This window comes from Lonchura striata, chromosome W, assembly GCF_050655825.1.
Source record: "Lonchura striata isolate lonStrDom1 chromosome W, ASM5065582v1, whole genome shotgun sequence".
Lineage (NCBI taxonomy): Eukaryota > Metazoa > Chordata > Aves > Passeriformes > Estrildidae > Lonchura > Lonchura striata.
Window position 1 is genome coordinate 38,078,511 of NC_140743.1, and position 121,896 is coordinate 38,200,406.

At 47.0% G+C, this 121,896-nt stretch overlaps 2 protein-coding genes and 2 long non-coding RNA genes across 4 annotated transcripts; 3 read left to right on the forward strand and 1 right to left on the reverse strand.

Annotated features, from left to right (window-relative positions):
* The first annotated feature begins 35,801 nt into the window (after positions 1–35,801).
* On the forward strand, positions 35,802–39,474 carry LOC110477522 (uncharacterized). Its single transcript, XR_014952672.1, has 3 exons — positions 35,802–36,122; positions 37,865–37,978; positions 39,174–39,474. It is a non-coding gene; the product is annotated as an uncharacterized LOC110477522 (long non-coding RNA).
* A 7,145-nt stretch (positions 39,475–46,619) lies between these two features.
* Positions 46,620–48,265, forward strand: LOC146763171 (uncharacterized). Its single transcript, XM_085571327.1, has one exon. It carries the CDS (start codon positions 46,620–46,622, stop codon positions 48,018–48,020), a length of 1,401 nt encoding a protein of 466 aa, XP_085427453.1. The 3' UTR covers positions 48,021–48,265.
* A 9,942-nt stretch (positions 48,266–58,207) lies between these two features.
* Positions 58,208–67,504, forward strand: LOC146763172 (uncharacterized). Its single transcript, XR_014952673.1, has 2 exons — positions 58,208–59,165; positions 64,079–67,504. It is a non-coding gene; the product is annotated as an uncharacterized LOC146763172 (long non-coding RNA).
* A 9,316-nt stretch (positions 67,505–76,820) lies between these two features.
* LOC144247686 (uncharacterized) lies at positions 76,821–120,551 on the reverse strand. Its single transcript, XM_085571152.1, has 6 exons — positions 120,486–120,551; positions 119,712–119,858; positions 109,491–109,564; positions 82,973–83,538; positions 82,565–82,906; positions 76,821–76,876 (listed from the first exon to the last, which is right to left on the reverse strand). The coding sequence occupies exons 1-6, from the start codon at positions 120,549–120,551 to the stop codon at positions 76,821–76,823; spliced, it is 1,251 nt and encodes a 416-aa protein (XP_085427278.1).
* Positions 120,552–121,896: the final 1,345 nt, after the last annotated feature.

Here is a 121,896-nt window from a genome sequence, read left to right on the forward strand (position 1 = left end):
AGCTGAAATATCTTAATCTTTGAATGGGAGGATCCTAATACTGGGAGAAAGCAGCAACTAAGATGGACAAAGTTACCACAGGGATTTATTGAATCCCCAAATTTATTTGGGCAAGCTTTAGAAACAATAATACAAGCTTTCCCCACCCCTCCTGGAATACAAATTATCCAATATGTCAATGATCTTTTATTATCTGGGGAAGCTGAAGTTGGAGAGGCTGCTATAAAACTTCTGAATTTTCTCAGGGAAAAAGGATTAAGGGTATCAAAAGAGAAACTGCAATTTGTAAAAACAGAGGTAAAATATCTTAGACACTTAATAAGTAAAGGGTAACCAGAAGCTCAACCCTGAGAGAATTGCAGGAATTTTATCTCTTCCCCCTCCCTCTTCAGAGAGGGAAATCAGAAAACTACTCGGATTATTATGATATGGTAAATTATAGATAGACAGGTACACACAGGCAGTAAAAGTTTTGTATGGAAAATTGACAGAGGGAGATGATATAAAAAGGAAGAAGGAGGATGATGTTAAATTAGAAGAGTTGAAGTTAAAACTGGCCTCAGTACCATCCTTAAGCTTACCCTCATTAGAAAAACCCTTTCATCTATACATAAATGTGGAAAATGGGGTAGATCATGGGGTTCTAGTTCAGGAGTGGGGAGGAGTAAAGAGATCAGTAGCTTATTTATCAAAGATGTTTGACTCAGTGAGCTATGGCTGTCCAGTATGTATTCAAACTAGAGCAGCTACTGCAATCCTGCTAGAAGACAGTCATAAGCTTATTTTTGGAAGTAAACTAGTTGTGTGTACACCTCATGTGGTTCAAAATGTGTTAAACCAGAAGGTTGAAAAGTGGTTGACAGACTCTAGAATGCTAAAATATGAAGCAATCCTGATAGACAGTGATGACTTGACACTACAAGTAAACAGAAATTTAAATACAGCTCAATTCTTATATTGAGAACCAGTAAGTAACCTAATGCATAATTGTTTAGAAATTATCGAATACCAAACTAAAGTTTGAGAAGATCTTGAAGAACATGCCCTTTCAGAAAAGGAAACAATATATGTGGATGGTTCCTCCAGATGTCTACAAGGAAAAAGAATGTCAGAGTATACAGTAGTTGATGGGAAAAACATGCACACTATTAAATAAGGAAAATTACCCTCAAACTGCTCAGCTCAGACTTGTAAAATATATGCTCTAAGAATACCACTAGAATATTTAACACACAAGAAAGGAACTTTATATACTGATTCAAGGTATGCCTTTGGGGTAGTACATACCTTTGGAAACATTTGGGAAGAAAGGGGATTACTTAATTCAAAAAGAAAGGGATTGATACATGAAACACTCGTTTTAGAGGTTTTAGAAGCATTAAAATTACCTGAAGAGATAGCTGTAGTACATATTAAGGGACACCAAAACAGAATGACCCCAGAAATAAGAGGAAATAATTTGGCAGATCAAGAAGCTAAAGATGTAGCAGAAAATAGGGTCAAAAAGGTTATATTAATTTTAACCCCAAAAAAGAAAACTTGGAATTTCCAAAGTTAGTGAAGCAGAGAAAAAAGAATTAAGCAAATAGGAGGAGACCAAGATGAATCTAGGAAATGGAAACTTCCTGATGGAAGACAATTACTTAATAAGCCACTTAGTAGGAAAATATTAGAAGACATGCATCAGAAAACCCATTGGGATACCCAGGCTTTGTGTGACCATTTTTTAAGGAACTATGGGTGTATTGGGATTTTTGGATTAGCAAAGCAAGTAACTGAAAGATGTAGAACTTGCCAAAGTGTTGTGGTAGCGCGGCAAACACTCCCTTCGCCGCGGTTCCCCGAGCGGAAGCCGTGCTGGGCTGCGAGAGGGAAGAGAACGGGCGGCCGCTCCCCCTGCAAAGCTCTGCTGTCCCAGTCGGTGGCGCAGGAACAGACGAAGGCGACACGGGACTTGGGGGTGAACAGGATGGTTTTATTCAGTGATCCCCAAGACTCCCTCGGGAGCGGGAGCAGAGGTTTTATACAAGAATTCAGGAGGAGGGGTATAGGAACAGCAACCAATAAAGGAATAGCAGGGGAGGAGTTTAGGGCAGGACTAACATATGACAAACCTATCAGGGGAAGCAGGGGAGTGGAATAGCACAAAGTAATCAATAGGGCGTTGAGCCTCACTAAATAGACAGGGAATGCTCTGGAAGCAGAGGAGTGGGCTAGGATGAATGACAGGGAAGGTTCCAGGGAAAGGGGCAGGGAAAGGGAAGATTGACAACTGGGGAGAGGAGGAGATTAGGGATGGGGGGGGGGTGAACAGATATTGAACAAATATTAAATGAAAGAAAAACACACCACCGCATCTCCCCCTTTCTTTTTACAAAAGGAAGAATTCTGTGGTTTAAGCAAATTAATAAAACATGCAAATAATATAAAATTATAGCATATAAATAATATAAGCTTCATTAACAAAATACAACAGGATCATATGATAACATTGCAAATTACTTAAAGGACATGAAAGACACATCATTGCATTTATAGGGCTGGAAGGGTAGTAACGTCCTTGTCTTTTTAAATGCCTCAAATACCTCAACCGGACCTGCTGCATACAGGTAGAAGTTAGGAATCCTATTTATTTGAATCTACTTCTGCTACAGCTCAACTATTAACTCAGAGCCAGTAGCTGGCAGGAGACTGGGTGGTGCTCGGGCCTGTGGCTGCAGAGGGCTGGAGGTGAGTGGCCATAGTGCCAGGAAGGACACCAGGCTGTATGAAAGCTGGAGAGAATATTAGAACTCTAGCTGGCTATACTGCTCCTAAATCAGACACAAGACTGCACAAAACTTGCTGCTTTGCTGCTCTGAGTAACAATCTAAAATAATGTAAATAATTGAAACAATTGAAATAGAATTGAAATCAGATAAAAACCAGGTGATTGAAATAGAATGAAATAGTTAACAGAAATTAAACTAAAAAATTGAATTAGAATGATTAAAATCACAACTATCCAATTTAAATAAAATAATTAAATGGAATTATCGGAATTAAATACAATAAAAGATCAACTAAATATAACTAATAAATTTTTAAACCTCGCAGCAATGCAGCAAGCCTGAAGTGATACACTAGCTACGTGATTCCTGTAGCAATGATGGTCACAAACACAGCCTTTAAGTCAAAAAATATCAGAAAAGACTGAATTAATTATAATTACAACAAAACAGCTTAATATAAAATTCCCTTTCGGGAATGACCTTTCTAGGCTAATGGGGACACAGGAGGAGTCAAAAGAAAGATTTTTTGATATGTTTTCCTACTCAAATAATAACATTACACATTACAAAAAAGGCGTAAATCGAAAGACATTAAAAAAGGATAAACTAATTACGATTACAACACATGAAGCACATTAAGAGTTAATATAACGTATACAAAATTGTACTAAATGAACTCCAAATCAAGGGTAAAAAACACAGCAGAATTTGTAACTTGATCCGATTTAGAACATGATTTGTCGCGGCGCTTCTGATGTTTAGCTTCTTAAATTCTTAAAGCAGAGCCAGGTCAGCGAACAGTGACGTGGTTTGTCCAATTTGAATGTTTGTTTGAGAGGTGGGCATAATATCTTGAGTATTAATTAAATGAGATGATCTTTCTTTCTATAAAATATAACTCAACAAACAGATTATTCAAAAAATAATCAAAAGCAAAAAGAGGAATTAGTAGTTAAATAAAAAGGAACATTGGGTAGGGTACATTAAGGAATAGGATGGGGGGGGACTAGAATGCCGCTACCTTAGGGGGAAAACAAGATGACGGATCCCCAGTCCCAGGTTTCGACTCTATTTCCTCGGGAGAAGGTCCCTCCCGATCCTTCCCCCCGGAGGAAGAGCCAGAAGAAGGACGGGGGAATATCCAACCCCGCCTCCCCCAATAGGGACTAGCCTCGTGCAGGGATGGTGCAGGGCCATTGAGGGAGAGATGGGACTGGTGGGAAACCAGGGGCGGAAAAGAAGGGTCAAGGCGGGAAAGCGGGTTCCAAGCGGCATGGCCAGCGCCATCTTGTGAGGGGGTGCCGGGTACACTGCACTTGGCCTGAGCAGTGTCCAGCAGGGCACTTGGGGCGGCTTGGCCACAGCAATCCCCAAGGGAGGATAGGGAAAGGTTTAGGAAAGTCCGAGGGGATGGGGACATAGGGAGCTTCACAGAAGCCAACAGGGGAAATGTACAGGAGGGGGGCCCGATGCAGCTGGATGTTGGTGCAATGCGTGGGTGTAAAGGGCCTCTTTTAACAACCCTCCCATAGTTAACATGTCACCTTTAAATGTCCCACTTGTGTCTTCTCTACCCCCTCCGTCCAGCCCAGAATGGGGAGGGGAGGATAGAGAAGACAATATTTTCGAGGGGAAGAAAAAGCGATCTAATCTGGGTTGCCACAAAAGACTGGGCGAAGAATAGCACTCAGTGCTAACCCCCCCCAGGAAAGGAAAACCCACCCGCCTGCCAGGGACATGCAGGGATACAGCCCCAGTCTGGGCACAGGCGGGGGTTAAAACGCAAAAAGAAAAGTAGCAAACCCAGCCGTCCGTCGGGGCGGCCCCCACCCCGTCTAGCCCACCTTACCCTCCGGGCCCGGGCGGAGATGGCTTGAATCTTCTCCTCGACTCGATGGAAAAGTCGCGCTAAAACTGGGGATGTTCCTTCCCGGTTTGGCCCTTCCGGAGGCTTCGGTGTTCCCGTTAAACCAAAGCTCGTCCCCGAAGCCTTGGTTTCGGCCACTATCGGCCTCCAGTGGTCTCACTGCAGATGATGACCGAGGAACCCCTTCTCGGTCAGCCCTTCTTCAGGCTCCCCCGAGCCACTGCCAAACCGCCCTCTTTGTCCTTAGGTAGGTCTGCCCGCCAAAAAACTCTGCAGCCCGGCCGTGGCTGCTCCCGGGTGGGTAGAGAGCACAATGACAAGGGCAAAGAGGGTCCCGGAGCCTCAATCTTCTTCGCTTGGCGCTCAGCTCCTCTTAGCATCGGGCAGAGCTCCCACGGCCGTAGATGTTCCTCTTCCCTCCTTCTTCTGTGAGGCGGGCGCCCCCACGAATTTGCCCGTTTTTTCTACAAGACGAAGGAGGGAACCATCCTCTGCTACCATTTGTTGTGGTAGCGCGGCAAACACTCCCTTCGCCGCGGTTCCCCGAGTGGAAGCCGTGCTGGGCTGCGAGAGGGAAGAGAACGGGCGGCTGCTCCCCCTGCAAAGCTCTGCTGTCCCAGTCGGTGGCGCAGGAACAGACGAAGGCGACACGGGACTTGGGGGTGAACGGGATGGTTTTATTCAGTGAGCCCCAAGACTCCCTCGGGAGCGGGAGCAGAGGTTTTATACAAGAATTCAGGAGGAGGGGTATAGGAACAGCAACCAATAAAGGAATAGCAGGGGAAGAGTTTAGGGCAGGACTAACATATGACAAACCTATCAGGGGAAGCAGGGGAGTGGAATAGCACAAAGTAATCAATAGGGTGTTGAGCCTCACTAAATAGACAGGGAATGCTCTGGAAGCAGAGGAGTGGGCTAGGATGAATGACAGGGAAGGTTCCAGGGAAAGGGGCAGGGAAAGGGAAGATTGACAACTGGGGAGAGGAGGAGATTAGGGATGGGGGGGGGGTGAACAGATATTGAACAAATATTAAATGAAAGAAAAACACACCACCGCACCAAAGGATAAATAAAAAGGTGATAAGAAAAACAACATTAGGAAGTTGTGAGTTAACTCTTCGACCATTTCAAAGTATCCAAGTAGATTTTAATGAACTTCCTCAAGTTTAAAGATGGAAGTATTTATTAGTAATGACAGACGATCTAACTCATTGGGTGGAAGCAGTTCCCACTGTCAAGGCCACAGCCAACATGGTATGTAAAACCCTTTTAGAACAAATTTTTCCCAGATATAGAATGGTTAATAGGATAGACTCAGACAGAATAATACATTTTGCATCAGAAGTGTTACAACAAATAACTCAAGCCTTGGAGATAAAATAGGAGTTACACATCCCATGGCATCCACAGAGTTTGGGCCAGATACAGAGGATGACCTAAACGTTAAAGAGAACTTTGACTAAATTAATAGTGGAAACCCGACTGTCATGGGTACAATGCCTACCTTTAGCCTTATTGAGGATCCGAACAAAACCCAGGTCCGACCTGGGAGTGTCACCTTATAAGATGATCTTTGGGTTACCTTTTATAACCACCCAACATGAAAATGCTACCTATGAAGAAGGGGAAATGAGTGTTAAAATATATGTCAACACCATTGCAAAAACTCTTGAAAACTTGTGGCTAAAAGGGATATTCCCTCCAACCATACCTTTAGACTTTAAAATCCATAATATTCATCCAGGGGAGTGGATGCTAGTAAAAACCTGGAAAGAACAATCTTTAACTCCACAATGGGAAGGTCCTTTGCAGGTATTGCTGACAACCGAGGCTGTGATCCAGACCAAGGAACAAGGGTGGATCCATGCCAGCAGAATCAAAGGACCCATGGAAGAACCTAAGGAGTGGACGATAACATCTAAACTGGGTGATACAAAATTGATGCTTAAACAGGGACTGGGTGGTAATGAACTGGGAAGACCCAAATGACCTAAGAAATGTACAAAGAATAACACCTAATTAGAAAATAAGATCAAGTTTATATCAGTGGCTTCAAGTGTCACCTAGACAAGTTCTGATATGCCTCTGATATCCCTCTTGGGGAGGAGAACTACCACTTCAAACAGGAGGATCAGGACTGTTTCAGTCAGAGAATCCTCATATTCTAGCCTTAGCCTGTGACTTATACAAAGAAGAAGAGGAATTACAACTTCCATCAGTGTCACGTTATATACCCTCTCTGGTTCCTCCTAATACTAGACATGCTAGCTGGGTTAAATGTAAATGTTTAAACTGTAAAAAAAACTTGTCGCTACTGAGTAAAAAACGATACAGACTCGCCAGAAGACTGGTTTGTACAGCAGTCGCTTTAATATGAAAATTCTCTCTTTTTATAGACTGTTTCGATGCATACAGACCAGATTAGTCAATCAATCAATACATTTCACCTGATTGGCTAATTAACAAAAACACCTTTCTTATAAACAATCTTTGAGAAAAACAGGAAAACACAGAGTAGGAAAAACACCACCTGCAGGTTGTTTACAATAACAAGCTATCATCGTTGCTCTACAACTCCCTAGTCTTACAAGTCAACCGTGAGAAAGCTTATCTGGTTTTCTTGATCTCTGACCAGGCTGTCACATCCACAAAAACTGGTATTGTAGTTCGCAAAAAAGGTGCTCTCATTGTATGAAGTGTTGAGTATCAAATCTATTATCTGTCCTGGTGGAACTGAGAAAAGCTGAAATAGTAACTTTACTCTGTGGATGGGAATTACTAGTGCCTGTTGAGTGGGAAATATCTGAGGAAGAGTAGGAAACTACAGTTAAGAGGTGTCAAAAGTGATTTGCCTGAAAATTAGCTAAGAGAAAGTGACACGGAAATAGAGGGCAAGACCGGATTGGCCTCTGTATTCGCCACCAAGAAGATCATATACACCTGCTGTGGGTTGCAACCCCATAGACATGGGAAGTAGGAGTATAAGCCATACTGGACCTCTGTTATTCCTTTTTCTGTCACTCATTTTTTGTCTTTTCCCTTTTGGGATACCGACAAAGTAATGTCACAAGTGTTATCAAAAGCTGCATACGGAAAGACACTGAGGTTTCTTTTTTATTACTCACACTCGTGTCAACAGTCACTGTTATAACCCATCCAAATAAGGGAATTGCGTGCACAACAGGAAAAAATACTGGATTGTGGACAACTTAAGAACAAGTGGTGACAGGATGGGAAGTCAGTGCCCAAAAGGGGAGAGATGGATTTCTTTCACATATGCTATTGGGAATAAAGCACAAGATTTGGTAAAAGAGCAATTGATAAACAAAAAGACTAAGCCAGCACAACAATCTAATCCTGTGCCATTTTCACGTGACAATTTGTATATGAAACTTGAACAGCAATTTTAAAAAGAAATTGATATCTTAAGACTAGGTAAAAATCAGTTTTCATAATTAGGGGAAAGAATAAGTAGGGAACTTAACCAACTGTTAGGTCTGTGGAGGGGTTTTGATGTCAGAAGAATGGCCGTGGAAAGGCAGCAACATAGGCAAAATTGAGCTCCTTAAGTGGAACCAAACAAGTACAAGTGGAGAAAACTGACCAGAAGGGTGGATTTTCAGTTCAATAGTGATAGGGGAAGAATGTGTCTGGGGCACTTCATGAAGTAAGAAATACTCCCTGTAAAAGATATAAAGTTAGTAATAAAACTTCTATATGGTGGATCCCAGAGGAACTAACCCTGTACTGGATTCAGGGAAAAACAAAAATAATAAATTGTAAATATAATAATGAAATTAGACTTTTTCAATGTAAAGATACAGGCAAGAATCCTTACTTTGGCATCCCAAAAATCTCCAAATTTTGGGATAATATTCATCAACAGAAAAATTATTATTAGAAAGCTCCATATAGCTTATTTTAGATATGTGGAAAAAGAGTATACCCAAAACTCCCCTCTCAGTGGAAAGGGAGTTGTACTCTGGGAGTCATACAGCCAAGATTTTTTTCTTTTACCAGGACCGGATTGAGATCAATTAGGGATACTGGTTTATGAAGACATAAAGAGAAATAAAAGATATTTGATTGAGGATTCCAAAAATGGGGAGATGAAGAATGGCCCCCTGAACGCATATTGGAAACTTATGGGCCAGCCACCTGGGCACAAGATGGGGGTTGGGGATATCAGACCCCAATTTATATGCTAAATCGTATCATAAGACTCCAAGCCACTGTAGAAATAATGACAAACTGGTTGGGCAATGGAATTAATATCAAGGCAACAAACCCAAACAAGACCTGCCGTGTATTAGAATAGGCTACCTTTAAACAATTTATTAGCTGAAGAAGGGGGTGTTTGTGGAAAATTCAATACATCAGATTGTTGTTTAAATATAGATGACAATGAGGATGCTGTTCTAGATATAGTCAATGATATCAGAAAAATTGACCATGTACCAGTTCAAAAATGGGAATCAATGCTAAATACTAGCTGGTGGGATAATGTATTGGGAGTAGAATGGTGGAAGAAGTTAGGCTTTTCCCTTTTATGCGCTATAGCTGGTCTAATATTTCTTCCTTGTTTGATCCCCTGTTTCATTTGGCTCATCACCAGTGTTGTCCAAGGCATGCAAGTGATGAAAATGCCCATGGACCAAAAGGTGACTACATCTAGAATGGCGCAAAAGATTATGGTGTTAAAGAGACAAAATAATATAGAAGACATCTTCAAAGAAGCAAGATTGATTTGTGAAAAAAATGAGCAAATAATGAAGGCAAGAAAACAAGGAATATTGCTCAAGCCAAATGATTTGTAAAAAAGAAAGAGGGAGGTTTGTGAAAAAATGCATATTATATTGTTGGAATCCTGGATGCTGAGAATTTTAAACTTTCTGTGCTGAAAGGCACAGATTCACAAGAGAGCACTGCATTTGACCTGAGGCTGTGGAGAAGACTTCCAAAATTGATTAGTAGCACTGGGATTAAGGGTGTGTAGTTGGTTAGATGTGTGTAATATCACAGGGTGGAAAACTTAGAGTTTGGGGTTTTAGAATATAGAAATAAATATGAAACAAGATGGAGGTTTTAGGGCAGAGGCAGTGATGCTCCTACTCTCTCAGCCCCTAAACTATTAGGCTAGCCCTGAGATATGAGGCCTTGAGGGGAGGAACATCAGGAGATGGGAAAAGATTCAAAAGAGGCTCTCACCCTGATGTGGTTGTCCAGCTTCTTTATTCCATGAGATCTGGGGGGAAAGAGAGGGGGAAAGAGAGTGAATAGGAAGTGTTATGGGCTTATCTAGGCTATGGACAGGAAGGGCTTCTCTGGCTCTCTGCCAACCCCATCAGGGCAGGAAGGAGGGGACACTCTTATCTGATCAGAGTCACAGGGGTCCCAGGAAATGGGGAAAAGCATAGCCCGAGCGCACTGTAACACCTCCCCCTTATTTGTTTAACAAGGTTATAGGAATTCACTGGGTTTGATTTAACCCTGAGTATGGGTTTCCCACCACTTATGGTTGGTGGCATAGTCAGACTTCTTTAGGTTTGCCAACTCTATGTGGTTGACTTCTGAGGTAGAAGGTATGAGACCCTTGATAGCTTGGAAAAATCAAGTGACGCAAGATCCTGAACGCCAAGGTTACAAGGAACAGAACAACAAGGAGTAACAAAATTGATCTAACAACAGATGTCTACCACCCCATGAAGCCCCAGCCCTTGAACAGTTCTTTGAACCAATCCTCGGATTCTTGCTTCACTTGTCCAATCAGGCTGTTCATGCTTCGAAGGGCAGCATGGATGTTTGGAGCTTTTGCAGTCAGGTCTATGCAACAAAGTCCTTTGAATTCTTTGCATTCATGTCTATGCAGTAACAAAAGGAAATCTATAGCAGCACGATTTTGAAGCGTGGCCTGTCTGGTAATTTCCTCATCTTCTAGGAGGGAGCTGATAGCGGCAGACGTTAAGTTTGCCTGCTTGACTACCCAGCACTCTAGGTGGCCCAATTCACCTAAAGCCTTGGCTGCTGCGACCCATGGAAGGAACAGGGACACAGAAATTCTTTTTGACTTGGCCCAATGAAAAATTTCTGAGTTACAATTTGGGTCCAGATTGTCTGCACTCCTCTTTTGAATTTTGTTTGTCGATTTGTTTTTGTGTGTCCATTCACCAATTAGAGTTTGGTTGGGTGTCAATACGGACAGCCTCCCAATTGTACATGGCCCTCCTAAAAGCCGAGACGGAATTCCTGCCCATGCTCTATCCCCACAAATTAAAAACAATCCCTTAGGAAGACCTTTGGGATTGGAGTGAGATGGGTTGTCTGCCCCGATATGGCTCATGTTCTGACACTACCTCCTTGCAGTGAACTCCCCACGGTGTTGTTTTATAACGTGGTACTTATCAGTGTTAGAAGGTTTTGGGAGCACAGCAAAGTGTACACAGTAAGCTGCAGGAGAGGAACCCAATAGCTCTAACTCTTGGGGTTCCTGAGCTATCCTGGGCAAACCCCGCAACCACTCCTCTAAGGATTTCAGGATCACCCCAACTTGCTTCTGATCCTTGTGTGGTCAAGGGGTGTAAGACTTTGGGATTTCGTTGGACCTATGTTTGTTCAGGCCTGCTGGAAATTCTCCAGCCTGCCATGGAATTCCTACCAGACAGGTGGACATAGGGTCTTTTGCTGCTGCAGCGGACAAGCAAATGTTTTCCTGCTGTAGTGTCTGTGCCAGGGTCACCCAGACATTTTGATGTGGCTGAGGGACAATCCATGCAGCTGCCTGATTGTTCAGCATTAGCAGGATGACAACTTGGATGAGGTTCATCACAGGGTTGAGTGGGAGGTAGGTTTTCTCTAAAAGGGAAAAACAAACATTTTAAGAACATATTAAAGTTTCTGTTTCTGCCGGAAGGAATTCACGCTTGGGAACATTCTTCTTCTTCCATCCGGAGGTGTCTTCTCTTTGAAGCATCAGCTACTTGCTTCCTTTCCCCTTTTGTCTGACTTGGATTCTTGGAGACAAAAGGTTTCACCCACTTCTGGGGAATCCACCGAGGGCCTGAGGGAGTAGGTACACACGCATAGCCATGACCCCAGGTCACAAGCTCATAGGGACCCTTGGTTTCCCAAGTTTCTGGATCCCTAATCAAGACCAGTGGACACTGAGACAATTTGAACTGATTACCACTGTTAAAGTGACATACAACTGCTGGACTCATGTTTTCAAATGAACAGTTCAGAAAATTGGTGGTAAAAATGGCTTTGCAGAGCTTGTCCTGTGGAGACATCCACAGAGCTGAACTGCTCTGTCTTTTCAATACCTGCTCGAGTGTCTGGTGCGCATGCTTGACCACGGCTTGACCTGTGGGGGAGTGGGTGATGCCAGTCTTATTTCCACTCCCCACTGCTGGAGTAATTCCAGAAAGTCCATGGATATATACGCCGGGCCATTACCTCTTTTAATCATTTTTGGAACTCCCAATACTGAAATGCTTGCACTAGGTGCTATTTGGCATGTGCAGCCTTTTGTCCTATATGAGCAGAGGCATACACCTGAGAATGTGCCCATGCTGTCCTAGGTTGACTGTATGATGCCTTTATCCCCAATCATCTGCCCTGCTTATGTTGAATAATAAGTTTTGCACCTTTAAGGTTTGTTCCAAGAGTGAAGGGGGGGAGGAGGGGGGAGAAGAAGCACAGAGTTTGTTTTCAAGAACTGCACTCCCTCCTCCACATTCCTGCTCCTGGACTGTGTTGTCTGTGGACGGACAGACAGCGAGACAGAGCTCTCCTTTGCTTTTTCTAGTTAGTTTTAGCTAGCTGAGGCAAAGAAGTTCCATGGACTATGTTTTTTTTCCTCTCTTTGGACCTGCTCTGGACTGAACACCAGAAGAGCAGCAGCAGCTCACACCTCTGGCCCAGCGGGCCGGGCCTGGGCCGCGGCATTTCCAGCACTGGAGGGACTGATCAGAGACTGAGTGAGCTGAGCTGCAGCCTGGGGGGATTTTTCTGAGTTTGTCTCTCTCTTGAAGTGGCAAGAAGTTTTATTGTTTAATATTGTTTAAGTTTGCTTGTTTAATAAACAGGTTTTTTCCACTTTTCTCCAAAGAGGTATCTTTCCCACACTGGTTGGGGGGAGGGGCCAATTGAATCTGCTTCCTAAAGGAACCTTTTTGGGGGTTCTTTCCCCAAATTTGCCCTGAACCAGGACAAATACATTTATTGGCACCCAATGTGGGGCTCGAGAAAGTGGAAAAAAACTTTATTCCTTTACTGATTGCATGTTGGTTGTGCTTGTTTTGTAGTGGGTTAAAGCAGTCAGTAACCATGTTGCTTACATTCATAATGTCTCTTGGGGTGGAGGCCTTCATGTGGTTCTGGTCTCTAGGCTTTTTTGAGGTTTTAGTACTTTTCTGGTCACTAGGATTCTTGTCCCTTACACGTAGTTTTTACAGTAGAAGAGCACAGATTAAAATAGCTATTGTGCTGGGCTTGGTGATAGTGATTTATAAGGCGCTTGTAAAGATACTGGAGTCTGTTCAAGATATGTATGGTTTATGGTTTTTTCGTCCTACCCTGCATCCCAGTTCCAGTAGTATGTTCTGGGGGTTTATTATTAATTGCACCTGGTTTGTTAGAGGAGGAGCAGGGGATGAGGTTTTCCAGCCTCTCCTTTCCTTCTTCTCTTTTGAATCTGTTATGTCACTTTTTCAGAATGTTCAGTTTCCCCTGAATGTTAAGGAGACCATCTTTCTGGTATTTATTGTGGTAAACTTCCTTTATACAGCTTGCAGCTTCTCTAGAGTGAAGGCTGAGATGTCCAGAGGAGCTGATGAAACCCCTCACCCAGGTGTGGAAAATCATGAGTGGTGTGGAGAATGGCAGAAAATGGGCCAGATCCTGAAGAAATTTTCTGACTCTCTAGAGTGGGATTTTCCACATGAACAAATTCAGAACCCAGATGAGGTAGGGAAATACCTGGAAGAGAAGTGCCATGATGACTCTAAGGAGGAAAAGCTCATTGCAATAAGCTGGGCTCTGGCTTATGCTTATCGCACACTGCTAGATACTGTAGGCCGGCAGACAGAGGCAGGGGGGTGTTGCCCTGATTCTTAAGACTTTCTAAAGCCTTCTGAGTTTACATTCTGTTAGAAAACTTTCCCACACAATTTCTATAAACAACATATTGTTTTGCATTCCTTCATGGGGGTGGAGAAACTTGATATACTAGTGGTTTGTCCAATGTCTTTGGAGAGGTGGCCCATCCACTCTCCAATCCACTGTCACCTTTGGAAAAGTATAAAAGTTGAAGTCAGAAAATAAACCTTCTTCTTTACCTTGCAAATAGCAGGTGGCTCACATCGTGCTTTCACGTGTCCTATAGCAACAGGGGGGCAGGGAAATAAACCAGCAGCTATCCCAGTCACTCAGGCTGCAGCCGACTCCCCAGTTACTCAGGCTGTAGCTAAACCAGACAGTAACCCTAAGCCACTGGCAGGCGCTGCGGGAAAGAAGAAAAGCAAAACTGACTGGCCAGGGACTGACGATGATGATCCAGGAGAAGGACCCTCAAAGCTAATTACTGACACAAAAGCCGGAGTTAAGGCAACTGATGCAGGATCAGAAGCCACTACTGAGTCCTATTCCCTGAAGGACCTTCGTGGCCTAAGAAAAAATTACACTCGACGACCTGATGAGTTGATAATTACTTGGTTGGTCCGTCTTTGGGATGCTTCAGGGGAGGCTACAATTCTGGATGGTAGTGAAGCAAGACATTTGGGATCCCTGTCACATGATCCTGTCATTGACCAAGGAACGATGAGGGGAGCTAACCCTCACAGCCTCTGGGCACGGGTTCTGGAAAGTGTAGCACAAAGATACCTGTGTGCAGATGATCTTTATATGCAGCAAACCCAGTGGAAGACTATAGAACAAGTAATTCAACGCTTGAGGGAAATGGCAGTGGCAGAGATTGTCTTCTCGGATGATGTAGATACTGTAAATCCAGACTTGGTACCGTGTACATCCGTGATGTGGTGAAAACTTGTAAGACTTGGGCCACATGAATACGCTTCTGCTGTAGCAATAATGAAGTGAGATGACGGTGAGGAGACTGTGCTCGATATGGCAAAGAAGCTCCGAGCATATGCAGATGCTGTACATGGCCTAACACATGCCAGAATTGCAGCAGTGGAAACATGTCTGCAGAAACTAGAAGACATAATAGAGGAGAATCATAAGAGACTCAGGGAGGAGATTAAAGATGACCTTCTCCAAATCTTGGCAGTAGAGATCAGAGGTCCTGGTACCCAACGCAGACGTTTCCCAGATGGGGAAAGAAGGTACACCTCATGAGCTGAGCTGTGGTTCTTCCTGCGCGATTGTGGAGAAAATATGAGGAGATGGGATGGGAAACCTACTGCTGCTCTGGCACAACGGGTGCATGAATTGAAGGGAGGAAAGACTCTGAGAGGAAGTTTCACCAAAAAGGAAGCAGCTCCAGTGACCCATAACGAAACTGCTGTATATGATGATGACAATATTTTCAATCCTATTGAAGGAACCTCCAAGACATATGCCCCAGGAAAGAAGGATAACAAGGCTTAGAGGGGCCCTGCCTCTTGACAGGTAGAGGCTAGGGAAAACCGTATTTTTTGGACTGTATGGATTCATTGGCCTGGCACATCAGAACCACAAGAATATAAAGCTTTGGTTGACACTGGTGCATAGTGCACATTCATCCCATGAAAATATGAGGGGGCAGAACCTGTTTCTATTGCTGGTGTGACAGGGGGATCACAGGACTTTACTTCAGTGGAAGCTGAGATCAGCCTGACTGGAAATGAGTGAAAGAAACAGTCTATTGTAACTGGCCCAGAGGCCCCATGTATTTTAGGCATAGACTTCCTCCAAAGTGGGTATTTCAAAGACCCAAAGTGTTGAGTTGTGTTCCCAATGTATATCCCCTCATATTGGTTTATCCCTCCATATCCCCTCTTTGTTCCTGTGTAATCTACCCCAGTTTTCCCCTCCTTTGCCCCCCGAGAGCCACTCCCCTGTCCTTCCCCCATTGGCTGTTCGGTTTTCCCCACCCTCCCTATATCTGGATGCTCTGGGCAGGGCTCCCTCTCTTTCTCGGGGAGGTCCTTCGAAGCCACATGTGTCCTGGGGAACTCTCTAGGCTCTCATTAAACTTTGGAACTAATCCTGAGGGAGAGCGCCTCTTTCCTTTGCTTGTGGGAGCAGCTTGTCTTTGGACTCACGTGGGAGCTTCTCCACGCCCCCCGGGATCCAAGGAGAAGTTCCTTCCCTCTGCCCGCCTCGCCCCACTGCCCAGCTGGCCGGGCTCCAGAGGGGTTTTGTCCCCGTGGATTTGAGGGAGAGACGCAGCAGGCTTGGCGCCCATCGTGGACTTGGAAAATACTTTCTCTGGCCTGCGAGTGAAGATTCCTGAGGTCCGAGGGACCATGGACTTAATCTCTGGCCGTCAAGTTGCCTTCAGAGAGAGCACGTTCTGTTCTAGGAGCTGCACTCACAGAGGACAGATCTGGTAGCTCCTAAATTCACCCTAGGAGTCAGGTCTTCCCACAAGTCCATACCACCGAGGTTTTTTTTTTTTCTACTCCTGCCTTTCCTTGGACAACTTAAGGGTAAGTAGTTTTAAGGGTTTTTTTCTTCTGTCCCTTTTTGGTGGTTTTCCTTCTCCCAAAGGGTAGGGGAAGTTTTTCCTCGTGGTGGGTCTCCTTTTCCCTGAAGGGAGGGAAAGGTTTCCCATTTTTTTTGGTGGGATTTCCTGTTCCCAATTTGGGGGGAAAAGAGTCCCAAACTGTGTGGGCTCCCCTTCCCGGGTTTCAGAGGGGTTCTCAGGACAGCTTATTTCAAACCAGCAGTGACAGACTGTGAATTTTTTTTCTCGTTTTCTCGGTGGGTGGGTTTTATCTGCAGTACATTTTAGCATCTTTTAACATGGGTACAAAGCTAACAGTACCGCAGAAGAGGCTTTATAAGCAGGTTCTTGGGATTCTCGTTGGGGGAAATAAAAAGTTTAGAAAGGAGAATGTTAAAAGGTTTGCTCAGTGGCTATTGCAGTGTTTCCCAGAAATTTCGGCTCCACAAATGTTTCAGGTCTCGTTTTGGGATCAAGTTAGCAGGAAAATTTTACAACAGCAAGATCCTTCCCTTGCAAAATGTACTTATTTAGCCTTCCAAATTCGTGATATTATTAACAATAATAATGAAGCTCTGCCACAGCCACTGCCAGATCAAGAAAACCCCAGCTTGGTCCCCAGTTCTGCAAATCCTATCCCTCTTTCCTCCCCCTCTACCCCAAAACTGGGAATTCTTAGAAAAGCATCCCGGTTAAATCCGCAGAAATTGCCTGGCTGTTATGAACAAAACAGCCTGGCTGGGACACTTGGATCGAACTAAGTACTGACATTGAAATGTTAATTAGCTAATCGCCCCTGGGAATCACCTACACCCCCACCCAAACTAGGACTAGGATGCAAAATAAGCCAGTGGAATCATGGGAGGGGGTTTTGGGGATGAAAAACACCCCAAAATGAAAAAGAGGGGCACAGTGGAGGGGGCTGGATGGGTGTGCTGGTTGCGGAAAAGGGAACCCCATCCCTAGTCTGTGTTTAACCTGTCACTATAACCTGCAGAGGACCAGATTGGACTGGGCTGTGGGAAGCAGGCAAAAGGAAGGAGACACTCTACCTGGTGTTAGCAGGAGGGCAGGAGAGGGATAGCTGCTGCTGTACCTCGGCAGCAGGCTCTGCACATCCCCCCAGCCTTCGGCTACCAGTGTGCCAGGAGGAAAGGAGAGAGGACGGTCTGCGGATCGGGACTGCAGATACAGACTGAACACCTCTTCACCTCCAGCTACTAGTGTGCCAGGGAGACTCCAGGGACAGACTCTGCATGCCTTTTCGCCCTTCAGCTACCGGAAGAAGCTACAAACCCCCCCCCCCCCCCCCCCCCCCGCCAAGCTGACTCTTTAATAAAGAGCTGAACACTAATAAAGGCATAAAACCTGTTTATTTCATGGCTTCTCTAATAATTCCCGGGGTCCCTGTCAAGACAGTGCAGGCCACACTGCCCTGAATCCTTCCTTTACCCCTACTCTTCCACCCCATCCGATGTTCATTTTAATCTCCCAGACCCTGCTTCTCGGAAAATTCCTTTCCCCTGTGATTTTCAAGATGGCGGCCGCCACGTGGCCCCTGCCATGTGCTCTCCTTCTCCCCATGTTCCTGCCACTTGGGCTTCTCCTTCCCATAATGCCCTCCTCGCCTCCTCCCTAAAACCCGCCCCTCCCCCTGCACCCCTGCAAGATGGCGCCGGCCACGTGGCTTCCCCCACCTCGTGGTTCCCTTCTCCTTTCCTCAATCCTCCTCGCTTCTCTCCCACAAACCCCTTCCAATCTCCAGACCCTCCCCCCAGCCCGTCCTCTCATGAATTATGCATGTTCTCGCCCTGCGGCTCCACCCCCTGGGGACGCTGCTCACCAGCCACTCCCTCCGGCCGTGACTCGGCTGCCTCTGCCCCCTCCCCCGATCCCTGCAACCTCTCTTCCGGTTCCCACAGTCCGGGCTCCGGGGGGAGCGGGGCGGGGTTCCCGCCTCCCGCGGCTCCCGGGGGGGGGGAGGGGGGGGCTCCCCGCCTCCCGCGGCCGCGCGGGCGGGGTGAATGGGGGGGCAGGGGCGGGAGGATCCCGCACTCCCGGCTCTGGGGGAGGCGGGGCGGGGGAACCTCACAGCCCGGGCTCCGAGGGAGTGAGGGCGTGGGTGGGGGAGAGCAGGGACTCGGCTCTGGTAACTTACACCCCACGGCAGACAGGCAGGCCCCAGGTTCAGTATTGCCCTATCCCCCAGAAAGTTATAAAGGATTTGTGCAATGAGATAAGTAGAAGATTATTTTGTTCACTGTGATATGCTCGCTTACCTTGGTTTGCATAAGAATGTACTGGTGTGTCTTTGAAATGCTTATTTGCTTACAAGGTGATAAGGAGGTTGAGATTAGAGTCCTAGGTGTGTGTATCTGGTCTGCTTGCTGTATCTCAAAAGAAGAGACTTAGAAGCTATCACAACGACCAGACTCAGACTACATCTGGAGAGTCACGCCTGCAAGGAGAAGGGGGGGGATAAAAGGAAGGTTGGGACAGAACATTTTTGCGCGCCGTTGGTGGAGCAGGAGACTCCCCGGCCGCCCAGCGCTGTGCTTTGCCTGCCTTACTCGCTTGCTATTTTCAATAAAATTGCTTTATTGGATTAAGACACTTCAAATTGCCATGTCACAATTTATAACAATTTGGTGCCGTGACTCGGATGGAGAAGTAGATCAGTCGCTACGGGACGATCGGGAGGCGCCCCGCCCTTATGGCGGCCCGGCTGCCCCAGGCTTTCTGATCACTCTCCACCGACGAACCTAAATTGAGTAACGGGCAAAGGAGAACCGGTTACCCCTGTAATCTTTGTGCACGAAGAACCAGCGAAGACGCAGGACGCGTGAGTATAGGCCGGTTTCCCACTCGGTTTGGGGTGGTTTTCCCGGAGTGCTGTGTGTGAGAGGTCTCATGGAGACCAAGTGAATGCGGACTCTGTATTAGTGCGTTTTCCATTCCCCGCGAGGGGCTGGGCCACGAACCAGGGGAGCACGTGTGTGAGAAATTGAGTGCACTCCGGAAGATGGTACAGAGGAAAAGCAAGCCCTCTGGTCCCATGGGAGAGGGGACCCATGCTAAGCTTCCCCAGATTCCCAAGCCCCTTGGGTTTGATGATAATTAATTGGGATGCTTTCCCATCTAGAAAAGGGAAAGACAAAGTTAAAATGATACATTATTGTATAGAAGTGTGGGGGGGGAAACAAATTAGGGGAGACCATTTGTATTGGCCGGTATTCGGGTCCTTTGAGGATTGGATTTGTCAGGCTCTAAATATATATGTTAACTCAAAGGAAGCCTTTGATTCAGAAGAGAGCGAATATGCTTCCCTGTGGACAGTTGGGGAGACAAGGACAAAACTATTTGCCTTATCAGCCAGGGAAAAGAACAAGAAAAACAAGGAGGAAGATAATATGCCCCCCTACGTTCCTCCTCCATATATTCCTCCACTCCCACCCCCTGCTAGTCAAAATATATATCCCCAGCTGCCTGCGGACCCGGTTGGCCCCGGGGTCCCCACGGCTCCTTCAGACTCTGATGATGAGGCAGAGAGTGGAGGAACAAGGGAAAACAATCGTAGGGTAACTAGAAGTCAGACTAGGAAAAAGGAACAGGAATTGGGGATGTTTCCCCTAAGAGAACAAAGCATTGGTATGATCCCGAATCCCCAAGCGGGACAGGAAGGTCAGCCACCCCAAATAGCAGGGGTTGCCTATGTAACTGTGCCTTTAGACTCTGGGCAAGTCAGGGACTTTAAGAAGGAAATGGGACATTTGTTGGACGATCTTCTAGGAGTGGCAGAACGCTTGGACCAATTTTTGGGGCCCAATGTGTACACATGGGAGGAGTTACAGTCAATACTAAGGATTTTGTTCACGGCAGAGGAAAGGAGGATGATAAGGGAAACAGGTATGAGGATATGAGATGATGAACACCACCAAGGACCCTTAGCAGATATAAAGTGGCCCCTACAAAATCCCCAGTGGAATAACCAGGATCCCTTGCATCGCACTCACATGGGTGATTTGCGAAACATCATCATTCAGGGAATAAAACAATCAGTTCCGCGGGGGCAGAATGTGAAGAAGGCTTTTGGATTACAACAAAAAAAAGATGAGGATCCCACGGAATGGTTAGAGCGCTTAAGGAAAGCCTTCCGCTTGTATTCTGGGATAGACCCTGATACCCAGGAGGGAGAGGCGGTGTTGAAAATGCAGTTTGTGGCAAATGCATGGGTAGATATTAGGAGGAAACTAGAAAAGTTGGACGGATGGCAGACTAGAGGATTAGAGGAGCTCTTGAGGGAAGCGCAGAAGGTTTTTGTGAGAAGGGAGGATGAGAATTTCAAGAGACAGGCGAGGATTATGGCTGTAGTTGTGCGGGAAGGGCCTAACCCTAATTTCCGTGCAAGGAATGTAGAACAAAGGGAGAATCGGGAGCAGAGTTATATTTCTAGGAAAGGAAAAGAAAGAGGTCGTGAAATTGTCTGCTTCTACTGTGGAAAGAAGGGACATATGAAGAGGGGATGCAGACAACGGATAGCGGATGAGAAGGCCTTTAAGGAAGATTAGGGGTGTCAAGGGCTCTATTTGTTGGGGAAGAAACATCATAAGGAGCCCTTGGTAAAGCTTAAAGTGGGACCCCAACAACAAGAGATGGAATTTTTAGTGGATACCGGGGCTGAAAGATCCACGGTGCAAGCCTTGCCGCTTGGATGTAAAAAGTCATCTGACACTGTACATGTAATTGGGGCAAAAGGAGAGCCCTTTGAGGTATCTGTTATCAAGGATGTGATGGTAGAAACTGATTCCAAATTTGGTATAGGTTCTTTACTACTGGTACCTGAAGCAGATTACAATTTATTAGGGAGAGATCTGATAATAGAATTGGGTATTAATTTAGAAGTTGTAAATAAAGAATTACAGATAAAGCTCTGCCCTTTAAGGGTGGAGGATGAAAAGAAAATTAATCCTGAGGTGTGGTATACCCCAGAAACGGTGGGGAAATTGCAGATTAAGCCTTTCTCAGTGGAAATAAGTAATCCTGGCAAACCCGTAAGAATAAAACAATACCCTATCCCTAGGGAGGAAAAATTAAGACTAAAACCTGAAATAGATAGGTTATTGGAAAAAGGGCTTTTAGAGCCCTGTATGTCTCCCTTCAATACTCCCATCCTGCCTGTAAAGAAGTCAGATGGGTCCTACAGATTGGTGCACGATTTAAGAGAAATAAATAAGAGGACTTTGGCCCGGTTTCCAGTAGTTGCAAATCCATAAAAAGATTTAAAGGTAATTGAATCCGGACCACTAAGTAACTCCTGGTCTGCACAAGCTTGTGAATTATATGCAGTACTCAGGGCTTTAAGGTTATTAAAAGGAAAAATTGGAACAATATACACAGACTCTAAATATGCATATGGGATAGTGCACACATTTGGAAAATTTGGGAAGAGAGGGGACTTATAAACTCACAGGGAAAAGATCTAATTCATCAAGAGCTAATTGTCCAAGTTTTAAATGCCTTAAGGGGCCCGGCTCAAATTGCTGTGGTCCACTTAAGGGGACACCAGAAAGGATTGGACTTTAGAAACAGGGGAAATAATTTAGCTGACCAAGAAGCTAAGAAAGCAGCCCTACAAACTCGGGGGGACATGGGGCAGAGCGACACTGTATCTGTGGACTCCCCCAAAGAAAAATGGCAAATATATAGTTTTACCACTCAAGAAAAGGAAAAATTACAAAAGATGGGAATTGAGGAGGGGTCTGAAGGGCAATGGAAGCTCCCAGATGGGAGAACTGTTTTACCTAAAAGCAAGGCCTCAGAAATTTTGCAAAGATTGCATGACCAGACTCATTGGGGAACTCAGGCATTAGTAGATCAATTTGCCACTAAATATATGAGTATTGAAATCTATGATTTGGCTAAAAGAGTAGTGGGGGATTGTCTGATCTGTCAAAAAGTAAACAGAAAACATCTTAGGGAAAGGCCCATGGGAGGAAGGGAATTAGCTCACAGGCCTTTTGCCAAAATACAAATAGACTTCACTGAATTCCCTAAAGTGGGTAGATATAAATATTTGTTAGTAATAGTAGATCATCTCACCCATTTTGTAGAAGCTTACCCCACTACTCGGACTACTGCTCAGACAGTGGTCAGAATATTATTAGAAGAAATAATCCCTAGATATGGGATAGTAAAAACAATAGATTCTGATAGGGGACCCCACATGCCATATGATTTGGAGGAACCCCGAGACCACCCCCAGTTGAAGGACTATAAAATAACCTCATATATTATTGCCTTAATGAAACGCCGCAATAAACTTTGGGAAAAAGGAATCATTATGCAAAGACCCCCTTTAGATTTAAAAATACATAAAATATACCCAGGAGACTATGTGTTAATAAAATCCTGGAAAGAATCTACACTAACCCCACAATGGGAAGGTCCTTATCTTGTGTTACTCACTACAGAAACTGCAATTCAGACTGCAGAAAGAGGATGGACACATGCCAGTCGAGTAAAAGGACCAGTTAACAACACTGTGTGGCAAGTAACCAGTCCTCCCGGGAACCTGAAATTGAAGTTACAGAGAAACTAATGGACTCTTATCAGATTGAATACACATCAGACTTATATTACTTAGATAGTAGACTAATTAGTAATTCAAGTGTTAAAGTGTAAAAATCAAAATTGTAATTGCTATCCTTTTGTATGCTATATCTGTAAGGTGTGTGGGGAACGGTGGTGGTCACATTGCAACAGAGGGTATCCTCCACGAGGAACTTGCAATTCCTGTTGGAACGTACAAAGAGAGATTACAGCTTGGGTACTGACCTGTAAAGTGACTAGAGGGGAAATCCGATTGGAATCTAAAGAGTGGTGGGAAATTTTCTCAAAGGGCATTCACCCAGACTATTACTGCTACCATACAAACGAGCCGAGCCCATTTGTGGCAGAGATCATAGAAGGCCTTTGTAGGAAAGACCTAAAAGGGGTCAGTTGTACCGCACCAGAGGTAAAAGATCAGAATTGGCGTTCTTATTGCATGCGGCAAGGCACTAGAGGGCATAAATCCCCTCCTGAAGAATACTCTTGCTGCCGAGAAGATGGTACACCCTGTGGCTCGAAGCACCCGAGTCGACGGGCGAGGCAGAGGAGTAAACAGCTGTGGAGGAAGGAGCCCTCAGGATGGAATACGCAAGCAATATTTGCGGAACTACCCCGGGACTGGGAGTAACAAAGGCAGAACTAGTTTTTGGGCTCAAAGGTATTTTGGTGATAACCAGCTAATAGAGGGAAAGAAGTCACAAGGGTATAATTGTTGCAGTGTGAGAAACCAGACCCCACATGCCATTTGCTTACTGCTTGTGATTTTCCTTTGTATATCTTGTAATACTGCGGAAATAACAACTCATGAACCTTTCAAGTGGACTTTAGGAAGATGGGAGGATTCATGAGTTATAAGGAGCAATACTACAGCTGGAGCTCCCACTTTCCAGTTACCTGTGGCATCCTTAGGTACTCGTTGGGGTTCCCATTGGGTTTCATCGTTTTATATGTGTCCTGCTTCAAATCCTGGTAAAGGGTATTGCAATAGTCCTGGACAATATTGCTGTGCATATTGGAGTTGTGAAACAATAGCTGGTACATGGGACCCCCCCCACTCCTGATCCATACATTAAGGTAGTCTGGAAGCCAGATGGTTGTATTCCTCCCGGCTACTGGACAGGTCATAAACCCCCAGAAAATATTTGCAGGAATATACAAATTACTGCATTAAGGCCAGAGGATAGTATATGGTTAATTAGAAAAACTTGGGGCGTTCGTTTATATTCGGCTGATTTTGGCAATTTTGGTAGCTTAATATTTATAAAGAAGGAAATTGTGCCCCCTGATCCTGAACCTGTAGGGCCAAATCCAGTGTTATTAGAAAAGGAGGTTGTTTTAGCCAACCAAACAAAAGAAAGGGATCAGACCCAGAATAAAATTCAGAATGAAAACACTTCAGGAGACAAACAAGAAAAAAACCCAGGAGGGTAATATACTCTGGAAGGTTATGAAAGCGAGTTATGGTGTCCTAAATAGAACCAACCCAAAAACTGACGGAAGACTGTTGACTGTGCTATAATTTAAGACCCCCATTTTATGAAGCCATAGGGGTCACTGCAAAGCCCAGAAGAGTGAATGGAACTAATCCGAATTAGTGTTTGTGGAAAAAGGGTAAAGAGACAACACCGGGGCTTACCTTGGCTCAGGTAACAGGGAAAGGGAGATGCATAGGAAAAATCCCAACACAAAGAGAATACCTTTGTGAAGTAATAGAAACAAGTAGAAAGAAACCGGCTGACTGGCTATTGCCAGCAGCTAACACTAAGTGGGTATGTAACACTCTGGGTGTCACACCGTGCATCTCACTAAAACTGTTTAATCCAAGCCAAGACTACTGCATCCAGGTAACGATTATGCCCAGAATTACCTACCATACAAGTGACTACATATATGAACAACAAACTGTGCCAGAACACCATCTAATGAAAAGGGAACCCCTCACTGCCTTAACTATTGCAACTATCCTTACCATCGGGGGAATAGGAGCTGGAACTGGGATGGCATCCCTAGTAAATCAACAAAAGGAATTTAAAGCATTAAGAATTTCAGTAGATGAAGATCTAAGTAAAATTGAGCAGGCCATCGATGGATTGATAAAATCATTAAGGTCCCTATCTGAGGTGGTGTTGCAGAACAGAAGGGGTTTGGACTTGCTATTATTACAACAAGGGGGATTGTGTATAGCCCTGAAGGAGGAATGCTGTGCATACGCTGATCATACTGAAGTTGTTACAGACACCATGGCAGAATTAAAGAGAAGATTAGAGCAGAGAAAGAGGGAAAGAGAGGCACAGCAAAGTTGGTATGAATCATGGTTCAATCAATCTCCTTGGTTAACTACCTTGTTATCCACCCTTGCAGGACCTCTGATACTGATAATATTGGGACTGACCTTTGGGCCATGCATCTTCAATAAGGCAATAAAAATAGTGAAGGGACGCTTAGAGGCAGCACATTTAATGCTCATTAGGGCAAAATATGAACCCATACACTATGTAAATGAGACCCTAATACTAAGTCACCAAGAGTTACAAAGATTCAGTGAACAAAATAAAGATGAACAAGAAAAAGGGGGGAATTGAGATAAGTAGAAGATCATTTTGTTCACTGTGATATGCTCGCTTACCTTGGTTTGCATAAGAATGTACTGGTGTGTCTTTGAAATGCTTATTTGCTTACAAGGTGATAAGGAGGTTGAGATTAGAGTCCTAGGTGTGTGTATTTGGTCTGCTTGCTGTATCTCAAAAGAAGAGACTTAGAAGCTATCACAACGACCAGACTCAGACTACATCTGGAGAGTCACGCCTGCAAGGAGAAGGGGGGGGATAAAAGGAAGGTTGGGACAGAACATTTTTGCGCGCCGTTGGTGGAGCAGGAGACTCCCCGGCCGCCCAGCGCTGTGCTTTGCCTGCCTTACTCGCTTGCTATTTTCAATAAAATTGCTGTATTGGATTAAGACACTTCAAATTGCCGTGTCACAATTTATAACATGCAAGGCTCAAAAGGAATTTGGTAGGGAAAGAGAATTTTTTCGAGGTCTTTTAAAGGCCACTTTGTCCTCTCCTGAGTATGTCCCGGCAGATTTGCGAACTCTTTTCTCCTGTTTAATAACTCAGGGTGAATTTTTGGTGTGGTAATCTGCGTGGATAAGGGAAATAAGGGACAAGTTGCCTGACCTTTGGGTTAATCCGGACAATTCACGTGACTCAGATGGGGCAATAATATTAGTAAGCCACTTATGCGGGAATGAAAATTGGAATGCAGGTCAAAAGCAGGCAGAAAATTTACCAAAGGAAGCTTTGCTTCTGAGTGCAAAAGCAGCAGAGCAAGCATTTTTTAAATTGAAACCTAGTGGCCTCGTTGTTAATTTTTTGTCTATAAAGCAAGAGCCTTTAGAATCTTTTATAAGTTTTGTAGATCGCCTTCATCAAGCAATAGATGCACAAGTTCCAGATGAGACACTCCGACAAGGAATGATTACTGTGATCGCGCGGCAGAATGCGAATTAGGCTTGTCAAAATGCAATCCTCAGCTTACCTCTTGATCCAGACCCAACCTTACAAAACATGCTGGATGTTTGTGCACGGAAGGTTTCCATCGTGCAAGGGACTTTAGAGAATTCCAAGCACTTCTTACATGGGTTTCTATCGCTGAAGCCTCCGGCACAGACACTGCACCACCGGCAGCTACAGCTGCCCCACCACATCGCTTTCTGAGACCACCCCCAAAGGGACTGAAACAATGAACGGCGTGTCTTCTGTGCAACCAGAAGGGACATTGGGCACATCACTGCCCAATAAAGGACGAATTTTTACAGTTTAAAAATCAAAAACAGGGGCAAGGAATTCCTCATCAGGGGGGAAGTCCAAAAAACTAAGTTGTCAGCGCAGTCCCTCCCTGCGTGCAGACATAAATGAGGTGGGACAAAGACCATTACTGGAGGGGGGGGTAGTGACTTCCAGCACCCACCTGAGGACACAGACTATAATTTATCAGACATGACTGTACAAAATGAAATTAATTACTCAGGAGATGATGTGCCTTTTATTTCCAGGTTTTGGTTGGGTCGGGACCCTGACCATCCTAAACCTGTGCTTAACACCTGTTCTAATTCTTCTCTTTTCAGGCTAGCATTAACTGAGCCTTTGCATCTCAAGGATACAGATTGGCATTTTGTCACAGTTGATACTAAGAACCCCAGAACCTGGAGGAATATCTACAGGAGGTATATCGTTATTGGGGACACTAAATACACGCCAGTCGACATAACCATTGCTCCTTGTTTAACTGATTCAGACCCTAAACAGTTAGTAGTGTGGCTGCACTGTTTTCAACCCCCAGTGTTCATTCCCAAAGGACAAATCATTGCACAGGCTATTCCAGTGACTGGACCAGCAGTGCATCCGGAACATCTGTGGAAGCTGTTACCAAAGAAGATCCATAAAATCTGTCAAGCCCAGGTACTGGGAAAGGATCGCCCCAAAATTAACTGTTATTTGTGGAAAGGAGGTGAATGTAAATACATTAATGGACTCCTAGACACGGGGGCAGATGTGACAATCGTTCCCTCATGGAATTGGCCATCTAATTGGGAACTGCAGGAGGTGGGTGGCCACATTCAGGGTGTAGGGGGGGTACAATTGGCTAAGCAATCAAAATACATTGTAAAATTTGAGGGGCCAAATGGGCAATTGGCACACTTACGTCCATTTGTTTTAGATTGCACGGAACCTCTGTGGGGGAGAGACCTGATGGCCCAGTGGGGGGTCTCAATTGACATCCCGACTCCCCAGGTTTTTCGGGAAGCGGTCACTGAGGAGCGTTCTACCCAGAAATTAAACTGGCTATCTGATTCTCCAGTCTGGGTAGATCAGTGGCCGCTAAACAAACAAAAAATTAAAAGCGTTCCGAAAGCTCGTGGATGAGCAGTTAGCCAAAGGGAACATCCAGGAAACAACATCCCCCTGGAATTCCCCTGTCCTTGTCATTAAAAAACCTGGCAAGGACGAGTGGCGGCTCCTCCACGACCTCAGAGAAATTCACAAAGTAATTGAAGATATGGGTCCTCTCCAACCAGGGATGCCATCCCCCACAATGTTACCCCAAGATTGGAATCTGGCAGTTATTGATATTAAAATTTTTTTTTTCCAAATTCCTTTGCACCCTGATGACGCACCACGTTTTGCATTCTCAGTTCCCTCTATCAATTGAGAAGCTCCAGCAGAGAGATACCATTGGAAAGTACTTCCTCAGGGCATGAAAAATAGCCCAAGTATTTGCCAGTGGTATGTCTCCTCATTGCTGGCCCCGATCCGTGCAGCCAACGACGGCATGATTATCCATCATTATATGGATGATATTTTAATTTGTGCCCCCAATGACGATCTACTTGCACACATGCTTGAAGTGACAACCAAGGCGTTGATTGCTGCAGGGTTCGAGCTTTGTGAGGACAAAGTTCAGAGGATGCCACCTTACAGGTACCTGGGGCTAGAAATTGGTAAGCGGACCACTGTTCCACAAAAATTGGTAATTAAAAATAACATCAAAACTTTAGCAGATGTCCAGCAGCTGTGTGGCTCTTTAAACTGGGTAAGGCCCTGGGTGGGTATCACAAATGAAGACCTAGCCCCCCTTTTCCATTTATTGAAAGGGGAAGAGGAGCCTAGTTCTCCTAGGGTTCTTACCCAAGAGGCCAAAGCTGCACTGGAGAAAGTCCAGGAGACAATGTCTGCCCGGCAGGTCCATAGATATGATCCAGACCTGCCCTTTAAATTTATAGTCCTGGGCAGACTGCCACACCTCCATGGAGTTATCTTTCAGTGGAGAGACACCCACAGGGAAAAGAAGGACCAAAAGGATCCTCTCTTGATTATAGAGTGGGTCTTCATAAGTCATCAAAGGGCCAAAAGAATGACACAGCCACAGGAGCTGGTAGCAGAAGTGATCCGCAAGGCCAGAGCCAGGATCAGGGAGCTGTCTGGATGTGACTTTGAGTACATTCACATTCCTTTAAAATTAGAATCGGGCCAATTTACCAAAGCAATGTTAGAACACTTATTACAGGAAAATCAGGCCCTACAATTTGCTCTAGATAGCTACACCGGTCAAATTTCTGTCTTGAGTCCGGCCCACAAAATTTTTAATCTGGATGTTCAATTCACATTGTCAACAAAAATTATTCAAAGTAAAAAACCTTTAAAAGCTCTGACTGTTTTTACAGATGTGTCCGGAGGGTCCCACAAATCCGTGGTAACATGGAAAAATCCTCAGACTCAGCAGTGGGAGTCACATATTACTGAGGTGGTAGGTTCACCTCAGGTAGCTCAGTTGGCCGCAGCTGTCAGAGCTTTTGAGAGATTTTCTGAACCTTTTAATCTGGTCACTGATTTGGCATATGTAGCAGGTGTAGTATCTAGAGCTCAAGATGCAATTTTGCAGGGAGTTTCTAACACTGCTTTGCACAACTTGCTCTCCAAGCTGATAAGATTAATCTCCCACAGAGAGCAACCCTTCTATGTGATGCACATCAGGTCACACACCGACTTGCCGGGCTTCCTGGCAGAGGGTAATAGGCATGCTGATTCCCTTGCAGCTGCCCCTGTGCAAATGGCTCCACTCCCAGACAAATTCCAACAGGCAAAAATCAGTCACCAGCTCTACCATCAGAATGCACCCGGCCTGGTGAGACAATTCCAGCTCACCTGTGACCAGGCCCAGGCCATTGTAGCCACATGCCGTTCTTGTAAGTCGCTCCCAATGCCATCAGTGAGTGCAGGGGCTAACCCCAGAGGGCTGAGAAGCTGCGAATTGTGGCAGATGGATGTAACACACATCCACTCTTTTGGCAGATTTAAGTATGTTCATGTCTCTGTAGATACTTTCTCGGGTGCTGTCTTTGCTTCTGCCCATGCAGGGGAGAAAGTGGCTGATGCTGAGAAACACCTGATACAAGCTTTCTCCACACTGGGCGTTCCTAAAGGGATAAAAACAGACAATGCCCCTGCGTATACCTCTAAGGATCTCAGGAGCTTCCTGCAGCAATGGGGAATAGAACATAAGACAGGTATCCCCTATTCCCCATCAGGTCAAGCCGTGGTGGAGCGGACCCACCAGAGCTTAAAGAGAGTCCTCAGACAGCAACAGCCAGTGATGAAGGTGGAATTCCCCCAGGTCCGGCTTGCTAGGGCACTTTTTGCAATCAATTTTCTAAACTGCTCTTTTGAAAACCTAAATCCTCCAATTATCTGGCATTTTCACACATACCCAGAAGCTAAATTCAAAGAGAAACCTCCTGTCATGATAAAAAATCCAGAAACATGGCAGCAGGAGGGACCCTATGATTTAGTAGCCTGGGGGCGTGGGTATGCTTGTGTGTCTACGCCCTCAGGCCTGATGTGGGTTCCATCAAAATTTGTGAGACCACACATCCCTAAAGTACAGCCTGTTATTGTCAGTCCTCAGGTGGAGAATGCAGCGCTGAGAAGGCGGCGGAAATCATCCCTTTCAGAGTCATCCTCTCTCTCTAGCTCCCTCAGTTCTCTGTTCCCTTTTGATTTAGACCTCCCCCACCTAAATTACTAATTTTGTATCACAGTTATTTTACAGAAATCATTGTCACCCAGATCCAACCTGTGATGCTGCTGAGAAAAGGCCTCATCCTCCTCATCCTGGCCACCATCTCACCGCTCCAGCTAGCATGGATTGTTCCTCAGCCCAAGACCAGTGTGTGGGCCACATTAGTTTAAATTTAAGCTCATGGGCTGAGGACATCTATGACACAATATCATCAGATTGGCTGGGGTCTCTTTTTCAGGGATGGAGTCTCTCAGGTTGGATCAAGTCACTAATTCAAACTGGACTGTCACTTGTACTGTTTCTTATTGGGCTTGTCATGGGTTTCAGTGTTGTAAAGGGACTTATTCTGAAAGCTCTGAACTCTACCATCTCAGTTAATAGAGCCCATCTCTCCATAGATGAAGATGTACAACCTACTCCAGAAGAAGAGCCTCTGAATCGGGATCCTTGGTTTGAAGATCAAATGGACTCAAAGACAACCCCTGTTTAAGCCATTTTCATTTTTTTTTATATGTAAAGGGAGGAGTTGTTGAGTTGTGGTCCCAATGTATATCCCCTCATATTGGTTTATCCCTCCATATCCCCTCTTTGTTCCTGTGTAATCTACCCGTTTTCCCCTCCTTTGCCCCTTGAGAGCCACTCCCCTGTCCTTCCCCCACTGGCTGTTCGGTTTTCCCCACCCTCCCTATATCTGGATGCTCTGGGCAGGGCTCCCTCTCTTTCTCGGGGAGGTCCTTTGAAGCCACATGTGTCCTGGGGAACTCTCTAGGCTCTCATTAAACTTTGGAACTAATCCTGAGGGAGAGCGCCTCTTTCCTTTGCTTGTGGGACCAGCTCGTCTTTGGACTCACGTGGGAGCTTCTCCAAGCCCCCCGGGATCCAAGGAGAAGTTCCTTCCCTCTGCCCGCCTCACCACACTGCCCAGCTGGCCGGGCTCCACAGGGGTTTTGTCCCCATGGATTTGAGGGAGAGAAGCAGCACCAAAGGGACCCAGGTGGGCATTTGGGATACCAGCTGTAGAGACAGAGGGCATCAAGCAATTGAACAGCTTACCTGGACTATTGGAAAACCCATCTGCAGCAGGACACTTGAAGGTAGAAGAGCAACGAGTATCAATTGCCACCTCAGCAGTGCACCGCTGGCAGTACCGAACAAATCGAGATGCCGTGATCCCCATCCACAAAATGATCCGTGAGTTGGAGTGCCAACGGGTGGTCAGCAAAACCCACTCACCCTTCAACAGCCCCATCTGGCCTGTGTGTAAATCTGAAGGAGAATGGAGGTTGTACTACCGTACATTGAATGAAGTGACTCCACCGCTGAGCGCTGCTGTGCCAGACATGCTGGAACTCCAGTACGAGCTGGAGTCCAAGGCAGAGAAGTGGTATGCCACTCTTGATATTGCCAATGCATTTTTCTCCATTTTTCTGGCAGCAGAATGCAGGCCTCAGTTTGCTTTCACCTGGAGGGGCGTGCAGTACACCTGGAGCCGACTGCCCCAGGGGTGGAAACACAGCCCCGCCATCTGCCATGGACTGATCCAGACTGAACAAGAAAAGGGTGAGGCTCCAGAACATCTACAGTATATTGATAATATCATTGTGTGGGGGAACACAGCAGCAGAGCAGCAGAGATGCTTGAGAAAGGAAAGAAAATCATCCCAATTCTCCTGAAGGCCAGGTACTTGATTGTCTTCAAAAATGATGCTGATGGGATCTCTGCTAACTGAAGGAATCTTCATTCCACCCACTCCTACAATGTGCGAACTCAGGGCTCTCAAGGGCCAGTTGGATGGCCAGTACATCTGATTAATAATTGAGACATCTGCTCCTGTATCAAGCATTGGTTCCAATCAAACACAGTGTGAACCATGTTTCAGTTGTACTTTCTTGTATGGATGATCTTTCAGGTTAATTGTAAAGAAGACATCATGGCCAGTTGATCCAAAGCCATTGTCTTGTGTTCCAGAATCAGTTGGTTCTTTTGAGCGCTGGCGATGTGGCGGGAAATTTTCAACTGCTACAATTTGGGCAATCTTGCTTCCTTTGGGAATTGTCACAGGTGGTTGTGAGGCATGAGCCAATAATTTTCACTTGACCGGTAAAGTCTGCATCAATGCCGCCGGGAATCACAATCACACCTTGTTTGCTTGTGGAAGATCTCCCCAGCAACAAACCTCCAACTAGAGAAGTTGTGCTGTACATTGGACCATATACATTGGTAGGAATTAGGGTTACCTTTGTGTCATTCAGAGTGACTTCTGTTGCGGTGGCCACATCGACTCCCAAGACTTCCCCAGGTGGTAGGTGAGTTGTTCAACAGAAAGCTGTTCTTGGAGTCTGTGGGGTCTGGGCATCGATTTATTTCTTCACGCGGTGCCTCCATGTGCTGCGCTAGCCGTTTCCCACACTGCGAATAGTTTCTGTAGCATGATTGTCAATGTTGCACTTGTGACACCACACAGACTTTTGGCAGTTTCACTGGAGATGGCCTGCTCCATTGCATTGAAAGCAAATGGTTTTAGATGATCTGAGATTAGATTGACTTTTGCTGCGACTAAGTGAGTTGTTATCATTGCTGCCTGACAAGGCAGCTGCAATCATGTGTCCTTGTTGTTGCATGGCATCTTGGATGGTTGCTGTGAATGCTGCAGGTTGGTTGCACTGTTCTGCGTGTGTGGTTCTGACAAGCATCTCATCAACTGGACAGCCTTGAGGAACAGTGGCTAAGATGGTTCTTGTGTGTGGGTTAGCATTTTCAAAAGCAAGGGAGCGGAATAAATGTTCTTGAATGAATGGTGGCATGTCAGGTGCGTCTTTTAAAGCAGCTGACAGACTATCAATAATTTGTCCAAATGGTTCAGTGGCTCCTTGCTTTATGGTTGCATAGGATGCTGACTTTTTCTTGTTGGGTGCCAAAAGCAAAGCTTGATGGGCCAATTGCTGTGACAATTGATGCATTTCAACAGGAAAGGTGAGTTGCACCTGGTTGGTTGCATTATGGTCCCTGTCCAGTCAGCATATCTGGCTGGACTCCATAAAAAGGATCCCCTGTGGGAACTCAAAATGTCTCTCAGACATTTTTAGAGGTTCCAGGCCTTGGTCAGAAGCATTCTAGACCCTGGCAGACAGCTGAAAAACAGCTGTGATTTTGAGTTTGAGCCATGGAATGAATTGCCAACTTTGGAGGTGGAACAAGCAGTCACAAAAGGTTAGATAGTATAGTAAAAATAATTACAAAGTAGAGGGGAAATTTTTTTTTAGTATTGTACAGGGGGGTTTTAGCACATGTACAGGGGGGTTTTCACTTTGTACATGGGGGTCAGAAGTTCTAAGATGGAGGAAAGTGGGCTGATCCTGTTCTTCCTCCTTCTTTTTCCTTACCTCCATGTTCTTGGTGATGTTGGCACTCACAGATTGGTTTAGAGTAGAAAAACACTTGGCAACGTAGGTAGTAGGTATTGGGGAATAATTGTAAACATGTTATACGTAATATATCATATAAAAGATAACAGCAGCCCTGGGCGGGGGGAGAGACGAAGAAGACAGCAGATAGAGAGGATGTCAGTGTGTGTGTGTGCCTCTACCCAGGCCGCTGATAAAATAGCCGCAGTCCAAGAACATAATCTGTTAGATAACTAGCAATAAACTGCCTTGAGACCGAACAGCTAAAGGCTGTGGAGTTTTTCTTTGGAAGCACGGGTTGGAGGAGGAATTTCACCACCATATGAGACCCCAGAGCAAGGCCGGGGTTCTCACAATCCCCAACATTTGTATGTTTGTTGGCCTCCTCAATTGCCAAACGCCTCCATTCCCTTTCAAACATGAGAAACTGGGAAGGCGTCAGAAGCAGGGAGGCAATATTAGATGAATCACCAGGACAAAGCACATCTGCTGTAAATATATACTGAATGATGTTCCTGGCTGCTTGTTATGAACAAAACAGCCTGGCTGGGACACTTGGCTCGAACTAAGTACTGACATTGAAATGTTAATTACATAATCGCTCCTGGGAATCACACCCCCACCCAAATTAGGACTAGGATGCAAAATAAGCCAGTGGTATCATGGGAGGGGGTTTTGGGGATGAAAAACACCCCAAAATGAAAAAGGGGCACAGTGGAGGGGGCTGGATGGGTGTGCTGGTTGGGGAAAAGGGAACCCCATCCCTAGTCTGTGTTTAACCTGTCACTATAACCTGCAGAGGACCAGATTGGACTGGGCTGTGGGAAGGCGGCACAAGGAAAAGAGACACTCCTGGTGTTAGCAAGAGGGCAGGAGAGGGATAGCTGCTGCTGTACCTCGGCAGCAGGCTCTGCACATCCCCCCAGCCTTCGGCTACCAGTGTGCCAGGAGGAAAGGAGAGAAGACGCTCTGCTGGGACTTCAGATACAGACTGGACACGTCTTCACCTCCGGCTACCTGTGTGCCAGAGACTCCAGGGACAGACTCTGCGCGCCTTCTCACCCTTCGGCTACCGGAAGAAGCTACACCACCCCCCTGCCGAGCTGACTTTTTAATAAAGAGCTGAACACTAATAAGGGCATAGACCCTGTTCATTACACTTCTGATCTGATCCCATAAGTGGTGACTGTCTGCTTAGCTGATTGTAGGATTTTCCACTCATGGGGCTTCCAGATGGCATTCCCATTAGACACTATGACAGGACAAGCCAGGGAGCTGACAGCCTTCCAGTCACCATCTAAAGGAGCATCCTTAACAACTGACGCCCATCGTGACTGCAATGGATTTTTTAAAACTGCTGGCAATGCCAATTGCTGTCCAGTGGAAGGTTCCATTGGTTGAACCTGACGATTTGAAAGGGTGGCAAGGTGGGCTATTTTTTTCTGTAGCATATTTGGTCTTTGTATCTTATTTTGTGATCGCTTGTTCCTGCTACAATTGACAGCAGGAGTGTCTGGCTCTGAGTCATCAGAGTCGGAGCCTGGTGGAAGTGGGCAGCGCAGCGCTGCCGTGGTGGAGTGGAAACTGGCTTTTTCGGGGCTCTGCTCTGCTGTTGTCTGGGTAGCTGCATCTTCCATTTCGCTAGCATTGTGGCGCCCAGCCCCCCCAAGCCGCGCTGGGTTGTTCGCCGCTGCCGCCACTGGTGTTGGGTACCACCGAGCCGCGCTGATGCGGGGGGGTGAGGGGCCAGCACCACCTCTCTCCCGTCTCCACCTTAGTTTCCGCCTTGATCTCCGCCCCTGAGTTCCTCCTCCTGACTCAGCCCCGTTTCGTCACCAACTCCGCCTGCCTCCTCATGTGCCTCCCCTCCTCCCGAGGGACCCGACGGGGCCACTTCCGGGCTCGCCTCACTCCGCTGGACCACCGAGCTGTTAACATCCGCTGTCTGCGGGCACACTTCTGCCCCTGCAGCGCCCACGCTCCTGCTCGATCCCGCGCCGGCCGGCCCCGCGCCACCTGGCTCTGCAGCTGCCTCCAAATGAGCGACAAAATCCCTGACAGAGGGACTGACTGGAGCCTTCTGCCCTTGCACTGGCCGCATATTACAAACAGTAAAGAATTTTTCAACCCGAGATGGCTTCTGAACTTCTGTCAATTCTGATGTGGATTGCTCAAACACCTGAATCGCGGCTTCCGCTGCTTTTTTCTCCGCGGCCATGCTTTGCAGGGTATGTAAAACTTTTTTCCAAATGCCTCCAAACTCCAGTAGTATTTTTTTGTCTTTTCCGCCCTCTATCACTGCGTCCCAAAGCAGCTGCCCCCGCTCTTGCCATTCGATTTCACTAAAAATCAGCAAAGGCTTTTGCAATTTGCCTTTGTTTCTTGCCCACAGAACCAACTGTTCTAAATCGGCTTCTTTAACTTTTTCAGCTCTCTTTGAGAGAATATGAAAGAGAAGCTGTTATGAGTGAGCACAAGAGGCCATCTGATCCAATTAACAGAATTTATTTAATTCATTTAATAGAGTATATGAGAGCAAAGCAAAAAAGCAGCGCTGCGGCGACAGAGGGGAGCAACCGCTCCGCCAAGCTGCCGCGCCTGTGATCTCCTAGTTCGCTCTTTTTATCTTCTTCCTTAGTTCACTCGTTTCTTCTGCGCAGTCGCATTCTGTTGCTAGGTGGTCGTTTTCTGCCTTCTGGTGGTCGTGGGATGAAGGCTGGTTGTCTTCCTCACAGGTGTCCTTTGATCTAAGGATTCTCACAGTCTCAAGTATACGTGTTATCTTAGAAATGCATGTTATCAGTTAAGCAATGCAAAGCCTATTGCCTGCTACCGCTGTAAAAGCTTAGGAATGCGTGTTATCAGCAATTCACAGCCTGTTGCCTATTACCGCTGTAAAATAAAAAAAAAAACAAACTTCCTTGAAACAAATTACTATCTGCAGCTGCATCGAACAAAAAGGTCACCCTTCTCTTACAATTTCTCCCCTTTTCTTTTATCTTCCTTTTTGTTCGTTGAACCGCATTAATTCTTTTCTACTAAGCTCTAGATAGTTTTCGGCCTCTACCTGAGTGAATGATTCATATTTTGATCTTACTATCATTAAATGAGCGGCCTCTAACCTACTCTTTACTATAGCAATAAGCTTATTAAAGATGCAGGGTCCGAAAGTTAGCACTAAGATGAGCAGAATTGCCGGTCCTGCAATGGTAGACAAAAGAGTTGTTAACCAAGGGGAATGAGTAAACCATGATTCATACCAGTTTTGCTGAGCTTCTTGCTCTTTTTTTCTTTGCTCTATTTGTTTGCGTAATTCTGCCATAGTATCAACCACAATTCCTGTGTGGTCTGCATAAGTGCAACATTCTTCTCGTAAGGCAACGCAGAGCCCCCCTTGTTGTAAAAATAATAGATCAAGTCCCCGTCTATTTTGTAACACAACCTCAGAGAGGGATCTGACTGATTTTACTAACCCATCTATGGCCTTTTCGATTCTGCTTAAGTCTTCATCTACGGATACTCGTAAATTTTTCATACCTTGTTGTTGATTTACTAGGGAGGCTACCCCCGTTCCCACTCCAGCTCCACCTATACTAAGCAAGACTGCTACTGTTAATGCTGTGAGTGGTTCTCTTTTGACTAGATGGTGTTCGGGAGTTATTTGATGCTCTAGTACATACTCCTTTGGGTGATATGATATGCGAGGGACAATTAACACCTGTACACAATAATCTGAACTTTCATTGAAAAGCCTTATGGATAAGCAAGGGGTGGTTCCGAGTGTATTACATACCCATTTGGTGTTGGGCGCTGGCAGGAGCCATTCTGCCAGTTTATCTTTTCTCTTGATGCTGATTGTCGTCTCACACAAGTGTTGCATTATTGCGGGTACCTTTCCCACACATTTCCCTTTCCCTCTTACTTGTGCTAGGGTTATTCCTGGGGTGCTATCTTTTCCCTGTTTCCACAGACATTCTCTTGGGTTTGTCCCATTAATTCTTCTGGTTTTGGCAGAGGATCCTATCGCCTCATAAAAGGGTGGATTCATCATGTAACAGAGCCAGCAACCCTCTGTCAGATTCGGGTATGTATAGTTTAAAACGCCAAATGTGGCTTGCATTATTTTCCACAAGGTGGCATGCTCGGGTTTAGGAACACCTGGCTCATCTATGTTAATATGGTTAGTAATAACCTCTGTCTCTGTGTAGTTAATTGTTTTAGTTTTAATGTCACTTATTACTTTGTTGGGTCCAATTGGTGCAGGGTCATAGGGAATAGGTTCTTTTTTAATAAGTATTAGGTTTCCCAAATCGTGTCCCTCTATCCAATGCCTAATCCCCCATGTCTTTCCCAACAGCCACCCTGGGTCATTTGGATGAGTAACATTGAGGTATATGAAAGTACAGTTCCCCAGTAAATCTTTCCCTGTCCATGGCCATTCTTGTGGCTTTACACATCCAGCTGGTCCATATCCCACTCTTAGGTATTTATCTGACCCTCCTCCCGGGGCCCATGCTGATGCTATTGTCTCACAACCCCAATAACCACAGTAGTAATGCCCGGGGAGGTTACAATATGACCTCCCTAAATTTGAAGCAGGGCGCATATAGAAACTTGTCAAATTTAACAGCCGCCCACAGCTTGGATTTTTGGTCATGTTACATACTCCAGCTTTAAAGCTTGGTGCCCCAGAGGTTATCACAGTCTGCAGGTTATAATGAGTATCATGATTTTCCCACCTACTTAATGTCCATTTAAAGGGTTCATGGGTTTCAGTAGCAACACTTTGGAGAGGAAAGCATATCATCACAAATGTAAGAATCTTTAGGGCTGAGTAGTACACACTGCAGGGGATGCTGCTTATCACGCCCAATTTCACATTCCCACTTTTTCTCATTCCATTGTCACCATTCCCGTGCCTATGGTGGTGTCCTGGGTTGTAAGATAAGCTTGTATTCCATTTGCCATCTGTTGAAGGCAAACCGGTTGGACAGGTTTTTGTTATCTCTCTCAGAGACAATGGTTTGCCCTGTAGAGGCAATGGTTTGTTTATACACCATTGACTGATTGAATGCAGGGCTGGTAAATGTAACACCGTGAGGGGTCCCACCCAGAGGGGGGGAAGCCAAGCACTCTATTGTTGTTTAAAGGGGTAGCTTTTTGGGGAGAGGAGGCAGCTCTCTGGGCGGGACTCCGAGAGAAGCAGCTCGCTCTCTCTCTTCGCGGGATTCCCGGAGAAGCAGCTCGCTCTCTCTCTCTCTCTTCGGCGGCACTCGCAGCGAAGCAGCCGGCGCGCGCTGAGGCGACGGCAGCGGAGCTCAGAGGCAACCCCGGCGCAGAGGAAGACCGGCCCCACTGCCACCAGATCTTCAGAGGAAAACTATACCCTTCTAAAGATCACCTCTGCAGCTACAATTCATCAGCCACTGCAAGGGAAGCAATTGTCCCAGCAGAACTGATACTGGCACCCCTCAGGTTCTGGACTTTTTCTTTCACTGGTTTTGTTTGTACCGATTGCATTTGCCTTTTTAAATTGTTGTCTAGTTTTTTCCTAGTAAAGAATTGTTACTCCCACTCCCATATCTTTGCCTGAGAGCCTTTTAATTTAAAGATCCTGGTAATTCAGAGGGAGGGGGGTTTGCCGTTCTCCATTGCACAGGAGGCTTTGCCCTCTTTCACAGACTCCTGTCTTGTCGAACCAAGACAGGTGGTCAGTGCTTCTTCTTACGATTTGGGAGGGTCCCTCATCCCCACTAGCTACCTCTCTGTCTTGCCTGTCAACTTGGTTGCTACAAGCTACAGGGTAGGCCATCTTCTTGACAGCAGAGATATTCTTCAGGGGCGGGATTATTTCCTCTCTCCCACTTTGACCTCCGGGAGTTCCAATTTTTCTCATTTAATTGTGGGGTGTCGCACCTCAGTCCCTTGACCAGCCTGCGACACTTGACCTGGACTATGTCCGTAAGAAATGGACTTGAAAGCTCGTTGGAGTGGTAGCAATGGAATTCAGGGTTTATTCCCTGTGGGAGGGGACTTGGGAAACTGTCCCCCCGAACTACCCTGGGAGGTGACAGGTGTGTAGTTCCCCGCCTCCCCTGTTGTCAATCATTTTTTCATCCCTTCCCCTTGTTAATCAGTATGTCTGTCATCCCTTGGTTCTAGAAAGTTCTTTGTTCTTTATACCCCCATTGGTTCCTTCCCTGAAGCCGCTCCTTCCCCTTACCCTCATTAGTTATAACCCTGTCACTCGACCCTGACTCTGCCCCCGAAGCCTTCCTTCACTGAACGCTTCATGCCTGGACCCTCCCTCTCTTGTCCCAGTTATAATCCCCATTCCGCCCCCTGTTCGGGGCTCTCAGAGCGAGCTCCCTCCCGGAGAGGTTGTTTTCCCTTCGCTCCCTGAATTGCTGTTCCTCAATAAACCCTCCTGGAATTAAAGCCGCCTGTGAGTCGTCCCGCCTTCATAGAGGAAGATTTAATTACGCTATCCGGCTTCTGAGGACTCGGCTCTCTGACAAGCAGAGTGGTCAGAGACCAAGAAGCCCTCAACTGGCGCCCGAACAGACTGACCCCTCTCAGGAGTCAGTTGCGGAGCGTCTCCTCGGCTCCATCGGCTCTGCGATCCGGCTGCCCGAGGACTAAAAGCGCCGTTCGCCGCCAGTTCCACGAGCGGCTGCTCTTCGTTGAAGAAGATCGCCTACCTCGCGGGCTGCAGACACCTCGTCCTGGTTCGACTTTGAGTTTGGGAGCAGACTCCGAACGGGACGAGACCTGCAGCGCTTCCTCTCCCCCTCAGAGGCTTTTCGTTTTGACAGCGGTCTTCTTTCTGGTGAGTTCCTGGTGCCCTGTCTGGCACCCGACCCTGTCTCTTTTCCTTTTCGTTTCTCTCTTTGTCTCTTTGGGGATTTCCTTTTTTCTGCAGTGAGAATGGGCAATCGCCTGTCTCCTGCCCGGCGGGATTTTTACCTCCACGTTAAATCCTCCCTTGTTTTGGGGAACATTTCTTTTAAAAAGAGGGACCTTAAGGCTTTTGTTAATCTTATTTTCGATAACTTCCCTGACACCTCCAGGGATGATTTTTCTTCTCTTATTTTCTGGGGAAATGTTGGGAAACTGTTATACGCATTACAAGTAAAGGGGAATTTTTCTGTGGGGCATTTTTTTCCACTTTTTCATTCTATTTACACTTTATTTAAACAAAAGGGTGAGAGTTGGGTCCCCGGTTCTCCTAACCCTCATTCCGCCCCCCCCACTCCTAACTCAGTTTCCCCTAAGGGTGGGTCGGGCAGCAGACCCTGCCATAACCAAGCACAGGGCTGCCACCGTCTCCCTGCTGCTCCCCGCCCCACTCTGTCCTCTCCTCGTCCTGGGACTGGCCATCCCAGTGCGAGTCTTTCCTCTCCCCAAAGCCCTCAAACCCCTGTACCCAGTTTAAAACCATGTTATTCGATTCCTGATCTCTGTCACCACACCTCACAAAATGGCGCCGGCCACATGGCCGAGCAGCCCGCCACCGAGGGACAAAATGGCGCCTCCTCTCCACCTCCTCACTCCCTTCGGGCCCCTGCCAGTCCCCCTCAGGTTCCACCCCCGTCGGGTGCCGCCCCTGCGTCGGGTCCCGCCCCTACCACCGCGTCGATTGTTACGTCGTCGGGACCCGCCCCTCCAGCCCCCATGGCCACACCCCTGGGTGGGCCCCCGGTGGGAGGGACCGGCCTGCAGGAAGGCCACGCCCCTGTGGGAGGGAACCCCCTGCCGGAAGGCCACACCCCGGTGGGTGAGCCTGGCCACGCCTCCCCTCAGGCCTCTTCTGGTTCCCACTCCACCGGAACCGGAAGTCGGCCTGGCCGGAAGCAGGCCATCTTGGCCTGCCGGGCTTCATGCCACCGAAGCCCACCGGCCAAGGGGAAGGTCCGAGCCCTTGCTCGTCCTGCCTCATCCTCCGATGAGGATGAGGACAGCGACAGCCCCCGGCCCACACCTAGGCCGGGAGGTGGGTGGGCCCGGATCAGGGCAGAGGCAATTAAGGATGGGGATTTGGAATTCGCAAGAGATCTGGGGCCGTTCGCAGCACCTGTGGTGAGGACCAGGGGGCAGCGGCCACACTGGGAGCAACTCCCATATGTGGAGATTAAAGAACTGAGGAAGGCTGCCAAAGACTATGGTCGAGACTCTCCTTTCTTTAAGAATGTATTGGACCTCGCTTTCTCGGGCCATACATTGGTCCAGCATGACGTTAAATATATTGCCAAGTCCCTGCTCACTCCCACCGAGCTTTTATTGTGGGACATTCAATGGAGAAAGCTCCTCAAGCCTCTTCTGAAAAAACACAATTTAGCGGAGGCAATTGGAGAGGGAGAGGAAGCCATAGAAGCCCTGGCAGGGGAGGGGGAGTTCAGCCAGCCAGAGGACCAAATACTGTTACCCACGGAGGTCCTAGATGACATCAAGGAGGCTGGCCGAGCGGCACTGTTAAAAATCCCCGATGGGAAAACCCCCCTCCAGAACTTTTCAGCTATTACCCAGGGCCCAGAGGAATCTTTCATAAAATTCGTGGACCGGCTGAGGGAGGCCATCGACCGGCAGATAGACCATCCTGCAGCGAGGGAAGAGCTCCTGAGAAAGATGGCCATGACCAACGCGACAGCCGAGACAAAGAAGATATTAAGGACTTTACCTCAGGACCCCGAACCCACCATCGCACAGATGGTGGAGGCCTGCACGAAAGCCGCCTCCACCGAGACCACTGTCGCGCTTGCAGTAAGTAAGGGGATTGGGGAGGCGATGTTGACGATGAACACCATCCGGTGCTTCAGGTGTGGCCAGATGGGCCACATACAAGCCAACTGCCCATACTGGCCCCCGGAGCAACCACACTACTCGTACACACCCTCCCCAAGATCAATACCCAGGAACCCGATGCCCTACCATCAGCAGGCGGGAAACGGGTCACGGAGCGCGGGGAGGGGCCGCGCGAGGACAACAAGTGGCCCCTCACAGCGCCCAGGCCTCCCCACCATCCGGGAGGACCGGTGGCCCAGCGGACAGTTCCGGAGGGTTGGCGGAGCCACGACGACGGGCTCCGCCTCTTCCGTAGAACCCGCAACTTAGATTCAGACACTCACCGGGTCCTCAAAAGCTCCATCACTGTGACTCTCCAGGATGAGGACCTGGTGAGAGTTCCCGCTGGGTTCCTGGAACCCCCTTACCGCAATTGTGAGGTGACAGTGTTAATACTCGGAGATTGCAGGCTCACACCAGACCGTGTTACCGTCGTTCCTGAAGTGGTGTGTTTTCAGCCGGGGTCCGAGGTCACCGTCTCGGTCGTCTGCCATCAACCACCTTGCACCATCACCAAGGGGCTCCCCTTCGCTGCCATGTACCTCCTCGACGTGGCCGACCTCACCGATCCACCAGTACAGGACTATTTCGCTGGACATGACTCCGGGGAAGACAATTTTGTCTTCCTCACACAAAATGTTTGCAAATCCAGACCAATGATTGAGACTGTTTTATCGCTTCAGGGAAAGTCCATCAAACTGGACCTGATGGCAGACACCGGGGCAGACGTCACCATCATTCCCCGGTCAAAGTGGCCCCGCGACTGGGAGTTGGTGCCCCCTTGTGGCACAATCTCCGGAGTGGGAGGAGCTGTCAACTCCATGCGCAGCAAACACCTGGTAAGTGTGGAGGGCCCTGAGGGACAGATTGCCACCATTCGGCCTTTTGTTGTTTCATCTAACATCATGTTATTAGGCAGGGACGTTTTGTCCCAATGGGGTGCCCGCCTCGATATCCCTAGCCCTGCATGGGATTTTTAGTATGGGCCACTGCGGAGCGCACCTCCCCACCGCTGAATTGGAAGACCGATGTTCCAGTGTGGGTGGACCAGTGGCCCCTTGTGGAGGAGAAATTAAAAGCGCTCCATGAATTAGTAGAGGAGCAGGTCCGCCTGGGGCATTTAATACCCTCCACCAGCCCCTGGAACACTCCTGTCTTTGTTATTAAAAAACCTGGCAAAGACAAATGGCGCCTGCTCCAAGACCTGCGCAGGGTCAATGAGGTAATCGAGGACATGGGCCCCCTGCAGCCTGGCCTTCCCTCACCCTCCATGCTTCCCCGGGATTGGCAGCTCGCAGTCATTGACATCAAGGACTGCTTTTTCAACATCCCATTGTATCCCGGAGATGCCCCCAGATTCGCGTTCTCCGTCCCTTCCATCAATAGGGCGGAGCCTTATAAGAGGTACCAATGGGCCACTTTGCCCCAGGGAATGAAAAATTCCCCGGTGCTCTGCCAAACTTTTGTGGCCCAGGTGCTTTCGCCGATCAGGAAGCTGTTCCCTGAAGCGATCATCCTGCATTATATGGATGATGTCTTGATCTGCGCTGAAACACAAGCTTATCTGCAGATCACACTTTCCAAGACTGTTAAGGCCATTAAAGCTGCAGGGTTTGAAATTGCTGAAGAAAAGATCCAGCTGTCAGCGCCATGGAAGTATTTGGGCTTTCACATTACGGGAAGGACTGTCGCGCCCCAATCTGTCACCGTCAAAGACGACCCACGGACCCTGCGGGATCTCCAGCAGATCTGCGGTACCATCACGTGGATCCGACCTCTCCTGGGACTCACCACGGAGGAGCTGGCGCCGCTCTTCAACCTGCTACGAGGAGATGGCGACCTAGCTTCCCCTCGCGAGCTAACACCTGCCGCCAAAGGAGCCCTGGAGAGAGTCGCTGAGGCCATACGATCCCGTCAGGCCCACCGTGTGGATCGGCTCCTTCCCGTCACCCTTGCCATACTGGGTAAGTGCCCAAACTTCCATGGTCTGCTTTTTCAATGGGACGCTGGGCGGAAGGACCCACTCCTTATCATTGAGTGGCTGTTTCTCCCGCACCAGCCAGCGAAAACTATTTCAACTCCTGCAGAGTTAATGGCTAGGATAATAATAAAGGCCAGACAACGCCTCCGGACCCTCGCAGGGTGTGACCCGGCGTGCATTACCTACCTCTTAATTTGGAACAATTGGAATCCCTGCTTCAGACAAACGAAAGTTTGCAAATTGCTTTAGACAGTTACCCTGGACAGATTTCCATTCATTACCCTAAACATAAAATATTCAAAGACACGTTATATTTGGCCCCAAAGTCATTCAAAAATAAAACACCTATTAAAGGTGCTCTCACGGTGTTCACCGATGGGTCGGGAAAATCCCACAAATCGGTGATCACTTGGTAGGACCCGGAGAGTCAGAAGTGGGAGTCTGACATCCAACTGGTTGAGGGTTCCCCTCAGATCGCAGAACTTGCTGCGGTCGTGAGAGCATTCAAAAAATTTCAGCAACCTTTCAATCTGGTAACAGATTCGGCTTATGTTGCCGGGGTAGCAGAACGGGCAGAACACGCCCTGCTCAAAGAAGTTCAAAACAGTTATTCGATTTGCTCACGGAATTAATCTGGCTGATCTCCCACCGAGAGCAACTCTATTATATTATGCACGTCCGGGCTCACACAGACCTGCCAGGAGCTATTGCAGAGGGGAACCGGATGGCCGACCTCCTTGCAATGACATCTCATTACTCTGCACCTGCACTTTCATTAACCTTACCAGACATCTTTGCACAGGCAAGGCTCAGCCATGCGTTTTTCCATCAAAATGCACCTGCCCTTGCCCGACAATTTAAAATATCAAAAGAACAAGCCAAAGCCATACTAGCCACATGCCCAAGCTGTCAGTCCTTCGCCCTTCCACCGCTGCCAACGGGGATAAACCCCCGAGGGTTGGCAGCATTGGAGCTGTGGCAAACAGACATCACTCACTATAATCCTTTTGGCCGCCTGAAATACCTGCATGTGTCCATAGACACATTTTCTGGGGCCGTGTTCGCATCACTCCACACTGGTGAGAAAACAAAAGATATCATCAAACATCTATTCATGGCATTTGCCACATTAGGAGTCCCAAAAGCCATCAAAACGGACAATGGGCCTGGATTCACCTCGACAAGATTCGCACAATTTCTACAACAATGGGGAATTGCCCATTCCACCGGCATTCCCCATAACCCCACAGGACAGGCAATAGTGGAACGCTCCCACAAAGAGTTAAAAAGGCTGCTAGAACAACAACACGATTCGGCTCTGGCCATGACACCAGTTGAAAGATTATGCAAGGCACTTTATGTTCTTAATTTCTTAAATTGTTCTGACCGGGAGCCGAATCCCCCTGCACTCAGACACTTTTGCAATAACACCAGGGCAGTTTTGAAAGAGCGTCCGCCAGTCCTCATCAGAGACCCAGAATCAAAAATCATCTCAGGGCCGTACCCTCTGATAACGTGGGGGAGAGGGTACGCTTGTGTTTCCACAGCCCAGGGTCCCAAATGGATTCCTGGAAAATACGTCAAACCGTACCTGGAGAGCACTACCACGGACCCCCCAGCGAGGAGCAACCCAGCGACCCCATCACGATCGCCACCAGATAATGCAGTGGCGTGGCGACGGAGAAAAAAGAAGAGGACCGGAAGACCACCCAACATCGTCTCCCGGGTCCTCATCACAAGGACATACCTACCTCTGCAGGACTTAACAACTTCCGCCACCCCATCCCCTCCTGTGCCGTTCCCTCTACCCTCATACCTAACCCGTCATCCCTTTACCCCTCCGTCCTGAAATTTATTTTTATTTTAACCCAAAAGGGGGAGCTGGGGGAGGGGAGGGAACCAAATGTATGTTGGTAATATTGTTTTGTTTAATTTTAGTACTAGGATGGCTGCCAGAACATCATTCACCCAAAAGGAACAACAGAAGATGTCCCACTGCGCCCAGCTGGTTGCAGCCACGCTTTCCATCCTCCTGTGGCTGCATGTAGCAGATGGCTGGGTGGTACCACAGCCGAAAGAAAACGTCTGGATCACGCTGGCAAAGTCCTTGCAGCAGGATAACCTATGTCTGGCCATGGGCAACGTGGACAATCCCCTGTCCACTTGCCTGGTGGGGGTCCCCTTGGTAGCTGATGATTGGCCGGTATCCAATTCCGACCTGCTCCGAACCACGGGTAGGAGGCCTAACCCGGTCGATACTTGGGATGAGTGGACCAAAATTTTGCCCAACAGCAAAGAGGAACCCCAAGAATTGGACTTACTGGGGTCCTCCACAGCTAGATATTGTGTCAAATTCTATTATAGGAGGCCAAGTCAAAATTGGCACGGAATTGACTTGGCCAAAGACACATACCGGAAAGATGTAACACCTATCAGTAAAAAATATAACAGCCAAACCTGGTGCAATTATACTAGCCAGGTGATTTCGGTTTCATCCACTCGTCCCAAGACATTGCCCAGGGGGATGTTTCTTATCTGTGGGGACAGAGTATGGTCGGGAATTCCATCTCGGCTCCAGGGAGGCCCATGCAGCCTTGGCAAGCTTGCTACCCTCACTCCAAACAGAACTCAAATTCTAGATTGGAAAAAAGAAAGACAATTGGCACGCACCAAAAGATCATATGCTCAATTCGACGAAAATTGTGACTCCGAAATTTACGATTGGGGAAAAACAAAGAGGGTCGCTGTATCCATCTTTTTACCATGGTATGCAGCAGCTAAGGCCCTCGGTGAGCTTTCTCACCTGGAGTGTTGGATAAGCAAGCATGCCAACGCCTCGTCTGCCGCCCTCTCTGATCTTCTGGCAGACCAGCAAACCACCAGGCAAGCCACATTACAAAACAGAGCGGCTATTGATTTCCTGCTGCTCGCCCATGGCCACAGCTGCGAGGACTTCGAAGGATTGTGTTGCTTCAATTTAACATCACGGAGCACTTCCATCCAAGCCAACATCCAGCGGATCCGGACCGAAGTACAGGACATCAAAACGGAAACTTCGGCTGTGGACCCCGTCCACAAACTATTGATGCAGTGGGGCATTCCCGGGTGGGCAGCCTCCATTTTAAAAGGACTCTTTTGGATTTTCATAATTATCCTTCTCATTTCAGTTGCCTTAACCATCTTCAAAAAGACGCTTACCAAGACTTTGGCAAATATTTATTTAATTAACAAAAACGGGGGAGATGTGGGAGGGGACTTGGGAAACTGTCCCCCCGAACTACCCTGGGAGGTGACAGGTGTGTAGTTCCCCGCCTCCCCTGTTGTCAATCATTTTTTCATCCCTTCCCCTTGTTAATCAGTATGTCTGTCATCCCTTGGTTCTAGAAAGTTCTTTGTTCTTTATACCCCCATTGGTTCCTTCCCTGAAGCCGCTCCTTCCCCTTACCCTCATTAGTTATAACCCTGTCACTCGACCCTGACTCTGCCCCCGAAGCCTTCCTTCACTGAACGCTTCATGCCTGGACCCTCCCTCTCTTGTCCCAGTTATAATCCCCATTCTGCCCCCTGTTCGGGGCTCTCAGAGCGAGCTCCCTCCCGGAGAGGTTGTTTTCCCTTCGCTCCCTGAATTGCTGTTCCTCAATAAACCCTCCTGGAATTAAAGCCGCCTGTGAGTCGTCCCGCCTTCATAGAGGAAGATTTAATTACGCTATCCGGCTTCTGAGGACTCGGCTCTCTGACAAGCAGAGTGGTCAGAGACCAAGAAGCCCTCAATTCCCTTCACAAAAATTTCCCACCACTCGGGAGATTCCTTAGTCAATTCCCGAGTGGCGACCTTATAATTCAATATTTCAGAGGTCAACTTGCGTTGTTCTAGCCAGCAGCGCTGACACACACTTTTTGGAGCCCTCCCCTTTCTACAGTGAGCCCACCACAGCCCTTTACAAATTTTACAAGAAAAGCAAGCAAAAGGGAAACAATCACAATCTAACCAGCTACATTTTACTCTAATATCTTCATGCTCGGCATGACCCTCCCCTTCCCAAGGTCTCTGCTCCCTTTCGAGTCGGATGGGCCGATAATAGGGCTGCTGAGCTAAGTCTTCTAAATGCTTACAGTATCCTGGGGGTTTTGTTTCTCCTATCAGTTGTGTTTGCAATCCCCAGTCATTCCCGACCCAAATGTCCCCGGAGCTGGCAGTGTCCATTAAGATTACTTGAGGGTTCTCTTTACTGTTAGCTTCAAATCTCCCGGCTTCCCATCAATCTTCCAGCTCGTCTCTCTGGAAGTTGCATGGAATCGAGTCGGGTCCACTGGCCCCTTTATTCTGCTAGCATGGGTCCATCCCTTTTCTGCCGTACGAACTGCGGAATCAGTGGTGATTAAAACCAGATACGGTCCGTCCCACCTTGGGGTGATTGAATCTTCCTTCCAGCTTCGGATGAGAACCCAGTCGCCGGGTTGTACCTGGTGTAATACAAGATCTAATGGTGGTCTTTGGGCCCACATCCCCTTTTCCCATAACTGTCTCTTGTATTTCATTAAAACAGTTAAATATTTGTTAATACTTTGGTCAGTGATATTAGGATTAGATTGAACTTTCTCTAGGGAGTAGGGCATGCCATATAACATTTCAAATGGGGAAAGCCCTATGTCTGCTCGTGGTTGAGTCCGAATATTTAATAATGCTAGTGGCAGACATTTTATCCAAGATAACTTAGTTTCTAGTACCAATTTAGTGAGTTGTTTCTTAATTTCTCCATTCATTCTTTCCACCCTCCCGGAACTCTGGGGGTGCCAGGGAGTATGTTGTTCCCATTTTATGCCCAGGGCTTCTGCCAGCAGCTGTGTTGTTTTTGAAGTGAAGTGGGGGCCTTTATCAGAGTCTATTGTTTCTGGGACTCCATACCTGGGTATTATTTCTTCTAGCAGGGCCTTTGTCACCGTTCGGGCTGTCTCCCTAGCGGTGGGGATTGCTTCCACATAATGTGTTAGATGATCTATTATAACTAAAAGATATTTTATCCTCCCCACTTTGGGAAGCTCTGTAAAGTCTACCTGTAAATTTGTAAAAGGCCTCTTTGCCACGGGTCTCCCTCCCAAGGGTGGCTTCCTTAAATTCTTCCTATTTACACGTAAACAGGTTGGGCAACCCTTAGTAATACTTTTTGTTAAATCATGGAGACCCACAGTCATGTACTGGGTGGCAAAGTGGTCTACCAGCCCTTGAGTGCCCCAGTGTGTTTTCTGGTGTAATTTATTAAGCATTTGCTGGGCTACGGCCCTAGGCAGAACCTCCCTCCCATCCGTTAACAGCCACTTCCCCAATTCTTCTTTTATCCCCAATTTTGCAAGTTTCTCCCGCTCTTCTACAGTAAATACAAGTTTCTCCTGGGTGGTTAACCCAGGATTCTCTGAGGTATCTGTAGGATCCCTCCTGGCTCTCTCGCTCAAGGTCAGTGCCTCGATAATTGCAGCCTTTTTCGCTTCATGGTCTGTCGCGTTGTTACCCCTACTCCGGTAATCCATTCCCCGCTGATGCCCTTTTAAATGAACTACAGCTATCTTTGCAGGGCCTCTCAAGGCCTTCGGGAGGGCTACTATTAATCTCTGACGCACTAGGTTCTTTCCTTGTGAATTCACAAGGCCCCTTTCTTCCCATAACTTCCCAAATGTATGTACTACCCCGTACCCATATTTAGAGTCTGTATAAATGGTTCCCTCTTTTCCCTTTAATAATTCTAAGGCTCTTAGGATGGCATATATTTCACAGGCTTGGGCTGACCATGCTTTGTCTAGGGCTCCGGACTCAATTACTTCCAGGTCAGGTCCCCCTACTATGGCATACCCTGATTTTCTTTGGCCCTCTACTATTCTGGATGATCCATCTACAAACAGTTTCTCTCCAGTCTCTAACTCCTCCTCTTCCAAGTCAGGTCTAATTTTAGTTTGCTCCTCTATAGTGATCACACAGTCGTGAGTCAGTGGGTCAGTCTCTGGCTCTCCGAAGAGGAAGGAGGCTGGATTTTGCAATGAGGTGGTTTCTAAAGTGAAATTAGGGGTTTCTAATAGAATCCCCTCATACTTTAGGAGCCTGGCATCAGATATCCATTTGTCTGCTTTTTGCTGCATCACACTCCGTATGTTATGTGGAGTTAACACCTTCAGAGTGGCATTAAAGGTGATTTTCCTTGTTTCTTCTACTAACTCTGCACAGCCTGCAATTATTTGTAAACAGCCCGGCCATGCCCTACTTACAGTGTCTAGAATTTTAGATAGATATGCAATAGGTTTCTTTTTCCCCGCCCAGTCCTGGGTAAGTACTCCATAAGTTACCCCATCTGTAATATTGACGAATAAAACGAAGGGCCTCTTTAAATCTGGGAGGCTTAGGACTGAAGCATGGACCAGAGTTTCTTTTAATTCTTGGAATTTAGATTTTTCCTCTTCTGTCCACTTAAGGTGTCCATCTTGGGTAAGTTTTTGATACAGAAATCTTGCCTTCCCGCTATAGTTTTCAATCCACTGCCTACAATACCCTGTAAGTCCTAATATCTGACGAATTTGTCGTTTATTTTGCGGTAAAGGCAGGGATAGGATTGCTTCTACTCTATCTGGATCAATTTTCTTTTCTCCCTTTTTCAAATAATGTCCCAGGTACCTAACTTCCTCTTCTGCAAATTGTAGTTTTGCTTTAGAAAGTTTTAATCCTTTCAGTCCCAGGAAATTTAATAGTTTGATACTTTCTTTCCGGACTTTGTCTTCTTCTTTACCTGCTATTAACAAATCATCCACATACTGAACTAGCTTTACCTCCGGGTCTGTTTTATAATCTTGCAAAATTTGTTCTAGGGCTTGCCTGAATAAATTGGGAGATTCCGTAAATCCTTGAGGTAATACAGCCCACCTGAGTTGCTGTCGCCTCCCCGTGTCAGGGTCTTCCCATTCAAAGGCAAAATAATCTCGACTGGATTCATCCAGAGGGCAGGCCCAAAAGGCATCTTTCAGGTCTATGACACTATACCACTCGTTTTCAGGTCCTAATTTACTCAAAAGGGTATAGGGGTTTGACACTACTGGGAACCGAGCCACGGTTCGCTTATTAATTTCCCTAAAGTCATGCACCATCCGATAGGATCCATCTGCCTTTTCAACTGGGAGTATGGAGGTGTTAAAAGGCGACATACATGGTTCCAATTATCCTTTATTTAGTAATCTTTCAATTTCAGGTTTTAATCCTTTCCTTCCCTCTAGTGAAATAGGGTACTGTTTTATTCTCACCGGGACCTCAGGGTTTCTGATCTTTACCGTGAATGGAGTCATATTCAATTTGCCCACGGTTCCCGGATTGTACCATACTTCAGGATTTATTTTCTCTTCATCTTCCAATCGGAGATGGCAAAGCCTGATTTTCAATTCCTTTTCTACCACTTTGATTTGAATTCCCAGTTCAACAATTAAATCTCTCCCCAGTAGGTTGTAATCTGTTTCAGGGACTAATAAGAAGTCACCCACCCCCATTTTAGTTTCTGATTCTACCATTACCTCTTTAATAATTTGTACTTCAAATGGTTCCCCTTTTGCCCCTACTACCATAGCTGTCTGTTTTGTCAGGGTACAGCCTTGGGGCAGGAATTGAATGGTAGATCTTTCCGCCCCTGTATCGACCAAGAATTCTATTTCCTGGCTTTGGGGACCCACCTTTAATTTTATCAAGGGCTCTTTTTGATGTCTCTGGGTCCCCATAAAGTAGAGCCCCTGACCCCCCTAGTCGGCCTTGAATTCTTTCTCATCTCTAAGCCGCACTCTGCACTCTCTCTTGAAATGTCCCTTTTTGCCACAATAATAACAAGTCTTTTCTTCCGTTTCCCCCCCCCTTTCTTTATTACCCGCTTTGTCTTGAGTAAACTTCTTCTGCCCTGTCTCTATGCTCCTACTTTCCCTTACCGCAGCAACCATCATTTTAACTTGCCTCTTCTGACTCTCTTCCTCTCTCCGGACGTACACTTTCTGCGCCTCCCGCAGCAGCTCTGCCAAATCCCTATCCTGCCAATCCTCCATCTTTTGTATCTTCTTTCTAATATCGTCCCAAGACTTGGATACAAAATGCACTTTTAATATTGCCTGCCCCATTGGATCATTCGGTCTTAATCCTGAATATAATTGGAAGTTCTTTCGCAGCCTCTCCAGCCACTCAGTGGGTGTTTCATCTTTCCTCTGCCTGTCATTGAATGCTTTATTGATGTTTTGACCCCTGGGGACCGATTCCCGAATACCATCAATTAATATGGTTCGGAAGTCCCGCATATTGGCCCTATGATCCTGGTCTTGGTTATTCCAATTAGGATTTTCAAGAGGCCACTTAGTGTCAGCTGGGTGTTGAGCATGTGCTGGCTGGGCATCCCAGGCCCGCATCCCAGCTGCCCTAATCATGTTCTTTTCTTCAACCGTAAATAGGATATTCAGTATGGACTGCAGTTCTTCCCAAGTGTATATATTGGGGCCCAAAAATTGATCCTCTCTTTCTGCCACACCTAAAGGATCCTCTAATAAGTTTCCCATCTCCTTCTTGAAATCTCTCACATCTCCCGAGCTCAAGGGAACAGAAATGAATCCTATTCCTGTTTGTGCCCCCCCCATGGGCATTTCCCTCAAGGGAAACAGTTTGCCTTTTGCCCTGCTCCGGGTGACTGGGCCAGGCTGTTCAGAATCTGAGTCAGACTCATCATCCGATGAGAGGAGAGGGGGTGCTCGTGGTACAGGAGGAACATAAGGGGGTGGGGCTGCTATCAGTTCCTCTGGTCGTCCCTTTCTTTTCCCCTTAGGTTTTTCGGAAAGTTTGAACACAAGCACCTCTGGTGGACTCACCCAGATCTTAGCATAGTCACTCTCCTCTGGGTTAGGGGGTTGTTTAGTGCTCACCCAGATGTTTAGAGCTTGTCTAACCCATTCCTCTGAGGACCTGAATATGGGCCAGAATGCATTTTTAGAAACTTCCTTCCCTCCCCACACTTCTATACAGTAATGTATCATTTTTGCTTTATCCTTTCCCCTCGTTCCTGGGAAGTGTTCCCAATTGGTCAACATGAATCCCAGGGGACTGTCCTTAGGAACCGAAGGGAGTTTTACCCCCACTGGGGAGGGGGATTTACTCTTCCCCTGCCCCATTCCTCCAGAGTGCCTTCTAACACACACAAATAATCAAATAATCACATTCACTTCCCCTGGTTCGTGGCCCAGGCCCTAGCGGGCTTTGGGAACCGCACTACTGAGGGTCCGGGTTCACTTGGGGAGTCCGGCTGCCGGCTCCCCTCTCGTGCAACCCACACACTCGCCACACTCCGGGATCCCGACCCCGCCCGAACAGAACCCTTATACTTACGCTTCCTGCGTCATCGTTCGAACTTTGTGCACAAAATTTAAGGGGTATCTTGGGCCCGCTTCCCTTTCTTTGCTTTCCTCTCAAGGCTTTTGGGTTCGTCGGTCGGGATGAGGACAAGACTCCCAGTCTGAGTCCGCTCAAAAGAGCGGAGTTGTGGCGCCTCTCCCAGAGAGGGGTCCTCCAAATCCGCCATCCGAGTCACGGCACCAAATTGTTATGAGTGAGCACAAGAGGCCATCTGATCCAATTAACAGAATTTATTTAATTCATTTAATAGGGTATATGAGAGCAAAGCAAAAAAGCAGCGCTGCGGCGACAGAGGGGAGCAACCGCTCCGCCAAGCTGCCGCGCCTGTGATCTCCTAGTTCGCTGTTTTTATCTTCTTCCTTAGTTCACTCTTTTCTTCTGCGCAGTCGCATTCTGTTGCTAGGTGGTCGTTTTCTGCCTTCTGGTGGTCGTGGGATGAAGGCTGGTTGTCTTCCTCACAGGTGTCCTTTGATCTAAGGATTCTCACAGTCTCAAGTATACGTGTTATCTTAGAAATGCGTGTTATCAGTTAAGCAATGCAAAGCCTATTGCCTGCTACCGCTGTAAAAGCTTAGGAATGCGTGTTATCAGCAATTCACAGCCTGTTGCCTATTACCGCTGTAAAATAAAAAAAAAAAGAAACTTCCTTGAAACAAATTACTATCTGCAGCTGCATCGAACAAAAAGGTCACCCTTCTCTTACAGAAGCCGCACGGAAACCTGCAGGTCCTCATCCATGGTGAACTTTCACCCTCTCCGCGGCTTACCTCCAAGCTTCACGGGTTGCTGCTCTTGCTTTTCTTCGGCAAGGCAGCAGCTCCCGCTCCAGCTCCTGGCCCCGGCCACGTCCACACCCGCTCTTCAGGTTCTTCAAGAATGCCGAGGTCTTCACTGCTCCAGCGGACTCTCGCAAACAAACAACGATGCGAAGTCTTTTTCGTCCCTTCGGGAACGGCCCGATTTCAGAGTCCGGAGTCTTCTGCTCCGTTTCACCTGATCCGCGTTCACACAAAAAAATTTGGGTTCCCAGTCCTGTCACCATAAGGCAATTTGGACCTCATTTTTCATCGCGCGACACAAACTCGGCTCCCCGTTACTCTAAGAGTAATTTGGGAGCTTTTCCGGAGCATCCTGAGTCCCTGGTCGGGCGCCACTAAAAGCCAGGGAAATCTCAGGAAAAAGGGAAGCTGGACAAGACAAACACAGATCTGAACCAATGTGGTTAATCAAACGCTCTCCGTTTATTCGAGATAAGACGGTAGTGAAGTGATATGCGGAATAAATAGACTCCACAACTCGATGTAGTTATGAAGTGGGTATGTATGTCAGCGCTCGGCACAAGCTAAATAGGTCTCCAAAAACTTGTGCCCTGAGCTGCCGTCTGTCCCACATATTTATTCACAAAGGTGTTCCATATGCAATACATTACACAACTTTTCTATGCATATTCAACCCCTGGCCCCGCCGGTCTTCGCCTCTCGTGCTAAATAGGTCCACGCCCTTCTGGGCATGCATGGTTCGCTGTGGTGGTCCCGTGGGGATCCCTGATGGTCTTCTGAGGCTGAAGGTCATAGTCTTCCTCTGGATTGAACTTTTGAACTTTTCCCCTCTGCGCATGCACTTTTGGTCCTTTGGGGACTTATCTGAGTATATCTGTTAGCCTTGACATGATTGAAGATTAGAGTGGTTCTCCTTATCTGGGTTCTTTTCCTTCCCAGAGACAGATGGGCCTTTGTCTGGGTCCTATGCATTCCCTGGTTTTCCCTGGTATTATCTTTTATGCAGGAAGCTCCAAAGATTTATGTTTCCCTATGTCCCTTGTCCCATGGCAGATGTTTCTTTCATGATACATTCATCTTGTTAGCTCAAGTGAACTCCAAAAATCTCTATTTCAGTAGTTTATATAAGCTTCTACATAGTTTACAGAAACAAAGACACTCTGATAGGCAAACTAACATTGTTTACCTTTTCCTTAAATTGGCCTAAACCTTACACTATAAACCTATACTAATTCACACCCAGACAGCCCAGTGGTCCCCACCACACCTTAATACTATTTCTAGCTGCACCACAAACTCTTAATTTCAAACTGCGTCAGAGGCTTGAAGGCCTCACAAGGCCCAAATGTGAGGCCTAGACTGGAGTAGCTCAAATCTGATAATTCATGTCCTCTTTCTCTCAAAAATGCTGCAACACGTGCTGTACGCTCAGGCTTTTTTGTTTGTTGAACTTTCTCTGGTTCTGGTTTTGAGGACAGTTTCTGGTGAAGTGTTGTGGTTTCTTGCAACAGAGGCAGATGATGTGCTGCAGCTGGTCTGATGACATTGGTTGCCTCCTTGGATTTGGTACGGCCGTGGCAGCAGGCTGTAGTTGTGCAGATGTTATATTTCTGTCAGGGGTATCGAACAGCTCTGCTCTCCTGGTGCAGGCGTCAATCATCTGAGCGAGAGTAGGCAATGGGTCAAGAGGAAGGCTGAGGATAATTCTACAGCAGGTCTCGTTCGCATTCCTCTGAGCCATCTCTTTAATCAGCTCTGTCTTTACCATAGGGTCTTGCACCTGTCTTTCAACTTGTGTTCTCAAGCGATCCACAAACTACAAAAAACTCTCTGAAGGAAACTGTTTAATGTTAAGATAGCTGCCCTTAGCCTCAGTTATTGGTAATTGATAAAATGTTTTTTCTGCAGCATTACAGATTTTATCTAAAACTGACCTAGATAGCACTCGAGTTTGTTTTTTTTCACCTGTGCTGCATAGATTATTTATTGTAATAGGGTTACCATCATTATCATTGGCCTCACTGGGCGTTTGTTGTATCTCTGTTTAAACTGGTGTTAAAGCCAACTTCCACCTATTTTCCCATATCTCATATTCACAAGGTGTTAGTAAACATTTAAATAAATCAATAATATCTTTCGGTACCATTTAATTTGAATTAAAAGTTGCCCTTGTTATGTGTAGTAAATATAATTCGTGCCATCCCTTGTATGAAATATGTAATATTAGATACTTGTTAGATTATGCCCGTTGTATTAGTTCCTCCCCCGCCCCCCCCCCCCCCCCCCCCCCCCCGCCCTTGCAGGCGAGACTGGGTGTATATTGGAAACTGATTTACAAGTAAAAGGATGTGGCTTGGCCAGGAGATGGGCCATGTCTGGGCTCCAGGTGTTGATCATCGGTGCTGATCCTTGCATGAATGGCCCGAGATGGATATCATGGAAATCCTCAGACAGATCCATGTGAATGCAGCCTTCCCGTAAACTCTCATCAAGAATTCACCTACTCCGGACATTGAATTATTTCTCCTCATCACCAAAAAAAGAAAATCTTATTAACCTATGGACTCTAAATAGAAAAAACTACTGATTGCTAAAATCTTGGCCTCAGGCGGAATTTTCCCTATAAAAAACCGCTTGTGCCAGGATGGAGGTGTGTTGGCATAGGGGAAGACCTCTGCTGAGGCTGACTCCTTGTTGCACACGCAGGGCCGATCCCGGGCTCGGCTCTGTTCTTTCCATGTGGCTGGCTAGATAGAATTTGACTGCTAATAAAATTATTTTTATTTTTAATCTGGCTGAATAAATTCTCATTTATAACACCCTCATCATCCCTTTAAAAATCTTACTTGATCTCCCAAATTCGCTCTGTATTTTACAAATCTCTATTTTGTCTCTATATGGTAGTGGTTGGTAAACTCTGGAACCATTTCTCCTACCTAGGTATACAACAGGTGCTACAGATGGTATGAATTCATCATAATTTCCCTGAATTGCAGGAATTTCTCCTGCTTTTCCAGTACTCATATAGGCAGGGGTGTTTTTCACCCCCACACCTTGAGTCCCAGTGAAAAGCAGCTCGCCCCCCCTCCCGGGCTGCCGGTACCGCAGGGGAAATCCCGGCGCCGCCGGTGCTGTGGGCTGGGCTGCCCTGCCCTCCCCCCACACCGTCTGGGTTAGGAGCTGCGCTGAGGCCGGCCCTGCCCCCGTTCCTGTAGCAACCCAAAGGGAGGCTGTGATAAGGGTGGGGTGGTGCTGCCGAAGCCCGGAAAGGGTTGGGGGAAGGGTGGGGGGATGGAAGGAGGAAAGGATTGTGAGGAGAACGCAAAAGCACATGGCCACCGCCATTATGCTGCCGTGTGTGTACCAGAGACACTGCCACACCCTCAGGGCTCTGGGAAGAGAACCTTTCACTTTTGGAGAAGTCCGGACTATATTTCTCACAAGAACCAGGAGCTACAGGAGGGTACAGGGTGGGTAAGGCGATATCAGGACTGGGGTATCGAGGGGGTGGTTCAGGATGAGAAAAAGCACTAGTCGGACTGTTAGTGTAAGAGAAGGGTGACCTTTTTGTTCGATGCAGCTGCAGATAGTAATTTGTTTCAAAGAAGTTTGTTTTTACAGCGGTAATAGGCAACAGGCTGTGAATTGCTGATAATACACATTCCTAACCTTTTACAGCGGTAGTAGGCAATAGGCTTTGCATTGCTTAACTGATAACATGCATTTCTAAGATAACACGTATACTTGAGACTGTGAGAATCCCCAGATCAAAAGACACCTGTGAGGAAGACAACCAGCCTTCATCCCACGACCACCAGGAGGCAGAAAACGACCACCTAGCAACAGAATGCGACTGCGCAGAAGAAAAGAGTGAACTAAGGAAGGAGATAAAAAGAGTGAGCTAGGGGATCACAGGGCGGCAGTTTGGCGGAGCGGTTGCTCCCCTCTGTCGCCGCAGCGCTGCTTTTTGCTTTGCTCTCATATACTCTATTAAATGAATTAAATAAATTCTGTTAATCGGATCAGATGGCCTCTTGTGCTCAATCATAACAATTTGGTGCCGTGACTCGGATGGCGGATTTGGAGGACCCCTCTCTGGGAGAGGCGCCACAACTCCGCTCTTTTGAGCGGACTCAGACTGGGAGTCTTGTCCTCATCCCGACCGACAAACCCAAAAGCCTTGAGAGGAAAGCAAAGAAAGGGAAGCGGGCCCAAGATACCCCTTAAATTTTGTGCACAAAGTCCGAACGACGACGCAGGAAGCGTAAGTATAAGGGTTCCGTTCGGGCGGGGTCGGGATCCCGGAGTGTGGCGAGTGTGTGAGTTGCATGAGAGGGGAGCTGGCAGCCGGAAGCCCCAAGTGAGCGCGGACCCTCAGTAGTGCGGTTCCCAAAGCCCGCTAGGGCCTGGGCCACGAACCAGGGGAAGTGATTGTGATTCTTTGATTATTTGTGTGTGTTAGAAGGCACTCTGGAGGAATGGGGCAGGGGAAGAGTAAATCCCCCTCCCCAGTGGGGGTAAAACTCCCTTCGGTTCCTAAGGACAGTCCCCTGGGATTCATGTTGACCAATTGGGAACACTTCCCAGGAACGAGGGGAAAGGATAAAGCAAAAATGATACATTACTGTATAGAAGTGTGGGGAGGGAAGGAAGTTTCCAAAAATGCATTCTGGCCCATATTCGGGTCCTCAGAGGAATGGGTTAGACAAGCTCTAAACATCTGGGTGAGCACTAAACAACCCCCTAGCCCAGAGGAGAGTGACTATGCTAAGATCTGGGTGAGTCGACCAGAGGTGTTTGTGTTCAAAATTTCCGAAAAACCTAAGGGGAAAAGAAAGGGACGACCAGAGGAACTGATAGTAGCCCCACCTCCTTATGTTCCTCCTGTACCATGAGCACCCCCCCTCCCCTCATCGGATGATGAGTCTGACTCAGATTCTGAACAGCCTGGCCCAGTCACCCGGAGCAGGGCAAAAGGCAAACTGTTTCCCTTGAAGGAAATGCCCATGGGAGGGCCACAACCAGGAATAGGATTCATTTCTGTTCCCTTGAGCTCGGGAGATGTGAGAGATTTCAAGAAGGAGATGGGAAGCCTATTAGAGGATCCTTTAGGTGTGGCAGAAAGAGTGGATCAATTTTTGGGCTCCAATATATACACTTGGGAAGAACTGCAGTCCATACTGAATATCCTATTTACGGTTGAAGAAAAGAACATGATTAGGGCAGCTGGGATGCGGGCCTGGGATGCCCAGCCAGCACATGCTCAACACCCAGCTGACACTAAGTGGCCTCTTGAAAATCCTAATTGGAATAACCAAGACCAGGATCATAGGGCCAATATGCGGGACTTCCGAACCATATTAATTGATGGTATTCGGGAATCGGTCCCCAGGGGTCAAAACATCAATAAAGCATTCAATGACAGGCAGAGGAAAGATGAAACACCCACTGAGTGGCTGGAGAGGCTGCGAAAGAACTTCCAATTATATTCAGGATTAAGACCGAATGATCCAATGGGGCAGGCAATATTAAAAGTGCATTTTGTATCCAAGTCTTGGGACGATATTAGAAAGAAGATACAAAAGATGGAGGATTGGCAGGATAGGGATTTGGCAGAGCTGCTGCGGGAGGCGCAGAAAGTGTACGTCCGGAGAGAGGAAGAGAGTCAGAAGAGGCAAGTTAAAATGATGGTTGCTGCGGTAAGGGAAAGTAGGAGCATAGAGACAGGGCAGAAGAAGTTTACTCGAGACAAAGCGGGTAATAAAGAAAAGGGGGGGAAACGGAAGAAAAGACTTGTTATTATTGTGGCAAAAAGGGACATTTCAAGAGAGAGTGCAGAGTGCGGCTTAGAGATGAGAAAGAATTCAAGGCCGACTAGGGGGGTCAGGGGCTCTACTTTATGGGGACCCAGAGACATCAAAAAGAGCCCTTGATAAAATTAAAGGTGGGTCCCCAAAGCCAGGAAATAGAATTCTTGGTCGATACAGGGGCGGAAAGATCTACCATTCAATTCCTGCCCCAAGGCTGTACCCTGTCAAAACAGACAGCTATGGTAGTAGGGGCAAAAGGGGAACCATTTGAAGTACAAATTATTAAAGAGGTAATGGTAGAATCAGAAACTAAAATGGGGGTGGGTGACTTCTTATTAGTCCCTGAAACAGATTACAACCTATTGGGGAGAGATTTAATTGTTGAACTGGGAATTCAAATCAAAGTGGTAGAAAAGGAATTGAAAATGAGGCTTTGCCCTCTTCGATTGGAAGATGAAGAGAAAATAAATCCTGAAGTATGGTACAATCCGGGAACCGTGGGCAAATTGAATATGACTCCATTCACGGTAAAGATCAGAAACCCTGAGGTCCCAGTGAGAATAAAACAGTACCCTATTTCACTAGAGGGAAGGAAAGGATTAAAACCCGAAATTGAAAGATTACTAAATAAAGGATTATTGGAACCATGTATGTCGCCTTTTAACACCCCCATACTCCCAGTTAAAAAGGCAGACGGATCCTATCGGCTGGTGCATGACCTTAGGGAAATTAATAAGCGAACCGTGGCTCGGTTCCCAGTAGTGGCAAACCCCTATACCCTTTTGAGTAAATTAGGACCTGAAAACGAGTGGTATAGTGTCATAGACCTGAAAGATGCCTTTTGGGCCTGCCCTCTGGACGAATCCAGTCGAGATTATTTTGCCTTTGAATGGGAAGACCCTGACACGGGGAGGCGACAGCAACTCAGGTGGGCGGTATTACCTCAAGGATTTACGGAATCTCCCAATTTATTCGGGCAAGCCCTAGAACAAATTTTGCAAGATTATAAAACAGACCCAGAGGTAAAGCTAGTTCAGTATGTGGATGATTTGTTAATAGCAGGTAAAGAAGAAGACAAAGTCCGGAAAGAAAGTATCAAACTATTAAATTTCCTGGGACTGAAAGGATTAAAAGTTTCTAAAGCAAGACTACAATTTGTAGAAGAGGAAGTTAGATACCTGGGACATTATTTGAAAAAGTGAGAAAAGAAAATTGATCCAGATAGAGTAGAAGCAATCCTATCCCTGCCTTTACTGCAAAATAAATGACAAATTCGTCAGATATTAGGACTTACAGGGTATTGTAGGCAGTGGATCGAAAACTATAGCGGGAAGGCAAGATTTCTGTATCAAAAACTTACCCAAGATGGGCACCTTAAGTGGACAGAAGAGGAAAAATCTAAATTCCAAGAATTAAAAGAAACTCTGGTCCATGCTCCAGTCCTAAGCACCCAGATTTAAAGAGGCCCTTCTTTTTATTTGTCAATATTACAGATGGGGTAACTTATGGAGTACTTACCCAGGACTGGGCGGGGATAAAGAAACCTATTGCATATCTATCTAAAATTCTAGACCCTGTAAGTAGGGCATGGCCGGGCTGTTTACAAATAATTGCAGGCTGTGCAGAGTTAGTAGAAGAAACAAGGAAAATCACCTTTAACGCCACTCTGAAGGTGTTAACTCCACATAACATACGGAGTGTGATGCAGCAAAAAGCAGACAAATGGATATCTGATGCCAGGCTCCTAAAGTATGAGGGGATTCTATTAGAAACCCCTAATTTCACTTTAGAAACCACCTCATTACAAAATCCAGCCTCCTTCCTCTTCGGAGAGCCAGAGACTGACCCACTGACTCACGACTGTGTGATCACTATAGAGGAGCAAACTAAAATTAGACCTGACTTGGAAGAAGAGGAGTTAGAGACTGGAGAAAAGCTGTTTGTAGATGGATCATCCAGAATAGTAGAGGGCCAAAGAAAATCAGGGTATGCCATAGTAGGGGGACCTGACCTAGAAGTTATTGAGTCCGGAGCCCTAGACAAAGCATGGTCAGCCCAAGTCTGTGAAATATACGCCATCCTAAGAGCCTTGGAATTATTAAAGGGAAAAGAGGGAACCATTTATACAGACTCTAAATATGGGTATGGGGTAGTACATACATTTGGAAAATTATGGGAGGAAAGGGGCCTTGTAAATTCACAAGGAAAGAACCTGGTGCGTCAGAGATTAATAGTAGCCCTCCTGAAGGCCTTGAGAGGCCCTGCAAAGATAGCTGTAGTTCATTTAAAAGGGCATCAGCGGGGAATGGATTACCGGAGTAGGGGTAACAATGCGGCAGACCATGAAGCGAAGAAGGCTGCAATTATCGAGGCACTGACCTTGAGCGAGAGAGCCAGGAGGGATCCTACAGATACCTCAGAGAATCCTGGGTTAACCACCCAGGATAAGTTTGTATTTACTGTAGAAGAGCGGGAGAAACTTGCAAAATTGGGGATAAAAGAAGAATCGGGGAAGTGGCTGTTAACAGATGGGAGGGAGGTTCTGCCTAGGGCCGTAGCCCAGCAAATGCTTAATAAATTACACCAGAAAACACACTGGGGCACTCAAGGGCTGGTAGACCACTTTGCCACCCAGTACATGACTGTGGGTCTCCATGATTTAACAAAAAGTATTACTAAGGGTTGCCCAACCTGTTTACGTGTAAATAGGAAGAATTTAAGGAAGCCACCCTTGGGAGGGAGACCCGTGGCAAAGAGGCCTTTTACAAATTTACAGGTAGACTTTACAGAGCTTCCCAAAGTGGGGAGGATAAAATATCTTTTAGTTATAATAGATCATCTAACACATTATGTGGAAGCAATCCCCACCGCTAGGGAGACAGCCCGAACGGTGACAAAGGCCCTGCTAGAAGAAATAATACCCAGGTATGGAGTCCCAGAAACAATAGACTCTGATAAAGGCCTCCACTTCACTTCAAAAATAACACAGCTGCTGGCAGAAGCCCTGGGCATAAAATGGGAACAACATACTCATTGGCACCCCCAGAGTTCCGGGAGGGTGGAAAGAATGAATGGAGAAATTAAGAAACAACTCACTAAATTGGTACTAGAAACTAAGTTATCTTGGATAAAATGTCTGCCACTAGCATTATTAAATATTCGGACTCAACCACGAGCAGACATAGGGCTTTCCCCATTTGAAATGTTATATGGGATGCCCTACTCCCTAGAGAAAGTTCAATCTAATCCTAATATTACTGACCAAATTATTAACAAATATTTAACTGTTTTAATGAAATAGAAGAAACAGTTATGGGAAAAGGGGATGTGGGCCCAAAGACCACCATTAGATCTTGTATTACACCAGGTACAACCCGTCGACTGGGTTCTCATCCGAAGCTGGAAGGAAGATTCAATCACCCCAAGGTGGGATGGACCGTATCTGGTTTTAATCACCACTGATTCCGCAGTTCGTACGGCAGAAAAGGGATGGACCCATGCTAGCAGAATAAAGAGGCCAGTGGACCCGACTCGATTTCAGGCAACTTCCAGAGAGACGAGCTGGAAGATTGATGGGAAGCCGGGAGATTTGAAGCTAACAGTAAAGAGAACCCTCAAGTAATCTTAATGGACACTGCCAGTTCCGGGGACATTTGGGTCGGGAATGACTGGGGATTGCAAACACAACTGATAGGAGAAACAAAACCCCCAGGATACTGTAAGCATTTAGAAGACTTAGCTCAGCAGCCCTATTATCGGCCCATCCGACTCGAAAGGGAGCAGAGACCTTGGGAAGGGGAGGGTCATGCCGAGCATGAAGATATTAGAGTAAAATGTAGCTGGTTAGATTGTGATTGTTTCCCTTTTGCTTGCTTTTCTTGTAAAATTTGTAAAGGGCTGTGGTGGGCTCACTGTAGAAAGGGGAGGGCTCCAAAAAGTGTGTGTCAGCGCTGCTGGCTAGAACAACGCAAGTTGACCTCTGAAATATTGAATTATAAGGTCGCCACTCGGGAATTGACTAAAGAATCTCCCGAGTGGTGGGAAATTTTTGTGAAGGGAATAAATCCTGAATTCCATTGCTACCACTCCAACGAGCTTTCAAGTCCATTTCTTACGGACATAGTCCAGGTCAAGTGTCGCAGGCTGGTCAAGGGACTGAGGTGCGACACCCCACAATTAAATGAGAAAAATTGGAACTCCCGGAGGTCAAAGTGGGAGAGAGGAAATAATCCCGCCCCTGAATAATATCTCTGCTGTCAAGAAGATGGCCTACCCTGTAGCTTGTAGCAACCAAGTTGACAGGAGAGACAGAGAGATAGCTAGTGGGGATGAGGGACCCTCCCAAATCGTAAAAAAAAACACTGACCACCATAGGCACGGGAATGGTGACAATGGAATGAGAAAAAGTAGGAATGTGAAATTGGGCATGATAAGCAGCATCCCCTGCAGTGCGTACTACTCAGCCCTAAAGATTCTTACATTTGTGATGATATGCTTTCCTCTCCAAAGTGTTGCTACTGAAACCCATGAACCCTTTAAATGGACATTAAGTAGGTGGGAAAATCATGATACTCATTATAACCTGCAGACTGTGATAACCTCTGGGGCACCAAGCTTTAAAGCTGGAGTATGTAACATGACCAAAAATCCAAGCTGTGGGCGGCTGTTAAATTTGACAAGTTTCTATATGCGCCCTGCTTCAAATTTAGGGAGGTCATATTGTAACCTCCCCGGGCATTACTACTGTGGTTATTGGGGTTGTGAGACAATAGCATCAGCATGGGCCCCGGGAGGAGGGTCAGATAAATACCTAAGAGTGGGATATGGACCAGCTGGATGTGTAAAGCCACAAGAATGGCCATGGACAGGGAAAGATTTACTGGGGAACTGTACTTTCATATACCTCAATGTTACTCATCCAAATGACCCAGGGTGGCTGTTGGGAAAGACATGGGGGATTAGGCATTGGATAGAGGGACACGATTTGGGAAACCTAATACTTATTAAAAAAGAACCTATTCCCTATGACCCTGCACCAATTGGACCCAACAAAGTAATAAGTGACATTAAAACTAAAACAATTAACTACACAGAGACAGAGGTTATTACTAACCATATTAACATAGATGAGCCAGGTGTTCCTAAACCCGAGCATGCCACCTTGTGGAAAATAATGCAAGCCACATTTGGCGTTTTAAACTATACATACCCGAATCTGACAGAGGGTTGCTGGCTCTGTTACATGATGAATCCACCCTTTTATGAGGCGATAGGATCCTCTGCCAAAACCAGAAGAATTAATGGGACAAACCCAAGAGAATGTCTGTGGAAACAGGGAAAAGATAGCACCCCAGGAATAACCCTAGCACAAGTAAGAGGGAAAGGGAAATGTGTGGGAAAGGTACCCGCAATAATGCAACACTTGTGTGAGACGACAATCAGCATCAAGAGAAAAGATAAACTGGCAGAATGGCTCCTGCCAGCGCCCAACACCAAATGGGTATGTAATACACTCGGAACCACCCCTTGCTTATCCATAAGGCTTTTCAATGAAAGTTCAGATTATTGTGTACAGGTGTTAATTGTCCCTCGCATATCATATCACCCAAAGGAGTATGTACTAGAGCATCAAATAACTCCCGAACACCATCTAGTCAAAAGAGAACCACTCACAGCATTAACAGTAGCAGTCTTGCTTAGTATAGGTGGAGCTGGAGTGGGAACGGGGGTAGCCTCCCTAGTAAATCAACAACAAGGTATGAAAAATTTACGAGTATCCGTAGATGAAGACTTAAGCAGAATCGAAAAGGCCATAGATGGGTTAGTAAAATCAGTCAGATCCCTCTCTGAGGTTGTGTTACAAAATAGACGGGGACTTGATCTATTATTTTTACAACAAGGGGGGCTCTGCGTTGCCTTACGAGAAGAATGTTGCACTTATGCAGACCACACAGGAATTGTGGTTGATACTATGGCAGAATTACGCAAACAAATAGAGCAAAGAAAAAAAGAGCAAGAAGCTCAGCAAAACTGGTATGAATCATGGTTTACTCATTCCCCTTGGTTAACAACTCTTTTGTCTACCATTGCAGGACCGGCAATTCTGCTCATCTTAGTGCTAACTTTCGGACCCTGCATCTTTAATAAGCTTATTGCTATAGTAAAGAGTAGGTTAGAGGCCGCTCATTTAATGATAGTAAGATCAAAATATGAATCACTCACTCAGGTAGAGGCCGAAAACTATCTAGAGCTTAGTAGAAAAGAATTAATACGGTTCAACGAACAAAAAGAAGGATAAAAAAAAAAAGGGGAGAAATTGTAAGAGAAGGGTGACCTTTTTGTTCGATGCAGCTGTAGATAGTAATTTGTTTCAAAGAAGTTTGTTTTTACAGAGGTAATAGGCAACAGGCTGTGAATTGCTGATAATACGCATTCCTAACCTTTTACAGCGGTAGTAGGCAATAGGCTTTGCATTGCTTAACTGATAACATGCATTTCTAAGATAACACGTATACTTGAGACTGTGAGAATCCCCAGATCAAAAGACACCTGTGAGGAAGACAACCAGCCTTCATCCCACGACCACCAGGAGGCAGAAAACGACCACCTAGCAACAGAATGCGACTGCGCAGAAGAAACGAGTGAACTAAGGAAGGAGATAAAAAGAGTGAGCTAGGGGATCACAGGGCGGCAGTTTGGCGGAGCGGTTGCTCCCCTCTGTCGCCGCAGCGCTGCTTTTTGCTTTGCTCTCATATACTCTATTAAATGAATTAAATAAATTCTGTTAATCGGATCAGATGGCCTCTTGTGCTCAATCATAACATTAGTCTGTGTCTGTATGCTTTTTTTCTGCTTCTAAAATCTGTTTTTGAGCTTGTAAAAATATCAGAATAAATAGAAACATTATTGTGAGAACCCCGGCCTTGCTCTGGGGTCTCATATGGTGGTGAAATTCCTCCTCCAACCCGTGCTTCCAAAGAAAAACTCCACAGGCTTTAGCTGTTCGGTCTCAAGGCAGTTTATTGCTAGTTATCTAACAGATTATGTTCTTGGACTGCGGCTATTTTATCAGCGGCCTGGGTAGAGGCACACACACACACTGACATCCTCTCTATCTGCTGTCTTCTTCGTCTCTCCCCCCGCCCAGAGCTGCTGTTATCTTTTATAAGATATATTACGTATAACATGTTTACAATTATTCCCCAATACCTACTACCTATGTTGCCAAGTGTTTTTCTACTCTAAACCAATCTGTAAGTGCCAACATCACCAAGAACATGGAGGTAAGGAAAAAGAAGGAGGAAGAACAGGATCAGCCCACTTTCCTCCATCTTAGAACTTCTGACCCCCATGTACAAAGTGAAAACCCCCCTGTACATGTGCTAAAACCCCCCTGTACAATACTAAAAAAAAATTTCCCCTCTACTTTGTAATTATTTTTACTATACTATCTAACCTTTTGTGACTGCTTGTTGTTATAAGTTGAGGCGAATAATTTGATTCAGCCTTTTAAGATCAATTAATAATTTTATTAATTACAGCAAGCGATAGCAAGCAAAACAGCGCTGGGTTCAGCTGGGAGCCTGGCTCCGCCAAAAGCTGACAACCTTTCCTTCTCTTCAGTCCCTTTTTATCTTACATGAGTGGGGGTGGTGAGTCTCCTTCCACCGTGGTTATCAGTTCCAGCACAATGGGTTTCACAAGTGGGGGTGGTGAGTCTCCTTCCACAGCGGTTATCAGTTTTCAACAATGGGTTTCCACTGCGGTTATCAGTTCCAGGCAGTCCTGCAAAATCTTTCACAATCTTTGTTTGTGGTTACCAGTCAAGCCTGCAAATTCCATGTCCCGACTTCCCCCCCTTTTATCCTAATTTCATACTTTTGATGAACAAACAAGTCAATGCAGTTTCTCACATTGTTCCACCTCCAAAGTTGGCAATTCATTCCATGGCTCAAACTCAAAATCACAGCTGTTTTTCAGCTGTCTGCCAGGGTCTAGAATGCTTCTGACCAAGGCCTGGAACCTCTAAAAATGTCTGAGAGACATTTTGAGTTCCCACACATTATGTTAAACATTTTTGACTTTTAAAGTTAATATCTGTCCAATTTCATCCCAAAATGAGATTGAATTCATTTACTGCACAGTAAAATTTGGTATTTCTTTTGTTAGGCAGCATACAAAATGCAGTAGAAGCTAATTTGGGAATGCAACATTGGTTAAAATATTGTTAAGGTGTTTTAATGTGCTCTTTTGTTCCACCTATACTTTTGCACTCGTTTTTCTTAATCGTATCAGTGGACTCTCCACCACCAGACTCTTAACACTGCACAAATTCTCTGAAATGAAAAGGGTCTATGCCTTTATTAGTGTTCAGCTCTTTATTGAAAAGTGAGCTCGGCAGGGGGGTGGTGTAGCTTCTTCCGGTAGCCGAAGGGTGAGAAGGCGTGCAGAATCTGTCCCTGGAGTCTCTGGCACACTGGTAGCCGGAGGTGAAGACGTGTCCAGTCTGTATCTGAAGTCCCAATCAGCAGAGCGTCCTCTCTCCTTTCCTCCTGGCACACTGGTAGCCAAAGGGTGGGGGGATGTGCAGAGCGTGTTGCCAAGGTCCAGCAGCAGCTATCCCACTCCTTCCCTCCTGGTAACACCAGGAGGAGTGTCTCTTTTCCTTGTGCCTGCTTCCCACAGCCCAGTCCAATCTGGTCCTCTGCAGATTATGGTGACAGGTCAAACACAGACTAGGGATGGGGTTCCTTTTTCCCCAACCAGCACACCCATCCAGCCCCCTCCACTGTGCCCATCTTTTCCATTTAGGGGTGTGTTTCATCCCCAAAACCCCCTCCCATGATTCCATTGGATTATTTTGCATGCCAGTCCTAGTTTGTGTGGGGGTGTAGGTGATTCCCAGGAGCGATTATCTAATTAACATTTCAATGTCAGTACTTAGTTCGAGCCAAGTGTCCCAGCCAGGCTATTTTGTTCATAACAGTCCTCCCTGTCACTCAAAGCCTTTAAAGGCAGCTGAAGCAACAGGGTAGTTGACTTTCCCAAAGAGCTTTTGAGATCCCTTACATAAAGGCTCCAGCTCCTTGCGTGGGCTTTTAGTAACCCATGTTGGGGGCCAACTGATGCTCCTACTCTCTCAGCCCCTAAACTATTAAACTTGCCCAGAGATAGGAGGCCTTGAGGGGAGGAACATCAGGAGATGGGAAAAGATTCAGAAGAGTCTCTAACCCTGATGTGGTTGTCCAGTTTCTTTATTCCATGAGATCAGGGGGGAAAGAGAGGGGGAAAGAGAGCGAACAGGAAGGGTTATGGGCTTATCTAGGCTCTGGACAGGGAAGGCTTCTCTGGCTCTCCGCCAACCCTTTCAGGGCAGGAAGGAGGGGATGCTCTTATCTGATCAGAGTCACAGGGGTCCCTGGAAATGGGGAAAAGCATAGCCCGAGCGCACTGTAACAAGGCAGGTTGTTCTTCACTTTCTTCCTTCTTCTTCATGGGTTTGGGTGATGTTTTGTATTTGGACAGAATTGAGGGCTTTGAGAAATCAGTTATTGGGTTAAAAGGGAAAATAATCTAGGTGTCATTTCTTAATTGGATAGTTTAGTCTTAAAAACCTTGTAACGAGAGATAGTCATTTTGTGCCTTGCTAATGAAAGACTGCAGAATTCACATCTGTGAGGCTGTTGCACTGATAAGAAATAATAAACACCTGAGTCCAAATATGAAACCATCTCAAGTACCTTCAATCCCGACCTCGACAGAGGTAGAAAAAACAAGCAGAGAACCCACATTATATTTATATATTTAATATTTGCAAATATTAAAATGAATACTATATTTCATGTTTTGACGCTGGCACAATGCGTCCCCATGAAAGTACACCTTTCCAAATAAGTGCTGTGAGATGTGATCAGGAAGAGAGCAGAGCAGGCCCAATTTAGAAATAAAGGAAAAAAGAACTTTATTAAACTAATACTATAATAAAAGAAAAAAACCCACACACTAAATCCAAAATGAAAACCTTCCAAAACATTCCTCCTCCCCTCACCCCAACTCCATTAAACCACAGTGAGAAACAACTTGGACCCTCAATCAAGTCATCACCCTTCAAAATAAACAATATTCAGTCCATCAAGGGAGAGAGGAGTCTGTTTTGCACCATAGACCCCCAGATTTTGGCACCAAACGTGAGGCTCAAGGGCATTGAGAGGGAAAAAGGATTCACAGTTCTTAAGTAATCTAATTTATTTTGTGTTTGCTGATATAGAAACATCTTTAAGTTTCACCATGTGGTCTAGTTTACCCTGGTTTGGGTGACACGTGGTTGTGGCTGTATTTTTCCCATTTTCAGGCCCTTATCTAGACATGGGTCCCATAACTAAGGTTACTGTGGCTGTTATCCAGTTTGGCTTATGGGTTAATAAGGTGAGGAATTCATGGATCTTTAACTTCCTCTGGAAGGCAGGTACATTGATTCAGAGCTATCACACACTAACTGTATGGTTTATGGTTTACTTTAATAATGGTACCTACTGTGAGGAAATGACACCGGGAGACATTTTCTCCCAACCTTTTAACAATCTTTTTGGGTCTGCTCCACCAGTTTTCGAAGGGTTAAGATCCATTATAAATGCTAATATCATACAATGGGTGGCGTTGCTGATATGCCTGTTAAGCCTGTTATATTTAGCACACAGACATAAGGGAAGATTAACCTGGATAACTACCCTCACACCTACACCAGAGACTGCGGATGCTGCTGCTTCAGCGCCTGACCATGCCCCACAGCCCGCTTCAGAAATTAACCATACAGATTGGGTGAGAGTTCTGGTTAAGGAGATACACAAGATGTTGAAGGAGTACATTTCCCCAGCTGGTGAGAAACCCTCCCTTTGCCTTGAAGAGGGACAGTCTAATAGTACAGCTGTGGAACCCACAAATGTTACAATTGTCCAGGTTCCAGCTTAACCACAAAGGCAGTCACAGCCAGCAGCAGTTGCCCTGGTAGAAACAAGGAGGTCTAAGATGAAAGCAGAGCACCCAGATAGGGATAGGAATGGAGGAACCTCACAACCCACAGGGGAGCCAGAGGTTGCGATCATCACTGAGTCCCTGATGTACGAAAGTCTCCATAATCTGCACAAAGACATTGTGCGACGAGAGCGTGAGGCTTATACTACCTGGTTATTCTGGGTCTGGGACCTTATGGGTACAGGCGTGCAGCTGGACGGTGGTGAGGCAAGGAACTTGGGACCCTTGACCCAGGACTCAGGTATGAATCAGATTTTCTTAAGGGAGACAGTGTCCCTTTCTCTCTGGGAGTGGCTTTTAATGAGTGTCAGAGAGAGGTTTGTCCACAGGGAGAGAATGCAGGAGCACCGTCATAGAATGCACTGGAAGACCCTTGAGGAAGGGATCCAACAGCTGAGGGAAGTGGCAGCATTGGAGGCACTCTTTGGGAGGGATGGACAGTATAATAATGACCCCGACAAGGTTAGGTGCACAGGGCAAAAGAAGCTAGGGACTTATAATATGAGGGAAACTAGACTGGACAAATGCAGGTTGAACCAATATGGTTAAAGCTACGTTCTCCGTTTATTGTCTATAAGATGGCAGTTTATATACACTTCAATATAGTTTACAAATTGTGAGCACACTATCATTGATCAGCAAACATTGTTTACATTTGCCTTAAGGTGGCTAGATTTTCACACTGCAACTCTACGGTAACTCACACTCAAATAGTTCATTACTTTGTGGTCACCTTAACATAATTTCTAACTGCAGCACAACTATTTCCTTACTGTGTCAAAGGCTTCCAGGCCCCACCAAGGCTGCTTATCAGAGGCCTAGTCTGAGGGTAGCTCAACCCTTCACTCTAAATATAAATCATGTCCCGTCTCTCTCAGAAATAGTGTAATAGGCAAATGCTGTGGAGTCTAGCAAATCTTGGGCCATCTCAATACACACTTTCATTTCAAATATTAATGCTGACACTAACCTAGAGACAGTGGGCTCTGTTGCCAAAAAACTTAGGAATTATGAGAGTATGATTAATGGCCCAATGCAGGCTCATATCTCAGCTGTGATTAAGGAGTTCAAAGAGGAGATGAGGGAGGAGATGAGGAAGGTTAATGCAGCACCCGTGCGAGTCACAGGCCCCAAAGTCAGAGCCCAACATTCCCCAGCTAGAGAGAGAGAGTACACCCCAAGGGCTAATCTGTGGTTCTTCCTGCGTGACCATGGGGAAGACATGGGGAGGTGGGATGGGAAACCCACTTCTGTCCCGGTAGCACAGGTGCATCAACTCAAGGAGGGAAACTCTAACCGGGGGAGTTCCACCAAAGTGAAGGTAGCCTCAACCTCCCGTGACCAAGCTTGTGGGTACGATCTGTCAGACCCCCTTGAAGGGACCTCTAGTATGTATGCCCAGGAAAGGAATGATAACCAGTGTTAGAGGGGCCCTGTCTCTAGCCAGGGAGAGGCACGGGAAAACCAAGTCTTCTGGATGGTGTGGATCCGACGGCCTGGCACATCACAGCTACAAAAATATGATGCTTTAGTTGATACTGGTGCACAGTGTACTCTGATACCATCGGGACATGTGGGGGCGGAGCCTGTTTCCATTGCTGGTGTGACAGGGAGATCACAACAATTGACCCTGGTGGAAGCCGAGGTGAGCCTGACTGGGAAGGAGTGGAAGAAACATCCTATAGTGACTGGCCCAGATGCTCCGTGTATCCTAGGCATAGACTTCCTCCGGAATGGATATTACAAAGACCCAAAGGGACTCAGGTGGGCTTTTGGAATAGCTGCTGTAGGGGTAGAGGACATTAAGCAATTAAACACCTTGCCTGGTGTTACAGTGTGCTTGGGCTATGCTTTTCCCCCTTTTCCAGAGACCCCTGTGACTGGGATTTGATAAGCTTAGTCCCCTCTTTCCTACTCCGATGGGGTTGGCGGAGAGCCAGAAAGCCCTCACTCTCCAGAGCCTAGATAAGGACACGTTCCTTCCTGTTCGCTCTCTCTTTTCCCCCTCATCTCATGGAGTAAAGAGCTGGACAACTACATTGGGGAATTGGAGCCTCTTTTGAATCTTTGCCCAGGTCCTGACCGCCTTCCCTCAAGGCCCCCGTATATCTGGGCTAGCCTGGTGATTTGGGGGCTGCAAGGGATAGGTGCGTCAGCCTGGACTGTCAGAAAACCCGTCTTCAGCAGGACTCCTAAGGGTGGAAGAGCAATGCGTGCCAATTGCAACCTCGACAGCGCACCGCCGGCAGTATCGGATGGATCGATATGCCGTGATCCCCATCCACAGAATGATCGAAGAGCTGGAGAGCCAAGGGGTGGTCAGCAAAACCCACTCACCCTTCAACAGCCCCATCTGTCCTGTGCACAAATCTGACAGAGGATGGAGACTGAATGTGGACTATTGTGGCTTCGCCATCAAGAAGAGCAAAGTCAAGGGACCTGCCCGAGAGATCCAGTTCCTGGGAGTGAAATGGCAAGACGGACGGCACCAGATTCCCACTGAGGTCATCAACAAGATCACAGCTATGTCCCCACCAACCAGCAAAAAGGAAACACAAGCTTTCCTGGGTGCCATAGGTTTCTGGAGAATGCACATTCCTGAGTATAGCCAGATTGTGAGCCCTCTTTACCTGGTCACCCGCAAGAAGAACGATTTCCACTGGGACCCTGAGCAGCAACAAGCCTTCACCCAGATCAAGCAGGAGATCACTCATGGTGTAGCCCTTGGCCCAGTCAGGACAGGACCAGAGGTCAAGAATGTGCTCTACTCTGCAGCCGGGAACAATGGTTTTTCCTGGAGCCTTTGGCAGAAGGTGCCTGGTGAGACTCAAACCCGACCATTGGGATTCTGGAGCCGAAGTTACAGAGGGTCCTGTCGTGATTTGACACAGAAAAATAATTTTTCCAGAAGGAAGAGGTCAATTTGGATATTGACCAATTGAAGGTAGACACGCCTCTGAGAACACAGAGGGGTTAAAAGCAGAATTCCCAGGAGAACTTGCTTTTTTTTTGTTCCGGTCAGCGTGCAGTGCAGGACTCTCCCCTGCCTGGCTCTTGGCTGGGTGGGGGAGGGGAAGCCCCGTGGCGTGACTGAAGTAAGCTGAAGGGTGGAAGGACTGGAACCAGTCTGGCCCCGTGCAGATGAAAGGGTGGAGGAAATTTAAGATGTCTCCTTTCCCCCCCCCCTCCACAGTTTCTCTCCCAAGAGGAAGAGACACCAGCAGTTTCGTCAGCAGTTTCACCGTGGGAAAGGAAGAGCTGGGGGGGGCCGCAAGGTGCCCAGTCATGTGGGAGCCGCTGGAGTCTGGGCATCGAGCTATCCAGGGAGTTTGGAGTTTTAACCCTTCCTTGAGAAATGAAAGCTTTGTGAATTTTTTCTTTCCCCTCCTCAGTTTGAAAGAGAGGAAGAGTGACGCCTTGGACCCTGGGATGTTAGAAGGAGGAATTCTAGATGGGAGGGGGACAAGGAGTGGCTTTTGGCTGGACTTTTCCGTGTTAACCACAAACTGAACCAATCTTCTCCTTCAAGAGAGACTGTATTTTGGGAGAATGACAGTGAGTCAAGAGACCTGCTTCAGCTGGGAAAAGACAGAAGTAGAGTGAACAGAGAAAAAGTTAGGGAGTTTGTGGTGGTGCCCCCTGTCCTCAAAAGAAAGAGAAGAGAAGATCTCTGTTCTTGGACCCTCGGCCCCAGGGGAAAATGGGAAAATGGGGGGGACTGTAGTCCCAAAAAATGAAAACCTGAACTGTTGTCTTCTCCCCTCTTGGCAGGACATCCTTGAAAAGAAAAATCATAAAGCAGTCTGTCCATCCATGCATTGGTAGTGAGAGCACTGTACATAGAAAGGAAAAGGGTCACCATGGCAAACTTTTCTCCGGGCAGTGCCATGTGTGACATGGAAACATAGGATGTTCCAGCTGTGTTTCTTTATGGGTCTATAGCACAGGAGAGACTCTGTTCCCTCGATGGGCTGAGTATTGATTGTTTAAAGGGTGGAAACCTGATTGGGGTCCAGATTGTGTCTCACTGTGGTTTGTTGGAGTTGAGTGGTGGGGGGAGGAATGTTTTGCAATGTTTTCATTTGGTCTTTGTGTGATTTTTTTTTCCTTTTTATTTTCTTTTTTTCTTTTGTAATAGTACCTTAATAAAGTTTTTTTTTCTGTTATTAAGCTTAGGCCTGCTTTGCTCTGTTCTCGATTCCACTTCACAACATTCAATAGAAAAATTACATTTTCATGGAAGCACTAGCATTGTGCCAGTGTCAAACCATGACAGATCCGAAGCCAACTACACCCCAACAGAGAAGGAAATCTTGGCTGCCTACAAAGGAGTTCAAGCTGCCTCGGAGGTGATTGGCATGGAAGCACAACTCCTCCTGGCACCCCAACTCCTGGTGCTGGGGTGGATGTTCAAAGGAAAGGTTCCCTCTACCCACCATACCACTGACACCACATGGAGCAAATGGATTGCCTTCATCACCCATGCATCCGTTTTGCAAACCTGAATCACCCTGGGATTTTGGAGATAATTACAAACTGGCCGGAAGGTGAAAACTTTGGTCTCACTGACAACGAGGAGCAGGTACAAGAGACAAGTGGTGAAGAAGCTCCACCATATAACCAACTACCAGCAGAGAAAACACACTACGCTCTTTTCACTGATGGTTCCTGTCGCATTGTAGGGATGAACCGGAAGTGGAAAGCAGCTGTATGGAGCCCCACATGACAAGTTGTACAAGCTACCTAAGGAGAAGGTGGATCAAGCCTGCTCGCTGAACTCAAGGCCGTTCATCTGGCCTTGGACATTGCTGAAAGGGAGAAGTGGCCAAAGCTCTACCTTTATACCGATTCCTGGATGGTAGCCAATGCTCTGTGGGGCTGGCTGGGAAGGTGGAGAAAGGCCAACTGGCAACGTAGAGGAAAGCCAATATGGGCTGCTGATATATGGAAAGACATTGCCTCTCGGGTGGAGAAGCTAACGGTGAAAGTCCGTCATGCAGATGCCCATGTCCCCAAAAGTTGGGTGTCATGGTTTGACATGGAAAAAGAATTTTCTTGGAAGGAAGAGGTCAATCCAGTCAGGGGTCAGGGTTCGAGATTGACACTTGGTGTGACCAATTGAAGGTGGACACACCTATGAGAACACAGAGGGATTAAAAGCAGAATTCCCAGGAGAACTCGCTCTCTTTTTTTCTGGTCATTGGAGAGAGCAGACTCTCCCCCGCCGAGCCACAGGCTGGGTGGGGGAGGGGAAGCCATGCGGCCTGGAGAGGTAGGCCAGGTGGTGAATAGTGTGGAACCGAGCCAGGTCCTGCAGATGGAAGGGTGGAGAAAGTCTGAGATGTCATTGTCTGTGAGAAGGGGTCACGCTCCAGCACGGTGTGGGTGGAGGGAGGCAGAGATCTCTGAAGCTTGCTCTTGGGGAAAGAGGTTTATTGGGGGTGCAGGAAGGTCCGAGCCTCCTGCTGTCAGGCATAGCACGTGGCCGGGCTTAAGAGGACGGGGGACGGGAGAGATAAACGGTAGGAGAGGGGAAGCCCCAGGGGGGAGGAAGTCCACGAGGGGGAAGGGTCCATGAGGGGGAAGGGTCCAAGAGGGGGGAGAGGTTCCAAGGGGGGAAGAAGTTCAAGAGACCGCATGGCCCCTCGGAGCCCACTTATCAGGGGCTCCCAGGTGGGCCGGGACAAGGCATGGGCCAATGGGGTTACAGACTCTGATGTTTTAGGGGCAGGTACAGAGGTGTGGGATGAGCCACATATATTTTGGGGGGTGGGATGGAACAGTCCATTGCACTCCAGGATTCATCCGAGGGCAGAAGTGACATCCGGCTAGCTGAGAGAACAATCATATCTATCTAACATCTGCAACAATTGTCGTCCCCCCCCGCCAGACTAGAGGGAAAGAGATAGAGAGCCTGAATGCAGATGGAAGTTTGGTGGCTGAGAAGAAGGACAAGCGGGGGAGAAGGTGCCCAGCATACGAGATGGAGATCTGGGCCGATATTTCAGCCGTCCAGGGAGTGCGTGACTTTTAACCCTTTCCTGGGAAATGAAGGCTTTGTGAAATATTGCTCCTCCTCAATTTGAAGGAAAGAGAGACAGCCTGGGACCTGAGATGTTAGGGAAAGAAGGTTGGGGGAAGATGATTGAGTGGCTTTTGACTGGACTTTTGTTGTTAGCCATAGACTGAACCAATTTCTCCTGCAAGAGAAACTGCATTTTAGGGGGATGCATGGTGAGCCAAAAGACCTGCTTCAGCAAATACCAGTTTGGGAATGAACAGAGAAGTTGAGGAGGTTGTGATGCCCTCTTTCTTCAAGAAGATGAAGATCTCTGTTTTCACCCTTGGCCCCAGGGGTGGAAGAAAATGGGGGGGACTGTGTCCCCAAAATGAGACACTGGACTGTTCTTCCTTTTGGTCTTTGGTAGAGCATCCTTAAAGGAGCCCTATGAGCAGTCTGTCCATGCATGGTGGTGATAGCACTGTGACGTGGAGAGTGTCACACTGGCAGATTTTCTCTGGGCGGTGCCATGTGTGGCATGGAAACACAAGAAATGGCAATTGTGTTTCCTGGGGGTCTATGGTGCGAGGGAGACTCCTCTCTCCCTTGAAGGACTTAGTATAGATTATATTGAAGGGTGAATACTTGATTAAGGGTCCAAGTTGTGTCTCACTGTGGTTTGTTGGAGTTGGGTGGGTGGGAGGAGGAATGTTTTGAAAGGATTTCATTTTGGATTTCGTGTGTGGTTTTCTTTCTTTTTCCTTTCATAGTAGTATAGTAGTAGTAGCTTAATAACATTTTTTTTCCTTTGTTATTAAGCTCGGGCTTGCTCTGCTCTGTTCTCAATCGCATTTCACAGCATTCAATTGAGAGGCTGCATTTTCATGGGGGCACTGGCATTGTGCCAGTGTCCAACCATGATATCGGGCTAATGAGGAGCCCCAGAACAACGAGCAAGTAGATCAGGCAGCAAGAATAGAGGTGTCAAAGATAGACTTATATTGGCACCATAAGGGGAAGTTGTTCCTGGCTCATGATGCCTCAGGTCATCAGGGCAGAGATGCCACTTACAAGTGGGCATGAGACTGAGGGGTGGATTTAACCATGGACAGTATTTCTCAGGTTATCCATGACTGTGAGATGTGTGCTGCCATCAAACAGTCCAAGAGGGTGAAGCCCATATGGTATGGTGGACGGTGGTCCAAGTACAAGTATGGGGAAGCCTGGCAGATTGACTACATCACACTGCCTCGGACATGCCAAGGCAAGTGCTATGTGCTGAGCATGGTGGAAACCACCACTGGATGGCTGGAGACCTACCCTGTGCCTCATGCCACTGCCGGGAACACCATCTTAGGCCTGCTAAAGCAAGTCCTGTGGAGACACGGCACACCTGAGAGAACTGAGTTTGACAACGGCACCCATTTCAAGAACAGCCTTATCAAGACCTGGGCCAGAGAACATGGTAACGAATAGATATATCATATTCCCTATCATGCTCCAGCTGCCAGCAAAGTTAAGAGGTGCAATAGACTACTTAAAACTACCCTGAAGGCACTTGGTGGGGGAACCTTTAGGAATTGGGAATTGAACTCAGCAAAAGCAACCTGGATGATCAACACCCGAGGGTCCATCAATCGAGCTGGTCCTGCCCAGTCAGAACCTTGCACACAGTAGATGGAGATAAAGTCCCTGTGGTACATATGAAAGGTATTTTAGGAAAATCTGTCTGGATTAATCCCACCTCAGGCAAAGACAAACCCATCAGTTGGATTGTTTTTGCTCAAGGACCTGGTTACACTTAGTGGGTAATGCATAAAGATGGGGAAACCCATTGTGTACCACAGGGAAACCTAGTCTTAAGTGAAAACTGGGTGTAAGATTTCATTGTGATGCAGATAGAAATAGAATAAGGGGTGGATAATGTCCTGGCTTGTAAGATAAGCATGTATTTTATTTGCCATTTGTTGGAGGTGGGGCAGGTATCTTCTGTTAAGTTGGGCAGTTTTCTGATCTCTTCCAAGAACAATGTCTCCCTCTGGGGAGATATCTTCTGTTACTGAGCCATTGAATGGATCACTGCATGACTGGCAGTTACATCATCCCATTGTGAGATGTGCCACCCAGAGGGAGGAGCCAAGCATTCCTACCTGCATAAAATCATCATTTTTTGGGACATCAGGGCAGCCTCTTTGCTGGGTTCCCAGAGGAGCAGCTTCTTCTCTGCTGGATTCCCAGAGGAAGACCAGGCCCATCTACTCCATCACCAGATCTTCAGAGAAAAATACACCCTTCTACAGGATCACCTCTTCAGCAGCATTTCATCTGCCCCTTCAGGAGGAGCAGCCACCATTTAACTGGACTGTTACCAACACCCTGACTCCTCAGGGTGTCAAGTTTTTTACTCTATCAGTAGTTTTGTTTGTACTAAATACATTTTTTTTCATTTAGTTTTTTTTTTCTTCCTAATAAAGCACTGTTATTCCCATTTCCATATCATTGCCTGAGAGCCTATTAATTTTGAAATTGTGGTAATCCGGAGGGAGGGGGTTTACCTTTTCCATTTCATGGGAGGCTCTTTCCTTCCTTCACAGACTCCTGTCTTTTCAAACCAAGACAGAGAGGAATGTGCTTACCACATATCACCTTTTTCTGTATAAATAAATTAAAAAAAAATAAAATAAAAAACTGCATTTGCTATTCTTCTGCAGGGCCCTTGCAAAGAGAGAGCAAATACATCTCAAGAGGTTCCCTTATCAATTTGCTAGTTACCAATCAGAACCCAAATCAGATGCTGATGTGGAATGTTCAAAGAGATCCTTTACCTGCCAAACACCTTCTTCTATCAAATCTCGAAAACAAAAATACAGCATAAAAACCCAAACAACAATGAAAAGTATGCTCAAGGTTCAAAGCCCAAACAGCTGAGTCTCGGGCAGTGTCCATTGACTGGAGAGGTTGATCTTGACATCCTTATAAATCCTTCTCAATCCTGAAACAAAGAACTGAAGAAAGTCCAACCACCAATTAAAAACCATAGAAACCACCAAATGTGACATCATATAATTATCAAACACCAGAACACTGAATGTCATCCCAGAGACTGCAACAGATGACAAAACTCAAATTAGCAGAGCTGGAAATCATCTCCAGATCATGATTTTCCAAACTCCCCTGATTTTGATGCAAAAGCCTCTGGGCTGATTGTCAACCATGGAAGCATACCTTTCCCGTGAAAAAATACATCACGAAATTCAAAAGAACTGAGAAAATCTCTGGAATGCCATGGCCAAAGCTCTTAAATCAACCACCTTTTTTGTTTTTTGTCTTTTCAACCACCTCTATTTAATTAATCTTAAAACTAATTTTAATGAATTTTTTTTCTTTTCTTCTTGGAATCAGAATTCCCAGCAGCAGCAGGTTTTAGGACCCTGATGTGCTGGGCAGGACGGTGGACGAAGTCTGGGTGGGCGTAACAAGGATCCCAAACCCGGCGGTGGGGGGCACGGGGACTCTGGAGGCCGGGTCAAGGAACTCAAGCCCAGCCGGCCGGGCAGGGTCCCAGGCTTTGGTGGGCGGCCCAAGCGGCCCAAGCCCGGCCAGCGGGGTGGGGTCTTCATCCTCACAGCATTCCCAGAACTCGTCCCCCCCGTCCCCCAAAACACGAGCAGGAGAGGCAAGGGGCCCCGAGCTGACTGGAGGTGGCGGGGGCTGCTCCAGCGCAGAGCCAGGCTGCTACTGCTGCTCTCTGCTGTTGCTTAGAAACCCGGCGAAAGCCACGGGAGGCGGCGAGGCAGCCGAAAGCGGCGAAGCAGGCTCCGCGAGCAGCGAGGCGGGCTGGGGGGGTCTTCTCCAGCATCACAGTTCGCATCGGAATTATCCAGCATGTATTTATCCAATGCTCTTTCCCTAGAGTACCAGAGGCTTTCCATGCACATTCATTCCAAGGGGGTTTTAGCACAAGTGGTACCAGCCCTGTAGTAAGGGATGTCCACCAGAACAGGTTGGCCAGGGTAATGTGCTAGATTATCAGGATCATTTGGTGCACAGCATAGAAGTCAGTGTAGATAGAGACAAGAGAGGTGTTCTGTACCTTACGTTGGAAAACACTCCAAACAGCTATCAGCTCCCCAACCCGAGCACTGCCTTCTCCCTCAGTAATAATTAGTTCAGTGAACCAAGAACTTGCCGATTGTTTGGGGGAAAAAAGAGGGGCCATTTTGATTACAGAGGCAGGTGTGTCCTGGCTGCTATCCAAGCTCTCAGTTTCTCGTATTGCCAAATTTTTCACAACTCCGTCTGTTATTGAGAAAAAGTGACAGTAATGTTCAATCTGAGCATACCACTTTCTTACCGAGGCCCTCTAAGCCATCCCATCAGGAGGGAGGGTCCCAGTAGTGACTGTCTTAATATCATTGAAAGGGCTTCTCAATACAATTGGTAGTTGTAGTGCAAGTCTTTCCACTTCAATGAGAGCCAGGCTGACCACAAACAATCCCTTCTCCCAGGTAGTATACCTTTTCTCAGCATCTCTGAAATCACGGGAATCACTGCTCGGATTTTGAGGAAAATACTGAGAAAGAGATGACTCACTGCCTGGATTTTGAGAGAGAAACTGGGAGAATGTTAATTTTGGGTCACAGACTGAGTTCTGAGAGGAAAGCTGTGATATGGTTAGTTTTTGTCCACTGCCCCTGTTTTGCAGGAGGGACGGTGAGAAAGTTGTTTCCTTACCCGTGTTTGGGAGAGGAAGGAGAGGCTGAGGGAGAGTTGGTTCCCTGCCCATGTTCTGAGGAAGAGTGGGTGCACTAGGGTGTGTACTGGGTTGAACCGATGGATTTGATTTTCGATAGCGCAAATTAGTTATTATTTTCTGTAATTTATCAAGGGGCAGACCATCCATCACTTCTCTGGGGACCCCCTTTTGGACTCCCAGTGACCACCAATGCTTGCGGTTAGGGTTCTGTTTTCCCTTTTCTGGATTTTTGCTGTAAGGAGTCCCAATAGACCGAATTCCTTTTCTTTTCTCTGATTTTTCTGGTTTCTCTTCCGGGGTTTTTACAGGTCCATATTTTCTACAATAATTGATCAAATCCTCTGCAACTTCACCCCATGTCCAAATTTTATGATTACTGCCAGGTGAACTGGTTTGTGAATTTACAGCTTGGAAAGAAGAATAGGATGAAGTAAAACCAGGATCAGTAGATCCAGTGAGATCAGTGGGGCTACCAAGAAATCTATCTAGTCTTTCTGCAGGGCTTAATGTCATGATAGTTTTCTGTAAGGCTATGGCAGTAGGTTTGAGTGTTTCTGGAAGCCCACGAATTAAAGGAGTCATTAGTTCAGGCTTCACAGGTAATTGCATTGGAGATTCAAAGCCAGGGATTAATTTCTTTTCATGAATCATTTGCAGACAAGCGGCTTTGTGTACACTTTCTAGGAGTTGGTCGAGGGTGCTAACTATAGCTATAGGATCTCCCCTTTCCAAGGGGTTCATTCCCCCAGCCCAAAAAGCCGCGCGCTGTGTCAGGGACCATGAGTCACGTTTATCTCCTGTTGTTAAAAAGACACCATGTCCCCAGTACCCACTGGCTTCTTGTTCAGTTAGTTTAATTTGATCGCCACCAGTGAGGGACATCCGGAAAACATATTCTGTTTCCGATTCATGTGGGAGGCGTCCATATTCTCTTTTAAGCTTAGCCAATTTGATGGCAGTGTATGGTATGTGTTTGGTTGTGATGTGGGGGTCAAGATCATCATCACTGAGATAGTTATATTCTGTTTTAATTAAGGGTCTTAATTGAGAGCAGCAATGTTCCCCACAATTATTTACTGCCTCAAGTTCTTTGTGAGGATAAATTTGGTTAATGTGAGGAGTTTCATTTTCCTCAGGATTTATAGAGGAATCAGCATTATGTGTTTTGCTAACATGTTCCTCTTTTAAGGCAGCTCTTAATGCATAGTTCTCATTTCTCAATGAATGTTTTTCATTCCTTTCTTCATGTAATTGCTTTTGTAAAATTTCAACCAAGTTTTGAAGGGAGTCTATTATTGTTTCTTGCTCACCTCTTCGCTGGAAGCGAGTTTCTACAGCTGCCGTAAGACAAGCTCCCAAAACTGAGCATAAGATGGATTTATTTCTGCCCAGTTTAAATTTTGTATCATGTAAAGAACATATTCTATCAACCACATTATCCAAATTAAACCAATTACTTTGTGCCCATTCTTCTTCTCCCGGAGAAGGTTTGGCATTGTATTTAGCTAGTAAAGCATAAAATTCAACTTTACCCTTATTGTTAAGGTTATCACTCATTTTTTGAAGGGACCAAAAGCACGGCAGGGAGGTACAAACTTAAGTTACTCAAAGCTCACAGACTTCGCTGTGTCGCCCTTCGCTTCCCTGGGTGGGTGAAGAGACAAAATCTGCCTAGGAGGCTCTGCTTAGTTTCTTCAAGTCGTCTCTTCCTTCCCAGACAGTCCAAACACACACATAAAACAACAGTGTCCCGCCTTTTGTACTAAGAGATCTTTTGCAATTTCTGAAGACAGTGTGGGTGCTTTTTCACCTAGGCAATGTGCAGTCTGTGGGAAATTCGAATCTCACCCCTTGCTCTCCAGACCATGCTCAGTCTTTTGGACTGGCAGGCTAGGTGCAGCTGGCAAGAAACGTCCTTCCCCTGCTACAGACTACACAGAACCTGCACCCTTCTGCCTAGACAGAAATCCTGTCCGTGACACCAGTTTTAATGTCACGATCCTCTTATAGCGGGGTGTCGTGATGGTTCGTTAGCCGATCCCAAAGTGCAAAAGACAAACAGCAGTTTAATCACAACAAATGCACCTTTATTAGGGGCCAAAAGAATAAATGCGTTAGTGGGGTCAGAAAAGAAATAAAAAAGGATAAGAGAGAGAGAGAGAGAGACGAGGGGGGATGGGAATAGCTACCAACACAGGCGGAGTCCTCACTGGTCCGGACGATGGGGATCTGTCTTGTTGTGTTGGGGAGAGTCTCTGAAGTCCTACCTAACCCAGGGGTCCAGTTATAGTCCACAGAGGGAAAAGGGGGAACAGCCAGAACAATGAGAGTCCCAGGCTGAACAAACACAATGAAGAATAAGTCCATTGAAGTTACTGGAGAAGAACAGGTCAGGTCATCCTCCCCCCCCACTCTTTGTGGTAGGGGTCTCAGTCTCAGTCCTTGGGGAGAGGGTTCTTGATCTCCGTCTGTCACGGTGGTAGCGAGGCAGATGAGGGGTCTTCAGTGAGAGACCACCAGAGTCACCCCAACAGTTCATTCGGCTTAAAGGTGGAGAGTGAAGCAGGAATTGCAGTAGGCCGCTCCGTGCTGGGTCCGCGCTGGGTCTTCGCCAAGTCCTTGCCAACTCCTTGCCAAGTTCTTGCCGGGCCTCGTTCGGAACAGCCAAAGTAACGGTACAGCGGCTGCATCTGAACTGTTGCCTTCTCCAAGCCGGAACTGCAGAGGGGGAAGGGAGTTCCTGCTCATGGCAATCGGCAGGCAAATGAGTGAGGGTCTTCAGACGGCCTGGCCAGCAGCGAAAACATGACAAGCAACTCCCTGATGAGGAAACTGGACATGGTCAACCTCTCAACACTGCGGGATCCTGCAGGAGTCTTTGAATTAGTGGAACTTGTTAGCAGTGGTACCTATGAGCAGCAGTTTTTCTTCTAGTCAGAGAAGAGGAGGAAGTGAGGACATGTGAGGGAAAAGAACATGGCAACACCAAGGTTAGTGGAAAAGAAAGAAGGGGAGGAGGTGGTCCAAGCGTTGGAGCCAAGATTCTTCTGCAGGCCATAGTCAGGACTATGGTGAAACAAACTGTCCCCTTGTAATGCATGAAGTCCACGGGGGATGCAGAGATCCACTCACATCCTGTGAGAAAAGTGCTCACTCCAAAGCGAGTGGATGCCAGAGAAAGATGTGATCCAATGGGAGACCTGAATAGAGAAAGAGGGCCCCGGCTTCTAGAAAAAGAGAGCGGGAGAGCCCTTGCATCCAAACTAGAGCAGCCTAACCTTAAAAGACTGTACCCTGTGGACAAGTGATCCATGCCACAAGAGTTTTGGGAAGACTGTTTGCCCATGGGAGGGATCCCACAGCATAGCAGAGAAAAGATTCCTCTCCCTGAGTGAAGAGAAAAGGATCTTGAATGACGAACTGACCAAGACTGCCACTCCCCGTCTCCCTGCACTGTTGGTGGGAAAGAGGGAGGGGCTGGGCAGAAAAAAAGGTGGTTTAAAGGCTTATTTTACTACTCATTATCCTCCTCTGACTCTGTTAATAATAAATTTACTTTATACCTTGAAATTTGAACCTATTTTTTCCTTAGAGTGTTTTCTCCCAGTCCTTATCTCAACTCATGAGCCCTTTGTTAATTTTTTCTACTCTTCTCTGCCCAACCGTAGCAGAAGAAGGTAAGTGAATGACTTTCGTGGGTACCTGGTGTTTGGCCAGTGTCAAACCATGGCACCTGTGGGACCAGTGAGACAACAGGAGGAAGTGGGATGGAAAACCTATGTCAATCCTAGAGGCATGGGTGCAGGAATTGCAGGGAGAACAAATCACAAACAGGACTTCTTCCAGGAAAGTTGCTGCTTCAGTCTTCAGTGGGCAGTTTCTCAGGTGGAGAGGAAAGACTGATCTTCATATATGGCTCCCAAAGAAAGAAATTATGTTTAACATATCTCAGTAATTGCTGCAGCTATAGAAAAAAAAATAGAAGAAAGAAACTTGAGATAATATATCAGCTGAAATCATACATTACAGAACACTGAACCAGCAAACCAAGGACACTTGGTGAAACAACTAAAATAATTCCATATTGTGAGGAACAAAACAAGGCCAACCCACCAAATTAGGTATAGGGTAATTCTTGCAGGGGGAGATTGTGACCACAGACTCACAATCCACCAAGCTAAGAAACCCACCAACTTTAAAAAAGAAGACTGAGCATGTAGACTAATTATCATAAAAAGTGAGAATAGAAGATAGAACACTAATTAATAAGAGAACAATGTAATTTGTAGCAAATGAACATTAATGCCTTTGTTTACTAAAGTGTATGAATAGTTATAAGTTTTGATAATTGGTGTGCTGACTTTGTGAATTTACCGCCTAGCACCCCTTTCTGCACAGAACTGTAAATAAATCAAATACCTTGACTCTGTGTGTGGATCAGCCTCTTAGACACAGGGTAAAAGAACCCTGTTTCAGAACAACAGTCTTACTTCAGAAAGAAATGGAAAGAAATTCTAATCCATTTCTATAAGAAGTGAGTAGAGAATCCTATGATTAGTATTAGAAGGGCCATGCCTCTAGCCAGGTTGTCATGATCTGATTTAAACACAGAAGAGCAAAGAAAATTAAGTCTCTGTGTATAAAACAGAAAGAACTTTGAAGGTTCAAAATATACCCAAAAAACATGATTAAAACCAAACGAGGTTAGATGTTGGTGCCAAAAAATTGAAATATTTTATTTGATAGTTAAAGAGGCAAAGACAAATAAAGAGAAAATTTGCAAAGAGAAATAGAAAAATAAGCATGTGTGTGGGATGAGGGGACAGGGAGAGAGTGATGGGGTTAGGAGGAAGCATATCACTTGTGAGAAACGACACTCACTTTTTAAATTTCAAAGGTTTATTAAACCTTAACAGAAATACAACAAAGGACAAAATAAGGAAAATTTACAGTGCTGGGAGCATGGAACTAAACCACCATGTGCTTGTCTACAAACTGGATGCTCTGTCTTTTATACCCTTGTCCCCTCCCAAAGTCTTGTTAGTCGACTCCTTCCTTGCCATCCAGTGGTGGAGATCACTTTCTTACATCTTGATTGGAGGTCAGGTGTTCCCATAGTAACAAGGTGATCCTCCCCAAATGCCCCAACTACCAAGGCGTTCCAGTAATAACAATGCAAGGCGGAGGACATATTACAGTAACATAACTATACATCTACAAAACTTCTCATAACATATACATAATATTCACCCCTTAATTGTGAGAGCCAACCATCTCATTACTCATCTATAACAAACCCCTTTTTTCCTTTTCTATAAGTCATTTGGCTCAAACAATTAACTCTTATTTTCTATTCCAATACCTAATTAGCTGGTGGGATACAACTGGTGCCAAATACAGAAAGTCACATCCTACAATCTTAACAAAATTACAAATACAAAAGTTAGAATTATTATTACTGAGTAAAGTTACATTATCTTTGTCTATTTCTACAAAAGCACACAAAGTCCTCAAACATACACAGCCCTGAACAATATATACAAGTGCGGTTCTTTGACTAGTATCTGGGTGAATCTCAAAGTGACAAATGCTTTGCTCAGTATCAAGACATATGTCTTGAGCATCAATTGTGTTGCTTTCACAAATAAATCCTTGTTGTTCCCAGGTAACACAGGATTCTAGATTCACAGTTTGCCATTTCTCATCCACTCTCCATGCCCATGTTCTGTATTCTGAAGGACAGAGCACTGATCTCTCATGATTTAATCCTAATGCTATAATGGGATGAATAATATAAACTGTGGCATTGCGTATAGTGAGTATAAAGGCAGTAGACATGTTATCAATAGGATCATAGGTAAAATTTACCAAACTCCACCAAGCTTGAAATTTCTTTACAAAATCAGTAGCATTGTCCCAGACAGATTTTTGAATTTTAATCGGGAAGGCTCCTTCACTTCCTTCTCTTATAATTAAGGCAGCTGTTAATTGCAACCATAATTGTGCCTTTGTACAGCTAAAAGCCAAAGACACATTACTCTGGGCCATAGCAAGTGCATCTATGATTAACCTATGGTCTTGGTCCTCTGCTTTTTCCCAACTTGGTAGCACTTTTGAAACCTGCCACTGACTGGTTTCCAATGCCAACAAAGAAGACTGTAGGGGTTGTTTTAATTTTGTTAGATCAATTGTTACCAGGGCCAATTTATTCATTAATATTTCTGAATCATTTCTGTTTAGAACTCCCAGCCCTGTCCCTAATACTCCAGTCAGATCCCTTTGCATTCTGCCCCTGGTGTATGCTTGCCTTTGCAACCATGTTGTCCAACCCTCAAAGGATGTCTCTAGGAAAGAAGAGCAGTCCAGTTGGACTTCAGAGATGTTAGTTTGTCGCTGTTGAGGCAGGACGGGAATGAATAGACTTGACTCAGAAGGCTGTGAAAGTAAGACTCCGCTTTATTCAAAATACACCGCTCTTTTATACAGAGCTTCATGAGGATCAAATCCATTGGTTCTGAAGTGAAAACAACCCACGCATTGGTGCAAAGTGCTTGACGCACAGTGATAGAACTTAACTCTAAACAATGTGAAAAACAAGAGAGATAAAGAATTATTTACATTCTTTCCCAGCTCTTTCCCAGGCTTTTGCTTGGCTACAAACTCTCAGTTTCTTTCTTTGACTGAATCTGAGACCCACATTAGTTTATATTAGTAATTCAACACACTTGAGAGACCATTCTGGTCTAAACAACAATTGCTATTAGCCCATGCTCCTTATTATATATGGGCCAATGTCCTGGTTCAGGGCAAATTTGGGGAAAAACCCCCAAAAGGGTTCTTTCAGGAAAGCAGATTCAATTGGCCCCTCCCCCAACAAGTTCGGGAAAGATACCTCTTTGGAGAAAAGTGGAAAAAACCTGTTTATTAAACTAGCAAACTTAGACAATATTAAACAACAAAACTTCTTGCCACTCCAAGAGAGAGACAAACTCAGAAAAAAAATCCCTCAGGTTGCAGCTGGGCTCACTCAGTCTCTGCTCAGTCCCTCCGGTGCTGGAAATGCCACGGCCCAGGCCCGGCCCGCTGGGCCACCGGCGCTGCTGCTGCTGCTCTCCTGGTGTGCAGTCCAGAGCAGGTCCAGAGAAAGGGAAAAAAAACACAGTCCAGGGAACTTCTTTGCCTCAGCTAGCTAAAACTAACTAGACTAGGGAAAAAAGAACCAAAGGAGAGCTCCGTCTCGTTGTCCGTCTGGATGCAGACAACTCAGTCCAGGAGCAGGAATGTGGAGGAGTGAGTGCAGTTCTTGAAAACAAACTCCGCGCTTCTTCCCTCCACTCCTTCCCTCCTGGAACAAGTCTTAAAGGTGTAGAACTTATTATTCAACATGAACAGGGCAGACGATTGGGGATAAAGGCATCATACAGTCAACCTAGGACAGCCAATTTAATAAATTTTGGGTTCCGACCTAGGTGGCGTGATTTGGGTTTGAGCTGGAGTGCTGGCATAGGTTGTAAAAGGCTCACTTGTAGCATTTATTTTAAATTTGAAGGTGAGCCCAATAGTATCATGTGTCCAATGACAAACCACCTCAACAGTCTGTACTTGTGAGAACCCCGGGCTTGGTCTGGGGTCTCGTGTGGTGGTAAAGTCTCTCCTCCAACCCGTGCTTCCAAAGAAAAATTCAGCAGCCTTTTGTTGATCGATCTCAAGGCAGTTTATTGCGAGTTATCTAAAAGATTGTCTTCTCGGGCTGCAGCTGTTTGGTCAGCGGCCCAGGCAGAAACACACACACACTCCTGTCACCCTCACTGTCTGGTGTCTTCTTCTCTCCCCCCGCCCAGAGCTGCTGTTATCTTTTATATGATATATTATGTATTACATGTTTAGTTTTTCCCCAATACCTACTACCTATATTACAAGGTGCTTTTCTACTCTAAACCAATCTGTGAGTGACAACATCACCAAGAACATGAAGGCAAAGAAGAAGAAGGAGGAAGAGCAGGATCAGCCCACTTTCCTCCATCTTAGAACTTCTGACCCCCATGTACAAAGTAAAAACCCCCCTGTACAGGTGCTAAAACCCCCCTGTACAATACTAAAAAAATTTCCCCTCTGTGTTGTAACTACTTTTACTATACTATCTAACCTTTTGTGACTGCTTGCTCCACCTTCAAAGTTGGTAACTCATTCCATGGCTCAAAGTCAAAATCACAGCTGTTTTCCAGCTGCCTGTCAGGGTCTAAAATGCTTCTGACCAAGGCCTGGAACCTCTAAAAATGTCTGAGAGACATTTTGAGTTCTGACATGTACTAACATAAAGTTGTACCAACAGTCTAATTCACTTGAACAACAACAAACTTCCCGGTGTTTGTGGGAGTGGTTGAAGCCTTAATTTAGATTGCTTTCTTATGAGCAGTTCCATTAATCATCCGACATCCTATTCTAATTTCCTCTCCTATAGTCCCTTGAAGTGAACAAAGCCTTTGTTTTTGCCATTCTTGCCTTTCATATACTTGGGTTTTGTGCATTACTACAGTTGATAGGTTTAAATATTTTATATCAGAATATTCTCCCATGGATTCAGTGTACTGAATAAAAGCTTGAGACCAAGGCCACTCAGCATTGTTCTGACTAGAGGTATTTTCTAATTCTTGGATTGCAATTATGAACAAAACAATTTCCTTGATTAAATTCCTGCAATCTAGTTTACTAAATATTCATGACTGAAATGTACTCATTTTAAGCGAGTGAGTTTTAGTTTCAGTTAATTATCACCCGATGTTGCCTTCCAAGGAGTCTCTGGAGGTTTCTTCACTCAAGAGTGGTGGATCCAGGCATTCTGTCCCTTGATCTTAATTGCAGTGAAAGTGGTGAGAAGTACTTGGAATGGTACTTCCCCACTGTGGCTCTAAGGTCTTCTCTGCAAAAGACTTGACATACATATAATCCCCAGGCTGTATGTCATGCACTGGTCCATCTAGCCCTCTGCTCTGAGTTCCAGTCACATGTTTTTCAGTTTTTCTGAGTTTTTTACCTAAGGCCACCATATAGGCAGTCAGCCTTTCCTCCCCAATTTGGGTGGATATCCCTTTCTGCACACTATATAGTCTCCTGTAAAGCATTTCAAAGGGGATCAGCTTGTCTTTAGTTCTGGGCTTAGTCCAAATTCACAGCAATGCTAATGGGAAGGACTGGGGCCAAGGCAAATTAACTTCTTGCTCCTTCCAAAAGTTTTTCTCAAAAATTTACCCTAAATTAAAACATGTTGTACTATTTTTGAAATAAAATGCGGTCCCCTGTCTGAGGATATTATGGCCGTTACTCCAAAGCATGGTATTATTTCTTGCAATAGCACCTTGGTTACCTCCCGGCCTTTGGCAGCCCTGGTGGTGAAACAGAGTAAAATTTAACAGGGTAGAAAATCCAAATGGATTTAGGTGAAGTGTACTGCGTAGTGGCTTGCTAACATGAGTGAAATATGCTGTTTAGTCTCTTACCTCTGCTGTGCTTGTAAAACTGTCCCAGCCAAGGAGAAAATAATGCAATCTCCAAGGTGAAGAGATAAGAGGGGTCCCTTGAACTCTGAAACTAAGAAAATAAGAAGTCTGCAAAAATGGACAAAGGGATAAGAGCATTCTCTGTACAAAGGTGTCTTGGTTTGACAAGACAGGAGTCTGTGAAGGAGGGCAAAAGCCTCCTGTGCAATGGAGAAGGTAAACCCCCTCCCTCCGAATTACCAGGATTTTTAAATTAAAAGGCTCTCAGGCAAAGATATGGGAATGGGAGTAACAATTCTTTACTAGGAGAAAACTAGATAACAATTTAAAAAGGCAAATGCAATTGGTACAAACAAAACTAGTGATAAAATCCACAACCTGACACTCTGAGGATTCGGGATGTTGGTAGCAGTCCAGTTGAAATGACAGCTGCTCCTCTTGCAGTGGCTGATGAATTGCGGCTGAAGTGGTGATCTTTAGAAGGGTATAGTTTTCTCTGAAGATCTGGTGGCAGTTGGGCCGGTCTTCCTCTGCGCCGTGGCTGCCTCCGAGCTCCGCCGCCGCCTCCTCACCACGCTCCAGCCGTTTCTCTGACAATCCCGCCGAAGGAGCCGCTTCTCTGGGAGTCCTGCCGAAGGAGCTGCTTCTCTGTCGAATCCCGCAAAGAGAGAGAGCCGCCCTGTCTCCCAAAAGGTACCCCTTTATACAATAAAAGAGTGCTTGGCTTCCCCCTCTGGGTGGAGCATCTCACAATGGGATGGTGTTATGTTACCAGGTCTGCAGTGAGTCAGTCAATGGCCCATTAACAAACGATTACCTCTTCGGAGCAAACCATTGTTCTTGGAAGAGATAACAAACCTGCCCAACTTCCAACAGATGGCAAATAGAATACAAGCTTATCTTACAAACCAGGACATTATCCACCCCTTATTCTATTTCCATCTGCACACAATGAAATCTTACACCCAGTTCTCACTTAAGACCAAGTTTCCCTGTGGTACACAGCGGGTCTCCCCATCTTTCTGCATTACCCACTAAGTGTAACCAGGTCCTTGAGCAAAGACAATCCCACAAATGGGTTGGTCTTTGCCTGAGGTGGGATTAATCCAAACAGTTTTCCCTAAAATACCTTTCATATGTACTACAGGGACCTTATGTCCACCTACTGTGTGTAAGGGTTCTGACTGGGCAGGGCTAGCTCGATTGACAGACCCTCGGGTGTTGACCATCCAGGTTTCTTTTGCCAGGTTAATTTCCCAGTTTCTAAATGTTCCCCCACCAAGTGCCTTTAGAGTAGTCTTAAGGAGTCCGTTGCACCATTCAACTTTGCCGGCAGCTGGAGCATGATAGGGAATATGATATATCCATTCGATACCATGTTCTCTGGCCCAGGTGTTGATAAGGCTGTTCTTGAAATGGGTGCCGTTTTCAGACTCAATTCTCTCAGGTGTGCCGTGTCTCCACAGGACTTGCTTTTCCAAGCCTAAGATGGTGTTCCGGGCAGTGGCATGAGGTACAGGGAAAGTCTCCAGCCATCCAGTGGTGGCTTCCACCATGGTCAACACGTAGCGCTTGCCTTGGCGTGTCTGGGGCAGTGTGATGTAGTCAATCTGCCAGGCCTCCCCATAGCTGTACTTGGACCACCGCCCACTATACCAGAGGGGCTTCACCCGCTTGGCCTGTTTTATGGTAGCACACGTCTCACAGTCATGGATAAACTGAGAAACACTGTCCATGGTTAGATCCACCCCTCGGTCTTGTGCCCACTTGTAGGTGGCATCTCTGCCCTGATGACCTGAGGCATCATGAGCCCATCGAGCCAGGAACAACTCCCCCTTATGGTGCCAATCTAAGTCTATCTTTGACACCTCTGTTTTTGCTGCCTGATCTACCTGCTCATTGTTTCGGTGCTCCTAATTGCCCGACTTTTCGGGACATGGGCATCTATATTATGGACTTTCACCGTTAGCTTTTCCACCCGAGAGGCAATGTCTTTCCATATATCAGCAGCCCAGATTGGCTTTCCTCTACGTTGCCACTTGGCCTTCCTCCACCTTCCCAGCCAGCCCCACAGAGCATTGGCTTCCATCCACGAATCAGTATAAAGGTAGAGCTTTGGCCACTTCTCCCTTTCAGCAATGTCCAGAGCCAGCTGAACAGCCTTGAGTTCATCGAGTTGGCTCGATCCACCTTCTCCTTCGGTAGCTTGTGCAACTTGGCGTGTGGGGCTCAATACGGCTGCTTTCCACTTCCGGTTCATCCCTACAATGCGACAGGAACCATCAGTGAAAAGAGCGTAGCAGGTCTCCTCTGCTGGTAGTTGGTTGTATGGTGGAGCTTCTTCAGCCCTTGTCACTTGTACCTGCTCCTCATCATCAGTGAGACCAAAGTTTTCACCTTCTGGCCAGTTTGTAATTATCTCCAAAATCCCAGGGCGATTCAGGTTTCCAATATGGGCGCGCTGAGTGATGAGGGCAATCCATTTGCTCCATGTGGCATCAGTGGCATGGTGGGTAGTAGGAACCTTTCCTTTAAACATCCACCCCAGCACCGGTAGTCGGGGTGCCAGGAGGAGTTGTGCTTCTGTGCCAATTACCTCCGAGGCGGCTTGAACTCCTTCAAAGGCAGCCAAGATTTCCTTCTCTGTGGGAGTGTAGTTGGCTTCAGACCCTCTGTAACTTCGGCTCCAGAATCCCAGTGGTCGGCCTCGAGTCTCCCCAGGAACTTTCTGCCAAAGGCTCCAGGACAACCCATGGTTCCCGGCTGCAGAGTAGAGCACATTCTTGACCTCTGGTCCCGTTCTGACTGGGCCAAGGGCTACAGCATGAGCGATCTCCTGCTTGATCTGGGTGAAGGCTTGTTGCTGCTCAGGGTCCCAGTGGAAATCATTCTTCTTTCGGGTAACCAGATAAAAAGGGCTCACAGTCTGGCTATACTCAGGAATGTGCATTCTCCAGAAACCTATGGCACCTAGGAAAGCTTGTGTTTCCTTTTTGCTGGTTGGTGGGGACATAGCTGTGATCTTGTTGATGACCTCAGTGGGAATCTGGTGCCGTCCGTCTTGCCATTTCACTCCCAGGAACTGGATCTCTCGGGCAGGTCCCTTGACTTTGCTCTTCTTGATGGCGAAGCCAGCTTCTAGTAGTATCTGGATGATCCTCTCACCTTTCTCAAACACTTCTGCCGCTGTGCTCCCCCACACAATGATGTCATCAATGTATTGCAGGTGTTCTGGAGCCTCACCCTTTTCTAGTGCAGTCTGGATCAGTCCATGGCAGATGGTGGGGCTGTGTTTCCACCCCTGGGGCAGTCGGTTCCAGGTGTATTGCATGCCCCTCCAGGTGAAAGCGAACTGAGGCCTGCATTCTGCTGCCAGAGGAATGGAGAAAAACGCATTAGCAATATCAATGGTGGCATACCACTTTGCTGCCTTGGACTCCAGCTCGTACTGGAGTTCCAACATATCCGGTACAGAAGCGCTCAGCGGTGGAGTCACTTCATTTAAGCCACGATAGTCCACAGTCAATCTCCATTCTTTGTCAGATTTGCGTACAGGCCAGATGGGGCTGTTGAAGGGTGAGTGGGTTTTGCTGACCACCCCTTGGCTCTCAAGCTCCCGAATCATTTTGTGGATGGGGATCACGGCATCTCGATCCGTCCGATACTGCCGGCGGTGCACTGTCGATGTCGCAATTGGCACGCGTTGTTCTTCCACCCTTAGGAGTCCTACTGCAGAGGGGTTTTCTGACAGTCCAGGCAAGGCGTTCAATTGCCTAATGTCTTCTGCCTCTACAGCGGCTATTCCAAAAGCCCACCTGAGTCCTTTTGGATCTTTGTAATAGCCGTTCCGGAGGAAGTCTATGCCTAGGATACACGGAGCATCTGGGCCAGTCACTATAGGATGTTTCTTCCACTCTTTCCCAGTCAGGCTCACCTCGGCTTCCACCAGAGTCAATTGTTGTGATCCCCCTGTCACACCAGCAATGGAAACAGGCTCTGCCCCCACATGTCCCGTTGGTATCAGAGTACACTGTGCACCAGTATCAACTAAAGCATCATATTTTTGTGGCTCTGATGTGCCAGGCCATCGGATCCACACTGTCCAGAAGATCCGGTTTTCCCGTGCCTCTCCCTGGCTAGAGACAGGGCCCCTCTAACACTGGTTATTATTCCTTTCCTGGGCATACATACTAGAGGTCCCTTCAAGGGGGTCTGACAGATCATACCCACAAGCTTGGTCATGGGAGGTTGAGGCTACCTTCACTTTGGTGGAACTTCCCCGGTTAGAGTTTCCTTCCTTAAGTTGACGGACCCGTGCTGCCAGGACAGAAGTGGGTTTCCCATCCCACCTCCCCATGTCTTCCCCATGGTCACGCAGGAAGAACCACAGATTAGCCCTTGGGGTGTACCTTCTCTCTCTAGCTGAGGATTGTTGGGTGCTGATTCTGGGGCCTGTGACTCTCACGGGTGCTGCATTAACCTTCCTCATCTCCTCCCTCATCTCCTCTTTAAACTCCTTAATCACAGCTGAGATATGAGCCTGCATTGGGCCATTAATCATACTCTCATAATTCCTAAGTTTGTTGGCAACAGAGCCCACTGTCTCTCGGTTAGCGTCAGCATCGATTGTTGCAATGAAAGTGGTGTATTGAGATGGCCCAAGATTTGCTAGACTCCACAGCATTTGTCCTGTACACCTGACCTTGTCGGTGTCATTATTGTGTCGTCCATCCCTCCCAAAGAGTACCTCCAATACTGCCACTTCCCTCAGCTGTTGGATGCCTTCCTCGAGGGTCTTCCAGCGCATTCTATGATGGTGCTCTTGCATTCTCTCCCTGTGGACAAACCTCTCCCTGACACTCATTAAGAGCCGCTCCCAGAGAGAAAGGGACCCTGGTTCCCTTAGAAAAATCTGATTTATACCCGAGTCCTGGGTCAAGGGTCCCAAGTTCCTTGCCTCACCACTGTCCAGCTGCATGCCTGTACCCATAAGATCCCAAACCCGGAGTAACCAAGTAGTATAAGCCTCACGCCCTCGTCGCACAATGTCTTTATGCAGATTACGAAGACTTTCGTACGTCAGGGACTCAGTGATGATAGCAATCTCTGGCTCCCCTGTGGGTTGTGAGGTTCCTCCATTCCTGTCCCTATCCGCAGGGTGCTCTGCTTTCACCTTAGACCTCCTTGTTTCTACCGGGGCAACTGCTGCTGGCTGTGACTGCCTTTGCGGTTCAGCTGGAACCTGGACAGTTGTAACATTTGTGGGTTCCACAGCTGTACTATTAGACTGTCCCTCCTCAAGGCAAAGGGCCGGTTTCTCACCAGCTGGGGAAATGCACTCCTTCAGCATCTCTCGTATCTCCTTAACCAGAACCCTCACCCAATCTGGGTGGTTCATTTCTGAGGTGGGCTGTGGGGCAGGGTCAGGCTCTGGAGCAGCAGCATCTCCAGTCTCTGGGGCAGTGTCAGGTTCTGCAGGAGCATCCCTAGCCTCTGGTGTAGGTGTGAGGGTAGTTATCCAGGTTAATCTTCCCTTATCTCTGAGTGCTAAATATAACAGGCCTATCAGCAACGCCACCCATTGTATGATATCATTAGCACTTAGAGAGGATCTTAACCCTTTGAGAACTGGTGGAGCAGACCCAAAAAGATGGTTAAGAAGTTGGGAGAAAGTTTCCCCAGGTGCTATTTCCTCGCAGTAGGTACCGTTATTAAAGTAACCCCAAAAACATACAGTTAGTGTGTGAAAGCTATGAATCCATGTACCTGCCTTCCAGAGGAAATTAAAGATCCATGAATTCCTCACCCAATTAACCCAGAAGCCAAACTTGATAACAGACACCGTAGCCTTAGTTATAGGACCCATTTTTAGATAAGGGTCTGCAAATGGGAAAAGTATAGCTACGATCACATGCCACCCAAACCAAGGTAAACTAGACCACATGGTGATGCTGAAGATGTTTCTACACACAACAAAAAACCAAATTACTTAAGAACTGTTAATCCTTTTTCCCTCTCAATGCCCTTGAGCTCCACCTTGTGCGCCAAAATCTGTCTTGGTTTGACAAGACAGGAATCTGTGAAGGAGGGCAAAAGCCTCCTGTGCAATGGAGAAGGTAAACCCCCCTCCCTCCGAATTACCAGGATTTTTAAATTAAAAGGCTCTCAGGCAAAGATATGGGAATGGGAGTAACAATTCTTTACTAGGAGAAACTAGATAACAATTTAAAAAGGCAAATGCAATTGGTACAAACAAAACTAGTGATAAAGTCCACAACCTGACACCCTGAGGATTCGGGGTGTTGGTAGCAGTCCAGTTGAAATGACAACTGCTCCTCTTGCAGTGGCTGATGAATTGCGGCTGAAGTGGTGATCTTTAGAAGGGTATAGTTTTCTCTGAAGATCTGGTGGCAGTTGGGCCGGTCTTCCTCTGCGCCGTGGCTGCCTCCGAGCTCCGCCGCCGCCGCCTCACCACGCTCCGGCCGTTTCTCTGGGAATCCTGCCGAAGAAGCCGCTTCTCTGGGAAATCCCGCCGAAGGAGCTGCTTCTCTCGGGAGTCTTGCCGAAGGAGCTGCTTCTCCGCGAAATCCCACAAAGAGAGAGCTGCTTTGTCTCCCCAAAAGCTACCCCGTTATACAATAAAAGAGTGCTTGGCTTCCCCCTCTGGGTGGAACATCTCACAATGCGATGGTGTTACGTTACCAGCCCTGCATTGAATCAGTCAATGGCCCATTAACAAACCATTACCTCTTCGAGCAAACCATTGTTCTTGAGAGATAACAAACCTGCCCAACTTCCAACAGATGGCAAATAGAATACAAGCTTATCTTACAACCCAGGACAGAGTGTGGAGTTGCGTTATGTATATGTTTTATTATCCCTGTATTATGTATTGGTTTATTCCTTTGTACCCCCGTGTGCAACTTGGTTTATCCCCAGTTTTCCCGCCTTGTCCGCCCTTCCCGCCTTCCCAGTATCTATCCATCACCCTGAAAGAGGCATTTTACCCCCCCCCCCGGGTGCCTTGTCTATCACTCGGTGCCCCTTCCCATCCATCCAGAAGCTTCTACTCAGGGCACCGGGTGATTGGGCGAGGACCTGGAGCTCCCCCCATATCCTTCCCCCATTGGGCCCCACCATATCCCCCCATCCCGGAGCCACCCCCTATCCCTATCCCCATTGGTCGTTGGATACCCCTCCCTTACAGTTTATAAGCCAGTGCAAGCACCTTGTGCTTGTTCCTGTTGGCTGACACCGTTCTAGGGTATTTGGCCCCGTTGGGCTACAATAAACTCGGACTTAGCCCCCAGCAGGATCCGCTCTTCATTTACCACCGCGAGGCTTGCTAGCGCTGCTCGGGACCCACAAAGGCACTCTCCAAACCCCAGCTGGGAGCGGCGGAGGGTGCCTCCATCGCCCGCCCTCGCCCCAGGATGAGAGCTAGCCGGGGCTGAGACAAAGGGAACCGGGGCGGGAGCGCGGCAGCTGGCGCCCAACGAGCGGCCCCGTTTTCGCGGCGTTGGACCCTCGTTTGAGGATTTTAGGGTCGCGCAGACCTGAAGAATCGTCCTCCTGGCCGTCAGCTACCCCGGCGAGAGCAGACCCACGTTTTAGTGGGTGGCACTCTTGGGGACAGGATCGGCAGCTCTGGAAAGCACCTCCGGAGTCAATTCTCTCGCGGAGAAGCCCTGCGATTGGTTTTTCTTTTCCACCCTTCCCTCTCGGACCCCTGTGGTTTGTGAGTATAGGGGCCCCTGGGGCTTTCCCGGTCCTTTTTTTTTGGTTGGTTCCTTTCCCCTAAGTTTTAGGGGAAGGATACCTTTTTGGTGGGTTTCTTTTTCCCCGGGGTTCGGGGAAAAAATTCCTGTTTTTGGTGCTTCCCTTTCCGGGCGGGAAGCTTAAGGACCGCGACAAAGCCGGAAGTGTGGTCTTTTGTTTTTCGTTCGTGTTTTCCCAATCGTAGGCGCTGCAGCACGATTTAACATCTAACAGCCATGGGTGCAAGGCTGTCCGTGCCGCAGAAGAGCATTTATTCCCAAGTTGTGGGTATCCTTTTAGTGGGGGGAATTAAGGTTAAAAAATCTGAAGTAAAACGGTTCGTTCAGTGGTTGTCGCAAACTTTCCCTGACATTTCGCCAGCTAAATTATACCAAGCTCCTTTTTGGGAACAGGTAGCGGGGAAGATCCTGCGACAGTCAGATCTCTCTCTCTCCATATTCACCCATTTGGCTCTCCAAATTCGCGATATAATTAAATATCGCTACGAAAGTCTGCCACTGCCAGCCGCAAACAAACCGATCCCCAGTTCGGCGGGTAGTTCATATAACCCTACTCCGCTTCCCTGTCCCTCAGCCCGGTCGCTGCAGTACGATGCAGCGCTCGCCGCTGCAGCGGGGCGCAGGGCAGCTGCTGTCGCTGCTCCCGAGGCTGCGGCTGCGGCGGGCGCTGCGGGAAAACTGCGGCAAAACTCTCCCTCTCTCCCGAAGTCGGGTATTATCAGACAGGCATCCCGGCATTGCCCGCAGGCAGATTCTGGCCCCTCTGAAAATACCCTAGACACCCCGCAGAGCGGTGCAGGCACTGTCTCTGCTTCTACCCGTTCCCCTTCTTCCCCGCGCTGTACAGCCCCGTCCCGTAGAGACTCCGTTCATTTTCAGTTATCCCAGACCCCCGAAGATCCCTCATCCCCCATCCTCCATCCCCAAACCCCACAAAATGGCTCCCCTTCTTCCCCCTTCCCCAGGACACAAGATGGAAGTGACCGCGTGGGTTTTCCCGCCACTCGTGCTCCTTCTTCCCATGATCCCTGTCCTCCCCCCTCCCATAATCCCTTCCGACAGACCAACCCCTTCTGCTCCCCGAATTTCTCCGCCCACCTCCCTCCTCCACCCCCCGTCAACTCCCCCTTCCTTGAATTATTCAACACCCCACCCCTCAGCTCCACCCCCGGGGAGGGGAGTCCTCACCATACCACTCCTCCTGCTCCACACCACGCCTCGTCCCCTGGTTCCCACGACCCCACTTCCAGTTCCCACGCTTTCGGTTCCGGGGGGGGGGAGCGTGGGAACCCCGATCCACCCCAGTCCCTACCTGCCTTCTCGGCCGCACCTGTCACCTGTACCCCGCGGCAAGGGGGTAGGCCCCTTGCACAGTGGTCCCCCATCCCCCAGCAGACCATCAAAGAGCTCTGCAAGGCCAAGAAGGGGTTCGGGATGGAAAGCGAATACTTCCGAGGCTTATTAAAAGCAACCCTCTCCTCCAAAGAATATGTCCCAGCAGACATGCGAACTCTCTTCTCCTGTTTAATTACCCACGGAGAATTCCTCATCTGGGAGTCCGAGTGGAAGCGGGAGATCAGAGAAGTGTTACCTGACCTCTGGGCCAATGCAGATAGCTCTAGGGATGAGGATGGGGCTGTAATATCGCTAGACCACTTGTGCGGGGAGGGGGATTGGAAAATGGGGACCAAGCAGGCGGAAAAAATCCCCAGAGAGGCGCTGCAAGTCAGCACTAGGGCAGCAGAAAAGGCGTTTTTTAAGTTAAGACCCAGCGGTACGGTTATTAACTTCTTGTCCCTAAAGCAGGAACCCCTAGAACCTTTTGTCGCGTTCGTGGATCGCTTGCATTACACGATGGAGGCTCAGGTCCCAGACGAGAAGCTGCGAGAGGGGATGCTTGCCACAGTTGCGAGGCAGAACGCTAACGACGCGTGCCAGCAAGCAATCCTCAGTCTGCTCCTGGACCCTGAGCCTACCCTTCAAAGCATGCTACAAGTCTGTGCGAGGAAGGTGACAGTTCCTGCTAAAGACATTCCAGAGACTCCTAAACCACCAACAAAGAGAGTAGCCTTCGTTAAAGCCGTAACACCGCCAGCCACCCCTTCTCCAGATCGCCGCCCTACAGGAGCACCCCCGAGGGGACAACAGCACCATCAAGCCTGCAATCTATGTAGGCAGAAGGGACATTGGGCTTCCCAATGCCCGCTGAGGGACGAGTTTTTTAGGTTTAAACAGCAGCGACAAGAAAAGAGTGCCCCCAACTCGGGGGGAAAACAAAAAAACTGAGTCATCAGCGCAGTCCCTCCCTGCGCGAGGACATAAATATGGTGGGTTCTATAACATCAGAGGAGGGGAGGGACGACTACCTGCAATGCCCACCTGAGGACATTTCACTGGACTTGACACACCAGATTATAGCTGACAAACCAGCCTATATGAGAGAAGATGTGGATTTCATTCCCACTGCTTGGCTGGGTCGAGGCCCGAACCAGCCCAAGCCGATACTTAACATCGTATCTGGTTTCTCCCCATATAGGTTGGCCCTGACTGAGGCTCTGCACCTAAGGGACAGCGACTGGCACTCCATCGCTGTCGACACAGAGGACCCAGGAACCTGGAGGAACCTCCACAGTAAGTACATCGTTCTTGGGGACACAAAATTCACGCCTCTCGAAGTCACTATTGCACCATCCCTGACATCCAGGAACACCGAGCGATTAGTGGTGTGGCTGCACTGCCCCCATCCTCCAATCTTCCTTCCCAAGGGCCAAATCATCGCCCAAGCCATTCCAGCATCTGGGCCTCCGGCACACCCTGAAGATCTATGGAAGAAGTCAGCGAAGAAGAGCTACCAGGTGTGCCAGGCCCAGGTCATAGGGAAGGAAAGACCAGAGCTCTCCTGCTATATGCGGAAGGATGGGGAGTACAAACACCTAAGCGGTCTCCTAGATACAGAAGCAGACGTGACAGTCATTCCCGCACGGGATTGGCCGTCACGCTGGGAATTGCAAAACGTGGCGGGGAAAATTCAAGGTGTAGGGGGTTCTCAATTGGCAAAGCAATCAAAAAACATCGTAAAATTTGAGGGGCCGAACGGACAATCGGCCTATTTACGCCCGTTCGTATTAGATTACACAGAACCCTTATGGGGGAGAGACCTGATGGCCCAGTGGGGGGTCACAATTAACATCCCGACCCCCCAGGTTTTTCGGGCAACAGTCACTGAAGAGCGTCCTACCCGAAAACTTAATTGGCTCACAGATACACCAGTGTGGGTAGAGCAGTGGCCGCTCAATAAACAGAAATTAAAAGCGCTTCGGGAGCTCGTGAAGGAGCAACTTGCCAAAGGGAATATCCAGGAAACAACATCCCCCTGGAATTCCCCTGTCTTTGTCCTGAAAAAACCTGGCAAAGACGAGTGGCGCCTCCTTCATGACCTTCGCGCCATCAACAATGTAATAGAAGACATGGGTCCTCTCCAGCCAGGGATGCCGTCCCCCACGATGTTACCAGAAAATTGGGAATTGGCTGTCATTGACATCAAAAATTGTTTTTTCCAAATTCCCCTACACCCTGATGACGCACCACGGTTCGCCTTCTCGGTTCCTTCCATCAACCGAGAAGCCCCAATGGAGAGATACCACTGGAAAGTTCTTCCCCAAGGCATGAAAGTCAGCCCAAGCATTTGCCAGTGGTACGTCTCTTCATTGCTGTCCCCTGTGCGTGCAGCCACCGAGGGCGTGATCATCCAGCACTATATGGATGATATTCTTATTTGTGCCCCCAACAGCGATCTACTTACACACGCGCTTGAACTGACAACCAGTGCGTTGGTTGCTGTAGGGTTCGAGCTGCGAGAGGATAAGATTCAAAAAATGCCACCTTGGAAGTACCTAGGTTTAGAAATAAACAAGCGGACCATTGTTCCGCAGAAATTGGCCATAAAAAATTCAATTCGGACTCTAGCCGACGTACAGCAGCTGTGTGGGTCTTTAAACTGGGTGAGACCCTGGTTAGGTATTAACAACGAAGACCTAGCCCCTCTTTTCAATTTATTGAAAGGGGGAAAAGAGCCTAGTTCTCCCAGGGAACTCACTCCAGAGGCCAAAGCTGCTTTGCAGAAGGTTCAGGAGGCAATGTCTGCCAGGCAGGCCCACAGGTACGATCCGGGCCTGCCCTTCAGATTCATCATATTGGGCAGACTGCCACACCTCCACGGTGTCATCTTCCAATGGGCAGACACCCTAGGAAAGGGCAAGGATCAGGACAAAAGGGACCCACTCTCCATCATAGAGTGGGTATTCCTGAGTCATTCACGATCCAAAAGGTTGACACGGCCACAAGAGCTGGTGGCAGAGCTAATCCGCAAAGCGAGAACGCGGATTCGGGAGCTGGCGGGGTGTGACTTTGATCACATCCACATTCCTTTGAAATTAGAATCGGGCCAATTCACAAAGGCAATGTTAGAACACCTGCTGCAAGAGAATGAATCATTGCAGTTTGCACTGGACAGCTACACCGGAAAAATTTCTGTTTTGAGACCGGCCCACAAAATTTTCAATTCCGAAATCCAATTCACTCTGTCAACAAAACAAATTCAGAGCAAAAAACCCTTAAAGGCTCTAACAGTTTTTACGGACGCGTCCGGAGGGTCCCACAAGTCAGTAGTGACTTGGAAAGATCCTCAAACTCAGCAGTGGGAGGCAGATGTTGTTGAAGTAGAAGGATCCCCTCAAGTAGCTGAGTTGGCCGCAGTCGTTCGAGCTTTTGAGCGGTTCTCTGAACCTTTTAATTTAGTAACTGATTCGGCCTATGTAGCGGGTGTAGTGTCTAGAGCACAGGATGCAATCCTGCAAGGTGTCTCCAACGATGCCCTTAACAGGTTGCTCTCTAAGCTGATAAAGCTAGTCTCCCACCGAGAGCAACCGTTTTATGTGATGCATATCAGGTCACACACCGACCTGCCGGGGTTCTTGGCCGAGGGCAATCGCCGTGCCGATTCCCTCGCTGCCGCCCCCGCACAGCTGGCGCCGCTCCCGGACAAGTTCCAGCAAGCAAAAATAAGCCACCAGCTTTACCACCAAAATGCGCCTGGTCTGGTCCGACAGTTCCATCTAACCCGGGACCAGGCCAAGGCCATTGTGGCCACATGCCCGTCCTGTAAGTCGCTCCCACTACCATCGGTGAGCGCAGGGGCTAACCCTAGGGGTCTAAAGTCCTGTGAGGTGTGGCAGATGGACGTTACTCATATCCCCTCCTTCGGGAGGATGAAGTACGTCCATGTCTCCGTGGACACCTTCTCTGGAGCAGTTTTCGCCTCTGCCCACACAGGGGAGAAGGCCAAGGAAGTAGAGAAACACCTGATACAAGCCTTCTCCATGCTAGGCGTCCCAAAACAGATAAAAACAGACAATGCCCCCGGGTACACATCCAAGGAATTCGCAGGCTTCCTGCAGCAATGGGGAATAGAACATAAAACTGGCATCACCTATTCCCCGACAGGTCAAGCCGTGGTAGAGAGGACTCATCAAAGCATCAAAAGGATGCTTAAACAACAACAGTCGTCAGCTAAAAATGAGTCCCCCCAGGTTCAGTTAGCGCGGGCCCTTTTTACCATCAATTTCTTAAACTGTTCCTTCAAGTGCCTCAACCCCCCCATCGCGAGGCACTTTAATTCCTACGAGCAGAGCAAAGTCAGGGAAAAGCCGCCAGTTCTCATTAAAAACCCTGAGACCTGGCGGCAGGAAGGACCCTATGACTTGGTCACCTGGGGACGGGGGTACGCTTGCGTATCCACGCCCTCAGGCCTGAGATGGGTCCCTTCCAAATTCGTCAGACCATATGTCCCTAAGACCCAGAAGAGAAAACCGGACAGTCCTCAAGTTGGGTACGCCGCCCTCCGACGGCGGAAAAGGTCCCCCTCACCTGGTCCCCCCTCTTCCCTCCCTGGCTCCTGGGATTCTCTGTTCCCCTTTGAGTTAGACCTCCCCTACCTCAACTATTAATTTCAGTTGCTTTCTAAAGAAACAGGACTTTTGCTGCTGCTGGGACTCATTGTGTTTATTACAAGCTTTAACATAGTGATGAACTGAAACCCTTGAACAAAGAAGGGTTTCAAAAAGAAGAATTTCCAGAAAAAGGAAACATCTAGTTTCAAAATGAGCCCAGTGACTGTGAAGCCCCCGTTTAAAGACTTACTTTATCCTCTTCACCTTTCTTTCTTTTTAAACAAAAAAAGGAGGAGATGTGGAGTTGCGTTATGTATATGTTTTATTATCCCTGTATTATGTATTGGTTTATTCCTTTGTACCCCCGTGTGCAACTTGGTTTATCCCCAGTTTTCCCGCCTTGTCCGCCCTTCCCGCCTTCCCAGTATCTATCCATCACCCTGAAAGAGGCATTTTACCCCCCCCGGGTGCCTTGTCTATCACTCGGTGCCCCTTCCCATCCATCCAGAAGCTTCTACTCAGGGCACCGGGTGATTGGGCGAGGACCTGGAGCTCCCCCCATATCCTTCCCCCATTGGGCCCCACCATATCCCCCCATCCCGGAGCCACCCCCTATCCCTATCCCCATTGGTCGTTGGATACCCCTCCCTTACAGTTTATAAGCCAGTGCAAGCACCTTGTGCTTGTTCCTGTTGGCTGACACCGTTCTAGGGTATTTGGCCCCGTTGGGCTACAATAAACTCGGACTTAGCCCCCAGCAGGATCCGCTCTTCATTTACCACCGCGAGGCTTGCTAGCGCTGCTCGGGACCCACAAAGGCACTCTCCAAACCCCAGCTGGGAGCGGCGGAGGGTGCCTCCATCGCCCGCCCTCGCCCCAGGATGAGAGCTAGCCGGGGCTGAGACAAAGGGAACCGGGGCGGGAGCGCGGCAACAGAGAGACCAGATGAGGTTATTGGTGCACAAGCACCAGGAGGTCTGTGATAGCCCAAGTAAACTAGATTGTTGGTCTAATTTCACATTAATTCAGCCTGTAGAAATGATTTTTCTGTGGGTTCATGATAAAGTCAGACTCTCTGTTAAATTTAAAATAGATGTTATCCATGTTATAACGATAAAACCACATATAACTCATACCAATACTCAAGCATCTCAGACCCAAACCATACTTGAACCTAAAATATATGAAATGGGCCCCCCTCCCAACTGTTCTCCTTCCCCGCGGCGTACTGCTGACAAAACTGCCACTGTCTCTCTCTCAAGAGAGACTCTGGGGAGGAAGAGAGACATCCCAAATTTTCTCCACCCTTCCATCTGCAGGGGCCAGGCCCGGTTCCAGTCCCTCCACCCTTGGGCCTAACTCTGAAAACTACATAGCTGTTCCCCTCCCCTACCCAGCCACCTGGCCATGCAGGGGAGAGTCCTACACTGCACACTGACTGAAACTAAAAAGAGTGAGTTCTCCTAGAAATTCTGCTTTTAACCCCTTTGTGTTCTCAAAAGCGTATCTACCTTTAATTAGTCAATATTTAAATTGACCTCTTCCTTCTGAATTTTTTTTTTTCTATATCAAACCACAACATTTAGAAAGAAAGTTTCAGTCCTTGTGTACTATAGTAAATTTTACCTATGATCCTGCTTCTAATGTGGCCATTGCCTTTGTGCTTACTATACATAATGCCACTGTTTATGTGATCCACCCCATCATTGCACTAGGATTAAATAAAAAAAAAACAGTGCTCTATCCCTCAGAGCATAGAGTGTGGGCATGAAAGGTGAATGAAAAGTGGCACAGTAAACTTAGAATCTTGTGTTGCTAGGGATCAACTAGGATTCATTTGTGAAGGCAATAACATTAATGCTCAAGATGTGTGTCTCAATACTGAACAAAGTATTTGCCACTTTGAAATCCACCCAGTCATTGATCAGAAAACTGTGCTTGTATATAATGGTAAAGGTTGTGTATGCTTGAGAACTGCTTGTGATATTGTAAAAATCTGTAACAGTGATTTTGTTTTGTCTACTAGAAATCATTCTAATTTTTGTATTTGCAATTTTGTTAAGATTATTTGGTGTGATTTTTTGTATTTGGCCCTGGTGACATCCTACCAGCTGATTAAAACCAATTACACAATGTAGCATAAACTATCACCCACTTCTACTGGAATGGACCTCACATTAGTAAAACAATTAACTAAACACCAGGACCTATTAGAGATTTTGAAGAAAATCCAAAAAAAGCAGAGAAAAAACCCTAGTTACTGTTCATCATGATACCAAAGAAATAACCAGAATTCTGCAAAGGATAAAACAGTATGCAGATCATCACTGGTGGGATGTAATCTTTGGATGGTCACCAACTGCAAATGGGATTTTTAATAAGTTGGTAACAAACTCTGCCTACATGGCAGAGGTAGTGTCCAGGGCAGAGCAGCCCGTGCTCAAAGAAATAGAGAATTAACATCTCTTCTTATTGCTCTCAAAGCTGATTTATTTAATTTCTCACCGAGAGCATCTATTTTATGTAATGCATGTGAAGTCACACACTGATTTGCCAGGTGAGATTGCAGAGGGGAATTGCCAAGCAGACTCCCTTGCTGCATCAGTTGAAAAAGCACATCTCCCTGACGTATTCCAACAGGCAAAGCTAAGTCACCAACATTACCATCAGTATGTGCCAGGTCTGATCTGACAGTTCCAGCTAACATGGAGTCAGGCTCGAGCCATTGTGGTCACCTGTCCCAACTGCCAGCTCCAGGCTATGCCATCGATGGGCATGGGGGTTACCCCCAGGGCCTTGGCAGCTGTGAGGTGTGGCAGACAGACATCACCCACATTCATAGTCTTGGTCGCCTCAAATATGTTCATGTAAGTATTGACACATATTCAGGCGCAGTATATGCCTCTGCCCATGCAGGAGAAAAGTCTGAGCATGCAAAGAAGCACCTAGTGCAAGCTTTTGCAGTATTGGGGATCCTAAAAACAATCAAAACTGATAATGGCCCAGTGTATGCATTCAAGGAGTTTCTGGAATTTGTCCAGCAGTAAGGAGTGGAACATAAAGCTGACATCCCTCACTCCCCCACAGGTCAAGCTGTGGTTGAGTGTGCACACCAGATGCTCAAGCAGGTCTTGGCTAGACAGAGAAGTTCAACTGTGTGGATGTCTCTGCAGCAGAAGCTCTGCAAAGCCATGGTTATCATCAATTTTCTGAACTGTTAATTTGAAAACATGAGTCCACCAGTGGTACATCATTTTAACAGTGGCAATTAGTTCAAATTGTCTCAGTGTCCACCGGACTTGAAACCTGGGAAACCAAGGGTCCTTATGAACTCGTGACTTGGGGTCGTGGCTATGCATGTGTGGCTACTCCCTCAGGCCCTCGGTGGATTCCCCAGAAGTGGGTGAAACTTTTTGTCCCCAAAAATCCAGCTCAAGCAGAATGGGATGATAAGCAAGTAGCGGATGCCTCAAAGAGAAGACACTGCCCGATGGAGGAAAGAGAATTTTCCTGGGTATGAATTCCTTCTGGCAGACACAGAAACTTTTAACATGTTTAAAAAATGTTTGTTTTTCCTTTTTAGAGAAAACCTACCTCCCACTCAACCCTGTGGAAAAACCCCATCCAAGTTGTCATCTTGCTAATGGTGAACATTCTAGCAGCTGCATGGATTGTCCTTCAGCCACATCAAAACGTCTGGGTGACCCTGGCACAGACACTTCAGCAGGAAAACATATGTTTGCCCGGAGCAGCAGCAAAGAATCCTACGTCCACTTGTCTGGTAGGAATTCCATTGCAGGCTGAAGAATTTCCAGCAGGTTTGGACAAATATAGGTCTGACGCTGTTGAGACAGGACAGGAATAAAGAGACTCTGAGTCAGAAGGCAAGAGAATAGAACTCTGATTTATTTCAAATACATCGCTCTTTTATAGAAAGCTTCGTCTAGACGAATTCTATTGGACCTAGAGTGAAAACAACTTACATCATTGGTGTGCAGTGGATGATGCACAGTGGCAGAACTTATCTATAAACAATGTGAACAACAAGAGAGATAAAGAATTATTTACATTTTTTTCCAACAGATTCCTAGGCTTCTTCCTGGTTAGAAACTCTCTGTTTCTCTCTGAGAATACCCACATAGGTCTAACAAAATTCTGGAATCACACACCCCCCGACCACACAAAGATCATCAGAAGCAAGTTTTGTTGATCCTGAAACCCTTAGAGGAGTGGTTGCAAAGTTTGCCCACGATAGCTCAGGAACTCCAAGAGTTAGAGTTATTGGGTTCTTCACCTCCATCTTACTGCATACATTTTTCTGTCCTCCCAAAACCTTCTAGCACTAATGAGTACCACGTCATAAGACAATATCGTGGGGAGTTTACTGCAAAAAGGTGGTGTCAGAATAAAAGCCACATTGTAGCAGACAACCCATCCCACTCAAGTCCCAAAAGCCTCCCTAAGGGATTGTTCTTGATTTGTGGGGATCAGGCATGGTCAGGAATTCCTTCTCGGCTTTTAGGAGGGCCATGTACCATAGAGCGGTTGTCCGTATTTGATAGTAAAAGGGTTTTTAAATCATGGGAATTTAGGGTCAGAAGGAAAATTAAGCTTAGTAGGCCCTGAGAAAATACCCTGGGAAAGTGAAGGCCTTGTACCTTGCTAGAACTGCACCTGTGTAGCTAACAGATGATAAATGATATAATTGTTAGATGTGATGATTGTTTAGTAATTAAATATAATTACTGTTTAATCATAAGAATAATAATGAGAAACTGTAGTCAAACACTTGAGAAAGATAATGAGAAACTCATGCTTGAATAAAGTCAATGTATACAATAGAAGAATATAAGTTTAATAATTAATATGTAAGTTATATAACTATAGAATATAAAATACATTCAGCTTGAAAGCCATGTCGGAGTCATATTTGGGTCTGTACCCCTGATTCCCAGAGCTCTTCAATAAAAGCACTTGCATGTAATCATAACCTGTGATTATGTGTGTTCCTGAATGCTAACATATTGACTCCCAACCAAACTCTAATTGGCGAATGGACTCATAAAAACAAATCGGCAAACAAAATTCAAAAAGAGGAGTGCTGACAAATTGGACCCAAATTGTAACTCGGAAATTTTTCATTGGGCTAAGTCAAGAAGAGTTGCTGTGTCCCTGTTCCTTCCGTGGGTCGCAGCAGCCAAAACTCTATGTGAATTGGGCCATCTAGAGTGCTGGGTGGTCAAACAGGCAAACATCACATCCGCCGCCATCAGTTCTCTTCTAGAAGATGAGGAAATTACCAGATAGGCCATGCTTCAAAACCGTGCTGCTATAAATTTCGTTTTGTTACTACATGGACATGAATGCCAGGAATTTGAAGGGCTCTGTTGCATGAACCTGACTGCAAAAGCTCCAAATATCCATGCTGCCCTTTGAAGCATGAACAACCTGATCGGACAAGTGAAGCAAGAATCTGAGGATTGGACCAAAGAACTGTTCAAGGGTTGGGGATTAACAGGGTGGTGGACTTCTATAGTTAAATCAATTTTGTTATTTCTTGTTATTCTGTTACTTGTAACCATAGCATTCGTGATACTACATCACTTGGTTTTCAAAGCTATCAAAGGTCTCATACCTTCTACCTCAGAAGTCAACCACATAGTTGGCAAACGGTTATGGTTTGATGTTGTCCCAATGCCAGCGCCCCCATGAAAATGCACCTTCCCAAATAAATGCTCTGAGATGTGATCCACAACAGAGCAGATCAGGCACAAGCTTAATAACAAAGGAAAAAAAACCTTTATTAAACTACTACTACTATGATATGAGAAAAGAACACACACTAAATCCAAAATGAAAACCTTCCAAAACATTCCTCCTCCACCCACCCAAACTCCAGCAAACCACAGTGAGACACAACTCCGACCCTCAATCAGGTTATCACCCTTCAATATAATCAATACTCAGTCCATCAAGGGAGACAGGAGTCTCCCTTGCACCATAGACCCCCAGGAAACACAATTGCCACTTCTTGTGTTTCCATGTCACACATGGCACTGCCCAGAGAAAATCTGCCAGTGTGACACTCTCCTTTCTATGTCAACAGCGCTATCACCACCGTGCATGGACAGACTGCTCATAGAGCTCCTTTAAGGATGCTTTGCCAAGGACCAAAAGGAACAACAGTCCAGTGTCTCATTTTGGGACCACAGTCCCCCCCCCCCCCCCCCCCCATTTTCCTCTTCCCGTGGGGCCGAGGGTGCAAACAGAGATCTTCATCTTCCTGAAGACAGGGGGCATCATCACACCCTCTTCAGCTTTTCTCTGTTCACTCCATTCCTGTACTGGTAGTGCCTAAAGCAGGTCTCTTGGCTCACCATTGCATCTCCCTAAAAATGCAGTTTCTCTTGGAGGAGAAATTGGTTCATTCTATGGCTAACAACAAAAGTCCAGCCAAAAGCCACTCCATCATCTCCCCCCAACCTTCTTTCCCTAACATCTCAGGTCCCAGGCTGTCTCTCTTCTCTTTCAAATCAAGGAGGAGTAATATTTCATAAAGCCTTCATTCCCCAAGAAAGGGTTAAAAGAAAAGTCATACGGCTGAAATCTCAGCCCAAAACTCCATCTCCTATGCTAGGCACCTTCCCCCCCCACCTTCTTCTTCTCCTCGGCCGGCAAACTTTCAGGTGTTTTTAAGTGCGGGAAGACCACGCTCCAGCACAGTGTGGGTGGAGGGAGGCAGAGATCTCTGAAGGTTGCTCTTGGGGAAAGAGGTTTATTGGGGGTGCAGGAAAGTCCGAGCCTCGTGCTCTTAGGCGTAGCATGTGGCCGGGCTTAAGAGGGTGGGGGAGGGGAGAGACAAAAGGAGGGTTTAGGAGAGGGGAAGCCCCAGGAGGGGAGGGAGAAGTTCTAAGAGGGGAGGAAGTTCCAAGAGACCGCATGGCCTCTCGGAGCCCCCTTATCAGGGGCTCCTAGGTGGGCTGGGATAAGGCATGGGCCAATGGGGTTACAGACACTAATGTTTTAGGGGAAGGTACAGAGGTGTGGGATGAGCCATACATCTTTTGGGGGGTGGGATGGAACAGTCCATTTCACTCCAGGATTCATCCAAGGGCAGAAGTGACATCCGGCTAGCTGGGAGAACTGTTCTCATCCTAGCTGTATTATTTGTGAACAATCATATCTATCTATCATCTGCAACATTCAAGCTCTCTGTTTCTTTCCCTTTCAGTTGGCGGGGAGGCGGGGGGCTGGGGGGGGGGGGGGGAACCAAAGGCATCTCAGATTTCCTCCAGCCTTCCATCTGCAGGAGCTGACTCAGTTCCAGGCCCTTCACCCTCTGGCCTACCTCTACAGACCACATGGCTTCCCCTCCCCCACCCAGCCACAGGCTGCGCAGGGGAGGTCTGCACTCTCCAAATGACCTGAACCAAATAGACAGTTCTCCTGGGAGTTCTTGCTTTTTAACCCCCTGTGTTCTCAGAGGCGTGTCCAGCCTTCAGTGGTCACTCCAGGTGCCAATATTCAAACGTGACACTGATTGGTTTGACTACCAACTTCCTGAGAAAATTCTCTTTCGTGTCAAACCACAACACAAACCTAAAGCAGTCTGACTTCCCCACCAATTGTAGGTGGTGGGAAAACCCACACTCACTGTCAAAATGAACCTAATGTTTTTCTTGTAATCTTGTTAAACAAATAAGGGGGAAATGTATTTCTCTGGGAAATGGGTTTTCCCTCCCCAGAGACCCCTGTAGCTGTGACCATGTTAGTTTAACCATTTCTTCCTTTCTTGACCTCGTTGGCTGAGAGACAAGTATCTTTTTCTGAGCAGGAGTTTAGATAAGGCTCTGCTCTTCCTTGTTCGCTCTCTTTCCCTCTTCCTCCCCTGGAATAAATGTCTTGGACCACATCAGAAGTTAGAGCCTCTTTTGGAATCTTTTGCCAATGCCCCTGAAATATTTCCCCCAAAGCCCTCTCTGATCTGGGCTAGTCTAGTAACTCCAGGGGACTGCGGGGGTAGGATATTTCATGCCACTACTTTCACCTTCCAACTGGTTTAACCCAGAAGACCCCCGGTTTTAGGTCATTAAAATAAAGCAAAAAGAAATAAGGAAATTTGGCCTCAGCTACTGCCTATACTCAGGGAGCATTCACCACAAAAAAACGCAAAATACTTTCCCAGACACCATTTTAGGTTGTCAGTCACCCTCAGAACCTACTGAGGGCAGTATAAACCCAACAGCGATTCTGATCTAGCAGTCTAATACTATCTGAACACTTGTTATTAAAGAAACAATTGAAAACTGCTTCTCGTTAGATCTACCCTTGTGACCTGACAGATTCCTGCTTTCTAAAACTGAAAACAGGACAATCTGCGATATGAACACACACTTAAACTAGAAAAGCATAATTGTAAAAACTACTTCATGGGGACAGGAGGGAAATGGAGAGAAGACAGTTATTGGATAAGAATGATAAAAAGGTTAGAAGGTTTTAGGATAAAAGTTCTAGCTGACGAGCTCTTTTCAGCTAGAACAAGTGGATAGGGATTGGGAAGTGGGGAGCTTATCTGGAAACAGAGACTCTGCAAAAGAAAAATCTTTTTGGGGTGCCCTGTGCCTTCAAGTGGTTTGCTCCCAGTGAACTACCCAAAATAAGGAAAAAAGGGGTATAGATTGCAGAGAAGCATATCATCCTTCTCTTGGAATAACAGGGAAAGGAGACCATGAAGTACAATTTACAATTCAACTAAATATACAAGGATGTTAAAACTGGTATTACAAAATTACTTTTAGCTTTGGGATTTGGTTTCTTAGCTTCTTCCCCAATTCCAGCTCCCACCCTGTGGGATTTGGAAGGTGGAAGGTGGGAACTAGGAGCTGGAGGGGGGGGTTGGCTCATGAGAGACAGGGAAGGGGTCGAGCACGGGGGATAAAAAGCAGGAAGAAAGGGATATAGGGAATGAGAAGCAGAAGATGGTGCCATGCCATGTGGCTGGAGCCGCCTTGGTTGACATGTGGTAATGGCTATGTTGGATACTCTTGGGTTTTTTAGCGGAAGCCGGGTTAGGGATGAAGTTAGGTGTTGCAGATGATAGATAAATATGATTGTTCATAAATAATACAGCTAGGATGAGAACAGTTCTCCCAGCTAGCCGGATGACACCCCTGACTTTGGATGGGTCCTGGGGTGAAATGGACTGTTCCATCCAACCCCCCAAAATATGTATGGTTCACTCCACACCTCTATCCCTCCCCTAAAACATTAGTGCATGCAACCCCATTGGATATGCCTTATCCCAACCCACCTCAAAGCTCCCCTGATAAGGAGGCTTAGAGGGGCCACGCGGTCTCTTGGAACCTCTTCCCCTCCCTTGGAGCTTCCCCCCTCCTAAACCCTCCTTTTGTCTCTCCCCTCCCTCACCCTCTCAGGCCCAGGCACGTGCTGCGCCTGGGAGCACGAGGCAGAACCCTCCTGCACCCCCAATAAACCTCTTTCCCCAAGAGCAAACTTCAGAGATCTCTGCCTCCATTCATCCACACCGTGCAAGGAGCGTGCTATTTTCCTCAGTTAGGGAGAAGGAGCAGCAAGGGAGAGAGAAAGACTGAGGAATGAGGTCACAGAATGACAAAAGCAGTTTTGGGGGGTACGGTGCTCAGGCTGTTTGTCAGCTCCCTCCCGGAAACTGGTGGACTTTCACTGCTTGCTGCTGTGGTCCAGGGCATTGGCTGCTTGGGCTCGGCGCTCCGCAAGGCGTGACTGCTCTGCCGGGCACCCCTTCCCCCCACTGCTGCCGGGCAGGGGGCTGGGTGCACTCTGTGTGGCTTCTCTGGGTTCCAGGGAGTGCATGGGCCATGCCATGGCCCGGGCCCATGCCGGACCAGGGCCGCGCTGAGGCGGGCCGGGGCCACGCCGGCTGGCAATCGTGGGATTGCAAGGCTTCTGTGCAGTGGTGACGGGCCCTGGGGCCGCGGCTGCAGCCAGGCGTGGCCACTGCAGTGCTGGAGGCGGTGCTGAAGTGGTGTTCTGTGGGGTTCTGCACCGCCCCAGCAGGGCGGTGGTGGTTTCAGGGTCGTCAATCCTCGCGCCAGGCGTTGGGTGCCATTTGTTGCAGTGCGTTTGGGGGCACTCCCCAGGGTGTTCCCGGGGGCCCCCCTAAGATGTGAGTTCACTGGTAGCAGCAGGCAGACAAGGAGACTCCACACGGTTTCTGAGGATGCTAATTAGATGAGGGTTTATTAGGGGTCCTACCCCCAGGAAGCAGCATGGTTTCTGAGCAGGAGGGGATGGGGGAGGGAGGGGGAAAGGGGAGGGGGAGAGGGGGGCCAAGGGAGCACCAGCCAAGAGAGCTGGCTAAGAGAGAGAGCCTCATCACACTGGCACACTTAACAGGGAGATTCAAAGTGGGCGTGGGATAAGATTTGGGCCAATGAGATTACAGACACATGATACTTCAGGGGAAGATCACAGGCTTGGAATAAACCATATATTTTCGAGGGGTGAGACAGAGCACACCACTTAACAAAAATGTAACACCACAAAAAACTTTTAGAAGAATGTTAAAACTCTCAAAAGAACAGGGTGACAATTTTCTGACCCTCTAGTCTGGGACTTTTCATATGAACAAATTCAGAACCCAGCTGAGGTGGGGAAATACCTGAAAGAGAAGTGCCATGATGACCCTAAGGAGAAAAGGATCATTGCAGTAAGCTGGGCCCTGGCATATGCCTATCGCACACTGCTAGATACTGTAGGGCAACAGACAGAGGAAGTGGGGCAGGGAGATTAATCAACAGCTATCCCAGTCACTCAGGCTGCAGTCAACACCTCAGTTAAGAAGCCAGCAGCTAAACCAGATTGTAAGCCTCAACCAATGGCTGTTGCTACTAGCACGAGAAGCGGAAAGTGCACAGACAAGAACGATCAACCAGTGGATGACAAAGCCAGGGACCTCATAAGACAGGAAAGCTGGACTGGACAAACGCAGATCAAGCCAATATGGTTAAACCTACGTTCTCTGTTTATTAGTGAGAAGATGGCAGTTTTTATACACTTCTATATAGTTTACAGTTTACAAAGGCACTTTCAATGGCAAGCTAACATTGTTTACCTTTGCTTTAAGGTGGTCAGGCTTTTCACACTGCAGCTCTACCCTAATTCACACTCAGATAGCTCATTACTTTGTAGTCGCCTTAACATAATTTCTAACTGTGCCACAACTAATTTCTTACTACGTAAAAAGCTTCCAGGCCCCACCAAGACCACTTATCAGGGGCCTAGTCTGAGGGGTAGCACAATTCTTACTCCAGAGATAAATCATGCCCTCTTTCTCAGAAATTCTGCAACAGGATGATGATGAAGATGATGATAGAGGAGAAGGACCCTCAATGCCTCAAGACATAAAACCAGGAATCAAAGCAACTGGCACAAGATCAAAAGCCAATATGGAGTCCTTTTCCCTAAAGGACCTTTGTGGCCTAAGGAAGGATTACACTCAAAGACCTGATGAATCTAAAATTCGTTGCTTAGTCCCACTTTGGGATGCCACAGGCGAGGCTACAATTCTAGATGGCACTGAAGTGAGGCATTTGGGACCCCTGTCACATGATCCCATCTTTGACCAAGGAATAATGGGGGAGCTAACCCTCACAGCCTCTGGGCACAGGTCCTGGAAAGTGTAGCACAAAGATACCTGTGTGCAGATGATCGCTATATGCAGAAAACCCAGTGGAAGACTATAGAACCAGGGATCCAATGCCTGAGAGAAATGGCAGTGGCGGAGATTATCTTCTCAGATGAAATAACAACTAGGAATCCAGACTTGGTACCATGTACATCTGTGATGTGGCGAAAACTTGTATGACTTGGAGCACATGAATATGCTTCTGCTTTAGCGATAATAAAGTGGGATGACAGGGATGAGACCGTGCTTGATATCGTGAAGAAGCTCCGAGCATATGCAGATGCTCTACTTGGCCCAACTCATGCCAGAATTGCAGCAGTGGAAACACATCTGCAGAAATGGGAAGACAAGACAGAGAAGAATCATAAGAAACCCAGGAAGGAGATTAAAGGAGCCCTTCTCCAAATCTCAGCAGTACAGATCAGAGGTTCTGGTATCCAATGCAGAAACTCCGCAAATGGGGACAGAAGGTACACCCCACAAGCTGAGCTGTGGTTCTTCCTGAGTGATTGCAGAGAAAACATGAGGATATGGGATGGAAAATCTACTGCTGTTCTGCCACAATGGGTGTGTGAATTGAAGACAAGACTCAGAGAGGAAGTTCAACCAAAAGGAAAGCAGCTCCAGTTGCCCGTAGCCAAACTGCCAGGTATGCTGCTGCTGCTGCTGCTGCTGCTGCTGCTGATGATGATGATATGCTCGATCCCCTTGAAGGAACCTCAAAGACATATGCCCAAGGAAAGAAGGATAAACAGGCTTAGAAGGGCCCTGCCTCTAGCCAGGTAGAGGCTGAGGAAAAACATGTTTTTTAAACGGTGTAGATTCATTGGCCTGGCACATCAGAACCACAAAAATATGAGGTCTTGGTCGATACTGGTGCAGAGTGCACATTAATCCCATCAAGACATGGGGGGGGCAGAATCTATTGCTGGTGTGACAGGGGGATCACAGCATTTTACTTTGGGGGAAGCTGATGTGAGCCTGACTGGAAATGAGTGGAAGAAACACCCTATTGTGACTGGCCCAGAGGCCCCATGCACTTCGGGCATAGATTACCTCTGGAGGGGGTGTTTCAAAGCCCCAAAAGGACTCAGATGGGCATTTGGGATAGCAGCTGTAGTGACAGAGGGCATCCAGCAATTGAACATTTTGCCTGGACTGTACAGAAGGACTTCTGAAGGGAGAAGATCAACAGGCACCAATTGCTACTTTGTCAGTGCATTGCCGACAGTATAGAACAACTCAAGATGCTGTGATCCCCATCCATAAGATGATCGAAGAGCTGGAAAGCCAAGAGGTGGTCAGCAAAACCCACTCACCCTTCAACAGCACCATTTTCCATGGACTGATCCAGACTGCACTAGAAAAGGGTGAGGCTCCAGAACATCTACAATATATTGATGATATCATTGTGTGGGGGAACACAGCAGCAGAGGTGTTTGAGAAAAGAGAGAAAATCATCCAGATTCTCCTGAAAGTGGGCTTTGCCATCAAGAAGAGCAAAGTGAAGGGACCTGCTTGAGAGATCCAGTTCCTGGGAGTCAAGTGGCAAGATGGATGGCATCAGATTCCTACAGATGTCATCAACAAGATCACCGCTATGTCCCCACCAACCAACAAGGAGGCACAAGCTTTCTAAGTTGTCTTAGGCTTTTTGAGAATGCATAATTCCTGAGTGCAGTCAGATTGCGAGCCCTCTTTACCTGGTCACCCACAAGAAGAATGATTTCCATTGGGGCCCTGAGCAGCAACAGGCTTTCACCCAGATTAAGCAGGAAATTGCTCATGCAGTAGCCCTTAGCCCATTCAGGATGGGACCAGATGTAAAGAATGTGCTCTACTCTGCAGCCAGGAACCATGGTTTGTCCTGGAGCCTTTGGCAGAAGGTGCCTGATGAGACTCAAGGACAACCATTAGGATTTTGGAGTCAGAGCTAGAGAGAGGCTTAAGCCAACTACACCCCAACAGAGAAGGAAATCTTGGCCACCTACGAGGGAGTCCAAGCCACCTCGGAGGTGATTGGTAGAGAAGCACAACTCCTCCTGGCACCCTGACTACCGGTGCTGGGCTGGATGTTCAAAGCAAAGTTTCCCTCCACCCACCATGCCACCAGTGCTACATGGAGCAAGTGGATTGCTCTTATCACACAGTGCACCTGTATTGGCAAACTGAATCACCCAGGAATTTTGGAAGTAATTACAAATTGGCCCAAATGTGAAAGTTTTGGTGTCACAGATGAAGAACAAGTGGCATGGGCTGAAGAAGCTCCACCATGCAACCAACTGTCACAGAGGAAACGCTACTCTCTTTTCAGTGACGGTTCCTGTCGCGTCGTAGGGATGAACCGGAAGGGGAAAGCAGCTATATGGAGTCCTACACAAAAGGTCGCAGAGGCCACAGGAGAAGGTGGATGAAGCCAACGTGCTGACATCAAAGCTGTTCAACTGGCCCTAGACATTGCAGAAAGGGAGAAGTGGTCAAAGCTCTACCTCTACACTGATTCATGGATGGTAGCCAATGCTCTGTGGGGATGGCTAGAGAGATGGAAAGAGGCTAACTGGCAGTGTAGAGGAAAACCAATTTGGGCTGCTTAAGAGTGGAAAGACATTGCTACCCAGCTAGAGAAACTACCTGTGAAGGTTCGCCATGTCGATGCCCATGTCCCCAACAGTAGAGCTAATGAAGAGCAGCAAAACAATCAGCAGGTAGGCCAGGCTGTAAAGATAGGGGTATCAAAGATAGACCTAGATTGGGAACACAAGGGAGAGTTATTCCTAGATTGATGGGCCCATGATTCCTCAGGCCATCAGGGTAGAGATGCCACCTATAAGTGGACCTGGGACTGAGGGGTGGATTGAACCATAGACAGTGTTTCTCAGGTTATCCATGACTGTGAAACGAGTGCTGCCATCAAACAGGCCAAGTGAGTGAAGCCCCTATGGTATGTTGGGCGGTGGTCCAAGTACAAGTATGGGGAGGCCTGGCTGACTGACTACATCACACTGCCCCAGACATGCCAAGGCAAGAGCTACATGCTCACAATGGTAGAAGCCACCATGGGATGTTTGGAAACCTACCCTGTGTCTCACTCTACTGCCCGTAACACCATCCTGGGCCTTAAAAAGTAGGTCCTTTGGAGGCATGGTACCCCTGAGAGGATTGGGTCAGACAACAAGACTCATTTCAAGAACAGCCTTATCAACACCTGGGCTAGGGAGCATGGCATTGAGTGGGTGTACCACATCCCCTACCATGCACCAGCTGCAGGTAAAGTGGAGAGGTACAATGGACTGTTAAAAACCACCTTGAAAGCATTGGGTAGGGGATTTTTCAAAAACTGGGAGCAACATTTGGCAAAGGCCACCTGGTTAGTTAACAGCCGAGGTTCCACCAATTGAGCAGGTTCTGCCCATTCTGAGTCCCTGAATATAGTAGATGGAGATAAAGTCCCAGTGGCAAATGTCAGAGGTTTGTTAGGGAAGACAATGTGGATCAATTCTGCCTTGAGTACAGACAAGCCCATTTGTGGGGTTGTCTGCTCGGGGACCAGATTGTACATGGTGGACAATGCAGAGAGATGGAACGACACGATGTGTACCTCAGGGAGATCTGATTGTGGTGTGAGAACCACATGCAGATATCATTGTTTGCTGGATGTTACTGCCATTGTCTGTACATTACACTACACAGACATGAGACAGAAGGAAATGTGTGTAGAAGGTTTGAGCAAGTGAGATAGAAGGAAATCTGTGTGTGTCAAAGCTTTGAGCAAGTGAAAGATGGAAATTTTTCCATGAACAAAATGTTTGGTAGTATATTGATGATATGGAGATAAGGGGTGGAATGTCCTAGAGTGATGTTATGGTGCTTGTATCCCCAGTCGTGTGTTCTGTTTATGCTTGATATTATGTTCTGTGCCTTCAGGACTGGGTCCGAAAAGTGAAGGTTTGTTTTGTCTTGTTATCAACCCGCTCACCTCCCCCCCATGGTCTGTGTCTAGGATGGACTAGGGCTTGCTTTCTTGCTTGCTGGCTTGCCTGCTTTCACTTTGGTCTTGCTCCTGCTTTTTGCTTCTGCCCTTGCTTTTGCTTATTAGTTTAGCTAGGCAGTCCAATTTTTTTCCCTGGACTGTTTTTATTTCCCTTTCCTGAATGCCATTTGAGCCTGCTCCAGACTGCGACCTGGGAAACACCAGGAAACACCAAGAGCCTGCATTTGGTGATCTGCAGCAGCCATCCCCAGCGCTGGAGACCACTCCCAGGAGAGACTTTCTGAATTTGTCATCTCTTCAGAGTGGTGAAAGAGTTTTTGTCATCTGGTGTTGTTAATTTCTTTTTGTGCTGGGGAGTGCTTTGCCTGTTAAATAAACAGGTTTTTTCCACTTCTCTCCAAGGAAATTATTCCCAAACCAGGTGGGGGAGGGGCTGTGGGGGTTTGCTTTCTGGGGGCTCCTTCCGGAGGTTTTCTCCGAAATTTGCCCTAAACTAG

Coding starts and splice junctions, on each gene's coding strand:
- LOC146763171 (XM_085571327.1), top strand. CDS start 46,620: ATGTATGTTGGTAATATTGTTTTGTTTAATTTTAGTACTAGGATGGCT.
- LOC144247686 (XM_085571152.1), bottom strand. CDS start 120,551: ATGCCTCCAAAGGACCTACTTTTTAAGGCCCAGGATGGTGTTACGGGC. Junction 83,539..109,490: donor TTCCTACCAGACAAGTGGAC/GTAGGATTCTTT, acceptor CTCTCAATTAAG/ACCCTTAATTAAAACAGAAT. Junction 82,907..82,972: donor AAGACTAGATAGATTTCTTG/GTAGCCCCACTG, acceptor CTTCTTTCCAAG/CTGTAAATTCACAAACCAGT.